General features: G+C 36.5%; 1 protein-coding gene across 8 annotated transcripts; it reads right to left on the reverse strand.

Annotated features, from left to right (window-relative positions):
* Window positions 1-33,763: 33,763 nt before the first annotated feature.
* Window positions 33,764-115,173, reverse strand: TBC1D32 (TBC1 domain family member 32). Of its 8 annotated transcripts, none has more exons than XM_032184932.1 (34): window positions 115,133-115,173; window positions 113,099-113,253; window positions 110,235-110,396; window positions 108,287-108,464; window positions 107,576-107,647; window positions 106,247-106,372; window positions 105,208-105,286; window positions 104,970-105,070; window positions 104,822-104,883; window positions 104,241-104,385; window positions 103,423-103,482; window positions 101,756-101,855; window positions 101,347-101,484; window positions 99,685-99,777; window positions 99,292-99,434; window positions 94,281-94,408; window positions 92,881-93,082; window positions 89,021-89,103; window positions 87,260-87,398; window positions 86,520-86,607; window positions 84,896-85,014; window positions 84,095-84,211; window positions 82,269-82,357; window positions 70,579-70,701; window positions 68,751-68,859; window positions 67,864-67,957; window positions 57,695-57,820; window positions 51,795-51,878; window positions 42,138-42,207; window positions 41,181-41,296; window positions 40,046-40,200; window positions 38,254-38,394; window positions 36,873-37,061; window positions 33,764-34,408 (listed from the first exon to the last, which is right to left on the reverse strand). In XM_032184932.1, exons 2-34 carry the CDS (start codon window positions 113,251-113,253, stop codon window positions 34,289-34,291), a joined length of 3,906 nt encoding a protein of 1,301 aa, XP_032040823.1. In that variant the 5' UTR covers window positions 115,133-115,173; the 3' UTR covers window positions 33,764-34,288. The 8 variants fall into 8 exon arrangements, 6 of the variants coding, with proteins under 6 accessions (XP_032040823.1, XP_032040822.1, XP_032040827.1 ...); XM_032184931.1 differs by lacking the exon at window positions 115,133-115,173 and adding an exon at window positions 114,032-114,087; XR_004253103.1 differs by lacking the exon at window positions 115,133-115,173 and adding an exon at window positions 114,032-114,087 and having other exon boundaries at window positions 34,352-34,408; window positions 36,650-37,061.
* Between the last annotated feature and the right edge of the window lie 29,006 nt (window positions 115,174-144,179).

Here is a 144,179-nt window from a genome sequence, read left to right on the forward strand (position 1 = left end):
AGAGAGAAGCCTGAAGACCATCAAACAGGACTTTAGGGGACTGGGACGGTTAGTGGATGGAGCGGGAGTACAGGTGGTGTTTTCATCCATCCCTACGGTGGCAGGGAAGGGTACAGAGAGGACACAGAAAGCCCACCTGATAAACACGTGGCTCAGAGGCTGATGCCAACACAGAAATTTGTTTTTCTTTTTGACCATGGGGTGCTTTACTCGGCACCTGGCCTGATGGCCCTATCTCTAAGGTCCCTACCTCTAAGGGGAAAACGGATCCTAGGCCAGGAGCTGGCGGGGCTCATTGAGAGGGCTTTAAACTAAAAAAGGCCAAAGCTCATCTGCAGCTCAATCTGGCTACTGCCGTTAAAGACAACAAAAAATGCTTTTACAAATACATCAACGCTAAATGGAGGACTAAGGAGAATCTCCATCCTTTACTAGATGTGTGGGGAAACCTTGTTACAAAAGATGAGGAAAAGGCAGAAGTACTTAATGCCTTCTTTGCCTCAGTCTTTAGTGGCAAAACCAGTTGCTCTCTGGATACCCAGTACCCTGAACTGGTGGAAGGGGATGGGGAGCAGAGTGTAGTCCTCACTATCCATGAGGAAATGGTTGGTGACGTACTACTGCACTTGGATGTACACAAGTCAATGGGGCCAGATGGGATCCACCCGAGGATACTGAGAGAACTGGCGGAGGAACTGGCCAAGCTGCTTACCATCATTTATCAACACTCCTGGCTATCGGGGGAGGTCCCAGTCGACTGGGGGCTAGCAAACATGACGCCCATCTACAAGAAGGGGTGGAGTGCAGACCCACAGAATCACAGAATCACAGAATTTCTAGGTTGGAAGAGACCTCAAGATCATCGAGTCCAACCTCTGACCTAACGCTAGCAGTCCCCACTAAAATATATCCCTAAGCTCTACATCTAAACGTCTTTTGAAGACTTCCAAACTATAGGCCTGTCAGTTTGACCTCAGTGCCAGGGAAACTCATGGAGCAGATTATCTTGAGTGTCATCACGCGGCACTTACAGGGCAAGCAGGTGATCAGGCCCAGTCAGCATGGGTTTATGAAAGGCAGATCCTGCTTGACGAACCTGATCTCCTTTTATGACAAAGTGACGCAGTTGGTGGACAAGGGAAAGGCTGTGGATGTGGTCTCCCTTGACTTCAGCAAGGCTTTTGACACCGTTTCCCACAGCATTATCCTCAAGAAACTGTGTGCTTGTGGCTTGAATTGGCGTACACTTTTCTGGGTTAAAAACTGGCTGGATAGCTGGGCCCAAAGAGTCGTGGTGAATGGAGTCAAATCCTGTTGGTGGCCAGTCACTAGTGGTGTTCCCCAGGCCTTGGTACTGGGGCCAGTCCTCTTTGATATCTTTATTGATGATCTGGACGAGGGCATTGAGTGCACCCTCAGTAAGTTTGCAGATGACACCAAGTTAGGTGTGTGTGTTGATCTGCTCGAGGGCAGGAAGGCTCTGCAGGAGGATCTGGATAGACTGGACTGATGGGCTGAGGTCAACTGTATGAAGTTCAACAAGGCCAAGTGCCGGGTCCTGCACCTGGGTTGCAACAACCCCAAGCAGAGCTACAGGCTGGGAGATGAATGGTTGGAAAGCTGCCAGGCGGAGAAGGACCTGGGAGTGATGGTGGATAGTCGGCTGAATATGAGCCAGCAGTGTGCTCAGGTGGCCAAGAAGGCCAACAGCATCCTGGCTTGCATAAGAAGCAGTGTGGCCAGCAGGGCTAGGGAAGTGATTGTCCCCCTTTACTCGGCTCTGGTGAGGCCACACCTCTAGTACGGTGTTCAGTTTTGGGCCCCTCGCTACAAGAAGGACATGGAGGTGCTTGAGCAAGTCTAGAGAAGGGCGATGAAGCTGGTGAGGGGCCTGGAGAACAAGTCCTACGAGGAGCAGCTGAGGGAGCTGGGTTTGTTCAGCCTGTAGAAAAGGAGGCTCAGGGGTGACCTTATCGTTCTTTACATTAAAGCACCTTAAAGGAGGCTGTAGAGAGGTGGGGGTTGGTCTATTCTCCCATGTGCCTAGTGACTGGATAAGGGGGAACGGACCAAAGTTGCACCAGGGGAGTTTTAGGTTGGATATTAGGAAGAACTTCTTTACTGAGAAGGTTGTGAGGCATTGGAATGGGCTGCCCAGGGAAGTGGTGGAGTCACCATCCCTGGAGGTCTTTAAAAGACATTTAGATGTTGAACTTAGTGATATGGTTTAGTGGAGGAGGAGGACTTGTTAGTGTTAGGTCAGAAGTTGGACTTGATGATCTTGAGGTCTCTTCCAACCTAGACAATTGTGTGATTCAGTGATTTGCAAGTTTGTCTGAGATTCTAATGTGTTGGGTTGTCCTTATGATTTGTACTCTTATTTGTGACTGATGTCGTGGTTCCGCTCGAGTGGGCAGCCGAGCTCCACCACAGCCTCTCTCTCACTCCCCCTCCTCAAAGAGGAATGGGGAGAAAATATGTGAAAAGGGCTCAAGGATTGAGATAAGGACGAGAAAATCACGCAGTAATTATTGTAACGGGCAAAACAGACTCGGCATAAGGAGATAGTAAGATTTATTGCCTATTACTAACAAGCGAGAGAAGTGAGAAAACAAAGGAAAAAGCAAACCAAAAGCACCTTCCCCCCCATCCACCCTCTTCCACCTCCTCCCCCCGAGTGGCGCAGGGAAACGGGGGAATGGGGGTTATGGTCAGTCTACAGCACTTCTTCTCTGCCGCTCCTTCTCGGTCACTCTCGTCCCCTGTGCTGTGGGGTCCCACCCACGGGATGCAGTCCTTGATGAACTGATCCGGCGTGGGCTTCCCACAGGCAGCAGCTCTTCCAGAACTGCTCCAGATATGGGTCCGTACCACGGGGTCCATCCCTCAGGAGAAAACTGCTCCAACCTGGCTCCCCTACGGGCAGCAGCTCCTTCCAGGTCACCTGCTCCTGCATGGGCTCCTCTCCACGGGCTACAGGTCCGGCCCAGAATCTGCTCCGGCAGGGGTCTTCCACAGGCGGCAGCCTCCGTCGGTGCAGGGCCACCTGCTCCACTATGGTCTCCTCCACGGGCTGCAGCGTGGAACCCTGCTCCACCGTGGTACTCCATGGGCTGCAGGGGGACATCCTGCTTCACCATGGTCCTCACCACAGGCCGCAGGGGACTTCTGCTCCGGCGCCTGGAGCACCTCTCCCCCTCCCTCTACACTGACCTTGGCATGTGCAAGGCTGTTCTCTCACTCCCTTGACTCTCCCGGCTGCTGTGTGGCGCAGCGTTTTTCCCTGTCTTAAATATGCTCTCACAGAGGCGCAAAACAACATCGCTTATTGGCTCGGATCTGGAAAACAATGGGGCCCTTCCCAAACATGGGGCAGCTTCTAGATCTTTCTCACAGAAACCACCCCTATGGCTCCCTGCTACCAAAACCTTGCCACGTAAACCCACTACAACTGAGAATCCCATTTTTATCAGATGGTGATTTCTGTACATCTTGTCTCACAAGTGATGCAGAACCTCTGGACAAAAAAAAATATATATATGTTTACATAATAAGACTTTTGTTCAGATTGATTTTGTAGAGGGACTTAATGTCCTTTACTTCTCACTGTGGAAATACTTCATGGGAAAGGGAAGAAATGATGTAATTTAGTTGAACATATCTGTATGAAATGGTGCTATTTGAAAGGGAGTCATAAATGCTAAAACATTTTTTAAAAATGTAGTTAAGTGTTTTGGAACCAGGTTCTGAGGACAAGGTTCTGAGCACAAAAGGTTTTTTCTTTTTCTTTTATTGATGCTCTGGAAGTTGGGTAGGTGGGGACGATGTTGTAACATGAATCAGCAGAAGAAATGAGCATTACTAGAGTGAATTGACATTTGAATGTGGGCAACTGGTATAGTTATTTTTTCCAGCATGTACTTAGCATGTGCTGTGCTATTGTCAGAAAATTCTTTCTAGTATACTGAATGAGATTTGACAAATGATCCTTTATTTCTAATCCACTGGAGATGTGAGAACATTCTTCACAATAAATTTAAAACCCACTGCTTCACTAGACAAACAGCCAAATATTAGGTATTACAAGGTATTTTTATTTATAAAAATAATATATATATATATAATGATCTAGAAAAACTGACCATTGCTTATTTTCTATGGTATATAGTTCTCATTATTCTAGATTTTTTCCCTACTGCAAACAAACATGGACATGTTTGTGTATGTTAAATATATAGTCTTGAAACAAGCCTCATTTAGATCTGTGTGATTGTATGGTCACATTTTTGTCCTAATTTTGTGTCACATTTATAAAAATATATGTTTTATGATTGACTATGAGCTAATACTTCAAAGAGTTTTTAATTAATAATTTGTAATGTAGCTGTAGGAAAATATGAGGAGTTAAAATTTCAGAATAATTTTTATTTACAGTAGCATTGGAACGGCCCTGTGCTAAATTGGTTTATTGCTTAAGCTTGCAAACAGCACACTGAAATTTTATTGCAAAATAACAAGCCAAATGATTAATGCAGAATATTTTTTTTTTGTGGTTATAACTTTTATTTCACTCATACCAAATTGAATATATGTGTGTCTTGGATTATTTTTTACATGGTCCTAAAGGAATCTTTTTATACAGTGAACCAGGCAACCTTTCAAAGAGATCCTATGCCCACTTTTAAGAGTCTGAACATTCAGCTGTTTGGAAATATCTGCAAATGATCTCATGTAGAGGTTCTCTTATTGCCTAGATAACTACAATCCAGAAAAAAATAATGGAAGATGTATAAATTGTCATTATATTTCATACAGTAAAGGAAAAAAATAGTAGTAAGGAGTGTATGTATGTGAGTGTATATATGCATCTATCTATCTCCATTTGCTTTATACTCAGTACTTTAATTTAGAATAAGTTGCTAGTAGTATTTTTATAGGCCTGGTTCTACTATGGTATACAGAATCCCCTCTTTTCCCTTTAGCTGGTTTCTATTGGGCACCCTGTGGAGAAAGATATTACTAACTACAAGATATGCATGTTTATGTTGTGACATTAGATGTTAAAACTTACTCTGCATTCTCAAGTGACTTCAGCAGGCTTCTCAAAGGTACAGATGGTGATCCTTCCTCTGAAGTTCATTGGAATTGCTAAACAGCTCTGGCTAGCTAGCTCAGAACTGGCTGATGATCACGAAGAATACCATTTTCCCTCTTGATTTGAAATGGACTTGGTACTGAAATGTTCATCATCAGTGTCAGGCACTGATGTTGGCCATGCTCTGTAAGCTGGCCAGATGCCTTGTTGTAGTTTCTCAAGCTGCACAAATCTCTCCTTTTGCTAGATCAGGCAGATCACATCTGACTGCTTTGAAGCACACGTTTGCCTGCATAGACAATATATTTTGTTGATTTTAATACTTAGAGACTCTTGGCCAGCACATTGTAAGGTAAAACCTGTCCAGTTCTACAATAAAACCATTTCTGCAGCTACTAGCAGAGTGCTGATTTTTAGACTTCTCCATTCTTCCACTGGGAGCTCTAACCTACTTAATGCTTTGTTCAGACCCAGAATCATCCTGGGGAGACTGCATTGTGTATACTGACTGAGAAATACCTTTGAAATATTCTAGCATTAAAATCTTTTATTCCAAGTTTTTTTTTCTTGCAGTTTCAAATTATTAAAATCTATAATACCCAACATAGCAACACTACTACTAATAATAATGCTAAAGCTTTGTTTTAAGTGGTCATCTGTCAAATATCCTTTATCTTTGTGGTTGGTAATTGTGGTTTAGCCCCAGCAAGCAACTCCACTTCACACAGACACTTGCTCACACTCACCAGAGGATGGAGGAAAGAATTGGAAAGGCAAAAGTGCCAGAACTCATGGGTTGGGACAAAGACAATTTACTAAGTTAAGCAAAAGCTGTTCATGCAAGCAAAATGGAACAAGGAATTCATTCACTGCTTCCCATCAGCAGGCCATCTTGAGGAGAGCAGGGATCATCATGTGTAAGTGTTCCTTGGGAAGACAATCGTCATCACCTCAACATCCCGCCTTCCTCTTCCTTTCCCTCAGCTGCTGTTGCTGAGCATGGCGCCACACTGTGTGGGACATCCCTTTGGGCAGCCTGGACCAGCTGTCCTGGCCATGTCCCTTCCCAGCTCCTGGGGCACCCCCAGCCTCCTTGCTGGCCGGGCAGCATCAGGAGCATGAAAGGCCTTGGCTCTGCGAGTGCTGCTCTGCACCAACTGAAACATTCCTCTGGTATCACCACTATTTTAATCACAAATCCAAAAAACAGCATTGTGTGAACCTCTACGAAGAAAATTAACTCTGTCCCAGCCAAAAACATGACAGTAGTATGTCTTGTTCATTTGTTTTATCTATGCATGTTTGAAAATTTACATTAAAAACTTCTTGGGACTACACTGGATTAGCCTACACGAGTTTGCCAGGCTTCAAAAGAATTTGTGTTTGTAATCTGTGTAATGGTGGTGAGTAGGAAAAGAGGAGGAAAGCATTTCTTGGCTTACGTAATTTCCAGTTTAGAAATTTAAAATGCCATTATTACTTTTTCCGAGCATTTCAGTGTGGAGCTGAGAAATGGATCTGGAGAACCTTTTGTCATTTGGGGGCTGGCAGTTATTCCTAACAGACTCTCATTTTGCTCACATTCTTTCCTTAACAGATTTTTTTTTCATGAAAAAAAAATCCATGGATAATTAGCTGTATAATTTTCCTTTGCTGCATGCGTTTATCCCTGTATTGCTGATCTCCTTCATGCATTAATGGGACAACAAAGTTAAGCTTTTGGTGGAAGTATACGCTACAAATCATTAACCAGTTTCATCCCACCCAGTTCTGGATACTTAAATAAGGTATTGAGTTGAGAGTTACCAGTGACCAAACACGTAATATTCAGAAGGCAAATGCCTAGAGAAAGCAGGTAAGTCCAAAAAGGGTCTCTGAAGCTTATTGTCTTACTTCATTGACTTGAAAAGGACTCTCATATGGTTAGCCTTCAAATTTAGTACATGAGCTGGAATGCTCAAATGTGGATGGGTTAAAACTTGTCTAAGGTGTTTGTAATACCACAGTTGAAGAAAGAAATCCTCATTTCTTGAATTATTAGCATTTTTTTGCTTCTCAAATGAGAGCATTTCATTGTCTTCACTGTCTTTTCAAAGAAGTAGGTGTGATCTTGAATTCTTCACTTTTAGTCATCCCCTCTCCTGTTTGAAACAATGAGTTTCACAGCTTGGTAAGTATCCTAACCTGCCTGTGGACCTTGTATTCAGGGTAGTGTTGATAAAGTCTGAAGTTCTGACACTGTTCATTCCAGCTGAACTGTGTATTGTGGAAGTACTTGTGGTGTCATACATCTGTATTCCCACCACAATGCTGAAGATTTTCCAAAGGGACTAGGCAGGCATGAGAGAGTAAATCCAGCAGGCTAACATTGGTATGGCATTTATTTTTCTAAAGCCAGTGGGAAAAATTAAATGTGCCTCACCAACCTGACAACCCAGGTACTAGTTTCCACTAAGATGAGTAGAGTGGTTGAAGCAAGACTGGAGTGAGTCTTGTGATGGTGTGTCTGGATTGATACATGAAGCACACTGCTATCCAGACATCATCCTACACCAAAAAAAAAAAAAAAAAAAAAAAAGAGAAAATTTATATTCAAGAAGTATTGCTGAGCTCTTAATGGGTAAAGGAGATAGGGCATCTGTTCTGTAGTGTTCAGCTCAGATGTCGTTGTGGCAAAGACCAAGGTTTCTCAAAATTTCCTCTTGTGTTTTTAATAGCGCCTCTTAAAAATGAACAACAGATGTTTGCCACCTATGCAGCGTATACAAATGAGGGAAGGGATTTACACTTGGACCTTTGAAATATGAGACTCAAAAAGTAAGCTATTCCATACCTAACTACAGTTCTAGGCTCCTGTGATAGAGTACAATGTTTGCAAATAAGTAGCTAAACCCTGACTGACAAGCAAAGCCATATAATGCCTAGCAGGTGCAGCTGCAAAGCAAAGTAGCTATTAAAATGGGCAGAAGGCATCCCTTAGTAACAGTGCCTCTGCCCACTTTGTTATGTGTGACCCTAGGCTAATCATTTACTTCTCTGTCACTGCATCCGTGCTTAAGAATGAAAGTAATATATGACATACTTGCTTTCTTAATAGTGTTGCTTGGAAAAATAATTATCTGAAGTGTACACAGAGTTCTGAAAATGTAAAATTCTGTATGAATCCACAGATGGCATTTGATTCCCAGCCTAGAGAGACAGCTGTGTTTCTTCATATGCTACATTGTTAATTATTATAAACACATCCACAACACCAGTAATAAGTTTAGGTAATACCAAAGGGACTGCTATAAGGCCTGCTTAGAGGAAGTAAAAAGACAAAAATGGCTGCTGAATCACTGGTTGGGATGGAGTTGATAAGTTATTGCTAATAATAATAATAATAATAATAATAATAATAATAATAATAATAATAATAATAATAATAATAATAATAATCTATACATTACTAAAAATAAACTGAATATTGCTCAGATATACTACATTTTTGAATTTGTCCTTAGTGACAGGCTTTCTGAGTTTGAGATGTTAGAGAATTGCATCTCCCACATTTACTAAACAAAATGTTCTTCTCATGCATTCAGGCTATAAAATTGCCCTTTGTATAGATTTCATGGTTTTGAGCATTCCGTATATAAGCAGAAATGATGATGAGTTAGTGTCCTTACACAATTGTTTTAAAGTGACTGCTTATTGCTGACTGTATTTCTTCCATTATACCGGGAATTAAAGACTAAAGAGGCTTGTTTAAAGAGTGCTTATGATTTTTTTTAGCATGGAGAGTTCTAATTTGCCATTGTAAAAAAATTTAAAAGTACAGTGATTCCTCATCATTTTGTGGTCTGCATTGAAATTAACTCTTGTGAGAAGAGAGAGAGATTTGAGGGCACTTCTGGAATAGGTGTAAAAGCATTAAATGAGTCATAAAACAATCAACAGCGGCAGCTATATACATAATCTGCTGGGCACTATAAAGGAGGCCAAGAATAATCTGTTATTTTCACATGTAGCATCAGGAGTTACTAATAGTGAAATGGTGCCTTAACTCCCCAAATAGGCATCAAGTGAAAGAAAATAGCTCGATAAAGAGGCCTGAGCCATCTTGCTAGCTGAAATTCTAAAAGGCATCCTCTTCTAGAGAAATCTGTCTCCACAAGCTGAGTGATTTCTGACAGAGCAGTGTGTGCCCTCACACTAGTTTCCCATGCCAACTACAGTTTATTTGTAGAGAAGTTATAAAGGGGCTCTTGTCATCTTTTTGTCTAGACTTCTTTCCCCTGTTCTGCTCCTTGCCAGAGGCTTAGAACTGAGAAGGTCTCTATCAGAGGTTCTGCAGTTCTGAGGCACCATTTCCAGAGGCAGTTTAATTTTATATGTTATATTGCTCTTCCGAATAAAACAAGTAAAATCTTCATCTAGGCTTGTGATGACTATTGTTTTCAAAGTTTAAATCAAAGGCAGCAAGTGAGATGCCTTTAGAAACATTTTGGAAATTTTAAAATTTTACTCTTGCATTTCCCATTCTTGAACCTTTACTGACAATATGATTTGGTCTTCCACTTGCCTTCACCAAAAAAAAAAAAGCCAGTCAAGTATGCAAGAAGTTGACACGTTACTGGAATAACTGAGTGCTTCTTTCTTTCGATCAGAGTAGGTAAACTGCAGGATTTTTTTCATTTGGAGATTTTTTGTTTGTTTATTATTTTGTGTGTTTCTGCTGAGTATGAGTGTTCATCATCTGTTGAGTAGTTTCATCAAAAAGGGTGTTCCAACAAATTTCTGCTTTTTTTTTTTTTTTCTTTTTTTGATTCATGAGTACTTGGAAATTCATTAGGCACTCTATCTCAACTCCTTCTTCTTATATTGACATTTTTTTATGAACCTATTTTGTTGGTGTCTTCATTGGTTCTACTGGAGTAAGCAAAAAATAGCTTTAAAGAAAATCATATTACAGACATATCAAGAAAGGTCCTCTAAGACAGAGGAAATTAGGCTTATGGACATCTTGCCTGTCTTTTTCTCCCTGAAGGCTTCTATTTTGATTTATCCCCGAGATATGATTTAGGTTGGACAGCTGAAATGCTTTAAATCAGCTGTCTCATTTAAATGCCATACTCTGGAAATTCTGACAACATCCAAGACTGAACTTTTTTGGCATGAAACCTACTGTATAATAATTTATTTGTTGGCCCAGTAAAAGATATTGCATTATCTACCTTGTCAGTAGATTCTGACATTTACAGTGCTTGGCCCTTACCCTGGGACACATAAAACCCTCTTGATAAATTGCTTATTAAAAGGCTGGGTAGACAATAGGCACAATGACAGTAGCATATCTCTATTCCCTACCTCATTATTGTGGTAGCCTCTACGAAGAAATTAACTCTGTCTCAGCCAAAACCAGGACAATATCTACCCCTTACTCCACACCATTTTCATCATACTCAACACTTCAACACTTTCCAACACTTTCTATTACAACCTAACCTTCTACACCACCTGTCCTGCATTTTGATATATACACATGGATATCATTCCCTTAGTCTATGGGCCATCCCTCTAAAATGTCTGTTGAATTTATTTGGTCCATGACTTTGGGCTCCATCTGTTATAACAGTCAGAAGAGGAGAGGGTGTGTGGTGTTAGACTGTTGTATGCTGAAGCCAGTTCTGGTTCTATCACCGCTGTGCTTGTTCAGTTCTATCACTGACACGCTTTGCTTGGTTCCATCAAAATTTATTCTTCATTAATCACAGAATCACAGAATGGTTTGGGCTGGAAGGGGCCTTATAGATCATCTAGTTCCAACAACCCTGCCGTGGGCAGAGACACCTCCCACTAGATCAGGTTGCCCAGGGCCCCATCCAGCTTGGCCTTGAACACCTCCAGGGATGGGGCATCCACAGCCTCTCTGGGCAGCCTGTGCCAGTGCCTCACCACTCCCTGAGTGAAGAATTTCCTCCTAACATCCATTCTAAATCTCCCCTCTTTTATTTTAAAACCATTCCCCCTTGTCCTGTCATTATCTGACCAAGTAAAAAGTTGTTCTCCATCTTTCTTATAAGCCTCCTTTGAGTATTGAAAAGCTGAAATAAGGTCTCCCCAGAGCCTTCTCTTCTTCAGTCTGAACATCTACAGCTTTCTCAGCCTTTCTTCCGAGGAGAGGTGCTCCAGCCCTCTGATCAGCTTCATGGCTCCTCTGGACCCATTCTACAAGATCCACTTCCTTCTTGTGCTAGGTGCCCCAGACCTGTATGCAGTACTCCAATCTATGTAACTCTTACTGTAATACCATTGATATGGCATAGAGCAACTAGTGATGTTGTACAGCATCATATAGCAATTAACATCATTCCATTCAAATCATTGGCTATTCTCACCCAAAATCAATCTCCTTGAAGTGCACATTGGAATTCCTCATCCTTCCACATTACCCACCAAGTTCACCCAGGTCCTTGAGCAAAAGCAATCCCACAGATGGGTTTGCTTTTGACAAGGCAGGAATAACCCAGACTGTCTTCCCCAGCACATTTTTAATGTGAACTATGGGGATTGTAGCCCTTCATGCAGTACATAAGTGTTTTGATTGAGCACAGCCAGCTCAATTGACAGATCTTCTAGTGTTGACTAACTAGGTGGCTTTTGCTAAATATGTATCCCAATATTTGAATGTTCCAGCACCTATTGCTCTCCATGTAATCTTTAACAGTCCATTGTATCATTTGATTTTCCAGGATGCTGGTGCATGACAGGGGATGTGATGTACCCACTCGATGCCATGCTCTTTGGCCCGTGTCTATGAATTTGTTTCAAAAATGAGTCTCATTGTCTGATTCAATTCCTTCCAGGGTGTGATGTCACCATAAGAATTGCTTTTCAAGGCCCAGGATACTGTTCCAGGTGGTGGCATGGGGAATGGGATATGTTTCCAGCCATCTGTTCATTGCTTCCACCATTGTAAGTACATGGCACTTGCTGTGGTGGGTCTGTAGGATTGTGATATAATCAATCTGCCAGGTCTCCCTGTATCTGTATTTCAGCCATTGTCTTCCATACCAGAGATGCAGTGTATGTTTCACATTCATGGATAACTTGTGTAATAGCGTCCATGCTCAGGTCCACCCCTCGATCACGAGCCCATCTGTATGTTGCATCTCTTCCTTGATGGCCTGAGGTGCCATGGGCTCACTGAGTTCTAAATAATTCACTCTTTTGTTGTCAGTCCAGGTCCACCTGAGCCACTTTGGTCTTAGGAGCCTGATCAACATGCTGGTCGTTGTGATGTTCTTCAGTGGCCCGACTCAGGTATATGAGCATCTACATGGCATGCTTTTAAAACCAGGTTCTCTATCTGGCCATTTTTCTTGATGCTGTCATCAACAATGTCAGATAACCAGAATAGTGTGTGTTTGTTTTGTTTTGTTTGTTTGTTTGTTTGTTTTGAAATAATACCTTTGCACTTATTTCAAATGACTTTGCATTCATTTAGTCTCATAACTCTCTTACAAGAAAGAAAAATATTAGCCTTCTGTTGTGGATAGAAAAAGTGACATACAATGTGATTCATATAACTTCTATCAGGTCATACATGGAGTTACTGCAGAGTCACTATGATGCAAAATTGCTGAGTGTATTCTTTTCTCCATATGTGTTTTGCCTGTTCTCACACACAGACCATATTGCCTTCCAGGAGAATGGAGATATCAGTGGGATGCTTTGTCTTCTAATGAATGGTAGATGAAATATTGAATAATACATATAAAATGGGAGCTTTTGCTTCATTGTGAAAGATGAAAGAAGAAAGATGATATTTTTGCTTTAGAGCAACCAAACAAAACATTTAGTATAGCAGGAATCCTATAACTAATTAGAACCACTGATCATTCACTTAAGACATTATCTTAATGAAAAAAATAATAATAATAGAAGAATGGAAGAATGAAACAACAAACTTTGGAATGTAGTTCAACTTTCTGATACACAAGTAAGAATTAGAATAAGATATTTATAAGATGAGAGTTCTTCCCAAGAATTTTTGTCAGTGTTTGGTTAAAAAAAAAGGACTACAGTTTGGGCAATGATTTCCAACTTATGCTATCACTTTTAACAGTTGCATGTTGGAGCTCTTCTCTAGCAAAGCCATTTATCTATAAATAAATAAAAAACATGCTACACTTGAAAGATGCATCCAGGGATAAAAATGAGTTACCATCTGCACTAGAACATGCATGGTTCATGCAGGAGCAGAATTATACCAATGAAGATGTCCACAATTTAAAGAGCACATTTAAAAATTGGAAAGGGTTTAACAAAGAAATCAGGTGATTTTAGTGCTAGAGGAAAAAAAATAAAAAATAAAAAACCCCACAACAGTAAAGACTCCACTTTAGTGAGAGATTTAAGAAGCTCAGTCAGCTTAGTGCTTGCTTTATTTTAAAGTGACAAAAGGTGAATTGACTACAATATGGAGATACTTAGATACTGTGATTTCTGAAACCAAGTAGCTTATTAAAATAGCAGAAAAAAAGCAAAACATTAAAGAAGGGTAGAGTTCAACCAGATATGTCTGCATAATAAAAATTATACTGCTACTTTTCGCTTATCTTAAGGATAGCAATTAAATATGGCCATCAAGCAGCATGACTACCCTTTAATACCTGAGCCTTAAATCAAGACTTTGAGGTAGAGATCAAATAGAAGTTGTCAGTTGGGTAAGGTGTGTGGCCTGTGTTAAGTACAGAGGCAGTACACAGTCATAAATGATTTATTTGGCCTGAAGATTTGTGAATTTTCTGTCAAAGCATTTTTCTTATTAGTTCTTTAATCCTTATTTCCAAGGAAAAGAGCTTTACCCTTTAATCTTCAGTTTATCTACAACTAGGTTTGTTCAGAGTATTTATGCTGTGCTTTTTGGAGTGGTCCTGATTGAACTTATACTACTCATTCCCTCAAAATTGTCCATACAGCCTAGATGCTGTGTATACGCAGGCTTTTTCATTATGTGATGAGGAGACTTGAGCATGATAGAAAACAGATGGTGGTAACTTTAGACATGTCTATTGCGTTTCCTTGGTTCTTGTGAAGGTAGGGATGTATTCTATGTATCACTAGATAGATTTGGGATCAAGGTGCCTGGCTCTCGGACTAAGTAGCAGTTTGGTTTTGGGGCAGAGATAAGGAAAGACCCCCAGTGAGCAGTAAAGAGGCAAGTAAACAGTACCCTGAATATTCAGAACCAGTGCATTTTCCCTGGCAACGCATTTACATTCAAGGCATTCAATGTCACATCTCCTACTTTGATCTTAGATAGTAGAAAGCAGAACCTTTTTTACAATGCGTATTAACTTTTGCTGGGCAGGTGCAGAAGTATCACAGTCCAGTTCTTTGCTGTCATCATGGGATAGGATGGGAATATTGTAGATGGTTGGACTATGTAATCATGCAGAACATTTGGACTGCCAAAGAGATGCTACCACAAGGGAGTTGTTGTCCTCTTACTTCACCTGTTGTCCATGCAGGTAAACTGGTGCCTAAACAGAACAAGACTATAGTCTTTCATTGATGCAATTATTATTCAACCCCAACAATAAAAATAGAGAGCCGGTGACTGCAGACAGAAAGATTCCTATTGAAGTGGGTTTTTGTCATACCATGTAGTGTTTCATCTTAACAAGGACTTGGCCAGTTTTCTTTATGCAGTCCCCATGCATCTGTCCATCAGTGGAGATAGCGGGGGTCTGCCTACTCAGAGATGAAGTGACAGCTAAAAGATATGGTCTCCATCCTCATTTAATTTAGCTCCAGATTGATGAGATTCAGGCAGTTTTCCTTTCGTTCCAAGGTGAAAATCTTTTAACCGTACTTCAAATAGAAGAAAGCTACTCACTTTGTTTCTGACAGAAAACCCAGCAGGGAAGAATCATTACTGAAGTGGTAAAAACAAAACAGTCTGTGCTGTCTTCACTCAGTCAAGTAAGATTAGTTTCTTTCAGGTCTGTGTATTTCACATCCAGAGGCTGGGTATACGTTCTGAGGGAAGCCAGAAGCAATGAGTAAGTCAGTCTCACTTCTTTATAATGCTAGCATCATTTGGGTTTATAGTGCCCTCATTAGCTAAATCAGAATAAGTCACATAAGTCAAAGTTATGACATCTCATCCCCTAAAACCAGGAGGAAATCGTTGTCTTTTATACTGAATTATCACCTTCCACATGGGCTGTGCTTTCCAGATGTGGCCTGAAACAATTTTCACAGCAGTTGAAACCTCCTGTATTTATTGAGTGTAAGGGAACTAGAGGCCAAATGCACTACATCTTTTCAGCTGAATTCAATTTGTGATTCTAGAATGGAGACTAGGCTTTTACTAATAAAGCTTGGAGTGAGGCTGAGAACAGAAAAGATAAGCCCTTTTTGCTCTTTTTGCTACTCATTTCTGTGACTGAAATGTGAAGTCTGAACTTTTGCAAAGGTGCAGAACAGCACTTTAGGATTTCTTGAATAGCCCATTCTTCTTAATGGGCTTTTGAAAATCCTATTCTGAGTGTTTTTCAAATTGTAGCTTATTTCAGCTTTTGTGTAACACTTCTACCTATACTCCACACTAACTCTCATTGTGATAACCAGAGACTGTCTGCATCTGTCTGTGTGTTGCAGAGAAAGGCAGAAAGAAGTTTTATTTTGCTTTGTTTTTTACGTAAGGCATCACGTTACATCACATCACAACATTACAATACCCATGCATTTTCTTGCTTATATACATACACATTGCTTATTGCTGACATCATTGTTCAGGCTTATTCCTCGTTATGATCCTCACTGCAGTTGAAGTAACAGTTCCTGAGATGGGTTAATTTTTGTAGATGCCATGAATTTAGACAAAACCATGACCACTCAATATCAACACAGCATTGGCTCTGCTCAGATTTAATGTTTCATCCATCTTGCCAGGAGTTTTCTCATCTCTTCTTGAAAGAAAAATGGAGTTATAGGACAGAGACAATATTCTCAGTAACTGTAAATCATTGTAGAATTGATTTTAGTGGGATGGGGGGAATGAGAGGATGAAGGTGTAATGGTTTATTAGAGTTGAGATATGTGACCATAATAGGCAGATGAAATAGACATTCATTGCAGTACAGTACCATGTATTCCTTCTTTCAGGAAAGACCTTTCTCACGCAAAGGGGACATCTATATGTGTTTGTAAGGTGTATAGCCTGCATGTACTGCAGTGGGTGAGGGAGCTGGGGTGGAATTGCACTAAGCCACCCTGCTTGTATTCTGCCCATGGGTTTGGCTTTGTGAGGATGGTGGGAGCTCAATGCCCTAGAAAGTGCCAATGGGCTGAATTAAATTCAGGAAAGGGTGATTTCCTTGTCAAATTGTGCTGGTCTGAACAGAAAGGCATCAGTATTCCCTATGAACTGATAACAGCTTTGAAAGATGTAGTATAACCACCACTGCCAGGAGACAGCATGGGAGAATCATTCCTTTGCTGTTGTAGAATAGAAATTACACTGTCCCAAAAGGCTGTGTAGAAATAGATCTTCAAACCAGTGTTTTGTGCTTTATAAAAAGTTGTGATGCTTGGGGGTTGGTGAACCAAAACTTTTCCCTTTTCCCTTCCCCTTCCCCTTCCCCTTCCCCTTCCCCTTCCCCTTCCCCTTCCCCTTCCCCTTCCCCTTCCCCTTCCCCTTCCCCTTCCCCTTCCCCTTTTCATCTGCGGAAGTGGGAGAAGTTTTAGTATAGGGATATTTGCTAACAGGAGTTGTTGAGTGTGTCAGTATATTGTAATGCCTAAAGCAGGAAGCAACAACTTAGCCTAAGGGAATGCTTTTTGGACTCTAGGTTACCTGATAGGCTATGTTTTGAGGGTTGCTCTTGATTTTACTGAAGTTAAAGAAAGAACAAAAGGGAATAGTTTTTCAGCAAAGGTCTTTCCAAGTTGAGCCTGTAAATGTCTTACTCTTGAGGCTCTGCTGCATGAATCATAAGGAGATCAGCAATGTCAGGTGTTATGTTTGCACAAATAAATAACAAGATATGAAACAGTTTTCTGTAGCTTAGTTGCGAATCATAAAAGCTACAGATCTATTAGAGGCATCTGCACACTTTCTTGGAAGGAGAAGCACAGGCTGGCACCCTACATCATTAAGTCTGTGTGGTGTTTTTTTTCCATCTGGCTCACTTTTAAGAGTACACCAGTTTAGCATTTGATACCCAGAGTTACCTTATAATTCTGTGCTACTGTGGAATTTACTTTTGCATAAGTGATGTGGACTAAGGTGAGCATTGCCCACAGGAAAAAAAAAAAAAAAAAGAAAAAAAAAGTAGGTCTGAGCTATGAAATTTGCATCACGAAATGGTGGGTCATAAAGTTTTTTAAATATCTGAGTGTCCTGTTAGTTTTGCATAGGATCACTTTGTTTAATGAGATAATCATGGAGCCATAAATTAGCTTCATTATTAATAAAAGAATAAATCAGGACTTCACAATAATGGAAAAAAAAAAAAAAAAAGAAGTGGTATTCCTTATTCTTCCTAAGATACTAACAATGTATAGAAATTTTCAGTTTTCTCTTCTGTTGGCATATAAGAGAAGGGGAAAGAATAATCAACTTTTGAGACTTTTAGCCATGCACTGTAAAGGTTTCTGCATGCGCTGATTATGTTCAGAATCATAACTTTTATTTATGGAAATGTAATCTTTCGATATATTTCGTAAAGACAAGTTTCATTCTGAGTGAGGGTAAGGAATGGTAATCTAATGAGAGTCAGCTATGTTCACAGCAAATAACTGACAGCTTGTAAAGGAAGGCTCCCTGAAGAGTTGCATCACTTCTTAAATGGGCTGGGAAAGCAATATGAATAGTTACTTATTTTCCTCATCTGCCTTTTTAGCTGTCTGAGTTAGTTTTGCTATACCAAATCAATTCATTGGCAGTGACACCCAGTGAAAAGAGTCTCATTTCCTGTCAGTCACGCACTAAAAAACCCATTGTTCAAGACCACAGTGTCAGGCAAAATGAACAAATTATATTTCACCCCTATCTAGAAGGCTGAGCTTCTGATGATGACTTTCATTTCTCTTAAAAGGAATTATGTTTCACATATTTCTGAGAGCATGGAGAATCATCCTAAGTACCTCAAAGAGGCTAAGGCACCAAGTCTTTTCTATAGTTGAAAAATGATCAATTCTTGTAATCAACAGGAAGCAAATGTCAATTCCCCTGACACACTGTGTATCCAACATTGATTTATTGCTCATGAAGTCCTTCTGTTTTTTTCTCACTGATGCTATAGGATTACCAGGCATCCTCACAGCTAGAAGAGTAGATCGCACCGTGGTGTGTAGTCAACTCAAGGTAGGATGACATTAAAAGGCTTGGGATGAACTATCTGGGACCTTCAAAAATCCAACCCTTGGCAAAGCTGGCCTTGGTGTAGTGCAGGTGTGCCATGCTAGGTGTTTAGCACTAAATTAAAGCTAATCATTACAGGCAACATTGTAAGGCAGGAAGAACAAAAAAAGAAAAGACAATCAAATAAAGCAAAGTACATTTGAACTAAATAAGGAAGGATTTAATGTGTGGCTCTTTTTTTTTTTTCTTTGTATGTGTGTGTATTGAAAAAGTGTTTTTCTTACTGACTTATTGCTAAAGTCAGTAGCAATAAAATGAAACTGGACTGTTAATAACATAAATAATTTTGATGATTCAGACTTAGTGCACCTTTAATTAATTTTATTGGAACAAGTGCTTTGCTTTTCTTGGAAAGGTGAGAAATATTGATAATTGGTAATTTGAGATCTGCATTTTTGTAACAATCAATGCAATTAGTGAGGGTTGCTTGGATAGTTTGAAGCAAAATGTAACATTTGAAGTGTTTTCTCTAATCATTTTACATGTGTAACTAGTAAATAAGATAGTTGTAACAGTAAGATGATTATTCCTTCTTAAAAAAAAAAAATAAAAAAATCTCTGTGCTCTCCCTACAGCAAGTACTGCCACTATTATTAAAAGAACAGTAAGAAAAAAAAAAAAAAAAAAAAAAAAGACTGAGTTGACAAAGGGAAACAAAATGTATCTGTATCATTTCCACTTTGTGTATGTGAACGATGTGCTATTAAATCTTACCTTCTACATAAAAACAAAGGTGGAAAAACAAAAGGTGAATTACCAAGTTACTGAAATTGCTGAGAAAACTACCCTGACATTATTGGAGGCCACTGTGAACTCAGCATGAACGCTTAATGGCTGAAAGTTCATGTCTGGCAGTAGGTACTGAAAGTACACCTGGCTGGCTGATGCACACCTCAGCACATTAATGCCTGTCCACTTGCCTGAAGAAGATGTAAAATGCTTACATGGTGATGGTAGGCTCCTTATGAAGTCTGATCTCCAAGGGAAAAAAGAAAATGCTAAGAATATTGGTAATGCAAAGGAGCTTCTGCTCTCATTAAAGCCCTCCTGATGCTGGTATATGGTGCAGTTTGGTACTCCGTGTTGTTTCAAGACATGATCCACTATCAGGGAAAGAATCCTCCTGAACCGTAAACACTGGGTTATGTCAATGGATGGTAGTAATGACTCCCCTGGGGCTGTCTTTGTAAACGGCATTAAGGTCTGCTGTGGTATACTCAGTATTGGTTTGCTTGATACAGAAGAATTTGTATCAGTAATATGCTCTAAAACAGAAAAGAAAAGAAAAGAAAAGAAAAGAAAAGAAAAGAAAAGAAAAGAAAAGAAAAGAAAAGAAAAGAAAAGAAAAGAAAAGAAAAGAAAAGAAAAGAAAAGAAAAGAAAAGAAAAGAAAAGAAAAGAAAAGAAAAAAAAAAAGGTATCCAATAAGATACTACTTATAAGATACTTTTTTTTTTTTTTTTTTTTTTTCAAACCAGTCATTACTGTTCAGCAACAGGGGTGCACCCACCTCTGAAACACCAGTTAGGTTAAGATTAAATTTTGTTGGTTGTTGGATGTTTTTTGAAACAGAAATGCCAGAGGCACTTCTGCTTTCCAGGTATTCTGTGCTCAGTAAAATCAGAAGTTGCTGAATACCATACATGCTCATGGGCTAAGGAAGTTTTTAGCTTTGTGAATTTACATACTTCCATGACAATATTAATCATAGGAAGTACATACCATGGAGTAAAACCACTTTTAGGTATAGAAATGAAAATACCTAGTACTGATAGATGACATATTGAACTATTAATCTATTTTTTAAAATGGGTGGAGAAAGCAATGTCTGCAATATGTGAAAAAGTGCTGTGAATTCCAGAGTAAAGCTATGCATGGTGAGAAGAAGGGTGCTTGGACTGGAGGCAGCAGGATACTTGTGTGTTCTGATATAACAACAAACATTGCTAACCAAAAAGTCCTAAAGCTAGTTGTCTTACTTGTCCAAACAGTATAGTACATGTACGTGTATATGGAGAAACATTTCAAGAGAAGAGGAATGTTATAAACTGAAAAAGAAAAATCAAACATATACAAATGAAGTTAACATAGAGATATTAAATGAGTAGTCGAGGAAATATTGTGTATATGAATTCTTTTAATGAGCCTCTGCCATACAGAATGAATTTTTAGTTGCCCTGTAGCAAGCATGTGTAGCAGTCGTCATTAAGGTGTGCAGACATTTTCAGAAACTGCCTCTGAGGAAACATCATTTAGGGTTTTTAAGGATGTCAGATGACAGTCCCAGGGTGATAACAAAAGCCTTGAAAGTACAGGCACAGGACAACACAACAGGACCTCAGACTATAAACACAGCGGACTATTTATCGATCAGTCTGAATGCAACCTGGTTTTAGAGCATGACAAAAAAAAAAAAACTCACATTGTTTGGTTTATCTGTACTGATTACAGGCATTAAAGATGCCAAGGTGTATCCTGGAGAGTGTTGAGGTAAACAGGAATCTCCTGCTGGAAGAAACTGTATGTTGTGAAAGATTGGTAAAGCAAAACAGAAATTTTGTTAGATCTTTTGCCAAGATTTTATATGGAGCATTCAGATAACTTAATCAGAAACAGAATTGTGTATCAGCCTGTGAATATTGACTACAACTTAGTGTATAGGTGGAGGTGTCTTTAGACTGTGTTTGCAAGTCTGCATGACAAATTGGTGGGCTTGCTGGTACCATACTTCAGAAGTGAATAAGCAGAATTGATCAGGCTGATATCTTGTACTGCACTAATACACATGCAAGTATCATCTTATCATTAAAGAACATTCTAGCAGTGAACACTTGAAAGGGATGTTGGAAGGAACAAAACTGAAAACTAATTCTAGCATTTGCTGAAGAAGGAGGGTGAAGGGAGGGGGAGAGAGCAGACAAAACGAAGCTGCAGTATTAATTTATACAGACGTCTGGGAGTGATCACCAAAGTATTCTTACTGCTTTGTTCTTGGTGTGGTTTCCATAGGAGGTTGTGGGGGTGCCTTCCTTGTTGCTTTTGAAGTTTGAAATCATAGCTTCAAATGCAAAATGCCTAGTTCATATTTGGCAAAGGTTCAAAAAACCATTTTAAAGAAAAACGAAGGCCTTTTATCTTTCAAATGATCTACTCAGCAGGGTTGAACCCATGTTGGAAACAGCATATGCCATGATGGAACCCCTACCAAATTATGGCCTCACACAGCCTACAGCTCTGCAAACTCCTGCCTGGCTCCTGGAGACTAAGCAGAAAAAGAATGAGTAGAAATGTTACTTAAGTATGTATCTAAAGTGCTAATATAATTCTGGGTCAGTCATTAGATATAAAGCTTACACCAGAGAACTCTGGCTTGCAATGAGTGAACTTCTATTGCTTAAACTACAGGTCTTGATGAGCCTACTGCATCCCTGCTGTTACAGGCAAACAGCTAGAGGGGAACTGAAGCAACACAAATGAGGACTGGTGTCAGGTGCACAGTGGCCTTAGACTGGTTGTAAAAAATGAGCCCTTAGAGTTTCTTTAGAAACGTAATACATGTAGCTAGTTTAAATTTGTTTTACTGATCTCTTTTGTACATGGGCAGATAGACTGATAATACACCTAAAATTTAGGTATAATACTGTACAGCTTTAGGAATTATGGAATATTCAAGTGTAAATTTTAGAATTTTAGTAAGGTTTTGGCTGCAGCTTGCATCTTTTGATTAGAGCAAGGGCTTAAAATGGGGTTGGGCTCAGTATGGAAATCTCCCTAGCTGAAATTTCAGAGCCTGAAGTATCTACTGAGTTAGATCAGAGATTAGCAGTGATTTTGACAATATCAAAGGCAAATTAACAAAAGGGTTCATATATAGCTTGGTCCTAATACCTTTGGTATTGTGGAAAATTGCCTTTATTGTAATATCATCACAATTGTAAAATAAAAATACATTTCTCCTATTGGCATCAGAGTGAGATGTGGACCAGAAACTCTTTAAAAAAGAGAATGAGAAAATGTTTCCTATCCAATCTCCAGTTTTATCTTTCTGTCTGGGCTGGGCCTTGTTGGCTTACAGCCTGAGCTGCAAGTCTGTCTGATGTTGCAAGATGAGTACATGTATGTTCTTTGCTCCTGCTGGGGTTTGCCAGCACTCCCAGAGCAGACAGGATGGGAGAATGGGAAGAGCTTGATCTCAGGTAGGCCAAGCAGGGTTTTTAATACCTGCTTCGGGTTTATGCAAAACTCTTCATTCTAAGGTGTTTCAAAAGAGATGCCTGAAGCTCAACACACTGTCAGTTTTATCAAAACGGTTCTGTCAAGAAACTGCCAGCTGCATAAACACAAGGCAACATTGCACAGAAGGCACTGTTCTCCAATAGGGCGAGAGCTCTGTTGATTTCATATACCCCTTGAGGTTGGTTTTTGTTGCAAGCGGATAATACTTTCATATCCATTGGAACTGCAAATTTAAATTCTGATTGTCTCTGTTGTGCTCTGATTATTTTATGAAGGCCCTTGCTTTCCAACTCCATGCTGGCATACTAATTTGATAGTTATTTCTTTTCTAATTTCTTAGTCTCAGACCTAATGTTTACACTCCCTCTAATTGTTTTTTATTATTACATTTACTGTTTTAAATTCTGGTTTCTCTCTGTACCTTAAGTAGCTTGCTGCCATTGCAGCATCTTTGCTACACCACTGTGCACACAGTGTTCACTGTCTGCATTTGCATAATGAGCTAATCTTTGTTGGCTGATTACTTTGTGGAAAGAATTGAACATTTAACTGGTAATAATTGCAATCTATCAAACTGCACAGCCACCTCAGAAGTGATCACAGTATGTTTGCTGGAACTTCTGCTGAATTTTATGAGCTCTCACTCGCCATATTGACGTCTGACTAGAAACTTTACCTAACATTTAACTCTGTCAGAAGAAAACCTTGGATCTTAACAGGCCAGTTGTTCTGAAACTAATAAAAGCAAGAGATTTCTCTCAAAAAAAAAAAAAAAAAAGTTAAAGGTAATGATGTATCTTAATATAATGTTAGTCTGAGACCAACAGAGATCTATGTACTTTTCCAAGGTGCTGTTTTAAATTATCTGCTCTGCACTGGTGTTCACCAAACTCATAATTTTAGTATTTTCTTTGCAAGCAGAACACCTAAAGCTTTAATTTCTTTAGCTAGATTAAATGACTCTAAAGTTACATATTGACTTAACCATCACATCTAGCCTAAAATCATCAATCTGCCTTTTTGCAGAGTTGATTTATCAGGTTTTAGCATGGTATTCTGTATTCACTGATGACACTGTTGAGGTTAAATCTAGGGAAAAATAAAAATAAAATAAAAATAAAATAAAAATAAAATAAAAATAAAAACAAACAAACAAAAAAAAACAACACCAAAATCACCAACGTAATCTCAGTAAAATTACAATTTGGATTAAATAAGGAAAAGATATGTCAATATTAACCTCTACTACATGGCAAAATGTGGTAGGACAAGGAATTAAACACAACTCTGTCTTGAGTCTCTGCTGACAAAAGACCTATGAAGACATATACGTAGACTTTCCCATATAGCTCATACCTTTTTTTTTTCCTTCTTCTTCTTTTTTTTTTTTTTTTCTTAAGTAACTACCTCTCATTTAGAGACTGTGTTTAGAACATTCACTTTGAAAAAACCTCTAGACAGATTTCTGTAGGAGCTGTCATAAATTTTAAACAGTAACAGGCTGAGCAAAAACTTGTAAATCCTTGTGCAAGGAGTTAGTGACTGTAGTCAGGGAAGCTGGGGAAAGGCTAAACCTGGCTGATCCACAGCACACATCCCTGCCCCCACATCACGACAAGCTGACCCCACATCACAACAAGCTGACTGTATTGTCATTAACCTGGATTTTGCAATTAATGGTTTGGGTATTTTATAGCTACTGGTTCAAAAACACCCTTCTGCTTCAGGCTTAACAATTTGGTAAAATGAATTCCTCATCTTATACTGTTGCAGTCATTGCATAACTTGCTATTGTTTCATTGTTGTTGTTTTGTTTGTTTGTTTTTAAAAAAGTATGTTGGGTATAGAAGGACCCTAGGGATACATGCTGGCAACTGTGGCATTAGTGGAGGAAAAGGACAGTTCAATCAGCAAGCTGAAATCAAACTACATGGAAATCTACTGTGGATCTCAGCCAGGATTTTCCCAAAGGGTGCTGTGTTGTAGGTGCTGATCTAGCTTTCTTGGTTAGAACAGGAAAGAACATTTGGCTGTTGCTGGTTTATTAGCTATTCATATCTTCTGAGGGATTCATTTGGAAGACACAATTCTGATTGCTTACCTCTGCTGCTCTCCAAAGTCATGTCAAACTTGCTGCTTACAACCCATACCACAAAGTACGTTAATGTATTTCTTCAGATCTTTCAAACTTCTTCTTTAATAGCTGAAATTTGTAGTAGGAATATCTTTATATAGCGGGAAAGCAAGCCATTCTGTACTGGAGTCTTGACGATTTCATTTTCTTTGCTCTAACAAAGGACAGTTTAACTGCACATGACACAGGTGGAGGTAAGGAAATTTTTCCATGTGTGCACACAGGTTCATCACACAGGTTCATTACTCATCACACAGGTTCAGCTTGCAAGCCTGATGTCACTCCTAGCACCTCAAAAGCAACCCCACAACATAAGCAGATGTCCGTCTGTTATTTTGATGATAAAAAAACAGCTAGTGGAAGGGTCTGGAAAAAGTCAAGGTGGCTCAAGCACTGGCAGTGTATAATATAGGAGCCAGGGGATTGTGGGAGACAGCAGCTTCACAGGTTGTTCTAGCTGTGAGTAAGAGCATGTCCTGGAAGTTCTTTACTACTCTTTTCCTCCAAGGAGTGTTATATTTTAAATAAATCCTTGTTATTTTGGGGGGTAGTGATGATTGAAGGGGAGTGAGTGGTGGGTACGTGAAACATTTAAGAGGTTTTCCTCCTCTGAAAAGAATCTGGAAAATATTTGAGGAAAATATCATGTCAGAATGTTGTTGCAGTGACCAGTTCCGTTATTATTCACAAAAGTGAATGAGACAGCAGCCTGCAGATGGAATACGATGCTCTTCTCCTCAGCATAGCATGTTAGTCTTGCACAATGTTGTCAGTAGCTGCTTCCAGATCTGACCTCGTAGATGAAAAGCAGCTGGCACTATGAACAACCACAGTGGCAGCCTGCAGCAGCACTGCAGAATAAATCTAGAGCAGTGGCTGTCGTGTGCTGTGCTGAGATTCCACCACTCCTGCACTGAAGGATGTTTTGGAAGCTTCAAGTCTGCTTACTGCATGTTGAAGGCAATCATTCAGGATATATAATTAATTTCTCTAAGGGAGAAAGCAATTTGGCTCCAAGTGTTTTGGCTGGAAAGTCATTATATTTAATTTTCCTGGGAGTCTAAAGAAGTTGAGGTATCTAGAGGTCACGTTTTCCCCTCCTCTCCATGATCTTATGAAAATGGACTTCCTAAGAGTATCTGAATGCCTCTGAAGTGATTTAAACAGATGGTCTAACTAGCTTTATGGGTATATAATTTCCCTCAGAAAGAATTCCTTGCCAAAGTTGTGTTTGTTCCAAACCTTGCATTCCTATTTTCTAACAGGAAGCTTTTCTTTGTTGACATATAGCTGGAGAAAAATAATATCATAACTAAACACCACACCAAATCAAAGTAAGGAATAAGTTCTTCTGGACCTGAAAGCTTACAGGCACAAAGTGGGAGAGTATACTGGGCTGTTCATAACATGGGGTTTCACAAACTAAAAAGAGGTTAATCTGAGAAATACTTGTAATGTGCCTTCTGAGTGAAAATTGTGCTGCAGAAGGTAGTCTTGATAATTCCATAAAATGCACTTTATCTAAACAATCAAGAATTTGGAGAAGAGGGCAATTCAATTAGATGAATGCAGATAAGACAAAATGGGCACAATTAGTTAAATGATTATATTCTCTGTGATTTTTTTTTTTCATCGCTTTTTCCTACTTTGCTTGAACCTTTCATCTTCAGCTCTAGAGAACAGCTGACAAATGGATTTTGTTATTAGGCACTCCTTTCCCTTTCAATTAATGTTCATTTTACCAGCATGGCGAGACCCTCAGCCTCCAGGTTTTATTAGGAATATTGCTTTCTTACAGCAGTGACCTTACCTGCAGCCGTGATGCAGAGGGATGCTGCTGTGTATACGGATTGTTGTATTGGCTTATGAATGTCTGCATTAATATAAAGCAACATTTATAAAACAGAGTCCATTTTAAAAGCAGCTAGTTCCCACATCATGGATGAATGTGATACCATGATGGGCTCTGACTTAGAAACAGGAAATACCGAGAGCAGATAAAAGCTTTTGAGAGAAACATTGATTTCTTTCAAATGGTTAATTTACCCTGGAGTTTTTATTTTTGCTGTGTTCATTTCTTTAAAAATCTACCACAAAAATCCCTGCTTTTCCTATTCATCATTCTGAGGTAGTTTCATATGTTCTCCCTGTCTCGTTCTATTTCTGAGCAGGAAACCGACCTGATGAAATATTAGTCAAGTGTCAGTGCCCAATTTAACCCCATCTGAACTAATTTTTCAAATCATGCTGCTACCTCCCTATGCACCAGTGCATTTGTATGTTAAGCTTTAAACCTTTTTTTTTTACTTTTTTTTCTTTTTCCCCTGCTGAAACAGAATCAAACAGTATCATGCTTTTTCAATTTACTGGTTGCTTGGTATTGGAGGAATAGAGGTGGTATGTTTTTTTTTCCTGTCAGTCCACTCAGTATATGAAACTTTTAGAGCAGTTCTTGTTAGTTGAAGCACTAAAGCTGGTACCTCATTCATGATCTGAAAATAAAATATTTGTTCTGTGTTAGCTCAGAATTTGATCAAAAGTGGAATCCGAAAGCACATGGTCTATGTGTCCAGAAATAACATTGTAAGTGATTGGAAACTAGGTGCAATAAGCTAGCTTTGAAACAAGAATTATACCTTTTCTATTTAGGTATAGCCAGTTAATAAATAAAATGCCAGAAGAGGTGTCATGAATATATTTCTCTGATTTGCAGAAATGGTACAAATTTTGCAGCTCTCCAAATGACTTCCTTGCAGGGAATAAATGCTAGTTGCTTCTTCTGACACTAATGTAATAATGTTATGTTTCAAACAAGTTTTGATTTTTCATCTGCTCAGGCTACTTAAAATTGTATCTACAGTTCTACTCCAATGTGGTATACATTGTAGTTTGACATGGGAAATTTGCTCCATCATTATCACCTACTGTTAAATTATTATCTATTTATTTATTGCTCTTCCACCTCAGATATGAGATATGTCCATTTCAAACTCTTTTTGTTGCTGTTATTTACCTAAAATGCATCAAAGATAACTGGAAAATATCACATCCCATTTAATAATAAATGAATGCAATTTAAAAAAAATACATATTCTAGAAATAAAACTATGAAAAACAGGCTGTGGAACTTGGAACAAATTATATACTTTAGTATGGCCTGTGTTCTAGAGCAGCACGTATCTCAAAATACCAGATCTTGACTGTTGATATTGATCTGATGATTTACTATGTTAGAAGCAAACCTGTTCTAGTGGATAGTTACCTTCCTTGTACAAATAACTATCCCTACCCAGGTGCCCAGCCCTCATACCCAAGTCATGGGGCTCCATCTGGTCCAGCCTGGAGCTCACTGCTCCCATGCGGCACTCGCACACTCTCCCCTTGTCCCACCACCCACAACTCCCCCAGGCACACTGCAAGGCCACCGCCTGGTAGCTAGTGGCAGCCAACCCCACTCGCTACAGCAGCCAGCACTGTGGGCCAGGGTGCCAGGGTGCCTACAGTTCCTAATGTTATGAATAGAGAAGATAGTCTCTTTATTCACAAATTAGGATTACTTTCTTAGCCACAACTCACAAATTTCTCTGTTGCAACAGTATGGGATTCTTTGTGGATAGCAAACTTGTCCTTGCCCTTGTCCCTGCCTTTCACAACAAAGTCCTTCATGTTTAAACACGGTGCTAACCCTGGTTGAGATATATGGTCTGGCAGTTGGCTGTATTAAAATGCAATTAAAATTAGCCTGCTTCACCAACTGACCCAGATAAATCTCTATGACTTAGTTGTCTCAGTCTTTATTTACCACTCCATCAGTTTTTGGGTCATCTGGAAGTGTTCTGAAAGCAGGTGTTAACATTTCTCCCATATCACTGGGTAGGTTGCATTTCCTGCTGGTGGTGCAAGTCCTGCTATGTGTCCTTGCTCTGGGCATGTGGATAAGGATAAGCCTGTTTCCTTAGGAGCTGTAGCTTGACATAATTGCTCTTAGCAGTTGTTTTTTTTTAGTAATGATGTCCAATAACACACCTTGTTGGCAGATGCCCTGACAGTCTTCCTCGGGAGCTGCTGCTCTAACTCACTAGTGAGTGAAGGACCTGCTGTAATCTGAGTTTGATGTTAACCAAAGTTAGCTTCTTTTGAAATCAATGGAATATCACTGTGGATTAGCTGGACAGTGTTGAGATAACACAAAATGGTTTAGAGGAGCTGAGACTGTTTCTCTGTTGACCTAGTGGCTGTTTGAGTTGGACATCTTAAAACAATCAAAAACAGTTTAGAGTATAACTGTCTTAACTCTGATCTAGTGTTTTTTTTCCTACTAAATGTGAAGTGTTTTTTTGTTTGTTTGGTTGGTTGGTTGGTTGTTGTTGTTTTTGTTTTTTTTTTCTTCTATTTGCTTTCAAATCTGGTATTCCTCTTGTTGCATGAACACAATATACAGTAATGAGGAAGCTAACTGCTTCCACCTGCAGATCTGTCATTTGAACAAAAACGAGTAAACATTACTTGCATTTTTGTAGATGACAGATACGCAAAACTTTCAGAAGTAAAATAACTTGGCAAAAGGCAACATGGTAGACATGACCACGTGAAAATTATTTCTGTATATTACTGATTTCTTCCCAAATGGCTGAGTCATGCTGCAGAGGCTGATGAAGGAGGTGGTCTGGAAACTCCTTTTCTCTTAGCAATAATACAGATGTTTCTAATCAGCTTGGCATCCCAGCTGATGCCTGGGGGGATGGGATGAGAGAGAGAGGTGGAGGCAGCAGTGGTTTGGTAGCTCCCTGCAGTAGGAGTGTGGGTCAGGACTGCATAGCTGGAGGGATGTGTCTGCTTACAATTTTTTCTTAACATATCCAAGTTGGGGTTTTATTTAGTGTTTCCTGTGCTGCTTTGGTTGGTTGTGTGTTTGTTTGTTTTTGTTGTTGGTAGTGTTTGTGTCATATTCTTCTGTGTCCACCCCACCCCTTATGTTTCCTTTAAATCACGTTTAATTACACTTGTTAGATATAAGCAAGGAAAAACTTCTTATCCTTCAGTGCTTAGACTAGGGGCATGTTGGGGACTGGGTACAATGAAAGCTGAAAATAAGAGAGAGAAAAAGACTGAGAGAGGTAAGTATGATTGAGATAGAAAGCAGAGAAAAGGAAACTGGAAATATATAGAGACTTAGAGACAGAAAATGCTTACATCTTAGTAGACTTACTGGCTGTTTATTTTATAGTTTTCCTATGCTTAATTATTTTCACGAAAGAAAGGGGGATTTGAGTGAAGGAAGAAATTTATATGTAAGCCAGCAAAGCTGAGTGAGGGACTCTTCAAACCAGAGGTAACATGGCATGTCAGCATGTCTTCAGATATCTCTTGCTTAAATGGTCATTTGTTTTTACATTACCCTTGATCCAAAGAAGATACTAGCGGTTTCCCTGACTACCATCACTTCAAACTGTTTCAGTCTCCTAGTACTGTGTGTCAACGTACTGCTTCTGTTATAATGGCACAATGGAATTTTAGGTTATTTTCAGGTACTAATATTTAGCACTTACATTTTCATGCATTAAATGTTTTACAAATACTCCAATATACCATCCCAGCTCCTACATGGACTGTTTGCTATTGTAAGCTGTTTTGCAGATGAGGAAACTGCAACTGATTTAATTGCTGGAGGCAATGTAAAAAGCGCTTTTGCCTGAGCAATTGGGTGCTAAGGGTGTTGGCTTTATATTAGCATTCGACTCATCTTTCTGATTATTGTGTGCTGTACTTTGCATTGAGTGATGCAATATTGATGAAACTCATTGGTATTAAGGGTCAGCTCTGCAGTACCTCTCTCTTTCTTAGGGGATAAGGAATATAAAGCGGCAGCTATTTAGCTGTTAAGAGTCCCTGGGTTACTCAAATGTATAGTACAGGAGCTAATTTTCTGGACAAATATCTCCTGCTGATAAAGGAATTGATAGCTTTATAATTGGTATGTTAATAACTACCAAAAATCTCTTTAAAAATGTGCAGAATTCTTAAAATCACACGTTTTCTAGTGCTTATTCGCAATTTGGTTGTTTGTCATTTGGTTGCTTAGGGAAGTAAGCCAACACAGTTGTCTTATTTTTTAAAAAGAGATTTTTTTTTAAAAAAGAGACTGTTAGTTTTTTTTTTTTTTTTTTAAAAAAACAGATTTTATGTGAGTCTTAACATTCTTTGACCCTGGTGTCAGGCAAGAACTTGTTGTCATAACTCTTTCCTCATACTTGTCAGCCTCTTTTATCAATGTAGGTAAGCCAACATAGTTCACAGCAGTCCAAAAATATTTTAAACATTTTTTTGTAGATAGGAAAAAAAGTTAAACCCATGAACTTATGAAATGCACAGTCAGGAAAATAGAAATTAGCGGCAAAACCTTTGTCAGTAGTGCTCACTCTCAGGTTACATGTAATTACAGAAATTCACTGCAGGTTCTAATGTAGTTTTATAATTTGAATGTGTATGTGCTCACACATTCATTTTATCCAGTGAAGTGATTTTTCAAGAATTTCACAGTAATGTTTAACTCATGGTGAAGTGTGGAATGAAATTGGTAAGTCTAAATTCAACACTTGTCGTTTCTGTTGGTGTTTCAAAAATGTTTTATTATATCTGAATTCTAATCAAAATGTTTTTGAAAAGCTAATCTGTAAAGAGAATGTTATTGCAGGTGTCAATAAAATATCGAATTTTCCTTTGTTCTTTAACTGAATAAGGAACTTCTTAATGCTTAACTCTATGCAACATCACCTGGTAAACATAACTAGCATGCATTTGGGGAATTTATACCGCTTAATAATTAAAGTAGCCATAGCAGACAGTTGACCAATTATGCTGGCTATTTATACTTCACCCAACAAAGACTTACTCCTATAAGAATAGAGCTGAAAAATAACTTTTTGCTAGAGAAGCTGAATCTTGTTTCATTTGATAAAGAAATGTCATTGAAAATATCACAGTACTGAACATCTGATATTGTACGATACAGAACTTGCTAGGTGAAGTAATTACAAAAAAAAAATCTTTAAAGGTAGCTGTAAGAACAGGTTATTTCACTCTGGACTGAAATAGTACGAAAATTATTTTGGCTGAAACTTAAACTGAAATCTGAAGAAAGGATATATCTGGTAAGAAAAAGATATATTTGGTATTTTGGGGATAGGAGGGTGTATACAGATGAAGCTCTCAAAGCAAAATCTCCACTAAAGCCATTAATTGGTTTATTTAATTAAGTCAACTTTCATCTAAGACTTGCCTACTAACTGTGACATTTCTGAAAGCAGACTGCTTCCCACCTCTAAACAGGAAGATAAAATGATAGTCATTGCTTAATCAACTGCTTGGGAGCCAACTCATCACACAGGAATAAGATTCCTTAGTGAATTTCTTCAGAGTAGTTATACACCAATTTCAGAATCTATCCAGAGGCCTTTTGGCCTTTTTATGTACAGTTGTGATATAAAATTATTAATAGACAACCTAGAAAATGTCATCTAGTTGTATTCCAGGCCACTTTTAGAAAAGATGGGTACCCTGCACCAGTGCAAAAGGATTTCCAGATGCTCTGAAGTAAACATAGCATTTAAAGCCAGTTCTACAGCTACTGCAGCATGTTCTGAATCCCAGCATGACTCCTGAACAGTTGGTTTGATGACAGCTGGTTCTGTTATGATAGTTCTCACCTCCTTCTTCTGGTATATCAGATTTGGACACTCTGGAAGCCATTATAGTAGAAATTTCCTCAACAGCCTTTCTTTAGCTGCTTCTTTCCAACCGCCACCAGCACGAAGATGCCCTGTACTAGATATTACCCTTGAACAATCCCAGAAAGAATGAAATGCTATGTAGAAAGTGGCACTGCATATTAGCTTAAGAGAGTCAATATAGAGGGGTATGATATACTGCTGGTATTTATAAAACATAATGCCTACAGCAGAGTGAATTGTCAGACCACCAGATTTGTAAAATATTTGCAAAACACAAACCCAGCCTTCAGGACACAGTCATAGATGATCAGATGTCATAGATGATAAACTACCTTGGCAGATGAATGGGTATTCTAGCAACATCACTACTATTACTGAGGAAAGCACAAATGGAAAACCCTAAATAGAGGAGCCCACCAAAATACAGAACTGAGCAAGTAAAATTCTTGCAAAGCGAAAAGAACAAGCAATCTCCAAATACTGTGGAGGGTGCGAGGCAAGACAGGAGAGAAAGCTTCAGCTTGGCCAGTGATTGCTAGGATGTGCTTTATTCATTTTTTTCACTGGTAGAGGGAGTAAGAAGAGAAATGAGACATAAAACAATGTCTACAGTGACCACTACAGTTAGTATTAAGTATTTGCAAAGAAAAGTGCTTTTTTTTTTTTTCTTCCCTGGATTAGATATCTATTTAAGAGTTATATAATGTAATATAGAAAAGAAAGCTGTTAGAATGTTTAATCAACTCAGCTGCCCACTGACTTATCTAAAATCTGTCCCAGAGCAAATGGGATACAGTGCTCTTCAAGAAAACATGTTTCCTCTGAAATTGGGAATTTCAATCAACTTCAACAACTTTAAACTTTTACCTACATTGTACCGGTGTTAGAAAACACAGATTTAATTCTAGCAGCCTTAATTCTTGCATTTCACAGATGATGAAAGGGAAGTGTAGATTAAACTTTATATCAGTGTTTCCCTGTTTGAATGAAATCAAAATCTTTAAAGAGGATTGTTTTCAGAGATATGAAAAGCAGGCTGCCTAGGGACTTCTCATTCACTTATGCATACCAGAATTATATGTTACAAATAGATGTTTTAAGACACAAAATGATTTATTTATTTATTAAAAAAAAAAAAAAAAAGGGAATATCAGTCTTGTTTCATTGCATGCATTTGATCACTCTTTTCTCAACCTTATCCACAAATTCAGAACGGCTGTGTACAGAGAATTTATTTTTCATTTGTTCAGTTCTCATGCATATGAATACATACTAACAGTTGCTTCTAAGAAAAATCACTTTGTCAGACCCTTACAATATATGAAGCTTTTAGGACTGTGCTACAAGGATATGACAATAATGAATTGATTTGGAAACAGGTTCTAGGCATTTTAAGGAAGACACTTCCAACAATCTACAGGTGATTTCTGAAGCTTTCTCTCAAATAAAAATGAGGCTATGCATATAGCCTGTCTGGGAAAATATGATTACTGTAAGTCATCCAATTTAAATGAAGTCCTTTTTCAAAAACTATATTCTGAAAACCCTCCTTATTTATTTTACAGTATATACATTTACACAGCCTGACTTGTATTAGTGCAGACTGATATATCAAATAATCAGTATTCTTTTAAAGAATGTAACCAAAACTGCAAAAAATCTATCTTGCTTGATCTATGTATTCTGTACTCTGATGTTCTTCATGTCTTTCAGTAGCACTGGTCTGTAGATCAGCTCCAGGCTTTGCATGTATTCTAGATAATCACTCACTCGAAATCCATGGAGTGCTTCTTCCTGCACAAATACACACAGAGAACATTTATTAGATAAGAAAAAGGATGCATGACTCAAATGTAATGAATTCCAGGCTGCTGAATAGAGTTAGTTTTGTTCTGTTTGCCATGGCTTGAGTACTTAAAGTACACACATTAAAATATATTTAGAAATAAATAATAAGCATATCTGTTCCAGAAGGTACTTCCAGTAATTCCTTAACTCTTGGTAACAAATAGTTTTTTCACAAAGAAGTTGTTCATCTCATTTTTGGAAAGTATGACATATGAAGATTTTTAATGAAAATAAAGTGAGCTTTAAAAAGGCAACATCAGGTACTAAAATACTCTTTTTTTTAAAAAATGCATAACATCATCTTAATTCACAGCAAAGTTGTCTCCAACTTCTTTCTTTATGTGCAAATTTAAATATATATATATTAAGAAAAATAATATTTGTTTTTAATTTTACTAGCTACATGTAACTACTCATTAGATAATAGCAACAAAGGTGTATTGCTATCAAATCATAATTTTTTCATGAAATATAATGTAGGTTAGAAGCTTGAAAAATTACTATCAGTTCTTTGAAGGAAAACAGGCAGAAGGACTTCTTCATATGCTAAGTGACCACTGCTAGTATGAAATTGTGACATTACTTAAGAAAATATAAAATGAATACTCAAAGGTTGTTTTTTATTATTATTATTATTAATTTTGTTTGCTTTTGTTTTTTAAACTTGGATTATGTTCTTAGAATAGTTTAGACTTCCATTTTTGGGGGAATTGCTCCACTACAGCAATTAACATTTGTGAATGCTGTGCTGAGAAGTTACAGGCTAAAGCTCAAACCTAAATTTTTGTATTTCAACAGAATGGTAACTGACCAATACCTTTGCAAGTGTTAAACCCAGGTGACTGAGCTGACATATTGTTCATATTTAGAATAGTTCACTTGGAAGGGACCTACACAGATCATCAGCTCCAACCACCTGACCACTTCAGGGATAACCAAAAGTTAGCACAATACGGAAGGCATTGTCCTTATGCCTCTTGAACACTAACAGGCATGGGGCATCAACCACTCCTCTAGGAAGCTTGTTCCAGTGACCACTCTCTGCGTGCAGAACCTTTCCCTAACCCCCAGCCTGACCCTCCCCTGTCCCAGCTCCATGCCGTTCCCTCAGGTCCAGTCACTGTCCCCAGAGAGCAGAGCTCAGCGCCTGCCCCTCCACTCCCCTCGTGAGGGAGCTGCAGGCCGCCATGAGGCCTCCCCTCAGCCTGCTCTGCTCGGGGCTGAACAAACCAAGGGGCCTCAGCCGCTCCTCACATGTCTTGCCCTCCAGACCCTTCATCATTTTCATAACCCTCCTATGGACACATTCTAATACTTTTATGTACTTTTTATCCTGTGGTGCCCCAAACTGCACATGGTGCTTGAGGTGACGCCACGCCAACGCTAAGCAGAGCAAGAAAATCCCTTCCCTTGACTGATTAAATATGCCGTGCCTGATGCACCCAGGATATGGATGGCCCTGTTGTCTGCAATACCACACTGTTGACTCAACTTGCCACTGACCAGAAATCCCATACAGGATCACAAAAGAAAAATAAAACCACACACATACTCACTCTGGACGTTGAAATAACCCAAAGGATGAATATTATTGTATCAGAAGAATTGCACAAACAACTTTCAAAATCCAGAGCTGCCACAAATTTAATAAATTAATTGAATTAGAAGTCTACCATTGTTAAATGGATGTAGTTATATCCAAAATAACCGTAATTAAACTAGAGATCAAAATCACTGATTTTTGCAATGACTTGCTGTTAACTGATGACTTCATTTTAATGTAAAGTTTAGGTGGTATCAGATATGTCAAGATCTTGCCAAAGGAGTATGTATCAATCTCATCCCGCCTTACTTATATATACTCAGCACAATAGAAAGAAAGACAAACAATAAATCAGATTCCAAGTTGAGTTCACTGTTTTTCCCCCAATTGCTGTGCTTTTGCTTTAGTATACTGGCAGAATGCAGTTGCCTATTATCTAAGAAAGGCTGATTGTATAGTAATTGGCATGTGTTCAGAATAACAAAGATCACTGAGCTTTGTGCCACATCTCTTCAGGCTTCAGAAGGAGACCACTGCATAAACCCACCCTTCTGAAGAATATCAACTTTAAGGAGATCAGGGCCACATATATGGAATTGAAACAAATGCCCTAGTAAATTAATGCGGCTATTTAAGTTGCTTACAAGGAGAGGTGATCAGGACAATATGCAGGAAAACCATTCTCTGGAAAATACTAAACCACAATTTCCTGCCAGGAAGAAAATAAAATTAAAGTGTTATTTCACTCAGTTAAAATCAATAGGTGAAATTCAGTAAGTGCTTCAGATTAAGTAGTATATTAATTTTCAGTATAGAGAATTTTCCTTCCCTTTGGCAATTGAAAGAAATTCAAAAAGAAACCCTTACTTTAAGAAAGACCTGAAGATCTTGGGCTTCAGTGTGCTTCAGGATGTCTTGCTCTAGATGTCTGAACACAGAAATACACATATATACCTGATAATCAGGACCAAGGAAAATACATGTAGCAATGTAGTGAGAGATCTCACTCCAGTCCATGTAATTCCAGAAACACTGAGTTATCCATTGCAGACAAATCTAGGTGAGAATAAAATTATAATTAAATTGCTGTAGATATTCAGTCATAATTTATCAGTATTATCTCCTAATTTTTCTATACTAATGCCCTTTTCCTATAACATTACCCTACTTACAAAAATAAAAGGTACAAAAGAGGCCAAGAATCCCTTTTTCTTCCTGCAAAAGCACAGCTTCAAAATAGTTTCACTGAGTTCTGCTATACCTCACACCCTGCTTCTGTTCATATCATATCTGTTCATATACATTGTACCTGAATATATAGCAACTGTTGAAGTTGAGGCATAAAACTTCAAGACCAGTGAAATACAAGATGATTTTTCATCACCTAATTATAGGCACCTCATTATTCCTATGCTGAGATAAAATCCCTTATTTGCCACTCTTCTCAAAAAAGAAATCCTAAACTGACTATTTAAAGCTGGCATCTGCCCCCCTCTTATGCTGCAAATCCTGGCAAAAGGGAATTTTGAAAGCATAATATGAAAAATATATTTCTTGCCTTGGAACGGAAATAAGCTCTCTTACTCCAGTGAGATATCCTATGCATTGGCATGAAGCTGTTTATGCTTCATCGTGACTGTAGTATAAGCAACGTTCTGTACAAACATGTAGAATTCGGTATTTCCAAAGCACTGTATTAAGTATGTAAAATAAAAAGTAACTAAATAAAAACTAACTAGAGAATATTTTTCTCTAGTAACATTTCATTATTATAAAAGTTTTTGGTTTGTTTTATCTTTTTTACCTGATTGTAATAGTTATAGTAGTCCTTAAAAAGTATATATTTTTTTTCTAATATAAACTGAACTGCTTTCTGTTACATATCTGTCCCAAATTTATCATTTCCTCCCCGTGGAAAACAGTGAAAATTATTCTGGAGAATAAGATATTCTATAGTTTTTAATGATAAATCTGAGTTTTTAGTATCTCACTTTTATCAGATTTTCTGCATGAACTTGTAATAGAAGATCATCAGTTGCAGTATACTGTCATTACTCTACAGAAGATAGTTAATATTTATGTTAAAATGCCCTGAGTCACTATGCATTCAACAATCTCTTATGCTGTTTCAGAACCACCACGCACGCGTATAGAAAAACCACAGTAGTTCCAACTTTAACTCTGAACATCTTTGATTTTGTGGATTTAAATCAAGAAGTTGAAGATACTTTGATATTTCATCAGTTACCTGGGATGGAGCAAAACCAGCCATATGGAAGGCAGAGGAGACAAGTGGTAACTCAGCTTTCATCAACATCTCAACATAGTGTGCACTGCAGAAATAGACTGGATGGATGCCAGATTCCACTGTGGTAATAGGCAGGTGCACCTGATTAACAACAAAATTGGGGAAAATGATTATAGATCACAGAACTGTGTTACTTTAAAATACCTTTCTGAGAAAAATATATATACTTGTAACATAAGTCATCACAATTATTTTAGAGACAGGAAATAAAATAAGTGAATACGGAAAAAGATTGCATTGACATCTTAAAAACACGTAGTTAAACTAAAGAAAATCCAAAGCTAGAAACTGTTGTAAAACATATCTTAACTAATCCTTTACAATCTTAAGTCTTTATTGCATTTATGCTTTAATTCTCAAAGCAGGGAGGGAGAAAATGTTGCTGCATTTTAAACAAACAACAACAATTCATTTTTGTTGGATTTTTTTCCCTTTTACTGGTGGATAAAAAGTCGAACTTCTGCGGTATTTAAAGTTGTTTTCTAGGTGCATGTTTCTTTGCAGTACGTGTGGTGAGTATGAGAGAAATTTTGTTATGAGCTGCAAAAGAAACAGAGGTTATCATTATGGAAAGCTTTGGGTATCCGTGTTTGGTTTCTAGGTAATGAATCTTTGGCTTCGTGCTAGAAGGTTAGTGCACATCCTTGGGAATTTTCCACCTTCCTAAGGCAGTCTAATGCTTCCTAAAGCATTACAGTCTAATGGCTGGATAATTCCTCATTTATGTTTTGACATTTTATTTTAGTTTACATTGTGGAAATTATGCAAATAGGTTAATTATTTAGTTTTCTCTTTGTTTCTTCAAGATATATTGTGAAAGAGAAATCATTTAGGTATTTAGAATGGACATTAGTAATGCAGCAACTTTGCAATGCTGTCTAGCTCTTGTACGGAAGAAGACACTTAAATTCTCAGCACTGAGAATTTAGCACAATTATATTCACATAATGGAGCAAAATTTAATTGTGTTGGAACAGCCTTAGGGCTGGCCTTGGCGTTGTGAGTGGAGCAATACAATCATTGCTGGTGAAAAGACAGACCAACTCGTCTTAACAGAGGTTTGCATACAGAAGAGGCACAAAATCTAGATGGTGCATCCTATGCCCCAGAACTCTGTAGTAAAGACAACAGTTATTTGATAATTTGTGGTCAAAACATTCAAGACAATGTGAAAATGTATGAAGTCAAACTGAAAGATGAAAGATTTTTGTTTTACACTGATGATTCCACATGCAATCAAAGATGGAAATCATGCTGCCTATACTACAAACTTGGTCAAAATACTAATTTCAAATTGCAAAGCATTCAGAATTTGGGCGTTCAGAATTCAGTAATAATTCTTCAAATTTAATAAATACATGTTAGTGCTTTTAACCATAAAACTGAGTTTTACTGAAAATCAGAAGGATAAACTTCACATTGTAATACTACTGCTACTAATAAAAGGTCTTGCATCAGAATTAGATGCCACTAACAAGGTTTATTTTACTGTCAGCTTTAAAACTTGGTAACATTGCCTTTACCATCAGTCTACCTGTTATTTCACTACTTTTAAACAACCATTTGAGCAAATCTGTATTTTTCTGGAAAAAAAAAAAAAAATCAGGGTTATGCATTCAGTTAGAGGGCTTTAATGAAAACTTAATGCAATTTTTAAAAAGGGGGAAATTGATAACATGTATTTTAACTTTCAAAGTTGTCTTTCAGAAAGAAACAGCTTTTAAATTCTTACAGATACATGCAGTCTTTGTAGCCAGAGAAATGCTGAAACAAGAAGATGAGAAAATTGCTGAAGAAACGTTAGAGTCTTCTCCCTGTCCCCTGACATAATGAGGAACACAGAAGATGCAAACCAGTCATAGCCAGCATAGCGTCCCTGCAAGCAGTCTGCATTAAAAAGTTAAGGAACTTGGGCAAAAAACTTCTCTGTGCTGCCATGCAGGAATTGCAGCCTTCCTCACTCCCCAGGCCCGAACATACAGAGTTAAGAGCTTGTTTGTTACAGATGGGACAACGGAATATAGCTGCACAGAAAGCAGATTTCTAGAGACACACCTGTCTCTACAACTGAATTAAGAGAAACAATTTAAGCCGTTTTCCCTGTAGTCTACTCTTTTCCAGTCCATAAGCAAATGTTTCAAATCAGGAAAAAACAACAACAAAAAAACCTAGAGAAATATGTAAGTACAAAATATGTAAATACAAAACCCTCACACAAAAACAAGTGTGCCCACAGTACAGGAACAGAGGATGGTAGGGGAAGAGGAGGAAGACAAGAGTTGTGAAGATTATGGGGGGAAAAAAAAAGAAAAAGTAAAATAAAAGCTTTCAAAAAAGAATTAAAGTATATGCTGACTACCTGAAGTATATTTTAATAGAGATACATTAAGCCTAATGCTTGAAGAAAAAAGCTTATTGGAAACAGTTATCATTGCTATATTAAAAATATAGATATATAATGTTCCACAGTACGTATGTACTACATAACACATATGCAGTACATCTACATAGTACATAGCACCAGAACATTGATACTGCGGGAGTACCACAAATATTTATTAATGCTCAAAGGTATATTGCTTCAGACTCTTTAGCATATACAGCGATATGTGACCCTACACCAAAAAACTTTATGACAAAAATGAATGAGAAACAATTTTAACAAAATATGGAACAGAATGACAAATATTTTATGGAGTGCATTGTGTGTGCATTTTAACTTAACAAAATTTCAAAGAAAGTGCCTTTTTTTCTTCTTCTTTCAGGATATATTTACACGTATAACACCACCATCATAAACCCAAATTGAGGGCTCAAGTTCCACTAGCATTCTTAGGCCACACAATTTATGCAATCAAGAAGGATACGAAGTGAGGATACCACAGTTGTCTGCTGTTGTTTCAGAAATTGCTCACAATTCATTAAGACGAAGCACAGATCATTTTCAGCATGTTCTTTTAGCAAATTCAGGTATTTTCCATATCTAACACAAGAAATTAAAATTGAAATTGCTTAAATACGTTAAAATAAATAAATAAAATAAAAATAAAAAGAAAGAATTCATACTTAATAGGCCTGTAAAAGTTAAGCAGTAATCATACTGAACATCAAAACCACAATGTTGTAGATATATAAAAAATGGTTTAATAAAAGCTATGTTTCTTCATTTGGGAATGGCAGACTATTATACTCAGTGTTACAATTTCTTACCCAAATTCCTTGTAGTTCAAAGTTTTAGCAACTGTGATGGGAAGGAACAAGGACTTTGTCTATGATACATGACTCATTTTCTTCACGTATGTTGTTTAGAATTCCAGCTAAGTATATTTTTATATGTAATTAAAGTATATTTTATATGTAACTATTGGCATCAGAATTCAAATATTAATGCTAAAGAAAACAATCTGTGGAAGTACAGACACATTAACTTTTCTTTCATCATAGCTCTGCAAATTATGAGCAAAATAAAATGTGTTAATGGCATATAACTAAGCTTAGCTAAACAGAACCATTTAGAGAAGTTATGTGAGAAGGAAAAGAAACATAACTCAGGATAATGTAATTTAAGTGGTAAATCTTACTAACGAGTTACAATTAGCCTTTGCAGCAATCAAGGACAATAACCTATATAATCTGTAAAGATAATTTAATTATGTACTAGTACCTTTTTCATTTTGAAATTTAGAATTCATTTTCTCAAAAGATTATCTTTAGATTTAGATGGCATAAAACACTGAGTTAATGGATTAAGTATCATTAAAGTCATTCCATGAAATCAAACAAATTCTAGAAATACACTAGGGAAATATTTTAATACCATGTACCTGACTGTCATTTCAACACCAAGCAGCTGCACAGATGAAAGGCGTTCCTTCTTCACATCTGCATCCATGGCTAAAACAAAAGAAAAATATAATAAAGTATTATGAAAAATATGATTTAAACTGAATACTAATGTAAAGTTTCCATGCACAGATACTAATTTTGGAGATCTGTTTCATATTTAAGTGAGTTTAGCAGTATTTGCAAAGAAACATCAAGAACCTGTATTCCTCATACACTTTTTTTTTTAAATTAAAATCACTTTCTTTACAGGAAAATGTTCACTTTTAATATGGTTATCATTATCTTTAAAGCATGATGAGAACAAACATCATCTTCAGACCCATTTCTTGGCAGAGCTTCATTCCTTCTTGCCAAGAAATCAAAGCCGCATTTTCTGGTTTACTTTCTTCCATTCCAGTGGCCTTAAAGTCACCAAGCTGTAAAGCCAACCTTGCTAACAAAAATTCTATTTTGATATTAATCTCATTGAACATTTTATAATCGATTGTTTCTTAAATATCCTGTAGTTCCATAATTTTTCTTTCACACAGTAATATATACCACCATTCTTTTGCATTTATTTAAATGAGAAATCCAAGTTAGATAAACAAATTAATAAATCGTGAATTAAAACAACCCCGTTAGTAACATTTTCTCAACATGCTAAATTTTAAATGCAAAAGGTGAAGTTCTGTCTATTTCGTGTTCTCATCTCATCTAAGATAACGACACCTCAAAAAAAATTCACTACAGTAATACTATGAGCTAAAAGCTGAGGTCTTAAGCCTTTAATATACTTCTTTGAGACAAAGTGCTAATAAAAAAGAAAAAAAAATGAACTTAATTAAAAAATTGTCTAAAAAAGAAAGAAAGAAAGAAGAAGTGTCCTGCTCAGATGAGCTGTAGACTGAAATTATCTTGAATTTATTCAATAAACTGATGAGATTGAAATAGTAATCTCAAGTCAAAGCTTTTTTTTTTTTTTCAACCCCAGAATAGAAGTTCAAGAAAAACAGTATTTGAAAGAATACATATAAAATCACAGGGCATTTCAGTTATAAAGCCCTGGAGATGCTTGAAACAGTTGCTAACTTTTTACAGCTACTGTTCCAAGCTACCTTTTTTCTCAAGCTGCAAATACCACCTAAACAGTGCATCCATTTCCAGGTTCCTATTTGCAATTGTGCAGGCCAGAGCTATACTGTAACATAGAAGCCATGTTAGAAGACAAGCCAAGGAGAATTTGAATGAGTTGACTAATGGTAACTAATGGTTAATTCAGTCCTGGCATGACTGTATATATTCAGTCCTGCATGACTGCAGGAGAGAAGGAAACAGCCTAACAATCTCTACACCAAGGAAGCTCTACTTCCTTTTCAAGATGAGCCTTGTGTGGGTGGAAATGCTGGAACTGCTCTCAGAGTCCAACAAGGGTGTCGTGAGAAACAGCCATATGATAGCACACCATCTGAACCAGTTTCCACTTTGTAACAGCTTACAGCAAGTACTGAATGCTTACTTCCTACCAACATTACAAGAACACAACTGATTTCATTCATTCTCATTGCCTTTTATTTTCTGGTATAATAATTCTTAGTTGCTGAAAAGGATCTTTTCCTTATCAGTTTTCCCTTTGATATTTTCCCCTGTATTATGAAAGAAGATAAAATTAACATAGAGTTTGGACCGAATAATTCTATATTATGCAGTATCTCATCAAGGCAAAAACTCTCACTTTCTTACACCAGTGTACTTGATATAATCATAGCTCTGTACACTACGCAGTTGAGTTACTACCAATCGACAACTCACACTATGAACACAGAAATTGAGGTTCCTTGTCAAAATTTTTGATTTCCATTTTGCTTTTCCAATTAACAAACCGGGAACACTAGGCGTTAGAAAACTACAAAGCCATTTAGAATACACAAAGGACCACTTCCTACTGATTAAAAACTGGACCTAGAAACCTTGAATGTTCCATTAAGCTAGTGAATTATTATTAAGAATAAGTTGGGTATGAAGATATTGCATATTGCAATCCATCGATAAAAAGCTTACTAGCAAGCTTGCAGTCGTATGTTGTGACTGTACTATTATAATGATGCTCATGACTCTGTGGATTTAGTACACAATTTGATATTCTACAAAACATATTTGACAATTATTTATCAATATACCTGAAAACTAACTGTCTTGAAAAGCAGAAGGCATTGATGGAACAATTTTCTAAACAAGAATGCCATTTACCCTCAAACAAATGGCAGAACACCTCTCTGAACTGTAAATTAGATAAGAACATGATACTGCGCTGTGACTATTATTAAACGGAATGAACAACATGCTTTAGTAACTTCCTTTTTATTTATCTAATAAAAGAAAAATCTATGTCAAATAGGTATTTTATACTTCTTATTTTAAAAATCAAAATATGGTAAAATGGAAATTAACCCAAATTGAAACTTGAAGGATGACTTGAAAGATATTCCACATGTTCCTTTAGGAGCTGTATAGACTTACAATTAAAATAATAATAGTTACAATGGGAAGATGACATTGTCTCTCATTCTAAAATACATATGACTCCACAGCAGTAGGTATGGACCACTTTAGGATGTAAACAATTCATTTTGTTTAACCCTGCAACTACTCTTTACATTAGCAACCTACCATGCACTCTTCTAAGAAGCTGATCATAAAAAAAAAATATATCAGTATGGCTGCTCTTAAAACAGGAAGGCATAATTTATGTTTTTGGAAGCCATAATTTAATACAATCTTATTAATTCAAAAGAGAAAAAGATTCCTTTGAAACATCAATGACTGCAAACTCTTAATTGCCAATAATGACTTTAAACATGAGAATATAAACACTACGTATGAAAAAATGTAGAATAATAAGTTTTTCTACAATAAGGAAGTACTTATTTTTATCATTTTGTGATCTTCCCTTATTTCCAACCTTTCCTTGTCTTCTTGTTTTATTGCAAATTCCTTTCCTTGGCTTTCATGCTTTCCCAAAAAGTTAGGGGAAGCAGGAAGAACAGGAAAAAGGGAAGACAAGGAGCAATTCTTTATGCAATCTCAGTGTTTTCTTGCTTTGAGGTTATGATTGATCAGTTGTACTATGGTTACGCCCATTTCAAGTGCTTCAATGCACAGCACTTTGCAAAAGTTTTGTAACATTCAGGAGCATAAAAACAGACATTCTGAAAAAGCACGACTTGCAAAGGCAAGTAAATAGTACTATTAAAGTCAATCTTTAGCTACAGATACTTCAGAGTGAGTTAAGTGGCACACACAATCCAATAGTATTCTTCCTGATCAGGCTAAACTTCAATGCATCAACTTTACGACTCATCTGAAAGGTTTTCTTATTCATTTTTCCTCTTACCACAAAGAAACTTTTATGTGGTTAAGTCAGAAAATGGGCTACATTGCATTCACAATGAAGCGACTGGATGCCAAGCTGAAACAGCTTTACAGTACATTTCATACAACTTGTATGGTCTTTGGGTAATAATTTATTCCCATTTCACTGCTGATATCCCAAAGAAACTATTGCCTTTCCTTTTGTGGTAAGTGGGAAAAATGACTAATGCTGTACTTACAGTATTGACTTACCTTTTTTCACTTGTTGATGTTCAGGCCAAATCTTTTTATGGTAACATAAATAACCTCCGCAAAATTCTAAATTTTAACTCAGTCTATTTTTAGGTAAGAAATATTAGTTTTCTTTGTATAGATAGAAATTACATGGTTCCTTTAATCAAAGGTAAGTAAAAAAAATGCAAACAGCTACTGAATATCCCATGATGGTCAGAGGCACCTGCATAATTCTTGTATGAGCTTCAAGGAACTTTACAATACGTAGTTATTTTTCCTATCAGATCTCTAGTCTTTGGCTTTGTCCATAAAAACTAGAATTGTGAAACCGACCAAATCTTTTATTTAAATAAAAATCAGCTTTTCTTTTTATTTTTCTTCTTTAGTATGTGTCTAAACATTGGCACTGTAAAGGTACCCAAGGAGGCAGTATAAAACACTGTGTGATATCCTTATGAAAATTATCTATTTTAAAACATATTTTTTTGGAGTTGGGGAAGAGTGGAAATCATACTTTTATCACCATATTCTCTTCTGCCATTTTGCTACTGTTCTTTAATGAACATCAAAACATCATCTCTTCCAAAAAATTATCCATCTATAACGCTTCTGACAAGATTCTGACTGAATCTTGTATTCATTGTTTGAATTGTCTCTAAAAAAATCCCATTTCAAAGAAATATATTATTATTGTTGTTTTTAAACTGTGAATGAAGACAGACAATGGCTCCTCATCAGAGGTAAGTAAGTAATCTCAAGTGCAATTCTACTCTAATTGCTGAAAATATCTGCTAGGTCATCAGAAAGATTCCTCATCATAATAGAAGATCAAAATATTCGTATCTAGAACTTCTCTGAGTATTGGTCATCACAAATACTCAAGCTGTTTTTGGCAGCAACATCTTTAAGAATAAACTACATTTTCAGTCCAGTTACATAACAACTAGGAAAGGGCAAAATGCTTTTTGGTAATAGCACCTATCTTTAAAGAAATGCATCCAACAAATGATGCAGGAGGAAGGGATGAATGCCCCTCCTTCCGTCCTTCCCTCTCAGCCCAATTTGTGATGTAGTCCTGTATTTCTCATTCATTGCTCCCTCTAAGAAGCTTCCCATTGGCATTTTTAAAATTTCTGTTCATCACCCAATCCACCTGATCCTTAGTAGACTAAGCTTATTAAATGGTAGAAAGTTCCTACGAGATTTTGTTCATCTGGAGAACTGAGCCTCAACTAGAGAAGGAACAGAGCAGGATATTTCAATTTTATGCCTAAGGCCTGAATACCTGCGATTCTATTGCTTCAGCTGTTTCAGAGGTAGAGGTCAGTGGAAATAGAAAACTCAACTGCAAGGTCACCTGCACCAACAGAGCTACCCAAAAGAACAGTTAACCATGAGAGGTCATAGCATTCCTGAATCTGGGAAGTTTGCAACACGTGGTGGAGACCATGACACTAGCATATTACAGAATCACAGAATGACCGAGGTTGGAAGGGAGCTCTGAAGATATCTAGTTCAACCCTCCCTGCTGAGCAGGATCACCTGGAGTACATTGTGCAGGACGACATCCAGGCGGATTTTCAATATCTTCAGAGGAGACTCCACAGCCTCTCTGGGCAACCTGCACCAGTGCTCTGTCACCCTCACGGTAAAGAAAAAGATAACACTACAAGTGGAGTTCTTTGAGAAATAGGCTTGCTGGAACCTTGAGAAAACTAATACATTTACAAAAAACATTTGTGTTTCAATGAACTGGAATTTGCTGGTAACAGGAAGATAAAGTAGCTATTTTAGTAACTTCATATCCCTAATGCATAACGCCAGTTTTACTGCTATAGCAAATTTCAATTCCTTGCCTCCTGCATCCTATTGCCATCCTATTGCCTCTGACAGCTAGGCATCAAGGATTGGCTTTCAATGTTCATATCTTTTTCAGAAGAAAGACAAATAAAAGCAAACTGTAAAGTATTAATCTTGGGAAAGGGGGTGGACAGAGTTCATTAACATTTAACATACGTACTGTATATTATTTTCCTCATCTGAATCCACATCACAGCAGTATCATTGCTGCTAGCAAAAAGTACACTTCAAGTAAGATTTGTATTACTGTTTATAATTAAGCACTGCAAATGCATAGTGGTTTATCAGTTATTTTTTCTTATCCCTTATCTTCAAAATGATAACAACCCAAACTAATTTGATTTTTCCATATTTGCAGATATTATAATAGACTGAAATCCTGAGGGATTCCACAGCAGATGGATGACTGTGTTATTCTAATTACAACTACCTACGGGTTTAGAAAGCTGTCATTTTTTTAAGATAATCTATTTCCCATTTCAAGGAACATGATAAACACTGAATATCTATACACTATACTGGATCCAGTTTCATGAAAATTGTGGCTTCTCTTCATTAAGACTAAACATTAGTTAGAAATTGTTTCCCCAAATCCTGATTTATTGAAGATAGTGAATGGGGGACACATGCAATTGCAAAATGCATTTTTGGCTTACTTAGATATTGAGCTAGGAAGATGCATCCATTTCTCCCTTCTGTGCAAATACTGGAAGTGTAATACAGAGTTGTGGCCTCTCAGCACATTCCTTCTTCATAGGAATGCCACGCTGTATATTTTATTGCGTAAGAAAGAGTGAAATGAGTGTAAATTTAGCTATACAACTGATTCATACAGTCAAGCTTTTTTAATCTACCAGAGTGTTGTATAATCCTAGATTCAATTTTGGAATCATATTTTTGTTTCACCTTCTTGACAATCGGCATGAGTTTATTGGTCTTAGCTGGTTTTACTGGAAAATACTCATTGCTACACCTGTCTGAAAAATGTGTTACGAAATGTTATTAACTGACTTCCTGTAAAACATAAAATAAACCTTTGATGAATCACACCGTTTGACTGAGCAACACTTTTTCCTGGACTGGAGAACTCTTCACAAAAAGAGTGTGTGATGATGGCACTGTTGACCGGGGGGTAAAACATTAAGAGAATACCTGCCCTTTGCCTCCAGTTCACATCAGTGTCTTATCTCCAGACTACTGACAATCCTTCAGAAGGCCTCTCGCTATCCCATTTCTAACCTTATATTTATTAAGACAGGGAATATCAAAATTTGCAAAAGAAAATTGTTCATCATCCAACCTGATTTTTTTTTTTACTGTGAAAGTGTCATCTTTAATTTCTGATCTTAAATGTATTTACTCTAGCTTCAAACTCCTGTTATTTTATTTGGGTCACTTTAGGGTTTAATTTATCATCTAGTAGTTCTGAAGGAATAAGTTCGTCATAATCAGAGCAAATGAGTATAATTTAGAGAGAATGAGATATCTGATAAAACTAGTCATTTTAAATTATTTGGGAGATACAACAAATCTTCCTGTAGAAAAGCAGGAGGACTTTGCATACTGCTGAATTCTGAGATTCACTTTTTTTCTCTTTGCAGCTAAAGCAGTGAGGTCACAATGCATCATTGAACTTTTATTTGAGAACTGTATACATAAACTTCTTTAGAGAATTCATGTCCAATACTGCCTGTATAATTATGCATGAAAAAGTGATTCAAAAAATACAGAAAGGAATATTATACAGACTGGACTGGTTTTCTGAAAAATATATTAAAAAAGAATTTTTAAAAATGGGTTGGTTTGTTGAAAACCTGTCCAGCCCAAGATTTTCCAGAGCTTTTAATTTGTTATATTTGTTTTGTCTCTGTATCTATCTTTTAAGAACAGAAAATCACAAGGTATAATTTCATGTATGTGATTGTCATACAATTTTCAATCTTGGTTTCTTTAAAGTTGGCGTTAAATTTTAGATGAACAGTATGTTATTGTTGACAGCTCCATCTGATCAATGGTTCATGTTGAAATCATAGGTTAATGAAGTAGAAGATTCAAGTTCAACCTTCCTGAACTTGTTTTAAATACTCATTTTGAACAATGGGTGGACAAGAGTGGATTGAAAATAAGGTTCTGCACTTCTAAGTGCAGAGGGTACAGATGTGTCCCTTCATTAGAGTTTTTCCACATTAGATGGGAACACTTAATGATTAAGTGTTGTGATTAAGAAACAGCACGAATGCTCTGCATTGCTGGGCAAGACATCCACTTGGAAGTTACAGAATCACAGAATCACAGAATTTCTAGGTTGGAAGAGACCTCAAGATCATCGAGTCCAACCTCTGACCTAACGCTAGCAGTCCCCACTAAACCATATCCCTAAGCTCTACATCTAAACGTCTTTTGAAAACTTCCAGGGATGGTGACTCCACCACTTCCCTGGGCAGCCTGTTCCAATGCCTCACAACCCTTTCAGTGAAGAAGTTCTTCCTAACATCTAACCTAAAACTCCCCTGGCTCAACTTAAGCCCATTCCCCCTCATCCTGTCACCAGGCACGTGGGAGAACAGGCCAACCCCCACCTCGCTACAGCCTCCCTTGAGGTACCCATAGAGAGCGATAAGGTCGCCCCTGAGCCTCCTCTTCTCCAGGCTGAACAAGCCCAGCTCCCTCAGCCGCTCCTCGTAGGACTTGTTCTCCAGGCCCCTCACCAGCTTCGTCGCCCTTCTCTGCACAGTTGCACAGTTCCTCCTCTGTTCTTCTTTCAGTTAAGTTTTTGCCTTATTCAGATCAAATCAAACAGACAACATCTAACCGGAAGAACTTTTATAGTCTGTAGGCTGTACTATCCTCTAAAGAACCAAGAGATAGGCAGCCCCCATGGCAGGACAAGAAATTGCACCTGAGCCTTTAATATCATTGGAGATAGTACAATACCTTAAACTTTGACCCAAAAAGAAAAATGTACAGAGAGGAGCAAGTTGGGAAGTTGGGAAGTCTAGGTGTCAAAACTTTTAAGTTGTGAAGATGTTATACTTTTAACAGAGTAGCTGAAATAATGATTTGAATTGAGACAGATCTATGCAAATAGCAAGTTTTATGAGTCAATAGCAAGTTTTATGAGTCAATGAAAAATTTTTTGTTGCTCATTATGCCTCTTGAGAAGTCAAAAAGTAAGTAATAAACTGATGCAGGACAATAGGGTTTAGAAGAATCTTTCAGTACTGATCTTTTAAGGAGGAATAAAAAAATGACAGAACTGGCACTTAGCAACTCTCTTCCTTAAGCAAAGAGAAAGATTTTCAAATAAAATGCTCTGTTAAAGTATTCAGAAGATACTTGGCTAAATGGCAACACCACTACATAAAAGAAAGAGATCTAAATTACTAAAGGTGTTTTATGCTTTGAAATTTCAAAGGCATGTCTGAAGACATTATATTTTCATCCTATGGATGTGAGAACAAAATAGAAGTATAAATAATAGGTCCTCCCCAAAGATGGCTTGGTTCTCTAGAACTCCAAATAAGTAAACTACGACCTAGGAAAGAAGTCTTTACAGATATTAAAGAATGAAACTGCATTTTCCAGTAGTTATTAACTATGCTTTTGTATCTTCTGATTTTATAAGTAAACATATAAAAGTAAAACATATAAAACATATAAAAAGTAATATAAAACATATTACTTTACATTCAGAATAAATTAACTTTATCATTCCTCCTTTGTTCCTGGCTGTAAGCATGATATCTGTATGAAACTAACACTCAGATTGCTCTGCCAACAATAACAATTCTACTAATGCGATATAAATGGCATACTTAGGGGCTGATTACATAATAAAGGGTTTTCAAAAGGTACACCAGATTGCTTAAGCTTGTTTAAATATTTATGCCACCAGGTCTGCAAATCATCCTGAAATAGGTGTCAACAAATACTTTGAATGACACCCTTGCCTGTTCTTCATCTCCTTTCCACTGCACACTAGAAATGTGAAAATATCACTAATAATTGTCTGTACTGCTTCCTCAAGTACATCATCTTTTGCTCCAAACTGAGGTACATCAGTTAAGTAATGAATTTCTGAGTTGTTAAGGAAAATTTTCACCAATCCCCAAACCACTACAGAAATATTTAAAAGGAAGGTAATTTGAATATGAAGAGGCTTCACAGCAATAAATTATTAGGAAACTGACCTTTATAGCTTTCCATGCTGAAATAACAATCCAATCGGCTTTCAGAAAGACGTGACACGAACTTTTCAATTAATTCTGCCAAAACTGCAAAAAGAATAAAAATATTTAAATGTTAAAGGCAATGAACAAAGTGGGGAACTGTATTGCCTAACAAGATAACTAAAGCTATTTGAATTTCTGCATGTTTATTCATGTTTTTATGGGGGAACAATTCAAAGCATACTTAGTGCTTTTGCATTCCTACCACCATTCCTAGCTTAAATTAGATTTTAAATAGCTTTATTTAGAATATATTCAGTGTAAACTGAAAGAGAATTCCCTATTATCTTTGTATTACTTCAGAATTTGCTACATTATTTCAATATAAAATTACAATTAACTATAATTAAATTACAATATTTTATCTTTTTTTTTTTTCTGTTTATGTAGACCAAAAAAAAACAAACAACAACAACAACAACAAAAAAATGCCAAGAAAAGTGAATAAAGTTTTAAGGGCTGTTTCCAACATGACCTATGACCCCAAAAGATAAAATCTATACACTTAACTATAAAAGCTATACGCTGAAAGTTAAGTGAGTAGAGTATTTCCATTTGGAAAATCTGTAATATGATGGCTGGAATGTTGTTATTCAGTTCTTTCTGTGGAATTTTGAGTCTGCACATACTGCACAGAGAAGCCCAATGCTGAAATCTTGTCACTACATAAGAAATTACATATCCCACCTTAACAGAATGTTAGCCAGGAAGTTAGTGACAACTTTCAATGATCTTCAATTCTGCAAGTTTGAGGCTCCTGCAACTGAACACACTAGCACCCTACAGAGGTAAACTACAGGATACAAGGAAGTCTTTATAAATATTGCATGGAGGATATTGAGATTAGCCATATTAAGAACTTGATATAGCAATGATGAACATTTTTGATAAGTAAATGCTATTGTTATAATAAGCTGGTTTTAAAGAATAGCGATATAACTTTTTGCAGTAATGCAAAGCAAGGGAGCATTCTTACAGAGTAAAAAAGAGTTGGGATTTCCCGTTTTAAGTCTGCACTTTACAATTTCCTTGACATCACCTCAAATGCAACTCAACAGTGTTGAAGCTTCAGCACCTAGCCCCATAAAACTTCATGCATGCACAGGTCTTGTCATTTTTAAGCTGAATAATTCCGATAAAATATTTTAGCATGTAGCTGTATGTACAGTCATAGCAACACAAGCGAAGCATAACAATCTGTGGTGGAGATGGCAACGGAGAAAAGCAGAAAACTGTTGGTAGGAAAACTGACAGAGAAGGAGTGCAAGCTTGCAGTGCATGAGGAGAAGGAGAAGGACAGAACCTCCATGCACAGTCTGATGCTTGTTATGCCAGAAAAATAATGAAGAAAAGAATCTCAAAGACAATAACTAACTCTTATTCCAACCATTTGGAAGCTAACAACCATTTTTTAAGCTAATATACTGACATTAAATTGTGTGTTTTTGTTTGTTTGTTTGTTTGTTTTAATGATTAACTGGATAAAAACATTTATGGAAATTTATCTAGAACTAATCCAGTTTTGTTTTGAAGTTTTTTAAATGCTGAGTTTGGGTATTCCCCTATATGTGAAAAAGAAGTTTCACTACAACAGCTAAAAACAGGTTTACAGTTATAGTAACCAGGTCCAACAGTAAAAAAAAAAGAAAAAGAAAAAGAAAAAAAAATTTGCATTGCAAAGGATTAGCAAATCAAAATGAAAAATATTACACATATTATTTATATTGTTATGCATTTTTATGAAAAGAACTATTTGAGTCACACCTTTAAGAAACCACATAGGGCTAGCAAAAAAAAATATTTTGTAGAAGAGCGATGGTTTATTTATTTTGTAAGAATAAACAATCTCACATCTTCACTAATAGGCTTAGTGAAATTTGGTCCACAAACATTGTAACAAATATTTGTGTAAGTAAAGCAAGAAAAAAAAATAGCAAAGAGGAATAAAGTATTTCATAATTCAATGTAAGTCAAGTCAGAACACTGTGTTTTTCTTCCCCTTTTTGTTGGAAGCCATCCACACGCTTGACCTAACAGTTAAATATTCCAGTTCAGTGCTTGAGTTAATATGAGAAGTGACAGCTCAACAACTGCTAAGCAATTTTTTGAAACTCAAGCACAAAATTGATTTCCACCATTTGAAAGTATTTATCTAAGTGCCTATCAGGATCTTTGAAAAGCTTTTAATCAAGTTTGAGAGGAGAAAAGATGCAGAAGAGTTTATCAAAACAAATTTGGTTAATATGGAAATAGAGGGTTTTCACAGGACATTTTCTCTTTCACAAGAATGTTCATGTGAAATGACAAGTAGTTATTTTAATTTTTGTCTTATAATACTAAATCATTTAGCTGCCATGTAGACACAATCAGGGAACCTTTGTAAAGATGGAGACTGGCTCAGTGATTTTTCATTTAATTGGAAAAGGAGACAAATGAAATTTAGAAAAGTTCATTGTACAACACAGTCAGTGTTGTCACAATAGCCCACATCTCACGCAGAGATTATGTCCATATACAAAAATTAGTGTCAAGGCCTACCAATTTGTTTACAATGTTAATTTTCTTAAATTATGGTAGCTTGGCAGTATAAATATCAAAGTTTTTAAAACACTGACAATTACCTCATGTAAATTGAATCCACGCATCCGAAATAAAGAGAATTGTAGCTTGGGAGTGTGTAATCATATACAAAATAAATGGAAGAACTTTGAAATCTACTAAACTATTTCAGTATGCCATAAAACAGTTGTATTCCTACAGGACATTTGTTTTGTTTTGTTTTGTTTTGTTATTTTTTCTTGAAGAATTAATGTACAAAAGGAAGGTAATTCAAATTGCTTCTAAACTGCGTAAGAACACTGATTTAAAAAATTATGATTCCAACTGTTTTATTAGGTAACAACCAGAAGAGGTTACTTAATTACTTCTCTGAGGGGTTTAAGCCAAAAAGGTCAAAAATCACAGCACATATTAGAAAATTTTTGATCCTCTAATGTAACTAGTATTAGGGGGTCGTATTCTATACCAACTGACAGATACTTCAAAGGAATTTAGAAGAAAAAGAACTCTCTTAAGAGTCAACAGTAGTCCTTCTTGACTTGTGTTAGAGGTTAAAAATTCATGAATGAAAACCTTGGACAGTTGACTTTTTTATAAGTAGCATCAGAAATTTTCAACTCCATCAACCATAGATCGTGACAATAAATCTATGAAAAACGCAGTCAGCAACTCCATTCCTAAAGGCAACAAGAAGGAGGACTTTTCTGAATTCCCAAGACAACGGAGAGACTTCAGTTATTATACATTGAAATGGCAAAAGCACAACTTGCATTTTGTTTGAATATAAGAAAACGAGGCAATAAAAATTCTGACAGTGTCTCCATTAGAGATGATGGTTGCATATCTTTTATCAATATACTTGTATCTTCTTTATCAACAGAAAAACAAGACTATCAGATCCTACACTCATCAAACGGTGTAATCTTTACACACAAGCATGAATGTTTACATGCATTTACACCACTTACTGTATATTCCTTTGGATGTTTTCAAACTGTTTTGGGGGCAGAAGTTTAGATCCACTATTGTTCTTCCTGTGTGACATGGAATACCTACTGTTTCACTCTAATTCTGAAGCAAGCCCCCTTGAAAAATCAAGTAAAGACAAAAAAAGGTAAAAATCTTTTTTTTTTTTTTTTTTTTTTTTGTATTATTCCAAAGCCCTCTGCTGCAAATCCAGTATTTTGCAATTGGTCATACAGAAAATGAGAGCAGACCACTGACAGAATCAAGATCTGATTGCATGATCTTTGAGGCAGTAGATTTGGTCCATATTTTAAAAGACTAAGCTCAAATTAGAGAATCTAGGTTCTTCTTATAGGCTCCTCTGGAGATCAGTTCAGAAGGGCAATCTAATGCAGTTACTCTGATTTGTCTTTTTGAAATCATAGCTTAGAAAATTTTCTGTCACACACTTTAAAAAGAGAATCTATGGAAGATTACTCTGCAGACTGAAGTTAGTCAAGTCTTCTTTAGTAGCACCAACTGAAGGCTGAAATTTAAATAATTTTCAACCTCCAAAAGTAGCAACATGTTCTAATAATGGTAGAAACATAGTATTTCATTGTCTTTGAATCCAGAAGACCCTTTTCATCAAAAACGAAAGTCTGTAACTATTATCTTAACTTCTACAGCAGAGTGCTGACAACTGAAATACTCTCTTTGCTGCGATTCAGATAGCTGTCAAGTGTGTCTTGATATAAGCTACATTTTCAACCCTTGACTGGGTTATTTTGAAAATAACCAAGTCTATTGTCTTCTGATACTGAAGAGAAAAAAATAGTCATACCTACTGAAAATATTCATCTTTTTCATTGCCCATCCCATGGAGTAAGATCTGATGTTACTTTCAACTTTTTGCAGTGATTGCTAAAGGCTGTAGCACAGGAACATCACAATGACTTTTCATGAATTCCAAAACACTGTGTTGATTGTAATGACTCTATTGTCATTAAACATTCAACTCATTGTAAAAGATAAAGAAAAATCCTGTGTTTTCTAGTATGATTTCAGATGCAATTTCAAGAGCTTCTGATTATGTTTTTTGTATCTTTGAAGCCAATCAATGGTTGCTGAGACCAAAATAATAACTACCTGAAGGTAAAAATTGCTCCAAAAAAGAAATATCCTTCCCACATTTTTTTTTTGTTTGTTTGTTCACTTTTTAAGAGAGAACATTTTGGAAGTAGATGGATAGATCCTAAAGAATACTCCTGATCTAAGTCCAGATTCCTGAGGGAATCATGCCATGATGACTGAATGCCCCCCAAGGAGCAAGTCATTGTAGCTGAGCTTGTTATCTCTATCCGTATCCACGTATAGATATAAAGCTTGACGAAAATGATTAGGATTTGGGGATGGATTACCTCTCATTATAAATGAAAGAATGTTACTATATAATTACATGATCTTTGCAACACCCTCAATTTCTCTTATGTAGAGTTTAAAGTCTCCTAAGATAAGAGTGGACTAAGGATGTTGGATTGCCCCCAGACAGGAGAGAGGTCAGCTGCTGATACAACACCGACTGGGAAAAGATAAGTGAGATTTCTTGGGCTAAAAACCAACAACAACAGCAACAACAACATAATAAAAAGCTTCTGCAAATCCCGATGGATGAGGGATGAGACGGGTTTTTTGAAACAGGCCAAAAAAATAGTTTGCTATCACACAAACGATTTGAACATTCAATACACTAAGCCTAGATACACAGCCCTGCAATTTTCCATGTAAATCTAATCTTTTTTGGGGGAGAGTTGATTTACCTGTTTCTCTTCCTGCTAAAGCCTAGGTTCAAATACAGAGAAAGCCCTGATGTGCTAAAGATGCTTCAGGGAGACTGCAAAGACTATTCCAAAAAGACTTAGCTTGACTAAGGACTGTATCAGTGGTCCTCTAGCTGATCTGAGCAACCCAGAGACACGCAAAACTGCACTATAAGCAGCTATTTCCTGAGCATGCACAAATCTATGGAACGTTTACAGAAGGAATGATTGGAATGTTTCTGTCTGAGCTTATTGTGCTTAGAGCTGTGTAATGTTGAAGCTGCTTCTCTATTTTTTTATTTTCTTTTAGAAGAAAATATTATTTTCTTTTAGAAGACCAAAAGAAATTCTGTACTTTCAGTCCTGCTGCACCAGAAGACATACATGTAAAATTCTGAGGAATGTTCGTATCTCCTTTTAGCAAATCAAGAAAGCCATTCAAAATATAACATAATCCTCAATAAAACTTTAAAGAACCATTGCTTACCAATGGCTTTACGTTTACTTGCTTTTTTCAACTCTGTAAGTCATACTTACTTGTTCCACTGATGATATCCGGTCTGGCTTTCATGACTTTGCAGAACTGTCTTCTACAAATATCTGCCCACCCACTTTGTTTATCTGGATTTTTTAGGAGTGATAACAGCTTGTCAAGGTCTTTATCTAGAAGAAATTAAACTAGTGTTATTTTTTAATGACAACCTTGGGTTCTTTTTGTTCATTTTTCTTTCTTGTTTAAAATTTAACTATGGTAAGTAATAAGCAGCTACTAGATACAAAGTACCACAGAGACAAAGTAGATGCATTCAGAAGCACGAAACCGTACCAAGTATCAGGGAAGTCAGACACATATAAGAGCATTATCATTGCCTGGTATTTTTGGCAGACCTCACGCATAATAAAGAAAAGACTAACTAAATATCCCCTATCCATGACAATTAAACTGGAGAAACAACTAGTCTTAAAGCTGATGATGTTCTGCTTTACACAGAACAGAAATATTCATTTTAATTATTGAAGGGTTTTGAACATTTAAGATGTTCTTGAAGCACATTTTATAACTCCACTATATTTATTCCTCATTTGTCCCAAAATGATAAGAACTGGAAACTTATTTTAAAGATAGAAGTTAAACCTAAACTAAAACCTAAAATTTCATCACAGAAGCTAAAAGAGAAAAAATGGACAAAGAACCTTTATCATACATACGCGGATTAATAAAAAAAAAACAAACTGTGAGGTGGCAGCATTATTTTGTTGAACACAAAATGAAGCATGCTAGATAAACTGCAAAGTAACAATGTTCCTCAGAAAATTTCTACTTCTTTCAGTGAGCAGATTTCCTTCAGATGCTTCTGCTATGGGTGGATATAAAGGCATATATGTGTATGCCTTCAGATTGCTAGGCATACCTATCAAGTAAATTTTGTGAAAATATACTGGATTGTCAATGGTATGAGAACTCCTATCTTCAGTGTTTCCCAACTTTAGCACAAATACACAAAACTTTGCAGAAGACTACACTGAATGTATATGTTTGCTGTCACTGAAACACGCCCTAATAGCCACCTTGCCTATTTATTTTAACATTTAGAGAAATTTAGAATGTCACACTCAGTTCTCTGAAGAATCTAGGTGAACCCAGCATGTTCCACAGCCAAGGGCCACAGATTCTTCATTGGTGCTGTCAGGATACAAGAATATAACTCAGGAATTTTCTGAATTCCGAATGCTTGAATTTTACCTGAGCGCTACTAAAGTACAGTATATAATTCTGCTATATATGAGGCTCAAAAATATCAGATAACATTTTTCATTAAAAGTTCAGCCTGCTTATAAAACAAACTCAAGGAATAGTTTACAAAAGGATTTTTATGAAAGAATCCTTTTTAATGCAAAGATAGAACTTCAAAGATTGCTCCTTACTGTTATTCTCACCTTGTTATTAAAGCCATATTCTCTCTTTCTTTACAATAGGAACACATCTTCAATATTAATATTGCCATTGATGCAATGACAAAAGACCAGTAAGTATGTATGTTCTTTTCTCTTGTCTAAAAAGTTTGTGTTGTGGTTTTTTATTATTATTATTACTATTTTCTACTAAGTTGGAGGAAATTACACATACTCTGTCATTTTTCTAGAACAATCTCAGACTGAGCCAGTAAGTTTCACAACTGGCTGAGTCTAATAGAGGTTTGAAAACAGAAGAACCACAGTGACAAATGCAAAACCAGCTTGTGTAATCATACATGAAAATGTTAAGTTGGCTTTCAACAATACGGTATCTGTACTTAAAGTCTGAATATATTTTTCTTTAAATGAAACATCTTCAGCAACCAAAATTTCTATCTTGGAATTCAGATTGAACAATGAATACTAGCAATCCATCTCTTGACACATGAGACTGCACACTGAATAATGCATACAAAGTACTGATTAAAAGAATGCATACATATGCTTTGGTTAATCAAAGAGGAAATATTTTCTTCCCATATCCAAGATTTGTTAAAAAAGAAAAATGCTAATATTAATGTGAAAGACTTGCTCTTCTACTCTTTTTTTTTTTTTTCCCCTGAAGGCAGAACAAATTTCAAGTTAAAATGCAAACTAATTTTATAAAGTAATTATATGTAAGATAAGACTGATCAAACCCAGTTTTCTAGCATAAAATACTGGCCCTACAAAATGGAAACAATCAGTAAGACCATCTCTCCTCAGGCTACTTGGTTCCCAGAGCACCTGGGAGTGCTATGAAATATTTTGTGGTCAACTAGAGGGAAGAAAAATGTTGGTATCCTGCAGCAAGGTAAATGCACATGAGTTCACTTCAACTGTGCACATTCCCTTTGCTGCGGGATCATGCAGTTCCTATTGTTATGAAAGATCATAGCCTGCACTACCACTAAGCATCCACTATGATGACAGAGTTTCTTCATATGTTTCAAACTTTCTTTTGCTCTGTTTTTATGTTTGGGGTAAAATAAAACAAAAAAAAAAAACAACAACAATCACTACAGAAATGACTTCTGTCATGAAAGGTGACTTCTAATTAAAGATTCAAAAAGCATTTGAGCCACTCTATGGCTATTTACAAATCTTGCTGTAATTTCAAAGAGTAACAACAGAAAGAGTGATTGGGCATTGGAACGGGTTGCCGATGGTGGAGTCACCATCAATGGGGGTGTTTAAGGAAAGGTTGCACCTGGTGCTTACGGATGTGGTTTAGTGGGTGATATTGGGGAGGAGAAGGGGAGGGGGGGACTGTTGGACCAGATGATCTTGGAGGTCTTATACAACCTTAATGACTCTATGATTCTGTGATTTTACACCTTCATAGTGTTTCAGTATTCAGTTTTCCACTACACCTTAATTGTTTCTACAATCAAAATACATTTTTCAAATGATCTTATTCTTTTAAGCTGATTAAAGGATTTTCAACAGAATTACTATACTGCATATAATTTATTTTAAGCTGGTCTAATGACCTTAATGATGTATAATCAGCAAATTGTCTCCCTGTCACTGGAATTTATTAAAACAATACATAGTATTTTTAAAAAAGCTGATTACAGTAACTTAATTATCATTAATAATTCTTCCAAACTAATTAACATTAAATTCCTTTGTTATCCTCAAATAACTAAATCCTCAGTTAGTATCTTTCCAAATAACATGGCACTGATGCTTAGAACAGCTTATGTGAGTACAAAAATTTAATGCAAAGAATGATTTACTCTTACAGTATTATCAACAGGATTCTTAGTTCTTTTTCTCTCTTCCTCTGCCATTTCCATAACAGGTGAAAGTTGAAGAAAATCACAGAACAGCAAAGCAACATAGCTCTACAAGTTAAACAGGTTTTCACTTCCTAAGGACTGTAGTAATTCAGTTTGGCAGCTGAGGATCAGAAAATACAAGCTGGGATTTAAGAAGTCAACTTACCAAACAGAGACCAGGGTGAAATTTTGATACCACTGAAGGAAATAAAACTACTAAAAAAAATCCCCCAATAATTTCAAGAAAGTAGCATTTCAAGAACATGGCCCATCCATCTTTGCTGCTTCCTCCTGGCTTCTTGATTTGACCCCTATTTTTCTTTGCAGATAGTCTCTATCATACTCTTCCTCTCCTGCAAGTTATACAAAATTAAATCTTTATTTTATTTTGTGACTGCTGAAAAGCACGCAAGCTAATAGCTAGCAGCATCAATGTGTCTAAAACTATACTGTTTAAATGCTTTTTAAATTGGTCTTTTGCAATGCTAATTTATGCTCCAACAACAGAATAAGGAAATAAAGATTACTGTACTACAGTCTTTTCTGAAACTTTGCTAGAGACCATAGACTACTGCATTTGCCTTAAGGTTTCTCTGGGAAGGTAATACTTACTAATTAAAAACAACAACAGAAAAAGGAACTTACGCAACTTCAAATATGTACCAAATATAAGAAACATAGATATGTTTGTATGTATCTACTAAAGGTCTGCAAAAGTAACAAAACCCAAGAATAAATACTCTCAGTAAAGTATTCAATACCCCTGCCGTGTCAACACTTATTTTTCATTTCTGACAGAGAAACTAGCTTGAGATCCATGCAACCAGGATACTAACATAACCATGTATTTAATATACCCATTACAGTCTGTAACGGGTAACTCTTTTTCTTCCAGCTAAAGCATTTGCTTCTCCTAAGTTTGTCATTAAACATGGACTAGCACCTCCTCCAACATGTCATTGTGTATAAGAGCATCTTAATTTTATTTTTGAATGAAAATTTCTTCCAACAAACTTATGATACCAAATAAACGCCATCCCAATTTCATGAGTTAGTAGGTAACTGTAACTTGCCCAGCAGTGACTAGCTGGAAGTCGTATCACCACACAGTCCTCAGCAAAGGAGGAAGCCTACTGCACGTTACTAAGGGTGGAGTTTCACATTATTGCTAGAAGCGTTCTAAAAACATACTGATGCCAAATCTTGATCTTCTTTTACCTCTCTTCTGGTATGTTTCTAAATGGGTTCACTAGTTATCCTAGATAAATGGCATGAATAGGTTTATTCTGTAAGAAATGCCAGAACTGCTGAAAGATGGGAAAGACAGAAAGTAAGGAGGGCAGAGGAAGAAAATAAACAAGAGAAAGGAAAGAAAAGGTGAGGAAGGAAATAAGTGAGTCCTTCCTTTCCCAATGATAGTGACCTATTAAATAGGCCAAAAAATAACAAAAAATCATACCTTAACAGGGTGATTGAAGTGAAGCTTATGTCAATTTAATTCATATGCTGCAGTCCCGCCCTTTTCCTTGTATGTGGTTGTTTTCCCACCCCTTCCATTCCTTTGTGCTAGCACCAGTTTTTCAATGTAGCCTTATTAAAAGAATAACCACATGTACCAGTTCATGAGGTTTTGGCTGGGATAGAGCTAATGTTCTTCCTAGCAGTTGGTATGGTGAAGAGCTTTGGATTTAGGATGAGAACAATGCTGATAACAGGGGGATGTTTCAGTTGCTGCAGAGCAGTGCTTGTACAGAACCAAGGCTTCTCCTGCTCCTGGTGCTGCCCAGCCAGCAAGGAGGCTGGGGGTGCCCCAGGAGCTGGGAGGGGACATGGCCAGAACAGCTGGCCCAGGCTGCCCAAAGGGATGTCCCACACCGTGTGGTGCTGTGCTCAACAATAAAACCAGGGGAGTTGGCCAGGGCAGGCAGCTGCTGCTTGGGGACTGGCTGGGTATCAGTCAGTGGGTGGTGAGCAATTGCATTGTGCATCACTTGCTTTGTATGATTTTTTTAATCATTACTAATATTTTTCCTTCCTCTTCTGTCATTCTGTCTCTAGGTGACCTGTTAAACTGTCTTTACCTGAACCCACGAGATTTACCTTTTTTTCCTTTTTCCGATTCTCTCTCCCATCCCACTGGTGGTGGTAGTGAGTGAACAGCTGTGTGGTGCTTGCTGTCTTCTGGGTTTTAACTACAACTCACTACAGCTGCATGTGTGAGATTTAAATCACCACACCATAGCTTCCTGCAACTTTAAACTGATTTAACTCCCTGAAATATGTTGCTTTATAATTCTTTAAATTATTCTTGTGTTTAAAGCAGGCAAAGCAGAGGAAAATTCATAAATGCTTTACAAAACATCAGAAATGCCACAACCCCCTTCTCATTTGATTATGTTCACAACAAAAGTGGTTTTCTGTTACAAAGAAATTCAGATCCGTAAAGCCATGTGTATCTTATTCAAAATCTGAAGTAAGAGATAATGAATAACCTGACCATATCATATTGCACTATCACATGAAAACAAATCCCTGCAAGGGTTATTATGAATTCCTTATTTTAGGAAAATCTGTGCTCATTTCAGATTTGCCTGTACGCTTACTCTTTCACCTTTCATTAATGGAGTAGAATTTCTTCAAGTGGAAAAAAGCAGCTCATATGTGAAGACTGCCAAAAATAAAATAGAGGACAAATCACAAAGTGCAGGTGACGAAAGTAACAGGAAAGCTATCACAGCTGGTTCACTGACAGAGGACCAGGGGTGGGGGTTCCATTCACATTAGAGGATAAGGTAAAGGCAGAACAATGGATAAGATAAAACATTAAAAGTCTGTGAGAACATGATTACAGAAGACTTTTGGTAGCGATTCTGAATTCTAACAGTCACAGAGACAAAACGTATGATGGGGTGTGTATGTACATTGAAAATTCTAAGCAGTGACTGTAATTGTAGGAAAATTATGGACACAATTCTTCAGTCACACTCATCACCAACTGTCACAACGGCAGAGCTACGAGAAGAAAAGGACAACAGATCTGTGCTAATAGAAGAATGAATATTACATGGAATATCATTTTAAAAGTTTAACTTTTAATAACCCACGGTGTAGTTAATATTACAAGTCAAAAACAAAACAAAACAAAACACAACATTATTTTTAAGAGTTGTAACCTGAATAACAAAGAATTATATCACTGTGAAAAGCTCTTGAAAATTCTTCCTCAAATTACATTACTGAAATTGTAATTGAACAACTATAACAAAAGAAAAGCAACAGGATATCTTGCAGCAGTGTAAACAGGTGGAAATGGCATAATTAATTTCCACACTTAAATAATGATCTGTAGAAATAATTTGAAGTTTCATTATAAATTGTATTTGACAGAGGTGAGCCATTAATACACTGCTATCCAACAGATTTGCAACTTTAAATACTGGCTGAAACAATTAATGCACATTAAAGCACAACTCGTCAAGTTGATTTTTCCATATATCCTTTCCTACAGCTATGTACATCATTCAGGCAAGTGCCTAACTAACACCTGCTAAACCAGGGCAGATATTTGTAAAGAATGAAGCACTACAGATTTTCCTCAAACACACACAGTCCACACCTTCCACAAACACCCCAAAAGTTGAGTCTACCCATTGAAAGTATCATCATGAAATGGAGGAATGTAATTTTACCAGCATAAATTATGATTGCTTCATTTTTGATCCAGTGAGGCAAAATATCCAGGTGCCAGTCCACACCCAAAATGCACAACCAGAAAGGTACCACTGCTGCATGTATACTTCAAAAGAATTTAAAGATGGAAGAATAAACTATTTCTTGGATTTTCTTCATCATAAACACAGCATGAGTAAGTTCTTTTCAATGACCACCCATCAATATTCTACTTCAACTTTTATCTATGACTTCCATTACATTTGCTACTTTCATAAGCTACTTCAGGTCTGGGAGTGTGAAAATGAAGCTCTACGGTTCCCTGACTTCAGTAGTACATAATCTTTACAGAAAGCAACAGCCATACTAGTTCCAAAATATTCAATCTAATTTCAGCTTGCATTCAAAAAGGCAACTTCCATCTTTTTTTTTTTTTTTTTTTTTTTTACAGCTGACACCACAATTATAAGACAAGAACCAATTTTGAAAGGAAAAAAGAAAGGTAAACTTCTCTTCAGGTGTCCATGTCACCTGGGTAAGAATAGGGGAGGTTAAAAAGAGGTCAGGACAGTCAGAATAAAACCTACAGTTAAAACCTTTTCCACTTCAGCCAAAGAAATTGTACATTCTTTAACAGTGCTAAGAATCTAGTAGTTTTAATTATTTATGTAGTATAAGCACCCCAAGAAGAAGACAGAAATGATACCATAGAAGTTACATAACATCACAGCGCGAAATCTGAACACCAACAACTTCAGGGAATCACAGAAGAACTGTACTAGCCTTTGTTCTTTAGTGATGGATATAACAAGCATTTAAACATCCCCACTCATATGATGTACAATTTTTTGAATGGCTGCAGAACTCTTGCCATACAGATGAAGTCTGTGTGAGCCCTGTCCAGCTATTTGCACTGAAAAAGAAATAATGCCTAACGAAAATGTCTCAAACTTTCTAGCAAGCTGTGTAACAGCTATACAACATGAATGCTGAATAAATACAACTCCAAAGAGGTTGCTTTTAAAATCTCCACTGATGATTTCATGACTTCTAGATGCATCCTAATAAATTGTTTTAAGTTAATTTGTAACAAATCTTCATTGCCAAATAAACCAACTACTTTTTCTGCACAGGGACATGGAAGAGCTAACTGTCCTCCTTAAAATTGCTTTTTATATACTGAGAGACTTGCCTTTGCTTTTTCAACATCAGCCAGTTGCAATTATTCCTTAATACTAGGGCCTAAGCAAACAGCATGAAGTTGTGTAAAGGGAGGTTCATGCTGAATGTTAGGAAAAGGTTCATCATTGAGAGGGTGGTCAGGCACTGCAACAGGCTCCCCAGGGCAGTGATCATGGCACCGAGCCTACTAGAGTTCAAGAAGTGTTTGACAATGGTTTAACTTTTAGGTAGTCCTGTGTGGAGGGAGTTGAACTCAAGGATACTTGTGTTTCTTTCCCGCTCAAAACATTATGTGATACTGTGATTTCATTCTATATTCATACATAACATCTCAAAGGCACGATTTGTAGCTCTGCTCTAGAATCCCCCTAATGTACTTGTTTTTCTTAGACTGCTATACCCATGTTAGAGGCATTCCACTCAAGGACTCACCGGATTCAACTGGCAATTATCTTCTGTCCTGTACAAACATAACCCACAGATATTAATCATAACTTGTTCCTATCTCTTGTGAAAGAACCCTCATATCACTGTCATATTATAGTATTGAAAAATTGAGTCCAGATATACCCCATTTTCTAATCTTGCTCTTGATTTCTTTTTTTCCAATTACAGGAATCTGTAATTTATGAATTTAATTCTTTTCATATTTGATCTATTCATTCTCATGCTTTTTTTCCACAAGAACTTACACATCCTGAAAGCTTCAGCCCAGCAAATCAGAGATTCACAGTTTGATGAAGAATAATTCATTTTAAAAAATTAGAATTGAAACAGAACACACTCAGTAGTGTCTTTTTTTTCCCAAGTAAAAAGCATTAAATGTTTTGTTTGACTATAAAACCAAATGCACTGTTCATTTTTGAGTTATACAGTATTTTATAATATAAAAATGCCATTTGAAATAAAATATATTTCCATACCTCTATCTAACATACTTGCATATCTTTGAAACTTAATTCTAGTAAATTTACTGTTAGTCAAAAAGTTTTAACCAAGCTTTCCTAACTGGTTGTCATCCTGTAAAGCAACAAACACCAACCCCATTCCATTAGGCCACTTGTTAATGACAAGCAACAGAATTGCTCTGAACAAGACAAGAGAAGTTCTGAGAGATACAGCAAATATTGAAGAGTAAGGCCACCTGCCTTCTTGAAGACATTTTTAAAAGAACTGGGCACCCATTTTACAGTGATTTGATCTAAAAATTTAGTGTCTTATGAAAATTACCATGGGAAACCTGAACAGTATTACTAAAGTAAATAAAATTCCCTTCTTTTATAACTACACTGCCTTTTCTCTTATCAGAGAAAGGAATCAGAGTATTCTGTTCTTTACAAATTTTGTCAACTGCTTTATTTTTCTTGATATCTATATAGAGAATATTATCTAAACTTCATTTGATGTAGAACTTCTATCACTTCTGAAAATCTACATTGGCTGAAGAAACAAGTAAGTTTAATAAGAACATCTCAAGGATATAGTGAACATGAACAAATACAAAAGACAATTTACTTATTATAACTCATTCACCAGGTTCTTTTGCATTGTCTATGCAAATTAAAATCTTAAAATGTTTTCTCCGTATGAACTAAACTGCTTTGCCTAGATAGTTCTTCAAAGGATTCTTTAGTCTACCCACATGACAAATTGATATTCAATGTGGAAACCAACTATCCTAAACACTGTCTATTTCACACACCAACAAGTTTTGTAAACACGGGGATCTGAATCAAGAAAATAGTGTACAAAAGATATGTAGCTTAACCATAATGTCTTGCTTCAGTTACTAGAGAGATGATATAAATATATCTCATGACTCACCCACCTGAGACAAGCCAAAAGGTTAATCTTTAAGTTTGCATTGGAATTAGATTAGTAAACAGAGCTTTGCAGATTGACAGTTGCACAAAGCCAGACATGGAAAACCAAACCAACTTACTTAGCTACAAATGCAGCCAACAATGAAAAATCCTTAGGTATTTATGAGATCATAATCTAAGGAAAAAAAAATAAAAAAAATAAAATGACAGATGTTTGTTCAACATCTACACTATTTGAACGCTTTGTACATACCTTGTCTGAATTCAGTTTTCCTAGGAATTTCTGCAAGATAGCACTTTGGCAAAGGGAACGATGAAAACATTGGCCAAGGATATGGATCACTGCCCTAGAAACAGGACCAAAAAGAAATTAAATTAGGTCAAGTTCCCAGAACTATTGATTATATAAGAAAATAGGCTTGATATACAATTCAAGATGATATACTTCATAACTAAAATAAAAGTTAAAGGACACAAAATCCACAAAGACTTTGAGCCAAAACTTGTTCCAGTATGTACCATTGACAGTTTTGATGTTACAATTCTTTTTTCAACCAAAAGGGAAATTGGAAGGTTTTTTTTTTTAAAAAAAAAAAAAAAAAAAAACCTTGTAATTCCAATTTTATGCATTGATCTAGCTGTCTTTCCTGTGCTGACAGTAATTTGTGTTCCATTTTTGTAAGAGTTACTTCATAAGAAGTAGAACATTTAAAGGAACTGTTTAACGAACACTGTACTGTTAGAACATTGATGAAAGCTCCAAGTATTAAGTACCACAAATGAAAACTCAAGCATGGAAAAAACATGATATAACAAATGAAAATGTAATAAAGAAAAAACAGAAATATAGAAGTAAAAAATGGACAAATTGCATTCATTTTATAGTGAGAAAAGTATTACTAAAATGCATCAATACAAAAACTTCATCTGATTGTGGAGTGTCCTAGGCACATGCCAACAGTGCATCCATTAAAAAAAAAGTATTTGTTTCAGTGTCAGTGTTAGCCCTTTATAAAGCTAAAGGTGGACTGCTATTTTATAATGTTAAATAATTTTTCATGTCCTAAAATATCAACAAAATGTTCAATTAATGAGGATAAGAGGTAAAGAAACAGAAATTAATAAATTTTAAATTCTAACCTTATCTAGTACTCTCTGAGGCAAAATCCTTTCCTGTGGTCCTCCAATAAGATATACTCTAACAAGAACATGGTTTCTCTCAACTGATAGGCCATCAATTATAATATCTCTGGAAAACAAAACAACACACAAAAAAAATTTAAAAATCACTATTACTTTGATTTACCAATGACTGTTTAATTCAGAAAACTGTGTTGAGCAAGAATAACTTCAGCGCAGAGTTAAAACATGACTTGGGCAATAAATAGGCATAAAGAAATAAACAGAAACATGAAGTGTTTTGAGATGTCTGCAAGTATTACTCTAATTTTGTACTCCTCTACCTAATACTGGCTGGAAACATCTAAGCAATTAGGGGAAACAAAAGAGTAGAAAGGAGGGTTCCAAAGCTGGTGAAGGGTCTAGTGTCCAAAGGAGGCCTATGAAGATGGTACAGGGTCTGGAGGGCAAGACATGTGAGGAGCGGCTGAGGCCCCTTGGTTTGTTCAGCCCAGAGCAGAGCAGGCTGAGGGGAGGCCTCATGGCGGCCTGCAGCTCCCTCACGAGGGGAGCAGAGGGGCAGGCGCTGAGCTCTGCTCTCTGGGGACAGCGACAGGACCCGAGGGAATGGCATGGAGCTGGGACAGGGGCAGTTAAGGCTGGATATCAGGACAAGGTTCTTCACTGGGAGGATGGTTGGGTACTGAATCAAGCCCCCCAGGGAGCTTGGTCATGGGCACTGAGCCTACCGGAGTTCAAGAAGCATTTGTACAGTGCTTTCAAACAAATGGTCTAATTTTTTGGGCGGTCCTTTGGGGACCCAGGAGTTGAACTCAACAATCCTCATGGGTCCGTTCCATCTTGGGATATTCTATGATTCTAAAACTTCAGGCTTTGTTATACCCACTTGCTCAGTAACTAGGGCAGAAACAGTTAACAGCATCAAAATCTGTTACCTTTTTTGGCCTATCAGCAATTTCTGCTTTCCCAAATAAGCAGTTATTCAGAACTTAACACACACCTAACTTGCTGTCTTAAATCAATTTGTACCTCAGGGTACAAATTTTTTTTTTAAAGGAACTAAAAATCAATTTTTATATACCGAGTTTTTTAGAATACAGTATCTATTGTTTAAGGAAACAATAGGTCTCCTGTTCAAATAGTATATAACAATAATGTTTATCTGCTGAGATTTTAGCCCATACTGTTTGATTCAAGCTCTGTACTGGTCCCATACAGCAAACAGAAAGAGTTAAGTTTTTAACATTAAACATGTTGAGAGAAAGGACAAAGTGGTTGGGACTAAACGAACATCCACTTCAATCCCCAAAATACACTTTCATTTTTTAAAAGATAAATTGTGCAATTTTACTTAAAAGTCAGCAATAGGATCTCACAGAAGCTGGAGAGCTGACTAAGGTACAAATAAAAAAAAAATTCAAAGTACTGGTGATGCCTTTAATATGCCTTTAATACATACATACCCTTATTTTATATTATATACATAGAAGAGTAACATCAAGTAATTTGAAAAGGCACAATTGCACCAACAAATTTTGCACTCCCTTTTTAAAAAAAAAACAAAAAATAAATAACTTAAGATTTATGCAAATGAAAAGGAGAAAAATACTTGCCTTTCACTTTTACACTTTTGAGTTGGAAGTAGGAAAAAGAATGAAGTATCTTCTGACAATTTAAGATTGATGATAAACATGCTCGTAAATAAACATATACATTAGATGCTAACTACAGTGAGAGCATCTCTATGTTCAAAGCCACGAAGGAACTCATATATACTCAGGAAAAAAGTCTGACAATTAAAATAACATTTACATAGGCCAATTCTTACCCTGGTCCTTCAGAAGTTTCTGTGACATTTTCTTCCTGAGCAGTTAGTAAAACTTGTGATACTTTATAGCGAGTCTCCAAGAACAAAAGGGTATTAAGCTCACAGCAAAGCACATTTAACAACCTGCAGGACACATTGAAGTGATAGCGCATCAGTCAGAATTCCAGTAATGCACAATAAAACAAAGGTGAACATGTTTATGAGATCTCAAAATGGGGTGAGGGAGGAAGGGGGGGAAGACTTTCAGTATCAGAAAAATACCCAGACAGAATTGGGTCAGGAACGGTTCTGTATCCTCTTTAGCCACTCAAGTGTCACAGACTTGACCAAACAGGGAACGGGTTCCCAATAGATTTTACATGTACACTGAACAACCATAGAAAATAATCACTGGTCAGTTCAGTCTGGTTTTGAATTTCTATCACAGAACACAGAAGTGACACAGACTTAATAAGACATTCCATGGGACATGTGAAGAAATTATATAATAGGTAAGGTAACTCAAGATCGGGTTACCATGGGCAATGCAGGTGTCAGGGAGAGACAAGATAAAAACACATCTTTCCTTTAGAAAAAAGGCTCTTAAACGGTTCTGTACTATCAAATTTAACACAGCTCAAAGGCAATAAAAGATTTAACATGCAACAGAACCAACAAATCTACTTTTTTATTTCAGAAAAGCAAGAAAATGGTAAATTAAGTCAATAATCACAACAGCATGACAGCACATTACACACAATTTTGTTTTGTAACTTCAGAGTAAATTAACAGTGAAACTAATCCAACATATTTCATATAAATCTGAGCCAGGTCAAGTCCAAGGTTTTTTTTTATTATTATTATTTTATTTTTTTTAAACTAATCTGTTCACTATAACACAGAAACAAATTGCATTGAAGGTTTACTGTTCATGGAAAATGATACAACTAAACATTCTTGTTGTTACTCTTATATTGTTCTATCACAATCATAAAACTCATCATAAATTAAGTCTGATCAGAATTATATTTTGCATTCACGTAAGACTTGGTATGAACTAGAGAATACATATTTGAAATTTTTCATCTGTTAGTCAGTGCTCATTTTTTCCATGTAGTTCCCAATATGCTTCTACTGACAATAGCAAAAAATCATGGGCCATCCATAAGTAATTTAACGCCTGAAAGTTCAAACAGTTGTGACCAAAGAGTAAATAGACATGATGAAAGTATGTCTTTTTTGTTGTTGCTGCTTTTTTAGTATTACTTTAAACTGCTCACATTTCAAATTTCTGCATGTTCTATTTATTTTACATTAACTAGTTCCTGACATTGATTCATTCTCAGTACTTCTCCAAATCACAAAAGAAGAAATGATAGTTCAACTATGTTTTTTTATTGCAATATAGGAGAAAAATCCACAAAAAGAGCACTGGAGCCATTACGAAGACGGACCATTTCTCCCATTAAGTACGATGACTTTAAATGGTAAAGAACCTGTTTGATGTTTCCAGCAGTCAAAAACAACCAGGAGAATACTGATGGCTAAGAATGCTTAGAACATCCTTGGTACACAGGGCAGAGCAGAAAAATAAAACAAACCATAGTCAAACAGAAGGGATAGCGGTAGGATAAATGACAAAATATAAGAGACATGAATATGAACAGCCTCTGCTTGGGTATTCAAATGACATTTTAAAGGTTTAGGCCATCTAACATGGAGAGTGGCTGAGAAAGCTGTGATTGTTCAGTCTGGAAAAGAGAAGGCTTTGCAGTGTTCATAAAAAGCTGATAATCGAGTATGAAAAGATGGAGCCAGACCCTTCTCAGTGGTATACAATGGAGAGAGGCCACGGGCATGAAGCAAAATATAGGAAATGCCTTTTTTACATACTGTAATGTTGTTGAAACAGTGAAACAGGTTACCTAGAGATGTTGCAGAATTTCCAGCATTGGAGATACTGTATACCAGCCTGTTCACAGCCCTAAGCAATGCTCTCTAGTTGAACATACTTTGAGCAGAGCAGTTGGACTAGACAATATCCAGTGTCCCTTCCAATCCCAAATGATTGTATAATTATGTGAAAATAATAGTAAGATATACTATACTCTCAGGAAGAAAATGCAATACAGATAAAACCTCATCTGAGGGCAGTCTTTTATAGAACACCGATTTTTAATGAAATTCAGAAAAAGGTAAAATAGTTGTGAAAATATGGCAATGATAAATAATTTGGTTTCTGAATTCTGCATTTCCTGTCCCATGTCATTGCTGTCTTTCTTGGAGGGTGCTTCCTGAATTCTTCCCCTTCCACTTACAATCACAACTGCTACTTTAGAGTAGCACTTTCTAGTCTGAAAGAAAGCATGTTAACTGGTACTTGTGTAACTATGTAAACTGGCTATCCCCTTAGTTTTGGTAGACGGAATCATAATGATTTCTAGAATTATGGCAGAACAGTCAGTCCTTCATGGGAAACACAAATCTATCTGCTAAAAATAAAAATAAATAAAAATCAATTCTTAAGTTGCCTATTTTTTTCACCTAAAATAACAAAATAATAAAAACACATATAAATTTCTGATTTACTAACAAGCACCCATTATGAAGATATCTTATTCTTCTCACTTTTTTCCTGTGAGTTTCCTTTTTAAAAAACATATATATATATACATGCATATTCTTTGTACTCCCCTTTTCTTGATTGTCTATTTTTTCCCAACTTCAAGTGATACTTCTCTCACACACTATCTTTTATTATGGTTAAACCCAATTCTGATTTTCTCCAGCTCTCACTACACCCCGTAGACTATTTGTCCTTACTTTCCTAGCACGTTCTTTCCAATCCCTATCTGATACTCTGTTCTCACTTCAGGCATACCTGCGAGTATTCCCTTGGCAGAAAAACATGTAAGATATACTATTGGATAGAGTAAGATATGGTAGTTGTACTGTCTGTGGTGGGTTGAACCTCACCAGCAACTAAGCACCAACACAGTTCTTGTTCACTGCCCAATGGGCTGGAGAGAAAAACAGAAGAGTTGAAGTGAGAAAACTCATGGGTAAAGATAGGCAGAAAAGATGATGGCGGGGAGGGGGGGGAGGGAAGAAGAAAAAAACAGTGATGCAAAGGCAATCACACACCACTTCCCATGAGCAGACTAGCTCCCAGACAGTCACGTAGCAACAGCTATCTTCAAGACCAACTTCCCATCCCACCTCACCTTGGTTTTATTGCCGAGTTTCATACAGTATATCTCTTTGGCCAGTCTGGGTCAGCTGTTTTGGCTGTGTTCAATCCTATCTTCCTGCATACCAGCCCACTTGCAAGGAAGTGGGATAAAGAGAAAGTCCTGCTCCTGAGCAGTACTCACACAGAGTCAGCCAAAACATTAGGGAGTTATCGACACTACTTTATGCACAAATCCAAAACACAGCACCACATAGGTGGCTGCGAGGAAAATTACCTCCATTGCAGCCAGACACAGTATATTATCTGAGCAAAAGAATATAAAAAAAATGTGGCATAAACAGAACCAGTCCATGCACCATAGGGAAAAAAGAATCTGGCACATCCAAATTAATCTATACTGCTATATCAATACCGTGTCTGTTCAGGCAGGGAACAATGGTTAGCCAAACCTGAAACGTGTGCATCGATATTTTCAGTAAGTCATTCCAGTGATGCAACCCCAAAATGGTAGGATAAACTGGTCTTCAGAAAAAGATTTTCTTTTGGCTTGCAGTTTCTGCCTGCTCTAAATACAGGCATGGATGATTCAGCTCAGTTAAAATATACAGTATAACATTTACAGAGAGTATGGGTCTTTGTTTCTCTCTCAGAAATCAATATTCAAAACATGAGGGGAAAAATGAGGATTGGGACCTCTTTACAGTAGCATGATTTCCTTCTTGCTAAATGAATATGGATACCAACACAGAAACCCAAAGCAAAATTTTCATTAAATAATTCCAGTGTCATCATCATAGGTGATTAACATTAAAATGTTTAACATCAAAGCCTACATTACCAATTTGATTTATTTTTTATTACTCTGAGTAACTGCCTGAGCTCCAATGAGAACATTGATCCAAAAAGTGAGTTGCAATTACTATCATGCGTGCCAGACCAGTACAGAAAAGCTAGCAAAAAGAAGCCAAAATCCAAGTTGGCTTTACAGCAGAATGGGCACAACCATGCAAAGCTTCACAAGCTGCCTTTACAGACTGAACAGAAGTCAGTAATAATGAGCAGAGAGAGTATGCCTCCACACATCATTTTTTAAAGAATCAAGGCTTTTAGTTGTCCTACTGAAAGCAAAGCTGATTGGGGTATTGAAGAAATATGAGATGATGTGGGTACAGTGTATTTATCAATACCCTGAGTTACACCTCAGATGCCTTGGCCATTGGAAGTTCGACTACCTACACTGGAAGAAGACTATTTTTGGGTAGTCACGTTTTTCCCAGTAAGGGAGCTCAGGGACTTATGTATTTCTTATTACGTTTTCCTCATTAAAAGATTTTCAAAAGAGCACTTCTGCTCCAATGTATTTACAAATCACATGTAACATGACTGTTAATGGTAAGAGTCTCTCTCCCTAGACAAACAGAAATGTTTTTCATGAGCCTCACTTGCCAGCCTAGAGGACTTAAAGTGAAGTTGATTTTAAATTTCAGGAAGTGAACTGTTTTAATTTCCTCCAGTATGTATGAAGAAAAACAAAAAACAAACAAACAAACAAACAAACAAACAAAAAAAAACAAATAAGTGATAGAATCCAATCACAGAATCTGCTATTCCCATTCCATTCAGTATAAGTTGTTCTACATTAATATACTTAACAAATATATTGGCATACAAACTAACAAAAAAAAAATGAATTAACATAGTATGTAACGTGGAAGCAGATGAACATAATCTTGTTGCAGCTCCCCATCACTAGTAATGTAGACTCTGTTCTCTTGTACTTTTAGATTATTAAACAGGTGTCAAATTTACAGGATATATGTGCAATCTCCAGTGACCACTACTGATCAAGTCTTGCCCATAAACAGCATGCACTTCCAGTGGGAAGAGGCTGGTTTCCAAAGAATTGCATATCACTTGCTAAACAGAAAACACAATTAAAATAGTAAAAAATGGCTCACTAATTATTAATCACTTCTCCTTATTCAGCTTTAAAAGGCTTGGCATAAAATATTTGGAGGATTACACAGTCTTTCATGTTTCCAACATAAGATTTGAATGTGGCAGAATAAGAGGAAAAAATACATAATATCAGACGCAATTCCCCCCTCTCTCACCATACCGTTTTCTCCCCTTGAGAGAAAGAACTCAATGAACATGGTTTGCTTTCATTCCCAAATACATAATGACATAGGACGTGTCATGCAAAGAGTTTCTTCAGTACATCCAGCCAATAGCATCACAAATTTTGTTGCAGGACTTGATGTCCTAGCCCTGTCATTCAAATGCTAGTGATCAAAAGATTTATCAGACACATTAGACAACAGTGTTCATGAGCTCACAGGAAGTATATTCAGAAGACAGATATGCGGAAGACAAGATGTACAACAAGGAAGATGGAAAAAAAACCATGAAACTGGTAAAAGAACACTGCTTTTTCTAAATGGGAAGTTTAATTTGTTTAAATAGAAGATATAAGTCATATAAAGAAAACAGTTTTAAATAAAAAGTCTTCCTTCAATTTGAAATGCATGAAATCTTGGAGAATTATAAGAAAACCGTCTGCTGATCATAAGGCTTTTTAATAAAAAGAGGTCAATCTAAATAGCATGTTGACCTACGGAAAAAGAATTATAAGGATTCATACAGTCTACCTTTATAAAACATGAGAATCAATACTCTTTCTGTTGTGTTACAAGCATTAAAGTCAAATGATTTAATTAACAATATACATAATGTAAGTACAAAAGGAACAAATTATTTCATATGCAGCAGCTACCTCATTATTAAAATGCAATTATATTTATGGGGGCATGTTTACAATGCTGATGAAAATAGTAAAAGAATGCAGGGGTGTTTATTATCTACTCTTCCTAAACATGCAGTTATCTCTTGCCTAACAATCATATATTTGTTCGTCTCCCAGCTCCTGTAGGATTTAATTCATTCACTTGGATTTCACTGGAATGCACTAGAGGAAGTTTAGATTAATACATTCTGTTTTGAGGCAAATTTCAAGAGGCTGATTGATTTTGATGTCAATATAGTATAAGCCATTAAAATTTTCTTTCCTAAATCTTTCCCTTACTAATTTTGTAGAACAATAGAAATAGATATAATGCATTTTTATAATCTTCTGCACCCATTCAGCAAGTAAAAAAATGAGCATTAGAAGAAAAAAATGTATTCACTGTGATATACTATGAAACAACAAAAAAATACAACTTAACAATGTCAGAATATTTATTACACTAATCTAATAATAATACAATACCCACTTTCTACTGTGGCAAGCTCTATAGCTCTACAACTTGAAGCTGATATTGACGAACTTGTGACTTAGACTAATATTTCCAATTTTCTCTAATTTTTCATAAACATATACATTTAAAAGTACCATACAGAGCACTGTAACAGATACTCTTTTTTTCAGCTTTACCTTACACATGCCTGAAATTAATCTACTTTTCATTGCAGTTCAAATTATGATTCTACAAAACACACTGTATTCAGAAGTCTCTAATGCTAAGCAAGCATATTTTGTCTTTAAAATTAAACAGCCCCAGTTTGCCTATCTGAAGGAAGAGGATTTGATTCTCTGAGTTTTCCAGGTATTTTCCTGCAGGAAGACAAACTCTTGAACAGAGTACTGTTATTTTTGCTTAATGCCTACTAGCACAAGGTGTTTCAATGAACAAGTGATGGGCTAACAACTAATGTTCTTCTAATTCTGAAAGTACATACACAAGATCTTTTGACTTCATAACATTTAGGAGCTTTACTGACTTATAACCAAAGAAATCCCCTATGGGGGAAAAAAAAAAAAAAAAAAAGGCTGAGGGTTGTAGTATATGTATGTAAGAATATAAGATTGATAAGGAAAAAAAAGAAACATGGAACCATGTCCATGTCTATTCTCAGTAACAGTATTCTTCTGTTTTATGCAAGTCAGAACTGACTGGATGACTTTGAACTTATTTTGGACTATTGATACTTTTTAGAGACTGGGGGTTCATTATCTAAGGTAAAAAATTGGTACTTTGCCATGCTTTAATCCAGTTAACAATACAGTATCACTCCAAAATTCACAGAAAACTGGATTTCTGAATAGAGAGCACAGCTATATGTTAATGCCTGAATAATGCTTTAGGCAGAGGCTTTGAAAACACATATATTATGCATACATTTTCTCAGCATGAGAAAAAACTCGACTCACAGATGTATTCACCCTACTGAAATACTATGAGTTGCCTTGATGTGGGATATTCATTGGTCTGAAAGAAAAAAGTATGTTACCACTGTTTACTCAACTCCTTTGTTAATAAAAGTTACAGTGATTCAAAGAGATCAGCCTTGAAAGGGAGGTGGTTAAGTGTCACACCTTTATGAAAATTGTTCTCTCTCACATCCAATAACTTTTAAGATACAATCAATATGTATGCTTGTATCAAAGAAATTAAGTTGATCAGTAAATTAAGGAAATTCTCTCCATAAATAAAACATTCAAATTTCTTAGTTTGATTACTGCTGTTAATTCCCTTTTCCTAGGATTTGTGCTCTGATGGCAATTCAAGTTAAGAATCTTCTAAAATAGAAAGTCTACCGAGAATTTTTGTATGGGTTACTGTGCACCCAGATTTTCAGGCTGTACAGCGACTGAAAAAGTCTTCAATGCTCTTTTATCAGCCAATGTTGACTGCTTGAAAAAAAATTCCTCCTGCTTCTAAATAAGTCCAAATCTGCTTTGAAGTTGAACTGACAGTTCGAAAATCATTCTATATATACATTAGGAACTATGTGCTTTCATTTTTCTATTCTTATCTCCAATTTCTTGTCTAAAGTTTCCCTTTTTGAATAATAATAATATAAAAAAATATGAAAAGTGCCTTCAGGTGAATAGATCTTATCCTGGAAATATGCAATAGCTGCAATAAAAGAAAACTGGATCAGAAAAATAAAAAATAAAAAAATAAAAAAAAATTAAAAAAAATGGATTTAATTGCAAAATCACAAAATGATTCAGTTTGGAAGGGACCTCTGGAGATCAGATACCTAGAAAGCAGGTTGCCAAGGACCATGTTCAAGTCGTTTTTGAAGATGTCGAAGGAAGGAGAAGTCTCCACTGCCTTTCTGGGCAATATATACCGGTGCTCCCATGGGAGAGCAAAATGTATGGGATTTATGTCATTCACCTTTGTGGGTCAAGAAATTACCTGTTTAAACCCTGACTAGAAAACAGACACCTAGAAGTGTGCTCAGAAAACTACACTTGAGAGCACCTGAAACGTTAAGACTCAATGGGCTTCAAAAAATCAAGATCCAAGAGCCTTTGGATCTCTCTGGATCAGATCAGAAATGACCTGCCAAAAGTCCAAGAACAATGAACCATCTGTGCCTGCTGAAGAAGGTTCTTAGGCCAAACCACTTCCTAGCTGAGAGTTACAAAAAAGGAGCCTCCCACTAGGATAACTTGCTGTGGAACTGATATTTTACTTGTCTGTACAAATGCACTCTCAGGAACGTTCTTTATAGGCTAAGAGATACTGGCTATGCAAAACCCTATCGAGCTTCCCTACAATTTCCCTTTGATTTTTCCCTGACACTACTTCTCAGAGGAGGAAAGCGTGAAAAAGAAAGCTGTCAGTAGAGTCTCTGCAGAGGTGTCCATCAGTGTAATACTTCAGAATTCATACTTAATCAAAATTAAAACAATCAGCCACCAGAAAATGTAATAACACTGAAGAGATAAATGAATACACCTATACTTTTTTGTTTAAATAAACCATGGAAACACATATATTTTAAATTGCATATAGTTAAACAGTTAATAAACTAAACATTTTTAAATCACTGAAGCACAGTACACACATGAAAAAAAATACAGTGGTAAATGGCAGAAGTTGCTTAGCATTCAAATAAAAAATTTTGTAACACTTTTGAGCAATAGAAAGGTTTTACAGGACCTGAGAATATAACCTATAAGTTAAACAGATCAAAGTTCAGCACTCGGCTCTAGGCAAGCCACAGTACAATGGTACCTGACCAAATATCAAAGTACATGGCTGTGCAGATGCTGTGAAAAATTAGATAAAGTGGTTTGGGCTGTTTACTAGTATTAAAGTCATTGGGGGAAAAAAAAATAAAAATCTGGGTAAACATTTTACCAAAATCCTACAAAACAATTCGGTTTTTCAATGTCACAGTTATCATAAAAATTTAAGTGTTTTATTTCTACATAGCAGCAGAGAAATACAGTTCTTTTGCTCCTTTTAATGAGCTGCCTACATTTTCAGATCTGTTCAACATTTGATACTGTATTTGATCTAAGTGCTGCTAAGCTTGATATTCTTGATGGGATTTGGTCAAGGAGCATACCAAGTACACAATAAAAGGTTTACTTTTCAGAACACAGATGTCCGTAGTCAGCAGGGTTCACAGAAAAGCTCATGGAACTCACTTTCAAAATGTATTTAACAGCAACTGTATACCTCTCACATTAAAATAATATAGACTAGGGTTTCTTGCAAGGCATAATACTGTAAACAATACCATAAGCATGGGAAATACCAGATTCATTCAGAATTCTAGTATTATTGTAATAGAAAATTTTGAGTAACTACATAATATTATATATTTGCCTTGTGCAGGCATTTGGATTTGCCATAATAGAAGGCTTGTATGTGCCAATTCTCAATTATTTGGAAAAAAATAAAAATAACAGCAAGCCCCACAAGCTCATAAAAGGCTACTTAATCAATAACAAAACAGTTCATTACTTTTTTTTTACTTTCTTTTTTTGGTGTACATAGGCCTGTATTATAATCCCTAGACTTGAATCATCCTTTCTTTTATAGGAAAGGCAATGAAGGGGTAAGAAGGTAACAGGACTTTTGAACAACAACAAAAATAAAAATTTAAAATAAAAAAAAAAGGAAGAATCTGGCGATTTGGCTCTGCATATTAAGTGAAAAGAGGAATATCAGACATCTTCTGGATTTCTGCTTATTTTTTGACTTTGTCTGTTTTCAGTAGAAAATGCCATTTCCACAGTGAACTCTAAAGCCCATCTTATCTGCTTAACCATATGGCTTCTTTTGACTGATTATGGATGATTTTTTTACATTGCTCGTATGTGTAGTTACAGGTAGTTCTGTTACCTCACAGAGCAGAGGCTGTGTTAAAAATGTTGTAGGCATTAAACACAACTTCACCACATGATTCACAGATTTGTATAACAGCCTTTGCCTTACAGCATGGGAATCAACTGCTTACATGCTCAGATTCAGTAAATCATTTTTGCCTACAAAGAAAAGCATTCCAATATCACGGTACAAGAAGTGCATTCTTTTACCTTATATGTCTAGAACACAATCTAAAAGCAAATTATTAATTTAAACTTTAAAACAGCTCACTTTCCCTCATCTTTATTTAAGTCATTGGGGTTTCTGTCAAGCTTTTTATGGAGTCAGGATAAACCTAAATGCCTCATAACATGTTAATTTTCAAATAATATCTTAGAATTTCTCATTCCTATCCAACCACTGATTTCCCCCAAACAACATTTATAAATCCCGATTTAGAAGACAAAATCATTTTATCTCCCACCTACGAATTCTGCCACTGTTCATATCTTCCATACTCATACTTATCAGCAAATTACACTACATCTTATCATTAGTCATACATAGTATAAAATAATTTTACCTTGGTATTAAAGTAAAGATACAGTTGCAGAAAGCTAATGTTGCAGTCCTTAACCAACTGGGCTATACCCTGCCCAAGCAAGATTATCAAATTTTTCCATACTATGAAGCACAATCCAAGACAGTTTTTATTTCAATTGCACAAAACATGTTACTAATAAATAAGTCAATTAAAGGATTTATATATACATCTTTGGAAAACAGGGGGGAAAAAGCACAAAAAATGCAGAAACTCTAATTAGTATGTTAAAATATTATAAAACAGTGAAAATATGCTGACATTGTCATGTTCATGTTTTCTAATATTAATATTACTTCAGGTTACAGAAATAATTGTGATCTGCTATTTTCAAAATAAGTATGGGTGAAATTGGTGATACTTAAACCAATGTACTAAAAAATAATTCTAAGTAGAGAAAGACTATATATAGTAAAACCTCATATAGTTTAAAATACTTGGCTTACTATAGTACTTCAATATGATTTTTGTTGTATGCACAACATGCACTACAATCATTGTAACACGTTCTTTTCAATCAGCTACGCAAAATAACAACACACAATTTCTATTATTGCTTATCATATTACAATATATCCATTTACAGATAATAAGATTAGATTCATTGCCATTTTCATTTTGTAGAACATTTTTCATTCAATCTTCTTCTGTTAAAAAAGGGGGGGGAGGGGGGAGTGTAGAATTTCACCTTCATGCATAATAAAAACCAAATATTATCTTATCAGAAGCAACACATCCAAGCATGCTATATCCTATTTTGTTAATGTGACCAGAGAATAAAAATAAAAGAGCATCTTACCTCAAACCAAAGATATGTGATTGTTCATAACTGAATAAGGAATGAATTTTAGCTTCTGAATTCAAAATAATAAGCCTGTCAATGATATCCTGCAAAAGAAAGACAAATGTAAAAAAAAAAACACCTCTGTATTTCACACAGATAACAGTTCTTTAGGGATGTTTACTATAAAATGAAACCTATTATTAAAAATATATATATTTAAATTATTTCTGTAAAAAGAGGTGCCATTGACTTTTTTTTGGTGGAAAGCAAGAAGAAACCACAGAGAATGTTAGGAAAATAACATAGTAATTAGATTTAAAAAATCACTGAATATACAAAAAGATCCTGGCATGGCATGTATTTGAGTTCTTATTCAGTATTAAATCACAAGACAAATGTTAAACTATTTTATGTGTGTGTGTGTGTGTGTGTTGTTTTTTTTTCATGTTTGAAATGTGTTTATATCTAATTTAATTGAAAAAACAGCAAGTCCTTTAGTATAACACCCTCTCTAACACTGGTACAAAACACTGTCACTTACCTTCAGAGGCCAGCATCCAAGGCCATCCATGATGACTAGGCTTGAATGTTGAGGTTTATATCTTTGATCCTACATCATTTAATGTAATAGAGAGTTTTCTGAGTATTCAGACTCAACCATTATATGTTAATGTTAGATGAACACCCCCGTTTTAATGCCTATTTTCCTTCTGTTAACTACACAGTCTTGATTGTCTAACTTGGACTTATACAGTATTGCTATACCTGGAAACCTAGAGAATTCCAGAAAATTGTTGGAAGTTCCACAAAAGCCAAAGTAACATACGCTTTCAAAAGCCATAAAAAAAATACTTAAGATCTACCACAGTTTGAAAACTATGAAATATTTATCATCTTCAGCATACATCTTCCCTGCTTCCAGTAGCTCAAAAAACTTTATGACTTTACTTTAGTAGTACCTATCAGTGGACATGCCAACACTGAGTGAATTGGAAAAAAAAAAAAAAAGCTTTTCACACCATTCACTCTTGAAATCAACAAAATGGTGTTACAGAAAAACAAACACACACACCAAAAAAAAAGTACAAAAATATTTTCCAAACATAACGTACACTATTATGATATACACAGTCTAAACAACAACTTAAACTATCACCAATCCAGCTTGTTTGCACTAAGCAAACACTTTAATGCAACAGCAATTCAAAGTGCTAGCTCATTAGCAAAGATCTAATTTTAACTGCCACTCAAGGTCACAGATTAAAGTTGCCTGTGCTTCACAGATGAGAAAAAAATAAATGGATTGTGGCTGGAAGAAGTGATACCAAATGATACTAACATAATACTATTTTTCTTAAGACTAAAATATGCCTTGATCAGTAATTTTCCGGTTAGTGTTTTGTTTGCATGAATCATCTGTGCTATTAAGAAAGCCTGAGGTGCTTCTATTTTTATCTTTTTTTTTTGAATCCACAGTCTAATAAAGCAATATTATATAAATACAAATATATAGGTGTTTTCCAGCATTTGCTAGCATGCATGCACACACAGAGATAACAATGTCACTTTTTCCATGGAAAAACACACTCTCATACAAGCCAGGAAATAGGATCTTTAAATTACGCATCAAATTGTTTATTATCTTTAGGATTTCAAAATGAAAATTTTGGTTAACATGAACTAATACGTGCATATACTGCCCTCATGCTGTATATAATACAAAATGCAGAAAATTTCAAAGGAGAAGTTATAACTTAGTTTTTATTACAGTAATAATTTCTCAATAAAAATATCCTCATGTAACTATTATTTTTCTTTAAAATCTATAAAACTCTACTTACAATAATATCTGTAGGTACTTCACGGAGTGAATACATTGGTTTATTTGGTATATCCTGTTTACTCAGGAGCTCAAGAACTGCAGGATAAGTGAGCAAGTTTATCAGAGACAGAAAAGACTAGAAAAAGAAAATAAGAAGGATGACAAAAGGTATTGTTAGTCAGCTAAGTATAACAAAATGTATGTTAAAAATTATTTACTTTAAGTTTGTTCTTATCCTTCTGTGTAGTCTGGAATTGACATAAATAGAGCTGCCAAAATCACTGCAAACCTGCCAGGTGTATACAAGCAAAAAGGCCAGTAGTCTCTGGGAAGCATGTACAAGCAATCAAATTTTACAAGTGGTGGCTTAGTAAAGTTGAATTTTTTTCCAATGGAGTAAATGAAATATAATTCTGGAAATAACTTCAGAATTATCTGTAAAATCCTAACACTTGTACTACCAAGCAATTCTAAATTTTAGAGACACAGCACACTCTAAAAACACATCTTCCTCCCTGATCTTACTACTATAATTCAAGACTTGAACTGATAGCTAGTATTTTGAGATATTCACTTCTGTCATGCCTATTTACTGTTATATCATCTTAAATGGAACATTGGCATTGTGATCTACCAGGTAACAAAAGAATTTTTTCAATGAACCATTATTTGACTAGCATATTACATCACTTTCGCCCCATATGACAGAAAACAGGCATAGTTGCATTAAAAAACTAGTGAAAGTTATGTATCATAATATCTGAAACACAGTACTGTTTTTTTCCACGTCAGTAAAGAAGATTATTAATTAACTTCTCACCTTCTGACAGCTTTGGTCAATAGGGTCAACTGGAGTAGATTTGGGTTGAGTTATCCTCACATCATCTTTTCCACACTCCAAAAGAGTCCATAATTCAGTTACAAGGGCCTTTATAAACCCTAAAACAATTTTTTTGTTTTAATCATGAGAATGGTAAGAATACCAGAAAAACAATTTTACATATTAAAAAACATTTTATACCACAGTTCTAACTCAGATTCTCAAAATTTTCTACACTATGTACTAAAATTTCACAGGACAGACTGCCTGAGTCTTACCCTCTCCCTTCTATTCTCAATCCTTTGGTCAAATTACCTTTCTACAGCAGTGTGCTGATATTCAATTTTACAGTAGCAGTTCACAAAGAATATTGTACTACAGTAGGATGATATTTATATATATTGCATGTTTCATGTAAATGAGCAGCTGATGTTTCTTAACTAGTTAACTTCTCAAGACTACCTAGCATTGGCTCTGTGGTTTTATTGGTAAGATATTGTAAATCTGTATTTATGCACAATTTATTGGTGAGTTATAGTATGAAAAGGGTATGAAAACATACTATAATGACCGAAAAATATTTGTAAGGGAAACACTACTAGCTGAATTTAAGTAGTTTAGTAATAATATTTTTTAAAAAAAGTAAAAATAGACATCTACATTTGAAATCTCCAAGTCTAAGTTACAAACTTACTATAAACTTCACAGACATTACACAACCTGCTCTAAGGGCTGAAAATCAATGCTGATTATTTTTGATCTACCATTTTTCTTTGATGCTGAAGGCCATAAAAAGCAAGAGAACCTTAAATAGGACAGATGGATTTACTCAAGTAAGTCTGTTCCTTGCTCTCTGAAAAATCCCAGAGGCATAAATAATAAACAAATAACAATCAGTTTCCTTGACTGGCAGAATTTCCCTGCCTTTGTAATAATCTTTCAGCCAAGCCACTTTAATTACACACCAACTATTTCTAGATACTCAAAGAGAATATAAGCAATTTCTGTACCTCACCGAATTCCTCAGCAACTTGAGGATAGCTTTACTTTATTGCTAAGATTCTAATTAACACAACGACTACCTAGACACATGTGTGGTATGACAACAGTTAATTTCTCTGAACATGAATCAAAAAAATCTCAGTTCTGTCTCATTGTTGCACCAGAGCATAAACGACATTCAGGTCTATAAAGCTTCTCACTCTGAGTTGTCAGTAGCCATGGAAAAGTGCATATATAAATTACATAAATCAGCACTTAATAATTCTGATCTGCCAATCAATAAGTACTTGCAAATTATTAACAGCTTTTTTTTATTATTATTATTATTAACAGTCATAAATGCACAAGCAGGAGATTTCTGGAAATCACAATGAAACAAAAATTTGTGTAATGTGGGGGCGGGGGGGAGCTTTCATTGAGATAAGTGAATGACTTTCAAGTCTGAAAGAATAAATTTCCCTGAATAATAATAATAAAAAACGATAGGCATGTAAAGAGCCTTTGCTAATAATGCATAATTATTCCAGTCAGTTCATCTTTTTAATACCTTTCCCACCATTTTTTTTCTACTGTGCAAGACTACAGCGCATAACTATTCTTGTAACTTCCTTCTTAAAATTACCTGAACTCTGTAGAGCTACTGCACCTGTTGGTGTTGTTGCCAGTTGTGCAATAATCACTCCATTACCAAACTCTTCACATTTGTTTGTCTGTTAGTAACAAATATAAAAGCACAGAGTTAATATGGCAGAGGACATGAAACTCTCAAAAGATCTCTTAAATATTTATATTTCCTACCCATGTTTATAGAATTTAATCCACTGTAATATTAGACTTGAACAGTTCACAGATATTATCTTGTACAGACTTGCCAGGGTCAGATTCCAAACAAAACATCAAGTAAAGTATCTTATCAAAATTTAAATGATAAATTCTATGTTTGGGAGATGCAACATCAGCAAATAATAAAAACTTTGGTATTATAAATTTCTTTGCACACTTTCAGTAGGATGTCCACTACATTTTTTCTCCTAAAATGCATATAAGATGATTTTCGGTTACATGCTAACATTTTATCTAGATCTCAACAATGCCTACCAACAAGATTTTACTTTGAACTTCTCAGTAAAAAGTCATAAAAACTCAATATATGTCTGGCATTCTAAAGATGGTTAACATCCAACAAAATTATATCTATAGGACACTAACATCAAAGATCATTATCTGTAATTAAAATTAATTTTCTGTGCAGTATAAACGACAAAAGTTCTTCTGGATTTATTTTCTTATTATTTTCTTTCTTCTTTATTTTATTGTAACCATTAAAGGAAAGAAATACTGTACCTGCTCTGTAATGCTTACCTGGAGTTTTTTTGATAAACTGTTGAACATAAAGCTCACACAGTCATTCATGGCCCCTGTACTATGAAGCAGAAAAAGTCCTTTCGGTGTGGCAGAAAAATTTAACAAGGCATCTAGCAAGGTTTCTTCCCATAATAAACTGTAGGAGTAGCAAAATAATCATTTCATATATATATATATTTATATATTTTTTATATATATATATAAATCATGAAAAAAGGAAAAACTATAAATTAACTTTAAAAAGCAAAAGGTTTCATTCACTTTACTACATTTAGTCTATGTTATCTTTATAATAATAATAATAATAATAATAATAATAATAATAATAATAATAATAATAATAATAATAATGCACAAACATCCAAACTCATCCTGGCAGAAGGATTAGGTTACATGGTAAGGAAGGAGCATGGAACAGACAGATGAAGCAGAAGGGAACCGAGAAGACCTGTGTCATCCATACATGTACCTATGATTTACTGTTTAATTCTGGACAAGTCTTTTAAGGCATTAATGTGGCAGTTGCGAAGTGGCAAAGCTGGCAAAGACTTTCTCACTGATGTAAATACACTGTGAGTGACTAATAAAAATCCATGTTTGAAGAGAGAAAGACTCCTGCTAGAAAACTAGTACAGAATTATGAAAATAAGGAGCAATATATACAACAGTTTGTTTGTTTGTTTTTAAAGCAGTAATACTTTCTACCAACATGGCAGGGAAAACAGCAATTACAAGAAGGAAGTATGATGATGCTTTCTGCCCTATAAAATATTCTGTCCCCCAAAATAAAAGTGAATCAATTCCATGACCTTTGAGAAGGTACTGCTGACCACTTCAGGCGTCACTAGACTCATATGATTCTGCTTCCCTAAAAGCACTTGCTTAATGGATTCTCACTTGTAGTTCTCATTTTCCCTCTTTTGATTCCTATCACTAAGAATCCTATCCTTGTGCAGCAAGCAGCTTTTCTCATAGCAGTCAACCATTACCCCAAACTTTAATCACTGCTGCACAATCCTTGCCATTCTGTGTTCTGAAGCAAAAATTTCACACAGAAATTTATCAGTTTCTTTCGTTCTGTAATGTAATAGAAAATCTAGATGATAGAAGGAAATTGTAGCTTATGCCAATGGTACTGATTAGTGATAGCCTCCTTAGTAAGAGCTCTGCATTTCTGAATTTCTTTTCACCACTAGTTTGGAATTGCTATCCAGTCCACATGCCACCACTACAGGCTGCAGTCAAAACTGTTGTGGTATGTTTGCAAATTATACATGAGATCTATGTTAAAGTATAATAAAAAATCTGCTTAAATAACTGGCTCTGCACTAACACCAACATAAATCTCAATTTTAAGGCTCACAGGTCTGTATGCTTCCAGATAAGAAATATACAGGTTTATATATATACATATATATATATATATATATATATATATACACACACATAAGGGGCATTAAATTGCAATATAAAAGCAAGGATGTCTTTGTCTTAACATGTAAGATAGCCTACATTCTGACTTTCAGCCAGAATGTAGGCAATCTTGTTACATAGTATTATGAAGGTGTAGATACCATGTAGCAGAAGAGTTTTAAATTAACATCCCATCAGAGCCACTCAGATGAGACTCATGCTAGGATGACCATGCTCCTGGCAAAAACCCTAAAAAATACAGGGTTATAAAATGTTGAATTGTGAATAAAATTGCAGTGTCCATTCATACTTGTGCACATGCATAAATTAAGCATCAACACTTACACATTTTTTGACTCTAGACTTATTGATGAAGTAGAGTCTGCACCAGTTACAGGAGTGGGTACTCTTTCTGAAAGCAAGCTCATCTGTGAAATTAAAGTAATAATAATAAACAACCCTTCTTACACTGTTTATTTACACCATTTTTAAGCTCCAGATCTTGCTCATTTTACTTTAAAAAACAAACAAATTAATAAAAAAAAAAAACAACAGTGATCAGATTCTGAGTCTAGCCTTTGGTATAGAATATATCATTCTACTACATTTTTTATTCCAGGAAAGCTCACTTTCCATTTTTAACTCAGGCATAAACCATTTTAAAGCTATTACTTTTTTTTTTTTTTAAGTTTTTATTCTTTAATTTTTGAAATTAAAAAAATGTATTTTTTAATCAGATTTTTTTTTAGCCAAAATTTTCATGCAAAAACTAAAGAAACAGAACAACATTTTAATTCTGCTTTTGCCACAGGTAATGGAAATAACAACCTCCGGAACCAATGACTTAATGCCACATTTATTGAGTAATTCTGCCTATTTTAATTTTATTTATAATATTCATTTTATTTATAATATTTGTTTTTATATTTATATTTATTTATATTTTATTTATAATTTTATTTATATGATTTATGTGTATAGGTATGGATATACATGAAGCTACAGAGAGATAAAGATTCTATATATATGTGTGTGCATGCACACATAAAAACATATTTGATGGTGTTTTAATTAAAAAGATGTCTAAAATTAACTTGTGTGAAAAGCACCTTATATTTCGGATTAATGGTTTAAAATTTTTATGTTTCTAGGGATAAGGACCATATTATAATATTCTAATGTAAGTGAGAAGTTGTTAATTTCAGTTAACTTACCCTCTTATAAATGTGATCTAAGACATCCACAAAAGATTCCTGAATTAAATTAATTAGTTACCTTGGCCCTGGTAAGTTTCCCCTTTTTCATCATCTGTACAAAAACGCCAGTTTCTCCCTCAAAATTCCAGTAAGATCTGCCATGTAAGACAGGTGGTAAATCTTTGTAACTAATGCTTGGATTTTATTTTTATTTTATTCATGGTCTGCCATTTCTGATCAAGAATAAATGGTAGAATATCTTAAACTGCAGATGTTTTGAAATTGAACAACAGAAAAATATTAAAAAAAATCAAGATGGCAGAGTTGAAAACATGACTTTGCTGTCCTAAACTGTTGATTCCTGAAGCCGATTCCCCTTGATCTCCAAACCAATATGAAGAAATAGAATTTTGTCAGTTAAATGTTTCATGATTCAATTCCACACACTTATGCTATTTATCCTTTATGTGTCAAAACAATTTGTCTAAATGATGTTATTTATCATAATAAAATCTTTTGATGTGCAAAGTGTTTTTGTTGTTGTTTTTTTTTGTGTATGTGTAGATGCTATGGTACTTTAGAGCAAATAAATGGAAATACCCATCAAAAGTATATGACAGTCTGACTGATAAACATTAAACAGGGTAACAAGTTAGTTCAAGTAAGACTTACTTCACTACTTACATACCAGGAAAGCACAGAAAGATTGACAGATTTTTGAGTTATGTGAATTACAGCATGATTAAATTGAACTAAACTCCAAAGTTTTCAATGCAAGGAAGAACATTTCAAAACCAACATTTTCTGATGGGAAATAGAGTTTACTGTGATATAATTATGGTTGTAATATTTTATTTTCAATCAAGATTTATGCTTTTGTGATAATACTTGTATACGAAAGTAGTGAAAAATATCCACAAGGTAATGATTCAAGTCTTCTTTCATGCTTTATCTTTCTGATACGTTCTGCCTTAGTTTACATTGTGACTGTGTTTCTAAGCATTATAAAAGTGTACAGCATTTGACAAGAACAGATGTTCCATTTTGTTTCCCTTGCATTCAATCTCTCTCCTGCTTCCTTGACTTCCAAAAAAAAGGTTTAGCATTTTAAACATTTTTTTTCCAGCTTGGTCTGATCCTTCTCCTCTAAGAAAGTATTTTACAAACACTGGAGAGGGGAAAAAAAAGTTTCAATTTTTCAGAATAAAGTACTGTCGCACAGCTTGTCTTTCCACAAAGAGTTCTAGTATCTGTTGTTTAAATATACTGTTTCAGTTTTGCTGGAACCCAAAGTTGAAGTTTAATACACTATCCTTATCTAAATATTGACGTTGTAATTTTAGTGATTCCAACCTCTGTTTGATTTTTACTTCACTGTGAACTTTCTGAAAACTGCTCTTGCCGCATCTGCTGCCATTTTTCCATATTAACAATAACATAATAAATGATAAGAATTTTCAAACTGCACATAGGAACTCTGCTATAGGAACAATGAAAATAGAAAAGTTTAGTGAATAAAGCAAGGATCTACACTTCTTGTTCAGTAAATTTATAATAGAAAGCAAAATTGTCAGAGCTGTTGGACCCAAGTTCTCTCAGGCAGAATAAACACTAGACTAGCATCAGACAGAAGTTAAAATGCAATCTCTATACTTCATAAGATATCCATGTACAGGTATGACAAGAACACCTGCTTGCACATCTCATTATGGTCTCTTGAGAATATTTCAATGGCATCTAAGCATTTCAGTCAAATATTTGTAATCTCCTATTTTTCTCTGTATCTTCCACTAAACCTAACCAAAAATTATTCCTAACACACAATCTAAACCTCCCCTGGTGCAGCTTGAGACCATTTCTTCATGTCCTACCACATGTCACCTGAGAAAGGAGATGGATATCCTTCTCACTACAACCTTCTTTCAGGTAGCTGTAGAGAGTGATAAGGTCTCCCCCTCAGCCTCCTCCATCTAAACAACCCCAATGCCTTTAGTCATTCCTCACAACTCTTGTTTTCTCATCCCTTCACCAGCTTTATCGGTCTTTTCTGCATATGCCTGAGCAGCTCAATATCTTTCTTGCAGTGAGGGGCCCAAAACTGAACACAGTATTTGAGGTGCAGTCTCAAGGAGACCTTGTTGCGTACAAGGAGACAATTGTTTCCATAGTCCTGCTGGCCACACTATTTCTGATGCTGGCCATGGTGCAATTGGCCTTCTTGCCCACTACTGGCTCATGTTTAAGCAGCTGCTGACCAGCCACTCTTCTGGCCTATACCACTGCATGTGGTTGTTATGAGCCAGGCACAGGACCTGGCATTTACCCTTACTGAACATTATGTGTTTGAGCACAGCCCATCAGTCCAGCCTATCCAGATCCCTCTGCAAAGCCTTCCTGCCCTCAAGCAGATCTACAGTCCCACTAACTTGGTATTGTCTGTAAGAGTGCACTTGATCCCCTCATCCAGATCACTGATAAAAATGTCAAACAAAAAACTTACACCAGTACTGATCACTGGGGAACACTGCTGGTGACCAGCTGTCAGGTGGATTGAACTTCATGCACTACAACTCTTTGAGCCTGGCAATCCAGCCTGCTCTTCACCCAGCAAACTATGCGCCTGTCCAAGCCATGAGCAGCCAGTTTCTCCAGGAGAATACTTTGGGAAACAATTTTTACTAAAATCCTACAATAAGTAGACAAATTGTGAACATCAGATGACCTCTAGCAGCAAGGACAGTATTTAAAGAAGAATTGATCAATGAATGACAGGTCTTCCTATACATCCTCAGAGATCCTGGTTTAATCTTCAAGCACATAAGGCTTAAAATTAGTGTCTGCTAGGTTCACATATAGAAGCAAATTTTGAAAAGTAGAACTTCATTTTTAGAACAATTCTTATCTCACTATTTAAGTATAGGGAATCTAAAGCACAGAACAACTATTACATAACCTGAACCTCTTACAGTAATTTTTTTTCTGATCTTCCCAATCCAAAGCAAGATTTACCTTTTTCCAGGCCTCTCCAATAGATTCATGCAAGCCATAAGGAATTAGCATCTGCAGGCCTTCACATGTTCTGTACATCTGACGACATACAAAAATGAAAGCTCCTTTAACAACTGGCAAAAGCTCGGATCCAGATAAAAGAGAAATGTCGTCATGAAGAAGTTTCTTTGTAAACTGAACAATTACATGAACAGCTGTAGGACTAGAAATAAAATAACATTTTTTAAATGTTGGTTTGTAGTCATCAATGAGCCTTGAAACAAATCCTTTGATAGAGCTTATAAAAATTGTTCTAGGGGTAATGGAAAAAAACTATAACCCACTATGGAGCGACCAACTATATTAATACTCGCAACAGCAGTCAGAATAAAAGAAATGCATAGCAAGTGATTTTACTTTGGTTACGGGTTAACATAAAACAAAAATGCAGTCACAACCTTCCATCTTGTCCACATGGCCACAATCTACACAAACTGCGTGTTTTATAAGAGTCCAGTTGGGAAAAGTAACAAGACAATCATTTTAGCTTTTACTTAATCAAAAAGACTATTAGTATTCTTGAAGCACATCAGGCAAGATTTATCTTTGTTCTTCCTCTTTCCTATCTGAGAACTGCTTCTGAAATCTTCTAGGTTAAAAACACAAAATACGACTCCTTCCCCAAAAGAGATCAGATTCACCACCATTTTCCTCCAAAAAGCTTTTATGTCCATACTCCCATAAAAATGTACACAACTTCTGAGCTTTCCCTTCTCAGAAGACATATATTCCAAATAATTGACAGTCACAGACATAAGGGTTATTTTAATGACCTGCAGCTTAGATACTTTTAAATGCTAGTCTCAATTTTACTGCCCAATTTCATACTTTAGCATCAGCTAAGAATGCACTACACACAGGATTAGAATATTATACAGATACTATATTAGGCACGCTGTTACAAATGTCAGTTTCTGATACAAGATCTGCCTCTACATGTATTAATAAGTGAATGTTACAATAAATCTATTGTTTCAGTAAATTAGGTTGATTTTTAATATTTATTCTAAAAACAAGCGAAATAGACAATATTAGACTTTGGTCTGAACAGCAGCACTATGAATATACTGGAACTACATTCAGAGAAAAAGAAAGCCCTCAAATGAATAGGAAAATCAAAGAAACCATGGAAATCTTCCTTAATAAAAGTATTTTAAAGTGTATTTTACCTGTTTATACACGTAAATATTTCCCTTACACATTCTCCAAAACAATTCCTACTTTAATTGATAATGAGATATTTTTACTCCAAACATAAACAAAACATATCATGCTACAAAAAAAAAAACTGAAATGAGTCTCGCTTCATAAGACTAATGTAATTCATTACTCACTAATGTTATTCATTAATGTTCTCTTACCTATCTTCTTTAGCAGAGTTTTTATTTCCTCCATAAAGAAGAATAGAAAGACCTTCTTCTACAGCAGCAAACCTTGCCAAAATATCAGCTACATCAATTAAAGTGGTTTCAAGGCAATTTATATATACCTGTTTGGAAGCCAAAAAAGAAGTTTTAAATTCAATGCTTTTGTGAAAGCTGTTTATTCAAGTCTGGAACCTGAATGAAGGTCACCTTTCTGATGTCTGCTTAATGGTTTAAACAAGAAAGAAGTAAGTAGCCTACGTTCAAATGCCATCATATAAAAACCTTCATCACAGAAGGTTGTAATTGCTACTTTTAATGATTATGGCAGAAATCTAATGACTACACAGACACAGAGAACACACATTTCTAAACTCTCTTCTCTTTTCCCACAATGAACGTGGAAAGACTCTTGATAAGTCACTTAGGAATGCAAGAACAGTATCTGAGTCAAGGTGAAATACATGCTAACTCCCTCTTTGCTGTATATGCATTGGCAACTCTTTGGCAAGATACGGAATTCCAATTTCACAGGAAAATCTTGTGTGTCCACCTCATTTCTTGGCAGCAGTAGGTCTAAACAGCCCCTTGCTTTGGAACCATGAGGGAAGCCTTCCACACTGGAGCAAAGCAGAAGTCATCTGCTAATTCCTTATTCACTTCAGAGCACTGCACCTCTGAGCTGTAATCAAGGGGACCTGAACACTTAACATTAGGATTCAGTTTAGTCTAGTACTATCACTAGCGAATGTCCTACCTGAATAAAGGCTAAACTAGCTATTGCTCATTAGTAAGTAAACTCACTATTTCAATAGTAGACAAGCAAAATTCATGTATTCCATGAAGGACCTGTCAGGGAGCAGAAAGGGCAAATTGCTCTGCAAGAGAAGGGAAGTCAGGAGCCAAGAGTGATAACAAGGCAGCCAGAGGCAGTGGCTCTCCATCTGATTGGCAGGTATTCCCACCATACCCAAGCACGTTGAGCAGACCAGGTCCAGTGATGGTAAGCAAGTTCACTCAACAATTCAGATCCCTTCCATGGAGATGAGAGAGGTCTGAGGTTAAGCCATGAAGCTGAATCAGTGAGCGATCAGGGTCAGACAGACCAGTGATCACTAGGCAACTTTACAGTAACAAGGCTGAGGTAAAACAAGCCAACAAGTCTCGTCTGTGGGATGGGGTTCAGATAAATGGGATGCCTGGCTTCAATGCTGCTACAACATAGTACAGGCAGGAAATGAGGGGGAGAACCTCAACTTAAAACCCACTCCAGAGATGGAGTGAGTTCACGCTGAGACATTACAAGAGACATTTCTGTGGGGGATCTCCAATGAGGCTTCCTCACAGAGCTTTATCAAACAGCTGTCTTCAAGGTTTGACATCCATACCGCTACCTATGTTGGCCCTGAGCCCAAGCAAATAAGCCCAGGGATGGGATAATCAGGGAGGAGATGTGTCCAGGGCCTGCCAGTACACAGCAGCTATAATTCTGCAGAACTTATTCCAGGGTCCTAAAGGTGGTCACAAAAACCCTGTTCCTGTCCGTATGCCTCAATCTAAACATGAGGAAACATTTTTTTTATTGTTATTGTTATGAGGGTGACTGAGCACTGGCATAGATTGCCCAGAAAGCTTGCAGAGTCTCCCTTCTTGGAAACATTCAGAAGTTGTCTGGACATGGTCCTGTGCAAGTGGCTTGAGTGGGAGAGCATGGACCAGATGACCTCCAGAGGTCTCTTCTAACCTCAGCCATTCTGTGATTCTGTGAATATACAGAATGAACACACAGTCATGAAATAACTGGAGCTGTTTTCACCCAGAAACCAAGAAACACTCCAAATTACCAGAATTCATGAACAGATGTACTTAAAAAAAAGAATAACAGTTTTCAAAGCAAGAAAAAAATACCCTTTGGTAATTTCCCCCTATACGCACCCAGGAAAACAGAATGGAGTCAACAGTGAGATGAATTTTAGGCAAGGATGAACTAAGGAGGATTACTGCTCCCAGTAATGCTTGTTGAATACTTTATACATCAGAGCAGGGAATAAGGCACCACTATCCTGAAGCTGAAGTCCACTGCTTAAATCCTCTCCACTCTTCTGTTATTCATCAAGGAAAGCTGGACTCCTGGGAGCAGGGATTTTTACAGTGCTATGCAATCCAGCTCCTGCTTCTTCCCTCACAGGTAGCTCTATATTTTATACACTGCACCAAGGAAAAATAAATGGTATTTACTTTACAATTTAAGTAATTTACTATTATTGCCAGTGCTCAAGGTAATCAGAGAAAAATATAACTTTATTTCAAAACTTGACCTAGTTGCAGAAGTACATATAGATACTGTATTATTAGGTAGATGGGGAATCATTTAATTTCCTGATTCTTCTTGTGTAAAAGGTCATGAAGCAAGAGTGTAGAAAAGCATAGAGTAAGTTCCTTCTTTTCTCTTTAGAATTTATTGTTTTCTTAGTCAGGCTTTGTTTTTGTTTCTTTTTTTTTTTTTTGTTAAATTTTCATGTTAAATAGAGGGTTAAAAAACTCTCTCTGACCATTTATTTTTAGAGTACATGGTATAATTGTTCAGAATTTTAAGAAAGGAACATACTGTGCTGTCATTGTCTCTTCAAAAGTGTATTGTTATTATTTTGTTTTCCCTGTGCAAGACAAAAACACACATAGTACTTTGTTTATTTACAATGGGAATACTATGATCTGTACCAGCTATGTTTCAGCAGCAACTTAAAAGACTACAGAGCTCCCAAAGTCAACACTACTACCTACAAACCAATCCTTCTGACTACTCCTGCTCATAGCCACCAAGTTTCTTCTTCCCTCTCTACTGCATATATGGAAGACTACTCTGCTTAAAAAAACAAAAACAAACAAACAAAACAAAACAAACAGGCAAAAAAAAACAACAGCATAACTTTTTCATCAGGCCTATTCTGCAACTGAGGAGCCGTATACCCACAATCCAGCACTGGAGAGACAGACAATAGATCCTTCATAGGGACGTGTGATTCTTAAGTGTCTAAGAAGTGCCAGTGGTTTGGCTGGGAAACAAAACCAATCCCACTTTTTGTAAAAGAGGAACAGGGTTACCCTGACTTTTCCTACCTTTTCCAGCTATTGGTTTGCCAGAACTGATATAAAACAATTTGCACTTTCATTGGAACAAATATGACACGTTCCAGATTTACGACACATACACAGCCTACTACAGCCACTGTGCAATAAATATTCCTGAATATGACCTGTTTTGTTTTGTTTTCTTTTAAAGAAAGAAAAGGTCCAGACGGGCCTTGAATATCTCCAGAGAAGGAGACTCCACAACCTCCCTGGGCAGCCTGCTCCAGTGCTCCATCACCCTCACCATGAAGAAGTTCTTTCGCATGTTGGTGCGGAACTTCCTGTGCTCTATCTTGTGGCCACTACCCCTTGTCCTGTCCCCACAAGCCACTGAAAAGAGGTTGGCCAAATCCCTCTGTCTCCCACAGTTCAGGTATTTATAAACATTGATGAGATCCCCAAAGATTACCAGTGTCCAAGCTATATGCAGGCTCAGTGACTTCTTGTCTTTTAAAAAAATCTGTGCTACAGTTCTGCAGCCTACAATAAGATCAAGACAACTTAACGTGCTAACCCTGCAAAGCATTCATAGATAGCCTTAAATAAAATGCTAGTATGCCTTAAATAAAATGCAGTGCTTGTAAACTCAGTACAGATACTTGCAAAGGAGTATCACAGAATGGCCAAGGTTGGAAGGGACCTCTGAAAATCATCTAGTCCAACCCCCCTGCTGAGCAGGATCACCTAGAGCACATACTGCAGAATGGCATCTAGGCAGGGTTTGAATACCTACAGAGAAGGAGACTCCACAGCCTCTCTGGGCAACCTGTTCCAGTGCTCTGTCCCGCACACAGCAAAGAAGTAAAGAAGTATTGACATGATCAAGCTTTTCTAAGACTATGGTTTTAAATGTTAAGTAAATATATACTTTAAAATATTTATTTGGAAATATTATTTACACTTTTTCAAAAAGCACTGGCATATTTTGATAAATTAAAATATTTACAGGCATTAATATGAAGAACCTTTCCTGAAAAATAAACAAACTGCACTGAAAAAATAATCAGGAGAATGTTGAAAAAATTTAACTTTAAGAATCTGGATGAGGTATTTAAGTTAGGAACCTAAACTGTCTTTACAAGCTTTCATCTCAGGAAATTAAAAAATTCTCAGTTATTAACTTCTCTCAAAATAAGACAGCTCAGGCAGCTAGCGCATGCCATCTGCAGTTCAGGCCCTCAAATTCTTTGTCTTGAGACTAACAGTCACCTAGATGGATGTAAGCATCTCCATCAAAACAAAAACAATAGGATGGGCTGAAACTTAAACTTTTTTGCAGGCAAGTGCAACTAGGCTTTCAAGAACTTAAAGGTAGGTAACATTACACAAAATATTTACAATTCTAATAGAGACATTTAAAATAAAAGAAAAAAAAATGAAAAGAATAAAAGCTCTTTCCTCTAACATTTCAGAAAACTACAGTTTTCTATAAGGAATTACATACTTTACCCATAATAATTACTGAAACAATTTTATTTCAAGTTGCCAGCCAAATTTAAAAATTAATAGAAGTTTCCTTTTAAATAGCAGACAGAGCTGATAAGAAAGATAATATGCAAAATACACCTGTGAACATAGGAAAAAAATCAAGTAAGCTTCCAAAGGGAATAGTCTCACTACTATTCAATTTCTGTTACTATTCACAAGATTTGAAAAAAAACACTTTTGTCAGACAACTCATAATGACAGCATGCACAACTTAAGGAACACTGTAATAGCTAATGTAGAAAACACTACAGAAGTTACCACATGATTACATAAATCTTCAATGTAGAAAATATATTAAAATGATTCTGCATTTTAATTACATCTACATTTTAATTACATCTAGAAAAATTCTACAAATTTAAAAATTATTTTGAAGACTACTACAAACCTTTGTACCACTCAGTAAACTTTGAACAGGATGAAGTAGGGCATTTATCACTGCATCTGTATATAAACATTCAGCAGCACAACCTGTTTGATCACAAAAAACTTGCAGGATCTCCATAACAAGACTTGCTGGAGAATAATTGTCTGTCAAATACAAGAAGTATTAATTTATATTTCAACTTACACAAACATTCCTATATAGCATATGCAAATGCTTTTGAATCATAATTTCATTAAGCACTGATTTAACAGAGAGATGAAGAAAAGCTAGGAGAGGAAGAAAATATAAAAATCTTCACAAGAAACAGACCCAAAATTAAAAATTGAAAAAAACAGTTACCAAAGGCCTCATTACTATTATACATAGTAGCATATATTAAAAACAAACATTTACCTGTATGCACTGCCAAAGTTGTCTTTGAATAACTTGGAGAGCAATAAATAAGCTGAGTAAATAACACCAACAGATCGGTTAGGGATACACAATCTATTAAAAAAAAAATCAAAAGAAAGCACTCTTGAAATTAAAGTGTGACTTTAATTTTATAAATAAAATGAATTATGTAAATATGTAATAAACAGTTTGTTTTGCTGAGAAAAATCAACATTATGCATAGAATCAGAATGGTGTGGGTTGGAAGAGACCTTAAAGATCATCTAATTCCAAACCCCTGCCATGTGGGCAGCAACATCTACCACTTGATCAGGTTGCCCAAAGCCTCATTCAACCTGACCTTGAACACTTTCAGGGATGGGGCATCTACCAACTTCTCCGAGCAACTAACTATGCCTTCATAGTAAATAACAGGTAAATGTACAACTGATACATCAAAGGACAAGCACTTCCCAGGAAATCTACTGGGTTAATTCATGATCAACTTTTAAGGCTTAATCTTGCTCCTAGTTTAGCCAATTACATTTTCACCACGTCTTTCATTGAAGCAGGTGGCAGCCAGAGTTTGAAAAAACTGAATGTACATGGCTGTTGGAAAATGCATGACCTTGCCACTACATTAAGTGATACGGATGGAAAAGGGACAAGCTGTCAGATACAACCCTTCTTCAGGTCTCAAATGAAAAACAATGATTAGCCAAATGCATGCTGGGAAGTATTGCTCCAAGTTTAATGCAATTATATTAATAAATCTGACAATTTGTGAGGAAAGGATTGGTATCCATAGAGCAGAGAAGGAGCAGAGAAGACAGATGATAAGATCATTACTTTTATGGGGGAGAGAAAAAAAAGTAAGCATCATCAATGGATCACTGGCTAAATGGAGTTATACAGATAATCCATAAATGTCAAAAGGACTTGATTAGTGGATGTTTCTTCCTCACCACTGTTCTATACAGGGTGTAAAGTTATGATCCTCAAGCCAGAGGTATAAATTACCTTCAAAAGACAAAAGAATTACTATCCAGAAACATTATGAATTCTGTATTGGATTAATAGAGGTATTAATAGAATGCAAAGCTACAATTGTTACCACACAATGTATCACTACATGTAGATTTCTCTGGACTTGCAAAGGCTTTTACATCTGAGCTCCCTTGCCCTTATTGACACCTCTGTTCCACAGGTACTGAGTTTATTCTACACTTTTTTATCTTAATTATGTTAGTAAGTCAAACTCAGTGCAATTACTTTCAATTTACATTTAGCTTGAAGTACTGATTTTGTTTCACATCTGAAAAACTGTCTGGGTGCCTGAACATGGCTCTTTTCCAACCAATTATATCAACTGCCTTGACAAAATATATTACTCGTACCTAAAAAGACTGAAGCACTTACATACTGAGCCACATCCCCTTCAACATGAAATTAGTATATTAGACATAAAGAAAAAAGTGTCTATTCAACCATATCCATTAAAGATTTAAAAAAAAATGTGATGATGCTCAAAATTCTCCATACCATCTTTTAACAAAGTTTTACAGGCACAGAATCACTAAAACAGAACATCATCCTACAATATTCACAACATTGCAGTGGAAACATCAGGTATAGGCATACTGTTGCTCAACAGGTTCCATTTTCCTCACCCCTCCCTCTTACCTTTTTTATTCTTCAGCTGTACTGGAAAGAGACTTCGGCCTTGCTTATAGATCAACAATCTGCCTAAAAGGCACAGCGAATGAACAAAGTAGACATACTGTAATTCTGGTCCAGTGTAAGAAAATTTCTGCTTATCACCTACAACAATAAAACCAAAAAATTAGAACTTGTCTTTATTAATTTGCTTGCCAGTAGTTGGCTACTACCTGTAACATATATGAGTCATTTTGTATATAAAAGCAGAGAGCATAAGTAGTTAACCACTGTTATCAGTACTCTCAAAAGACAGACAAAATACTTTTGAAAGAAGAAAATCATATAGGATGTCTTTATCTTGAGGCAGCATGCTTAAAGACAGAGAGAATGTGAATACATGTGCAAACAATGTAATACATGCAAAGATACTCACTAGAATACTGCTGGGAAAAGTCATTGACTCTAGAAGTTGTATTAACTGCTGCCTTGCAAAATTCAAAATAATCAAGACATTGCTGGACAGCTGCGTTAATCTGTGGAAAAAATAATAACAATAATAATAAAATGTCTGGCATTTTACAAGAAATGTGTTTACTTTTGTATTCTAGTATTGTCCATTAACACAAGAATGTAAACTCTCACATCACTGCAACTACCTCATGTTTCAGCGCCTTGGTTGGGGTAACCATCAAAGAGGATACAAAATTTTACATGGCTACTAAAACACAGTAACACAAACTTCAGCTATATAAACATTAAGACAATCAATCTACAAAAAAAGAGTACAGAGAACATGCAAGTACTCTGAGAAGTTAATAACAATCTGTGATTATTATATGGTTAATACAGAAGATTTTCATTATTCACGTGGAAAAAACCTCTGTTTACACTACAAGTACTAAATTGTAAGTTTGGTTACTGGGTGCTGCCAGTGTTATTACTGACATTTGCAAAGGTCAGTATATACAGGTATATAACTGTATATACAAGTTGAAATTGTATCATTGTGCATCACAGAATCACAGAATTATAGGGGTTGGAAAGGACCTCAGAAGATCATCAGGTCCAACCCTCCTGCCAAAGCAGGTTCCTTAGAGTAGGCTGCCCAGGTAGGCGTCCAGACTGGCCTTGAATATCTCCAGAGAAGGAGACTCCACAACCTCCCTGGGCAGCCTGCTCCAGTGCTCCATCACCCTCACCATGAAGAAGTTCTTTCGCATGTTGGTGCGGAACTTCCTGTGCTCTATCTTGTGGCCATTACCCCTTGTCCTGTCCCCACAAACCACTGAAAAGAGGTTGGCCAAATCCCTCTGTCTCCCACAGCTCAGGTATTTATACACATTGATGAGATCCCCTCTCAGTCTTCTTTTCTCCAGGCTGCACAGACCCAGGTCTCTCAGCCTTTCTTCATAGGGAAGATGCTCCAGGCCCCGTATCATCTTTGTGGTCCTCCGCTGGACTCTTTTCCAGGAGAATGTATTTAGAAACAAATCACAATACAGCATATGCAATAAATTTAAACTTTTTTCATTTTGGAGCTGCTAATTTTTTTACACACTGAAAAGGTAAAGCATACAGATGTGCTAAAAAAAACACACTTTTACTCCATGCTTACTCATTATATTATTCTACTCTGCTAATGAACTTCCTATCATAAACTTTTTGTTCCACGGAGTTTCATTTTACTTTGCTGACACTCTGAACCCATGTTTCATAACAAAACTTAAAGAAAACAATGTTTTTCTGAGTCTCTTTTCATCAAAAATCCAAATTCAGCATTGAGTTTTTGCATTTTTTCATCTTCTATTTTTATACACTGATAGAAATAATTCTAAATTTAATTCTAAATAATTCTTATGTTGCATGTGGATGCAACATAAGAAATTAACAGAAAAGAATCCTAATTAAATATTTGCCATAAAACAATCAAATTTCTACTTACCCAAAACAGAACACATACCTTTCTTCATAATTTAATCAGAGATAAAATTAGGAAAGAAAAAAAAAAAGGCTAATCTAGATAAAGAACATAGAACAGCTCTGACAAAAAGGACAAAGCAAAAACAAGTTCCAAGTAAAATTTCCTCGGGAAATACTTACCAAAGATTTATATTTCTTTTCCAAAAGCCTAAGTACCACTGTTCTACTGTAATACGCGTGCTAAAATCACAAAGAATAGAAACTAGAGTCAACTCCAAAAATATAAATTTTACTTTTGAATCAAAAAGTCAAAATTATCTCCAATTTTGTTCCATTAGGAATCCTGTGCACAGTACATATTCAACGTATTAAACTCCAGCTCATGTAAACCAGTATTATACCCAACTGGGCCTTTTTTTGCAGTAGATTAAGATTTAAAAAAAAAGGTCATTAGAAAAATTCTGAAATGTGCAGAACATACAGTAAAACAGAAAAATCAGTAATAATGTTGAAATGCTAGATTACATGCCTAGCATTTACATTGACATGACAATTTACATTGTCATGTAAATTTTAAGTTATAAATTTATACATGGTAGTCTGCAAAATTCTCTAACATCCACTACAGCAGACAATTTCTGTAAGATAACGTAACTGTACTCTCATGCTCAGCACGTCTTCCAAAGAAATATTTGAGTCTTTTGGCAGATATCAATCAATTACAGCAAATGGACAGAAAAAATGGCCTGAAAAGCAGCAAGTTCCCCAAAGATTTATGTAGATTAGTAACCAAACAGAAAGGGACGGAGCAGTGTTAAGGGGCAAAGGACTTAAATGCCTAAAACAATACACTTCCTTTATTATAGCTCTTATAATAGGTTGTTATCAAGGTCACAATATGTCTCTGATAACAGTAGTTATAAATCAAGCTTTTCAAAATACATCTGACATCAACAAGTTTGTTTGCTTTTTTTCCCCTTTGCTTTCTTTTTGCTTACCGTCCACTTTTTAAACCACACAGCTTTGATATCTAGCAGAGCCAAAAAGTAGACTGGACTCAAAAAGTCTTGAGAGTCAGGATGATTAGGATCGTGTTTTACTGACAACAATGACAAGGTACTCTCCACTATTTCTTCCATATACCTTATGATACAAATAAGAAAAAAATAAAACAAAAATCACTTTCCATCAGTAATATTCATACCCAAAATTTATTGTAAATCCTTGTTGTTCATGCATATCTTAAATATTAACCACATTATCTTTAATTTGGTCTTGTAAGGATATTAATTATTTGTGTTACCATAAATAAAATGAACAGCAACATACATGTATATTCTCTTATATGATTACATATTTCATAAGCACTAAATGTTACACTTATGACATTGCAAAATGCTTTGAAAGCTAAATTTGCAGCCTAATAGGATCCATGACCACTCCTATATAACTTCCCTATTCCACTTTTCCTTAGCACTGACCAGTGATGTGTGGAGCCTGTGAAAATATAGTCATGTAATTTTAGCAAAATACATAGAAAAAAAAAACACTAAACTAAGAGACAGTGAAGGTGACATACTTTTCAGGATAACGAATCCAGGAAGAAGGAGCTTCCTTTTGGTACTCATTTAAAAGACGGACCTGTTAATATTAGTATAATTAGAAAAGATTACATGATGTTTCAGTAACAACAAAAATTTTAAGAGGTATGGAAAGTTCATTTATACCTTTTTAAGTAAATGATTTATGTTTGCATTAGATACATCCAGACCTGCTGAAATACGAAGTGAATATTCTTCAGAAAGAAAGTAAAATTCCAAGTGTTGTGCTAAAACAGAAGAAATAAAACCCATCTCAATGACAAGAGTGGCAAAACAGACCATATAATAGTCTCACAGTAAAAGGTAATCGATTTTCAGGAAGTACATGACTCTTGGAGTCTTAAATATAATTTAATGCACATACCTAAACTTGTATAGACTTCTCGTGTCATATTAAATGGGGATGAAGAAAATGTTCTTGCATAAAACCTAAGAATTTTCTCCTACGGAGAAAAAAAAAAAAAAAAAAAAAAAAAAAAAAAAGCAATGTATTAAATATATTATATAACCATGGAACTGTATATTAGTACTGCACAATAACGAATATGTAATGACATTATTCTTAATATATTGCTCAGTTATCTATACAGATGTGAAGCACATTTTATAAATATATAGTTTGGGACCACAGGAGCACACAGTATGGAAGACGTTTTTCTTGAATACTTCTACTGACAGCACCTGTGTAAAGCCTCACTGAGATACAAAGAAGCAGATCAAGTAATATTGCTATACTTTTCCATTATCTTTAATGTTTTTATGTCATTAACATGCCAATGACTTGTAACTAGCATTATTTTAAAAACAATGGTAGACCTAAACTGAAAGAATAATACATAGCAGCAGCTGAGACAACATTCATTTCTCTGAAAATCACTTTAAAATTGGGAGGAAAAAAAAAAAGAAAAAAGGCTTGATTGACCTAATAAATAATCTGAAAGTAGTTTAAGAAGCTACCACATTTTGTTTTCATCAATGCCTGTGTAATATTAATATGTATCATTTTCTTATCATCATGGAGTATACACCTAACTTAAATAGGAAATATTTACATTATATGTTTTACATGAGTTTTGGCAACATGTGTTTTATTGTGTTTTTTTTAAACCATTCAAACCCCTTCACTCCCCATTAAAAATATATAATGGAGTACAGCAGTCTCTAAAATTCTATGAATCGCTGCTGTAATCTTTTAAATCAAGACCTGCTGGAATTAAACAAAGTTTTTGAAAAGAAAACAACAACAACAACAAAAAAAAAACTATATGATACACACGCACACAATAAGTGTCTTTGGATCCTGCTAAAACAATCATAACACATACACAACTTCTTGCTCCTCCTGAGTACTGTTTACTACAGCTACATAACTGATAACTAAACATAGAAGAACATCAGCTTACACTGAATGTTGCATCAGGATCTGACAGAGACATTGTTAGATGCTTACGCAGATTTGGCCAACCCGCAGAGTTGAGTACATTCGAGGGAGGGGCAAAGCAGAGTGTCTGCAATGCTTCTTGGCGAACCTGAAGTGGTCAAAAAGACAAACAATACAAATCTGTTCAGAGCAACCTCTCAGATAGGTAATTTACAATATAAGTTGTAGGAAGGAAGAAATATGACTTAGTTGTACATCAGATAAGGAGTCCCAAAATACTTACCTTCTGCTACGTTATCATGGTGATTTGGACAAAACAATACATCAGTGAGAAGAGGAAAAAAAATACGTTTTAAGAAGCAACAAAACCATTTTAAAATATTAGGTTTCAATACTGCATGTATTATATTAATTTCTGGTTTACTTTCTGCTTGTAATGAATGATTTTGTTATCAAGAATTATAGGAAAATTACCTTATCTCTGAATGCTACAATTGCACCTAGCAGTTCATAAAAAAGTCTATAAGGAAAACTGGAAATAAAACACTCTGTATTTTACTGCAGAACCTTCATCACGTTCATAATTAAGTAATTTAAAATAACTTTTTCTTTGTTGTTCTATTTGTAGACAACTAATCGCTAGCCCTTTATTTCATATTGCTGAAACCAACTGTAGGAAATTTTAAGCATATTTAATAGCATCAGACTTTTTACCTAGTTTTCTAAGAAAATGTGGCGTATATGATCACATTTATACCAGTTCCCATCTACCATGACTATTTCAATTGCTAGACAATCACATGCAAAATTTAATGAGAGAGAGCGAGACAGATTGATCAAAACAATAATGATTTTCCAAGCTTCAAAAATATTAAAAGCTTACTGATGGTCAGAGACCCAAATTAGTACTGACACTGACAGAAAGGCAAACCTAACTTGGACATTATATATTCTACCTGGCAGCAGCTTGTTGATGAAACAGCAGGCACCCCTCTCTTCTGAGGACTCAAAAGGACACTCAAAGGACAACGGGGAAGGTATCAAGAAGGGCAGAGGATACATGTGCAGGAAACCAAGGTTGAATAATTTTACTTCTCACATAATTAAAATTCCCATCTATAACACAAACTCCCAACCAAAAAAATAAGATACTTGCTGCAACTAGTTTTTGAGCTAAATGGTTATAAAGAATGAAATATTGCACTGCAGTGCACTTACCATGCTGAAGCCAAGATATATGAACCAACACAAGATTCTACTTACATATGTAAGAACAATTACATGCATATAGTCTGTTCTCCAATATGCCATAAACATTCATTTGTATTAAAATTTCTTCTTTTAAACTTACTTCTTTAGGCTGAATAGGGTCAAGTCTTTCTACAAGCATTTGCAATTGTTCTTGACTCATGAATGTATAACTCTGTAATACACATTATAAAATGATCATTAGTGTATTTTATTAAACTGAACAGCAGAAGATTAAAATCATCAGTCTTTTTGATATCTAATTTGCTTTTAATAATTTGGACTTCATCCTTTATACTAATTTAAATTAAAGTAAACATTCTGAATATTGTCTGAGGTTTGGCCAAAGTTAAATTTTCAGCAACAAAATTATTCCTTACGCATTTTTCTTTGTTTTACTTAGAAGTTTCCTTTATCTTCAGAAAATGCCTTATAATAACTCATTAAGTAATACAATACAGTGCAGTACTCTGGAAAAACTACATCGTATTTGGCTCCTAAAAATCACAAAAAGTTGGATGAGACGTAGCTTTTACCATTATATTCTCTTGTTTACTTTCCATTATTTTCAGTACTTGCATAGGCACTTTAGAGTATATGCAGAGGATTCACCTCATCTAGTATATGCTGTCTAAAGGTTAGACAGCTAGTATAAACTCAGTAGTTCAATTTGCAAGAAAGGCAATTCATTCATTTATCAAAGATAGGAAGGATGAATCATTTTCTAGGGCTGCTTCTCAATTTCCACTAGCAGAAACTTAACAGTTGTGCAGTATCATGCTTATTTTATAATGTAGAGAGAAAATACATTTACTTGGTTGAATGAAGAGTCACTGTCAGAACAGTTGTCTGTATAATAGCCGCTCTGACATTCTTTCTTTGTTTTACTATCCATCTCCTTATTACGCATTTGATCTTCTTCAAACTTATTAATTAAAGACTCTACCACAACCATCATGATGTTCTTCAAGGCATGCATCATTTCTCTGTATCTTCAAAGTAAAGAGGATTTTAATATTAAAGAGCATAAAAATCACATTTAAAAAAAAATCACTAATTAAGTCATGAATAACTGAATATGGCATAACGTTACTTAGACCCAAACTCATTGAAGGAACAGAAATGAACAAAAAACAAATGCAAATCCAAAACAAGCAATAAAACATGCAGGTATCTAGATCTTCCAGGAAACTAAATTTTAAAATTGTAATAAAACTCTTTTGCCCTTCTAAAGCCATTCAATGAAATCATCACATGGTAATCCTGTACTGAGAGTTTTTTAAGAAGGAACGATGTGAACCCACCCAAAGGGAGAATGTGTCCCTGACAGAACAGATCAGTTCATTGTTACTGTTTATGTTTTCCCATTTTTTCTTTTGCTATAAGCCTTGAACAGAACCCAGCAGAAGAGAACATGTGAATCCTGACTCTTGAGTACAGGCCATGCACACAGAACTGTTTAGAAACAACAAAACCATGATTTTTCCAGATTACAAAACAAAAGAATAATAACATCCATGCAGAAGCAATTCAAAATGAAAACCTTTGGTGCTTTAGAAAAACATTCTATTTTAAAACTGGTATTTTATTTCAAGTTACTTCTTACTTTAAGGCTATTAGTACTAATTTTAAGGTCACCAAGGACATCATAAAGTAGAACTGAAGTACTGCATAAAATCATTTTAGTGGTTAAAACATAAAAAGCCAAAAATTATTGTTTTTTCTCTCTGCTTTTAATTTTACTGTTTTCACATTGTACAAGTTTAACTTCAATGAAGTCCTTATCATGTTTCTCAATGATAGCTAATATTAGCTACAAGCCCTTGTATTCCAAAGGGAAGTTCCCTTCCCAATGCCCACAAGAAGGGAAGAAAGTTTGTAGGGAAGAGATGAACAAGAAAATAACTGGTGCTCGCAGAGGTTTGTCTATTTAAAGTTTCTTTACTAAATATGGTGTTCAAAACCAATGAATCTGGACCACAGACTGTAATATGCTGTACTATGCCATGTAATATGCCATGTAAAATGCTGAGGTAGTTTTCCACACTAACCTACTAATCTCTGCCTGGCTGACTTCTGACTCAGGATGACATTTTGAGTCAAACATACAAAAAATCTTAGATAATTCTACACAGTTGATATATGTAACAATTGTACCACAGACAGACAGCATTGCAGAGGTATCTTTGAATCCAAGGAAGAACGCTCAAACATCAATTTCTAAACTTGCCAGTGATCTAAACATACTACTCTCAAAAGACACCTCACTAGATCTCAATGAAGCAATCTTCAAAACACACCTGTATTCTAATGCTTGCTATGCAGAATCTCCGTTTATATCTAAGGAAATTACCATACTGTAATACTTGATAAGAATACAATATTTTACTTAGGCCACCTTCCATATTAGAACTGAATTTCGTATGCAAATAATGAACAAACATGAAATAGTGACTCTCATCTTTCAAACCTTATTCCTACCTAACTCTATTCTCAGATATCTCAGAAGCTTCATAGATTTGATACTTATCATTTTATGCAATGGTTCACACTCTTCATTCCAGAGTGAGCTGAAACATGACAAACTGAAATGTAAAGAGTGGGAATATCTTAATTGTTTAGCACTGATTTTTGAATGCAAAGAATCACATTTGTTACCATTATGTTTCAGAAGTTATGTTTTTCAAAACACATTCTGGAAAGAAAAAAGTAAGACAAAGACCAAGAAGTAACAAAAATGTGAATTGCATGCATGTACTTACTCTTTGGATTCACGAGTCTTCTTTGTAACATGTTGAACGAAAGTGTCATAGCCAGATACTTCACCCTGATTTTGAGCAGCAGTACATTTTTCTGTTTCTTCTTCAATCACAGAGCCCAGAGTATTGTTTATATATTGTCTAAGGTATTTCACAAATTCATAGCTGAAACAAATGTGTAAAATTAAAATGTAATTACTTTGAGCTCACCCTCAAACATTTTCAATGTTGCATTAATATTAGCCATCTCCTTTCCTGACTTTAAAGTAAGGGTTTATGACTTTCAGAGAAATAAACTTCAGCTGTGAAAACACACAATAAAGTTTGATTTTCTTCAATACAGTCCTTCTCAGCATGTTCTAGGAAGGAACAATATCAAATAGCTTCTAATTTCCCGTTGTGCTTCTTCTAAGACTTACGTAAAAGTCTACTCGAACAGATTAATGTTTTACAGACAAAAACAAAATAACAAGAAATCTCAAATTTAAAATTCTAAAAGAAACATTACTTTCAGCATCCTGAATATACTGCTGTCTTATGTTATCCTCATCTGGTATTATTCATTTTAAAGTGAGCATAAAAAAGGAAAAGAAACACAGAAAACTCAGCTTATAAATTCATCCAACATAAAGGCATGTATAAGACTTTAAAACTGTCTCATGATGATAACGCCGAAAGTCTCACCCAAGCTCATAGACTATCTGTCTATGATATGGACGTGTAAAATGGAAAGAAACTGGCACTTCACATTCTTATTATTAGATACTTACACAAACAAAACATTAAATAATAATAATAAAAAAACTCACTGGACATACTTCAGAACACATCTTCACTAAAGAAATTGATAAAAAATCATTTTCAGAATATATGAAGTTTTGTGGTTTTTTTTGTTAACCTTCTAATTTGCATAAAAGACAAGGCAAACAGAATCACATGAAAAAAATAACTATATTCACCACTAGGTGCATCATTGTATTTTCATTTTATCAAATGCAGATCTGCAACTACTTTCATTAATTACAATAAATTAGTAGTAAGAAAATTTTTTTAAAAGTCAGTTGACCATGAAAATATAGAGTCTAAAGCTATAAAATGTAGAAGTAAACAAAAGCTACTGCTATAAATTATCAGCTTTTGCTTTTCGGTATTAAAACAAAAATTTACACTCAAGATACAGAAAAAATAAAATCACAGGAAATCTTGTCTTCTATCGTGCTATCGTGATACGTACTTTCTCACCGAGTTTTCTACCTCAAGTTCCATCAGGTGTAACTGCCCTGTATTTTTCCCCCGATTATTTCCTTTCCCACATCACTTTTGTTCTCAACGAAAGTAATGGAAATGCATTTCAAGAAAGATACAAACATATTTATTTGCATTTTCATTTGTCAAGGCTAGCTTCAAGGCTAGCTTTTTACTCCTGCAATAATGAAATTGCATGAATCTCCACTGAATGAAAGCTTTCATAAAACTTTCTTCCTTTTTTTTTTTTAATGACAGTAACATTTCCATCATTTCCGTGGTATACATCTTTGCAGTGACTGCTTCACTCTGAAATACACAATTACATCATTATTCATGCCACAAAGTCTATGTCTGCTTGATGTCCTACAGCTATCTTCTGCATCACTCTTCCAGTTTAAAAACATTTTGTGAGCGTTTCAGACATTTCAAAACTACTTCTTAACATGCAAAAGCAGATCAGACTGTTTAGGCTTACAAAAGACGCTCCAGGAAAATAAAAGTGTTAAGAACGCTCTAAGGCTTAGATTAAAGAAAAAAAAGTTCTAATTATATAGTGTAAAAAAAAAAAAATCTGAGTTTTACTACTGCATATAAATTTCAAATTAGATTCAAATTTTCTTTTTGTTATTTTCTGAGGTCCCTGTGTCTCTCTTTTCTACATCACAGTGGGAACAAAAGATAGAGTAGATAGGTCTCAAAACTTGGCAGGTAACCAGCTTTCTCACGAGAAATCAAGTCACAGAACTCTGATCATGAAAATGTCTTCAAGGTCATTTAAGCTTGGTATTCTCTTGACTTGTCACAGATGCATCCTGAAAATCCTCCATATAGTAAAAAACAAACATGTACGAGTACCATGGAAAGGAAAAGAGGAGTATGGGCTCCAGAAATTTAGGGCAGCATGTAAGAGAGGCCACACAGTCAAATCTGATTTAATAAAAAAATGTGATGCATTTCTGCTTTATTCAAAACAAATTAAAGAACAACTTACTGATAAGATATACAAAGGTTCAGCAATATATGATAGACAGAACAATCAAAAATGGAAGCCAGAATAACTTAAATTTTTAAAAAGGTACCCGACAAACACAATTATACGGTCTTGCAGCTGTCAGAAACACTCCCTGACAGTCTTCAGTCAGGATTTTTTCTAAATTCTGTTTGCATTTAGTACATTATCATTGAAGCATTTAGGTTGGAAAAGACCTCTAAGATTACCTTGTCCAACCTTTAACCTAGCACTGCCAAGTCTACCATTAAACCACGTCACTAAGTTTTACATCTACATGTTTTTTGAAGATCTGATTACATGTGCATGTGCATTACTGTTGACAATGTTTAGTAGGAATTGTTGAGCTGCTTTTAAGAGAGAAACTTACAAAACAATTACAGTAAAAATAGTGTGTTGCCAAGAGTAGGGGGAAAAAAATCAGGAAAAAGGCAAAATTCATTGTATTCTCTTTTGAAATCTTTTGCGATTTCATTAGTGTCAAGAATCTGTATATAAAAAATACATACACACTCACACATCAATACCAATTGCAAACACTTCCCATGAATAACAAAGCTCATCAAATTTCATCTCCTTCAAAATATTAAAAATAGCAAAATAGTTTTACTTGTGAAAGTTTTCATCAGTTTCCTCCAAATGCAAGAGAATCTCTTCTGCACTTTCCACTGATGGGGCTCCAGTGATTTTTTCCTTCACACTTTGCAGCAACTGTCGAAGCATAGACTGCAACAGAGCTTCATCTTCACTTGTAAATTGAGACATCTGTATGAAGCAAATACAAAAATAACATGCTTTCACAGATTCTTTTTTCTTTCCTCACCTTAAGATGAGGAAAATCATAGAATCATAGAACAGCATGTGTTGGAAAGGGACCTTAAAGATCATCTAGTTATAACCCTCCTGCCATAGTCTGGGATGCCACCCACTAGATCAGGTTGCTCAGGGCCTCATCTAACCTCATCTTGCTCACCACCAGGGATTGAGCATCCACAACCTCTCTGGGCAACCTGTGCCATTGCCCCAATACCCTTACAGTGCAGAATTTCATCCTATTGTCTAATCTATATCTATCCTCTTTTACTTTAAGACCATTCCCCCTTGTCCTATCACTTTTTACCTAAGTAAAAAGTCCTTCTCCAACCTTTTTGTAAGACCCCTTTAAGTATTAAAAGCCCATGATGAGGTCTCCCCGGATCCTTCTCTTCTCCAGGCTGAACAGCCCCAGCTCTCCCAGATTTTCTACATAGGAGAGTTGTTCCAGCCCTCTGATCATCTTTGTTGCCCTTCTCTGGACTGACTCTAACAGGTCCAAAAGCATGAAAAGCATGAAATCTTCAAATGCTCACTTTTTTCCTGTTACACACAGCATGAGGTTATGGTATCAAAACACACGACCATGGTAACAAAACACATGATATGAAATATTCAATAGAGTCTATTTCAGACAAACTGGAATTGATACAATTAAATCAGTTTTAATGGACCTCCTGTCATCTTGGGGCAATATTCTTACTGAGAATATTGTATTAAGAAATCCTACAGTTCTGTGTGCAGTTGCTTGAAGAACAGTCCATCGAATAGGCACAAAACTATGGCATAACTACCAAAAAAAAAAAAAAAAAAAAAAGGTTTCAGAGATGTAACAACTACCTTGATGAGAAACCTCTAAGAGTCTTGCACTTTCTTCTCAGATAGTTTTGGTGCCCCGTCCTGATTTTTTGGATCCCTCTATTCAGAGCTATTGCAGTGCCCATGGTGAAAGGTGTTGGCAGCTTGTGCAAGCAACACGGGCCAGGTGGAAATGTTAGATTTTTATTTTTTTTTCCTATAGTATCAACAAAATGACCCGACAGAGTCCTCCCATTTCAAAACTACAGCTACTAGGAAAAACTAGGAGCAGCAGCAGTGAGAAACTGGAAATATCTATCAAGTACAGAAGGCAGTGTCTTAACAGTTCAGTTCTCAAGGGCTGCCCGCTTCAGTCCCTGTACCATCCCCCATTAAAAAAAAAAAAAAGGCATTTTTAAAGACAGATTATGGAGATACCAGCTTCATCTCTAGCTCCCTCTGAAAAGTCTCATTTGACTTAATCACTAGCTTGCTTATCTTAAAATTCACTTGTAATGGCTTGCGTTTGGGTTTATTTCAGCAGGCATGTGACTCACTGAGTTTCCCTGAAATTGTTAAATGATCTTTTTCTCTCTGGGAATCCTTATGCCAAGCCTGGCTTGTGCAGCCTCTTCAAGCTCAAAGTTCATTTCAGTGCAATCGCCCCACAGCTGAAAGCCTGCCCCAAAATCCTACAGGATGACCGAAGAAGCTCCCTGTAGCGGCCCTATTTACCCACCGCAGGAGGCATTTCACACCAGCCTTTGCCTGGGCAAGGTGTTGGTCACAGACGCGACCATTTTAGCAGCCACCCACCGATTCCAGACAGCAGCAATCGGGCCGGCATTCCCACCTCTCCCAGTTCCCACCGCCTGTCATTCCAGCAGCTCGCAGCCTTCGGCACCAAGCTGAATTGCTCACCACACCGCCCGAGAGCCCTCCCTCACCCGCCACCCCTACGGGGAAGAGCCGTGCCCGGGCCCCCGCGCCCCCCGGCCCGCCCGTCGCCCCCGACCCGCCGGGGATCGATCACCTTGCGGCGGCGGCGGCCCTTAGCAACCGGCGGCGCCCGCTGCCGGCTCTCGCTGGGCCCGCAGCGACATCGCGAGAGGCCGCCAGGGCGACGAGGGACGGGCCGCGGCCGGCTCCTCCCTGCCCGCCCCGGGAAGCCGCGGCCGTGGGCCCCGCGCCGGACCCAGCCGCCAGCCCTCCCCAGCAGCTCTGCCCCTTTTGTTCCCTGCAGGGTTTCTGTCGAAATCACGTTTGCTAACGTTATCCCAATTTGCACCGACATTTCTATTTTCTGGTGCCCTATAACTGGTAGCATGGAATGGTGGGAATGCTACAAAGTGGTCAAAAATATATTATTATTTTTTTTTTTCTGCGAATAAGTGCAAAACCAAAAAGAGCAAAATCATTTTGACCTGAAATCATTTCCTCTTAGCTTAGCTATAACAAGCCCAGAATGAGCTATAGTGGGCACTCACAGTAAATCGTGTTTGACAGCGCCTGCACGTAAAGTGACACACTGCATTTTTATCCTTTACTCTTTGCTAATGATTTCGATCATGTCAGTGTTTCTAATCTTCCATGGTGAGATATTTCTGTAAGGGCATCTGTAGTCCCTCCCAAGAAGTGTTGGGTCTGCTGTCTTACAGTAGAACTACCGCCAAATTGGGTTCAAACATGAAAGATGCAGTATTTCTATTGAAGAGTGATGGTTCAGGAATTAAAACATACACCTGCTTTATTGTTGGCTCCTCCGAAAAAAGGCTGTGGTCAGCTGCAATGGAGTCTCTTCACCTGTTAGCAGTGCTATTCACAAAACAAACAGCAGAATAATTCTCTACTGACTGCTGCCTGCAAGGATCTTGAGCCACCAGTCTTGCTAGCTCAGCCATGCACTCTCCAGATGTCATAAATGCAGTGTTTTGGCTACAATCAACAGCAACTTATTCTTGGTCTATGTTGTACTCCTCTTTCATGGAAAAGAGAGAGTTTGTTTTTTTTTTTTTTTTTTTTTTTTTTTTTTTTTTTTTTTGTCTAGATAACAACTGAGACTTACTTTATTGTGGTACATCACTTCTGATTTCTCCCATTGTACATGTTGCTTTACAAGTGCTCATTTAAGTAACAGCATCTCAGTTTCTTGGCTGGTATAGAATAAAGGAACAATAAAATTAATATTCAGGATTCCTAGTCCTTAATGAAAGACGCTTCATTTTAGTATGCCTTTGCTATCTTATAGAACACCTTAACAAACTGCATCCATAGCAGCTTCATGGGAGGTTGTCATCCTACCTTCTGGAACCTTTCTATTCCTTTCTATTCTCTTCCACTTTATGTGTTTCATTCAGCTGCTTATGCTACATGTTAGCCGCTACTGGAACCTGGAGTCTTCCTGAGCAGAGCTGGCAGATCTCAGGTGCTGTTTGGCATGACCATTAGTGTGCATCCAAGCAGATACCTATTGAGGGTGATACTCCACACTGAGAAAAGTTCATTATGTTTACATTCTATTCTGAAGTTCGTTATGTTTACATGGATGGGTGTGAGTCACATGAGAGAGGTTGCAGTCACTGAAATTGATCATGCTGATTGACTTCACTGATTTCACACTGGTGAAATTCCACTGTCTCTTATAGCCAAGGCATCCTTCTCAAAGGCAAAAAATACTCCAGATTTTCTCTCCCAGCAGTACAAACAGGAAGACCTCTCCTAGATCAGGAAGACAAGCAATACAAACAAGCCTTCTTAGGATTTCCAGGTTCTTAGTGCTGACTTCAATGATTTTAGGAACTTAGAGGAACACACAAATGAACCAGTTCTTCAAATATGTGGCATATAAGGTAAGCAAAGTTTCGAAGTGTGAAATATTACAGGGATATGAGTCATTTAAGTGCTACAGATATGTTTATCTCCTATACCTGATGATTAATAAGATTCTCTCCTCATACCTTAAAATTTGAATGACTGTTTTCAGAACAAGTTTATTCCAAATTTCTGTAAGGATAAAATATTCCTGCAATGTTTTCAGTGTAGCTGTTCAGTGAGGAGAAACCACAGACAACAAAGCAATCTTCTTTACAGCTAATGGTAGTGGTAGAAACAGCTGGTCTTAGTGCTAGTGACATTATACCAGTTATATTCTTTCCTCTCCTTCTGTTCTGCTCTGCTGTGCCCTGTTCTCTTCTCTTGTCTTTCATTGTAACTGTCCACAAGACAACTCTTTTGTGGATAGCACACAAAGGTCAGTAGAGTTTTAGGTTTAGGTAGTTAGGTGATACACGGCCATCAGCATCTCCAAGAATGTTTAATTAAGAATTTCAGCAACAAAATGAGCTTTACTTTAGAAAACGAAAGGAATCGCTTTTTGAGTATCAGGTAGAATAACTTATCATAACCAATATGTATTGAAATCCGACTGTATGCTTTTGTTTGCCTGATAAGGTTTTCAAAGGAGCATATACCAAAGAAAAGCTAAAGGGGAGGGAAAACAACACTTGAGGGGAAAAAATAAAAAATAAAAAAGCAACTTTTTATACTCCATTCCAGAGCTAAATCAAGACCATGTGGAGCCAGGATATCCCCACTTTAGAGTTTTGCAAACTAGGACTAAGATAGATGTCAGGAAAGGAGAAGTAAGTGTGAAATCTGTCTCTGCAGATAACACAAGAAGCCTATCCCACAGTTCTAAATACTTTGACATCCTTTAAGCAATTCTTGAGCCCTACAAAAATGATGACTCTTCATCAACCCTTTTATGACCAACGTAGCATTTGTTGCACTGTCACATCACTATTCATGGAAGTTTCCCAAATCTAGAGGAACAATGAGCATGTTTTAAGAATTCATTAGATCATAATCTAATCATAAATATCAAAAAGGAAATGGCTTAAAATATTACTGCTGATGGGAAAGTCTTTTTAAATAATCTCCAAAGGAAATTTTCTATTTCAGAGACCATCTGTCCTTTCCTCCCTGTGCACTCTGGGGAAATGCTAACCCATTGCTAGATGTTTCCTTCTAAAAAAAAAACAATAAGGAAACAGTGGGTAAATGGACAGGATTATAGTAGGCTGGATCATTTAATATTTTCAACTCAACTTGGAAGAATTTTGTTAAAATGTCTGTACAGAATTTACATCAGCTCAATTACAAATAAATAAACAAACTACCATGATTTTAGTGTAAAGTTACATCCGATGAGTTTGTATCTTCCTAGTATCTTCCTAGTGAGAGCTAAGTCAATATAAGCCACATGTAAATTCTTACAACAATCAAATATAAAATTGTGTCAGTTTACAGTTTCCTTATTTACACTTATTTACTTATTTTCAGTAATTGCACTTCAATAATTCTAATACTGACTGAAGACTGAAGATCTTACGTTGCTATTCCTGATTTCTTTTGTCTGAGAAAAAGTGGAAAACTGGCAGAAAATCAATACTACTCTCACATAACATTATAAAGCAACTACTCAGAAACATCCTATCCAATAATAACAAGGAATGTTATTGATTAAAAATTTAACTTAGTGAATATATAGAGTCTGATTTTTCCATCCCGATTTTATGAAGCAGTTTGCAACAGATACTCTGCGTGTGATTGTTAAAGTAACTACTGAAACTGAGATCCAAATGCCAATAAAATTATTTTCTGATCCACAAATCTTTCATGGTGAAACTTCAAGAAGCTAAGGGTATATTTGTCACTGACTCTGAATGGCCTTGGACAAATCTCTTAGCACTGGACTTACTTCATTGGAATTTGAGAATAATAAAATGAACATTATATACTATTGTGAAAATTAATGTTACAGAAGTACAAAATAATTAGCAGGCATCATCTTAAATCTCTGATTTATTTACCATCTCTTTTATAATTAATATTTCCAGCTTTCTTTTTATCATGCTTCCTGAAGGTGGCAGCAATACTCAGGAGTTGCATGCATGTCTGACTTTTTAACCTCTTGACCTATATGGTGTTTCTTTCAATGTACATGTATTTGTATTTATTTTTATTTATGATATACTGTAGTCAAATTTCACTGGCATAGATATTGTAGTTGGGGACTTATGATGTGCAGTATCATCACAGACTAAAGAAAATATGTTTACTTGGGGTGGGGCTGGTGGGTTGCTTTTTCTTTTGTCTGGTAAAAATTAAGAAGCTAAAGGAATGTGTTTAAGTATTAAATGTTTTCAGTTATCATTTTACTTTGCTTGCAGTTAAAGTTATCCATTCCATGGACTTCAGTGAAGTTTGGTTCATGTACATTTTATGAAGTGAACTCTTAGCTAGTTTGTGGGCACTACATTAGCACTTCAAAACACTGAACGTTATCTGTGATCACTGAAAGGTTGTAGCCTGTCTATAGGGTTTCTTTCAGTGCCATTCCTCTGATCAGAATTATTTCTAATCACTGTTAGAGTCACTCAGGCCAACTGTATCTCATAGCACCAACACGTGATTTTAATTCAGAAATAATCTTTAATACTAGCTTCCCCACTTCACCTTTTGCCTTAGACTCAATACAGTTCACATAATCATGAAATATATTTGCTACTGAGGCAAGGCAATAACATCAACTTTAGAAATAGGAAACCAATTAGAAAACTGTTTTCCTTCCAATTTGTGAGCAGTTGACTGATGTGGAGCTTGCATATTCGAGACGCAGCTTCAGTGGGGAATCACGAAGCCAGCAATGATGCCCCTGCAGCAGGGCTCTCCTCCCTTCCCTTGTCACCCCAGGACTGCAGGGTATTAGGTGCCTTACAACTTGTATTTTAATATCCTGAAGTTGGATATTTTTATAATTGCATGACTTTATGCTCATCTTTTTTACAGTATCACTGATCAATAGTAGCTTCCTTCAGATTTTCTCAAAAGTTTAGCATTAATTCTTGCACCAACCACAGTGACTTTTAGAATTTATTCATCAGCTCTTCTTAGTTGCTGATGTGTTGATTCTGTTGCAGACACCTACTTTTGTTCCTTTTTGGATTTCTACCCTTCTTAGGTTTACTTAAAATGTGGGATTGCTGTCATTTCCTTTACTATTCTAACTGTACTATAGAAAACTGTACTGAGCCTCTACACCTTCTCTATCCTCTGTTTCCCATTCTTCTAAAAATTGCATCCCTCCAGATTAACTCTACAGTTTACCTCGTCCAATGGTTTATCCTTCTATAGCTCTGAATAACACTGTCAACCAAAATGTAATTTCCTCGCTGCACCATCACATCAAGTGCTTTCTGTAATCCTAATATTTGCAGGGAGCCAAATACTTGAGACATTTACTATGTAAACATTTGCTTTATATTATGTAGTTAACACAACTTACAGTCATGTTTTTCAGGGTTTCTTCTTCCAGAAGCACAGATTAATCTAGCAGGATATGACAAACAGAAAAGTTTGATCTCTTCATTTTTGGAATGCTAATAAATGCTCGAAAAGTAAGTCAATTGTGCTCTTCACTGCCTATTTGTAGGTATACCCTTTTATAAGTCATGCCTGGTAAAACAGAAAGCCTTTGCTTTGCCTTGCTGTATTCTTCTGTGAACTTTCAACAATATGTGCTTTGTTTTTCAAATATTTTGTGTCCTAGGAAATTGTGACCTCATCAGTCATCAAAATGATGTTCTATAGAAAAGGTGCAAGCAAACATTGCTTAGTAACAACACTGTTTATTTAAATTCTGGAAAATGCTTTTTTTACTTTCCTTTAAAATAGATTGTAACATATGGGATTCTAACAGAGTTTTGCATCTGAGAAAAGCTTTTGGAGCTTCTCTGAACAAATACAGTATCTGTAGTAAAGAAAGACTGATGAAGAAAAACATCAGTTCTGAATGCCTTCACACACACAAAAAAATGTGTTTTTATTTAAAAAAAAATCCTACTTTGCAATTGTTGTGTAACAGAATCTGTTGTGCAATGGAATCTAGCTGTCAAAGCACAGACATCCCTTAAGATAATGAATCTCATTTTTTTTTTGAGAAATAAAAAAATATATGTGTTATAGTTCTGTATTGTTCTAGTCAATAGGCCACACTCTTCTCTGGTATAATTCCCATGAATGTTAGTGTTAAGGATAAGTTCGATCAGTAGGTCTACAAATCTATTTCTCTGACATAAATAATAATATCTAAGTAACAAATAGAATAGTTAATATTTTCATTGACATTTATTTTAGTGACATGAGTAAAATTCCAATAGAGACACGGTTTATCAGTCAAACTCATTTCAGCAAAGAATAAGACACATACCTCTATATTTCTATATACCTCTGCAGTAACTGTGACAAATTTTGTAATGCGTATTTTATCCCAGACTAAATCATTGTCCCCAGATGTTGGCAAGGAAATAAAATACTAGTTATGTTCTACTTTATTTTAGTATTTTGAGAAAAAAATGCAATTTAATGGAAGCCATATGGCTTAGAGCAAAATGAGGAAATTTATCTACAGACTAGGCATAACAGAGATTATTAGGACTCTCTGCTAGTGATTTAGGAAAAGTGCAAATGTACAGTCAGGTGGACAGATCTAGTCTCCCGCCAACCACAACTTTGAATATTCAGCCTCTCAGACATGAAATCTCTTGAGTTTTTAATATCTGTTTGTAAACTCAGAAGAAAATTGGAAAAAAAAAATGCAGAGTGTATTTCTTCTCTGCCTCTTCTTCAGGTCAGAAGATTTCTTCTCTTCAATTCCTTCATCCATCAATAGCTCATCCATCTAGGCAATTGCACTTAATGCGTACCCACTTAGGATAACTACCTGAAAAAAAAACGTACACCAGCTCCCTGTTTTCCTGGGTCAGAAGTTTATTTAAATCCACATGGTGGCATTCAGGTCCCTTGATTTAAGATGCAGCTTATTTTCTGGTCTTGAGTGGTCTCAGTTACCTTACCAGACTTGCAATGTACTACTGAGGAGGAAAAGAGATCTGACTGTGAGATGCAAGAAGTCAGCTAGTGATGGGAACCAGGAACCTCCATCACCACCTGGCTTTACAGACAAAAAAAATACAAGCACATATTGTTCCGATAAGGCTAAGTCAAACCTTCAGTCCTTCCACATAATGAATATCTCATCTGTAGCATTGGTTTTGTGAACATGTGATGACTTGATTGAAGACTGATTAATCTGTTTGGAATTCTTGGAGAGCTCCAGTAGCAATGCAAAGTATGTAAATAATGTGTTAATTACTATTTTAAAGTTTGTTTCCAATTTGGTATGTGCTTTCTGCTTAACAGTGGTTCCTGGGCTTGCACTGGAGAGCACTGCAGCAGCTCACAGGAAGAATCTGTGTGGATACAGTCTATAAGCTGCTATATGTTGGTTGACTTGATTTGTGCTGGTGGATCGATGGTTATTTTTGCCAGTGGAGGATTCACCCCCAGTTTTAAGTAGGATGTACTTACTGCTGAGCCGTTCTTGGCAAAATTATCCCAAAACTTTAAAAATACATATCTGCTTAGTTTTCAGCATAATTTCACTAGCTTCTCTGATGCTTTATAGTGTTTATAGCACTAAATAATTGTAATGCCATTGTGTTTCATACCCTTTATTTTCCTGTTTATGCACCATATGGTATTGATGTGTGTTATATTGCATATAACTCAATACAATAAACATAGCATTACAAAACAGAGTTGCTGCATTTTTTTTATTACAGGTAGGTTGCCTACTGTGATGAAAATAATAAAAAAATATAGGCAAATTATTATTCCCTTTCTTCCTACTTTTTATTCAAGAAATAACCCATGGTAAATTAGGTGCAATTTTCATGGAATTTTATACAAACATAGATCTTGGTATAAAGTAGTAAATAAGCTCTGCAATAATTTTATGGTTTTTACACTTGCTTTTTAAAATTAGCTTATGTTTGTAATGTTTTTCCTCAGAGGTTACTTGAAGAACATTCCTGAGGCTTATTGCAAATTCTCTTTTTTTTTCTGAAGGGAATGGATGCCAAGAATCTCACTTTTCAGAATTGAAACATTTATTCTTTTATACCCATTTGTAGATTTTTTTTTTCAATTTAACTAGAACACTCCAATGCTTATCCATCAGAGGTTCAAATTCTTAGTTAAGCTTACCGAGATGAGTTTTCCACTGCAGATGGTATAATCACTTAGAGAAATACCCTGCATGGCTTTAACGTTATGCACTTGATTCCAGAATTGGAACCAATATACAAAAAGGACAATGAAATAGCATTTTTTTAGGCAGTGCATGGAAAGGTTCAGAGGCCCACAGCCTTCAGCTTGTTTTTTGCCTTCCCCCAGCATAATAAGCAAGATGCAGGTAGAAAATATAAAGTGAGGCACTGTCCATCAAACCCTACTGTGGAGCATAGGTGCCTTGTTCAGGGCTGCAGGTATGTGTCTCTCTCTGCTATTGGCATCAAGAGTCCACATTCTCTCCTGAGGGTAAGTGCTCATGAAGATGGGCTTGAATAAATGAGGCAAAGCTCCTGGTATGTCCTAGCTCTGTCTGAGGAGATCTTTGCAGTGGTAGATGCACCCAAAGCATCCTCCAACATGAGAGAACCCAAGCCTTCCTGTCAGCAAAGCCCCTGTCAGCTGCTTTAATGTGAGCACCACAGGGAGGGGAAGGAAGTAGCCTAAAGCAATTGCTAAATTCCTGTAGCAGGATGGAGCTTGACTCTGTTATGGTTAAGTACTGATGTGGGAGTGTCGGTACTTTTCCTGTTGCTACTCTTAAATCCAATGACTGTTTAATATAAAATGCAAAGTCTGTTCCATCATTTCATTCCCACCCACAAAGCCTAGTGATTATGCAGGGCCACGTTCCCCTTTATTGGCTTTCCATCCCTCTCTGGTGGATCCTGAACTCCTTTGCAAATCCTCAGCAGGGAAGGGGAAAGTCCTGCTCAGCCCAGCCTTCTCTTCATTGACTATAACATTCTTCTAGGAGTGTGATTGTGTTGGATTCCTAGTTTCTAAGACTGGTGGATAAACATAGAATCACAGAATCATGGAATGGTTTGGGTTGGAAGGGACCTTAAAGCTCATCCAATTCCAAGCCCCTGCCATGGGCAGAGACACCTTCCACCAGACCAGGTTGCCCAAAGACCCATCCAGCCTGGCCTTGAACACTTCAAGGGATGGGGCGTCCACAGCTTCTCAGAGCAACCTGTGCAAGGGCCTCACTCTCACAGAAAATGTCTTCTTCCTTATATCTAATCTAAACCTACCCTTTTTTAGTTTCAAGCCATTCCCCCTTGTTTTATCACTACACACCCTGACAGAGTCCCACCCCAGCTTTCCTGTAGGACTCTTCTCAGCACTGTAAGGACTCTATAAGGTCTCCCCAGAGCCTTCTCTTTTCCAGGCTGAACAACCTGATCTCCCTCAGCCTGTCTTCATAGGAGAGGTTCTCAAGCCCCTTGATCATCTTTGTGGCCCTCCTCTGGACTCATTCTAACACTTCCATGTCCTTCTTGTGCTGGGGGCCCCAGAGCTGAACGCAGTGCTCCAGGTGGGGGGCTCACGTGAGCAGAGGAGAGGGGGAGAATCACCTCCCTCAACCTGCTGGCCACACTTATTATGATGCAGCCAAGGAAACGGTTGGCTTTCTGGGCTGCAAGCACACATTGCTGGCTCATGTTTTACTTCTCATCACCCAACACCCCCAGGTCCTTCTCAGGGCTGTTCTCAATCCATTCTCCACCCAGCCTGTATTTGTGCTTGCAATTGCCCTGACCCATATACAGGACCTTGAGGTTCACACAGGCCCACCTCTTGAGCCTGTCCAGGCCCTTCTGGATGGCATCTCTTCCCTCCAGTGTGTCAACCACACCACACAGCTTGGTGTCATCAGCAGTCTTGCTGAGGGTGCACTCAATTTCACTGTCCGTGTCATGGACAAAGATGTTAAACAGTGCTGGTCCCAATACTGACCCGTGAGGAACACCACTCATTGCTGATCTCCACTTGGATATTGAGCTATTGACCACAACTCTTTGAGTGTGACCATGCAGCCAATTCCTTGTGGTGGTTTTACCCTGTTGGGCAGCCAAACTCCACCACAACCAATCTCTCACTCCCCCTGCTCAAAAGAAGAAAGGAAGAGAAGAAAGTATACTGGGGAAAAGAAAAAAAAAAATGCCTGCATAGAAGCATAGATGAAAGAAAAAATTTATATTATTCTCTACTTCCCATCAATGAGCAATGTTCAGCCACATAGTGAAAAGCCAGGCCTCAATATGCATACCAGTTGTTTTGGAGGACAGATATCTTCATAATGAGAGTCACTCCCTCTCCCTCTCCTTTCCCACCTTTTATTGCTGAGTGTGACACCGTATGGCATGGAGTATTCCTTTGTTAGGTTTAGGTCCCTGGCAATGTCCCCTCCCCACATCTTGCCTACCCCCAGTCTACTGGCTTGGGGGGGGTGGGGGTAGGGGAGGTTGGAGAGAGACTTGATACTGTGCCAGCAGTGCTCAACAGTAGACAAAACTGTTGTGATATCAGGGCTGTTGTAGCTGCAAGTGTGGAGCACAACACTATATGGGTCGCTGCTGGGAAAGTTAACTCCATCCCAGCCAGACTCAGTACACCCACCAAGTGGTCCATCCATCAAATCCATGTCTTTCCAAATCAGAGACAAGGATATCATGGGGGACAGTGTCAGGGGGCACTTTGAGACATACAGAAAGAGGTAGGGGGGCATTTGGGATCTTCATAACCAGAGAGGAGGGTGCATCCTAATTTTCATTTTGGCTTATAAAGTTTACCTAATCTTATTTATACCAGAGTCTGTGTTGAGTCTGGTTTTCCACATTTCACATGTGTCTGTTTCTCTGCTCAATTCTCTCTAGGTCAATGACAGTTCTTATACCAATTTCTGATACCAAGAATATAACATAATAAGGATAAGATGTAAAGAATGTATTATATCTTCATGTAAGTAAGGTGATCTTTTTCAATTTGTCACTTATTTTGTATAAATGAAAGGCTTTTTATCAGACAGATAAATATAGCAATTTACAACCTATATGGTACACAAAAGGGAATAAAATGCAAAAGGGATCAAATGCACAAGGAACTACTTATCTGTGCTGTATTCTAGAAGTTTTAATCTGAAAGAGGAGCAGCATGTAAGCAAATTCCAGCTAGCTTCTCACATCATCTGTTTGTCAAAGATGATTTGTGTGTTGTTTACATGTTAGGAGAACCTGTCATCTTTTAACACTCTATATTGCTTATATCAGAGCACTAAGCCTTTGTTGGTAATACATAATGGAAATTCATGTGTCCTGGATAATTTTTCCAATGTCAGTAACCCTGCCTTTGTCTTAACCCCCTTATGATTTAACAGGAACACAAGAAGAATGAAGCTACATCACCTGAATCCCCTTTTACTTCAGTTTTACACATGTGTAACTTAACCACCAGGAGTAAATCATATCTATCTGCATTAGTGATCTAGTCGTACTTGGTAGTACAAAAAGCATGTAGTGCAGGTCCCGCAGAAGGAAGACTAAGACCAAGTTCTCTACAGTCATTACTATTCAGCCTGCTGCAGCTGTGGCCCCCCTGGAATTTTAAGCAGAGACACTGCAGCGGCTCATTGGGAACAAGTGAAGCTGTTCCAAGTGCTGATTACTGCAGCAGAGCCTGAGCAAATTAATTAATAATTAGGTGTGAAATTAATGTACACCTTCTGTTTCCCCTAGTACTTTTCACATACTGATAACTTGCTTCTGTACCACCAAGGGACAAAGTAGATTTAAACAACATATGTGGGAATGAGCTAAAACTCTCCCCAGGTAAACCTTGTTACATTTGTTAGTTGTTTTTTTTTTTTTTTTTACTATTGTTTAGAGCTTTGTCTTAACTCTTTAAAATGTCTGATTTCTTAAGTATTAAATATTTTAGTACCTATTTAAATGAGGCTTAATTTGTTGATAAGGAGAAAGTGATATTTTGTCTCTAAGTGATATTAAATTACATTATGGAGAGATATGGTGTATTATTTAATTATATCTTATCCTGTTTTTTTGCGTTTTAAATATATTGTTTGAAGGTGCTTATATAGGATTGCTATCAGAAAATGGTGCAAGTTGATGTTAGGCCTGCAGTGCTATGTATAATTTAGCAATGTGTTGTTGGAGAGGTTTTATGTGTTTCTGTATGCCTAACAGATTTTATACAGAATGTTTTGTGAATCTTTCTTATGCAAAATACATGAGTGAAACTAAGCAGACCTGGCACCTTCCATATGAGCACCTAGTTATAGGCTGCACCAAAATGCAGTATGAATATTATAGGCATTTTAGTGAAATCATAGCTCTGACTGTCAACTGCAATATAGGGTGTAGAAAAATATCCTGGAAATCTAAAGCAACATAAACTGAAGTTTGAATCTCGTTCCTCTCAAAAGCTGAGGGTAGGGACTTCTTGATCTAACTGGATGACTCTGGTCCCTTTACTGTGTATACCCAATTTTTATGTCACTGCTCACCCTGTTAACTCAGACTGTGACTTTAGCTTTATTGATTTTTTGGATCTCTCCAGGCTCCTGGAGAGAGATTATGATACGTGTAGTACAAGGAAAATTTATGTAAGTGTGGAAACTTCTATAAAAGTGAGTAGAAATATGTTTCTAATATGGCTGGAGTTTAAAGAGCTTTTTCCCCTTTCATAGAACAGTAGAGAATTGGAAATCCTTTCATATACAGAGGTTTCACTGCAGTTCCAGGCTCATGAGTACCATTTTGGTAAACTAGGAACATCAGAAGATAAAACGACTTTTGACACACTCTAGCAGTCTTTGAAGTAGCTCGTTTATAATGCAGATAACTGCCTGAACTGTTCTTACTGTGTATACTAAGCAAATAATATGAGTGAAATCGAGCTAACCAGTCTTGTTCAGATTAGCTTTCTTGTCAGCTTGTTAGCAGAGGGACTTTCATGATCCCCAAGCTTGTTTGTTTTAGTGATGTACCAAAAGGTAACACTTTCCTTATTTTAGATGCTATTTACCATCAAAAGACCTAGGAATAATCTGCAAGGTAAATACTTAGGCTACTTGTAAACTGTGTTAATAAAATATTCCAGCACTTTAGGTTTACAAAGGGTAGTATTTGCATATAAATCCAAAGAACAGTTTACGTAAAGATTTTTAAAAGTCTGATTCATCAAAAATAAGTTACAATAATATGTTAGGATTAAATAAAATCTAAACATTATGACTGGACTTAAGTGGCTTGATTATACTTTTAAATTTCTGGCAACGTTTCCACTGTCCTAACAAAGTGATTTTCTATTTTTTCCTTTTATTTTATTATTTTCTGCTGTTTTCCTACTTGACTAAATATTTGTGCTGCACTGGCTGGCAGGGGGTGGCAGGCAAAACCCTTCCACTGCAGTTGCTGCTTGTGAAAGCCCTGTACATCACCTGCCACATGGAAGATGACTCCTGCCCTAATGAAGGACTGTACCCTCTCCAGGAGTTACAGAGTTGGTTTGTGACTTGCCACATCCCAGAAAGACATATTTTAAAGCTATCTTTTGTGCATTATAAGGAAGATCTTGATACACTCTTGGGTTAAAACATTATTAACACAAACTCCATCTCAGAAATATGCCAATGCATTCTTTACTGCAGGCAATACCTTCAGTAGAGCAGATAAAAGGTTTTGTGTTGTTGAGTCTTTTATTGTTTTTCTTTTTTTTGGGGGGTGTTTTTAATGAGTGGAATAGTCGTTCTTCTTTTAAGAACACTATAACTACAGGGTAGTCTTGACTTTTTCTTAAGGATTTCTAAACTAAAGTACAGATAGTTTCAGAGAGGTATATGTTATGCTGCAGGAAACTTTTTAAGGTTTGTCTCAGTTGCAGGTAATCAGCCTCATAGACATTTTGCTAGCCTTGTAAAATAGGTAGGTTAAACCATTTTCTAATATTAATTTATGAAATAAACTGTAGAGAACATGAGTAGGAAGAGAAAGCTGAGGTACAATAGATTATTTTTAGATACACTACTTCCCTTGGATATCCTTCAGTTTGGACGTGTAGTCAATTCACTTTTGTTCCATGAGCTGAAGAAGCTACAGAGTCAGTCTAACTGCTTATTCTGTTGTTTCACTTATGCTGCTAGATTATTATTGATGTCAACAGATCTCTAATGTGGATGTTGTGTTTCTTCCCATTTCTTCTCATAATTCCTTTCAAAGTTCATCCATTCTACTTCATCCATGCTGGAATCTCTTGAGTAATACAAGTTTATTTATTCCATGCCCATTTTTCATCATCTTTTCTGATTATGGGCCTTTTGCTGTAACCACAAAGTCTTTTTCTGAGCAAAACCCTTCTCTTCTGTGTAAACATGTAAATATTCAGGTATACCTATGGTTGTAGAAAGAATAGCTTTTAATTATAATAATATTTCTTGATTTCATCAAACTTTCTCATACAAAGAGAGACTGGGAGATCTGGGCCTGTGTAGCTTGGAGAATAGAAAACTGAGAGGGGATCTTATCAATGTGTATAAATATCTGAAGGGATGGTGTCAAGAGGGTTGGGCCAGACTCTTTTCAGTGGGTACAAACTGAAACAAAGGAATGCCCAGCTGAATATGAGGGGGCACATCTTTACTGTGTGGGTAACAGAGCACTGAAACAGGTTGCCCAGAGAGGCTGTGGAGTCTCCTTCTCTGGAGATGTTCAAACCCCACCTGGATGCCATCCTGTGCAGTGTGCTCTAGGTGGGCCTGTTTGGCAGGGAGGTTGGACCAGATGATCTGTAGAAGGCACTTCCAGCCACAGCCATTCTATGATTCTGTGATTCTGTGTAAGTAACAAAAAAAACCTGTCTTTCATTAATAACTCGGGTCCCTTTTGCTTTTCACCCTCTGGTGAATATATTTGCTTTCTGAAGGGAAGGAAATTTTTCCCTCTTTTCCCCTTTTTTTGCCTTTTTTTTTTTTTTTTTTTTTTTTTTTTTTTTTTTTATAGCTCATCTACCAGTAGGCCAGTAGATATATGTATCTGGGAATAAATAAATAAACCTCTCTATCTCAGTGAATGTGAAAAATAACTTTTACTGAACTTACTGAAAATGCTTGTAGTCTATGATTGCTCTGTGCCTTCAGTTGTCCTGTGTGTCCAAGGGCCTGTGACATGTGGTATGTGATTTTTTTTTTCATGGCAGATTCAATTTCAGACTTCTGTCTCTGCTTATATAAGGCACAAGCCCCATACCAGGGAACAATATTAAAATCTCTAAAACAACAGGATGACATGGATGTGTGGCATGCTTCAGATTTTCATTTCCACCACTTGAAGTCAGTGGGGCATGTTGAGGCACACAAAGGCCAGGCAAGGGGCGATGGGCATAAACTAGAATGCAGGAAGTGCCAACTGAATATCAAGAAGTACTTCTTTACTGTGAGGGTGACTGAGCACTGGCACAGTTCACCCGGTGAGGTTGTGGAGTCTCCCTTCTTGGAAATCTTCAAAAGCCACCTAGATGTGGTCCTAGGCAACCTGCTTTGGGTGGTCATGCTTAAGCAGGTGGTTGGACCAGATGGCTTCCAACCATTTTGTGATTTCCAAGTTCCGAAAAGAGTTTGGAAAAGAGCCCCAGCATGTATCATTACATTAGACATGCTTCAGAGAAGAAAGCCCCAAAACTGCTATTATAAGGCTTGCCTAGTCTTCTCCCTTACATTTTCCTCCTTCCTAGCATTTTCCCTATGTTGTGCGTAGAAAGGTCAGCCCTTTGTCCTCTGAACTTTCCTGAACTTTGTGTGCTAGCCATAAGTTCACTTTATTATGAGAGGACGTCAAAGTCTATTTAAGTCAGTGGAAAGAGTCCTGATGATTTGGGAGGTTTGGATAAAGACCATCATACCATAGAACTGGTGCTGCTGCATAGGATTTGTTTCTGTGCACAATAATGACCTCATCCAGCAAGTCAGAGGAATGCTCACCCTAATATTCCCCTGTACGTTTGTGTGTTGTTATAGGTAGTGTCAGCTAGAGTTGCAGTGAGGAGCTCTTTCTTGACTTGTGTCTTGAGCTTTATGAAAACTAATTGCCTTCTCAGTGATGGTAATATCAAGAATTTTTGCTCCTTTTTCACAAAGTTTATATATATATATTTAGTGCAGCAGCCAACCAATTCATACAGTCTATCTATAAATTTACAGTGCTGCCTCACATACCAAATATTTCCAGGCTATGCAACTTCCTCTAATTTTCATCAGGAAAAGCAGAAAACATCCATTCTCAATTGTTACTGATATTTAGCCAATTTTTTCCAGCTTTACTTTATCCTTTTATATATATATATATATCTGTGGCTATGGTTACATTACCCCTTAGTCAAAGTTTTCCTAAGTTTGATGTATTTAGGACTTTTAATTCTAGTTTATGATTAGTCCTAGCCTTCTGACCCTTGTTGCTCCTCTCTGAACCTCTTCTTCATTCAGTGATGTTCTTCTGCTTATTGAAGTGAATTTAAAAACTTTCAATTCCTTAGCTAAGTTATCCCATTCAAACTTTGTCAATTTGTCAAACTTTTTCATTTGACAGATAAAATGACACAGCAAGATGAACATCTGACATTTATGTTTTTAATGAACCATTAAAAAAATCACTGTGCAAAGCTTGGAGTTTCTTTTTGCCACATGTAACTGTGTGCACCTGGGTATTCATGAGTTCTTGGCTTAACGATCACAAGATTTTTCCTCTGTAAACCTATCTTGCCAGTTACTTTTGACCCTGCAATGTAATTTTAAAATTTTACAAGGCTTTCAAACTAAATCAGAATAGTCTCTGGGGTCTTTTATTTCTTCCCAATAACTAGAATTGCGTATGTTTTTAAATCCTTGTGTGTGTCATGTGCTGGATTTGTTCTTTAAAGTTATGTTGAATAAATACAGTACAAACTCTAGGTAAGCAGGTCCACAGATAATGTTTTTGTTGTTGATATTTACAATCCTTTCCTCTCATTTTATTAAGATTTCTCAACTTGTTTTTTTTTTTTTTTTCTGCCAACTTATATGATCAATGCAGTTTATATTAGAAAAAAAAAAAATCCTTCATCAAGGAGAAAAGGGGTGACTGTACAAATGATAATTTTGCTACTTTACACAGCCAGAAGTCACACTGTCAAAAAATCATCCTGTGAAGCAGGTAAGCTGTTTGTTCAGTGATAACTGTGAATCAGAGCCAAGAGAGAAGACAATATCATTCATGTCAAAACCAAAACCTCAAATAATTTATCACATTTAGTTTATAGTCCAAGAGAATTTAAAAGAGGATAAGACAAAGAAAATGATTAAACATTGCGGAGAGATTGCTGATGTTTTCTCATTCAGGTAAGTAAATGGTGAATTGTCCCTCTACTTCTTAATGTCAGGCTTGGAGAGGATTCCTGCAGGTCTTCTTTTAAGGCATATTCAGACCTCTATCACTTGAAGCTGAGAAAAGACACAGGACAGCCGTTGCTGTTGTTGCCATACACCACGTAAGGAAGTGACACTATGAAGCCTCATGGAAAGGAGAACACTGGAACACTTGATCCTTCATTTCTACCTAGGTGTGCATTGATCCCCTTCTCTTATTCTCATGAGGAGAATCTGCTGATGTGATGCTCTCTGAAGAGTGCTGTGTGTTAATAACAAGATTGTGTGGATGATTTCTTAATCAAAGTTGCACAACCAAACGTTGGTGAGAACCTTAGTATAGCTTGGATCAGATTGCCAGTCTAAGAACTGATTCCTTAGTCTTTCTGTCACCCTGGTAGCGTATTACTGTTTTCTTTCTTTTTTTTTTTTTTTTTTTTTTTTTTTTTCTTCTTTTTTCCATCAGCAATCTGCCTTTCTTAATTTATGGCAAATTCACAGAATCACAGAATTTCTAGGTTGGAAGAGACCTCAAGATCATCGAGTCCAACCTCTGACCTAACACTAACAGTCCCCACTAAACCATATCCCTAAGCTCTACATCTAAACGTCTTTTAAAGACTTCCAGGGATGGTGACTCCACCACTTCCCTGGGCAGCTTGTTCCAATGTCTAACAACCCTTTCAGTAAAGAAGTTCTTCCTAATATCCAACCTAAAATTCCCCTGGCGCAACTTAAGCCCATTCCCCCCATTCATTACAAAACCCCTTTGAGAGTAATGAGCCTTAATAGCAGCCTCTCATTATTTTTCTTTTTTTTTTTTTTTTAATTTTTTTGCTTGCTTTTTTTGTTTGTTTGTTTGTTTTTGTTTTTAATCTGTTTATTGATATCGCTGCTGGATATCTTTTCAGCAGTAGCATTGGGTTTGGAAATCGCTCTGAGAACTAATATTTGAACAAAGGGTCCCTACTGAACCCAAGGCTCTAAAAACTAGGAAGCTAAATTACCATCTTCCTTGGAGTCCAAATATTCTGACAATGTGTGTGTGGTGGCCTGCAGCAGTGTTTTATAGGTGAAAGGAAGACACCACTGGAGTGTACAAGGGGGATAATAAAAATTGCTTAAAGGCCATGAAAGCCAGAAGGTGTTCAAACACAAAGCATCCTGAATGATCAGAACAGGTAGTTTACCCACAGGCAGAAGGTAAAGGAATGCAGGATTTTTCTGTTTATTTATTTTTGACTCTCTTCTTGAAAAAATCATTAACATTACATGAAAAAAAAAAATGTGGAGGAATGGAGATTTGAATTGAACAGAAAATAAGATGTTATTTTGTGGGGTTAAGAACAGGTATATTCTTTGGAAGTTTCTGTTGTGATTGTACTTCTCACTTGGTGCTCCTGATTTTATTTTATTTTATTTTTTTTTTTTACTTTTCATAAGAAGTCCTACTGATTTTAAATAAAATGTTGTGAAACAGCATCTTTTGCAGCTGTGTCCATTTTGTTTCAAAGGTTGTTGAGAAAAAGTATATTTGGAGACAACATCATTGAATTTGACTGAATTGTTATTTCAGCAATGAAAATGAATCTGTTATGTTGTCTTATGAAAATTCTGGTGGACTTTAAAAACAGTCTTCATTTGGCTTAGTGAATGCGGTTCTGAATATGGTGCTGAAGCACATTCTCATTTATGTTGGCTAATGGCACAGTTAAGAAATAACCTTTGGAAACATATTTTAGAGTGATAATTAGTTACTCTCCTTTTCCTACGTTGAAACTGAAATCTTTCCATCTCCAGAGTATTAGGTTCTGCCCACCTTTATTGCTATAAGGACAGAAAGTGAAGTAGGGATGATCTTAGCTTTTTAACACTTTCCATTAATAACATTCATGCAGGTCTTTCTGAAATATTTTCTTTTCGTATTATTTGCAGGAGGATTTTGACAGGAAAATCATGCTTTATGAAATATTCCTTCTTTATCCTGTTAAATTCTGGCTGGCTTCTACTGAGATATAAATGCTTAATATTGCCATTTCCTTTCTTTCATCCAGAAAAGAAAGAATATTGGCAGGAAGATGAAATAATCATGAATTGTGAAGCTCTATGGCTCAGCTGATTCTGCCAAAGCAGAAAACAATTTCTCTTTCCAATGCAACCCATATATGATGCCAAAATACCATGTTAAGACAGTAGAATGAGATCTACTCCAAATCTGCTGCAGAACCCACCAAGATCCATGTATGATGCAGATAGGGAGGAGGAGAGAAAAAAAAAGTCCATGTTTTTAATTATCTTCCTGACCCTCGGATGGGCAGACCAGATAATTAGCATCCCTGTTTTCATCACATGAAGATGTATGGGGATGAAGACGGGAAGAAAGTTGTGGCAAAATCAGTTTGGGCAGTGAAACATAACCTAGAAGTGTCTCAAAACTTAGCAGCTACACATCTGTTGTATATCCCTCTATCCCTCCCTTCTACTGTTGGTAGGAAACTCACTCATTCACGCGAACTGCATTGCCCCAGGTGCTGTCTAAACACAAAACAGAAAGACTGGCAGTCCCTGGCCTGGTTTACAATCACAGCATACAAATAACAGGAACAAGCAAGAAGCTGTGTACATTAAAAAGAAAAAAATAGATATAGACCTAAGTTGAAATTTGGAAGTGTTACATGAACATTTCCTGTAAAACTGCCTTCCAGACATCTCAGTAGACATTTAAGTATACTAGGATTGGGCACATACCCTAAACACAGGTTTAATATGCAAAGAAATGTTAAACGTAATATTTCTTTTTCATATTTAACATTTCAAGCGATAAATCAGATTTGCCTGACATGGTTAAAAATATGCAAACAAATGTGTATATACAAGTTTAATAATAAATGAAACTAAAGGCATTGTTTTGATAATGAATTAATTTTAATGGACTATGCTCATCATTGTTTTTTGGAGGTGGGGATAAAAAAAAAAAAGAAAAAAAAAAGGCTTCCCTCAGATCCATGTACAGATTTCGGCAGCTTTGGTGGGATGTTATATCCCAAGCCTTAAATTCCACTGTCAGGCAATGTGAGAAAGAGATCATGAAAGCAGTGGAATTTAATGAATTGGATTCCCAAAGACATCCAGTTAAAATGAATTTGCGTAGTTAACTAAATGCTGCATCCACTCATAAGTTTTCCAATTCATCTAGTAAAGTAAAAGGAAATGTAAGAGGATATTTTTTATGGAGAAGATGAAATGATCTATGAACAGAATAGTCTCTAGGACACTGATCCCTGGAAAAATCATGGACTGAGTCCCCCTGGAACACATTTCTGGGCATGTGAAGGAGCAGAAAGTGACTGGCAAAAAACTAGGATGGATTTACCTTCTTTACTTTTTTTTTTTTTTTTTTTAATAAAATTTTGGCTGACCAACCTGATTGCCTTCTATCTTAAAATTGCTAATTTTATGGAACTGGTGAGAGCAAAGAATGCCATTTACCATGATTTAGCAAGGCTTCCAGCAGTATCTCCTACAATAATGTTGAATCTAAGCTGAGGCGTTACAGTGTGAGTGAGTGTTTACTAGATGGGTAAAAAGCTGTGTGGGTGGTTGGTCTCAGACAGTAGTTAATGGATCATACTTATGCAGGCCGGTGACAGTGGATTACTGCCAGGATCTACCTGGGGACCCATTCTGTTTTATCATCACTGCTAACAACCTGGAGGAGATGATGGACAACACTCCCACCAAGTTTGCAGCACACCCCCCTCCCCCGCCCACCTCCCCAGTACCTACAGGGAGCTGGTTAAGAGGGAGTGAGGCTTTTCACAATGGTGAAATGTGTGAGGATGAGCGACAGCTGAACCAAGCGAGAGAGGTTCAGAATGTAAAGAGGGAGAGACTTCCTCCCTGAGTGGTCAGCTGCCCAGAAAAGCTGTACCAGCTCCATCCTTGAGGTAACCAGCCCCAGCCTCACACAGCCCTGAGCAGCCCAGCCTGGTCTCAGGGCTGAGCCTAGGCCACGGACATCCTGAGTGCCCATCCAACCTCTGCTGTTTGTGGCTCTGTGCTTCTGTAGCTTCTCCTGAGATTTTTGATAAAACATTGGGTCTGTGGGTAGTCCTGAACAGGACAAAAGATGTCACAGACCACAGATTTTATTTTATTTTATTTTATTTTATTTTATTTTATTTTATTTTATTTTATTTTATTTTATTTTATTTTATTTTATTTTATTTTATTTTATTTTATTTTTCCCTTGGCCAGGGTATGGTATCACAGAAAAACACTGGTGATTTTTGAAGCATTTTGATGGGTCTCTTTTGTACAACTGTCACTTGCTGCATTCTGACAAAGACACATTTAGAAATGATGCTAGGTTTTTGCTACTGAAAGGCTTATTATGTAAGTAACTTTTAAACTACTTACATGAGACACCAGATGTTGTTAAAATCTATTAATGCTGAACAATATGTTACTCACCTGAAAATTTAATCTACTGTGGGCTCTGAACAGTTCTTAAAAATGAGGTCCTTTTTTTTTTTTTTTCTTAATTAAGAAAAAAAGAAGATAAAATCAAAGTGAATTAGAAATTCACCTATTTATTAATTTAAGAGGAACACTTGCTAAGTAGCAATTCTGCTTACTTAAAATTGAATTTATTTGCCTGAATGAACACTGAGTTAAAAAAATTCATCATGAAACCAGATGAACACAAAAAGCCAAGTGCAGCACTCAAATGCATTCACACAGCTATTATTGACTTGGGACAGGATTGGCTCAGAGTGTGGAAATGGATAAACCTTTGCCAAGGGAAGAAAAACTGAGCCAAATTTCAGAAACCACATCACAGGAGCATTTCCCCGCTGTGCCTGTGGTTGTGGTCTGGTGGTCTGCTGAAGTGAGGGAGAACAGAAAAGCATGAAAATCAGAAAGACAGATATGTCTGCCGGCACCGAGCAGCAAGGGAGCTGCGCTGCAGTGGCAAGGTGCCTCAATGACTGCAAGTCTTTCCTAAAAGGTGAGAACTGCACTGGAAAATTATTATATATAATTTATATTATGTATTATTCATATATATAATAAAAATTAATTTTAAAAAAAAGTTTATTAATTTATTAATTCTTTACAGTCATTTAAAGAATGGTGGATGGGTGTGCTTTGTAGAAATGGCATTGAATGGAAATCTGCTCCCAGAAATGTGGGGCAGGATTTTGGTAGGGCTAGGGGACTCCTCCATTGGTAGTGATGAGCTCTGACCTGTTGTGTGGACAGTACAATAAATCTCATGCTTCTACACTGATGCCAACGCCTGTGGCCATTGATCTGGGCACAAGCACCTGCCATTCGGCCCACTCTGACTATGAGTATACTGGCTAGGAAATTACCATGAAAGCAACAGCAGCTGCTCTGTGGTGTGAAGCTGTGGTGGTGGTAAAAATACTTAGGGAAAAGTAGGTGCTTCCATCACTTTAAGCTTTTCTTTCAGCACCCCACTGCACTGCCCCACATTCCTACTGATATACTATGCAAATAAAATGCAAAAATTTGAATTTCCCATGATGTGTGCTATAAATGAAGTCTCAACTCAACCTGAATTTAGTAATATTTATAAAAGAAATATTTATAAAAGGTATAAAAGGCAAGTAAACAGCGCTGGGTGTGCGGGGAGTCTACGCTCCACCAACACGCACACACGAACATCAAACATTCTAAAAATACAGAACATTGTTTTTACATACTGTTATATATGGAGTGGTAATTCGTGTCGAGAAAATGGTTGATATTAATAAAGAAGAGGGAAGTTTGGGAGTGTGGCCATGAGGGTTGGAAAGCCCTGTGGTTGAGATAACATTAGACTCTTAACGGTGAGGCCATCAGGAATGTAAAAGAGTTTAGAGGGAACAAAGAAAGGTGATTCAGGAGACTCTATGCAGTCTCAGGTTGCTTGTTCTCCAGCAGTTAAGGCATGGAAGTTTCTGGGTGCTTGCTGTTGTTGTTATATTCAAAGTTGTTTGACCAATGAAAAGTTGTTTTGAAGAGAACTGCTGTGGGGAGAAGGGTATAAGAGGGGATCCTGCCCTCAAGATAAAAAAAAAAAAAAAAAAAAAAAAAAAAGACAATGCGATGTGATGAAGTTATGTCATCAGTAAAGAAGCAGAAAGAAGGAATGAAAAGGAACAGGCTAGCAGAATAGAATGGAGACCAGGACGGGAACAGGCACGTTGATCGCCTCATGAAGATAGGTTCGGCCAAACTCAGCAAACCGCTCAGAGAAGCTCATACTTGAAAGGAGTTGGAAATGGAGAGAAGCTCGAGCTGAGAGAAGCGGAGCCGCGCACACAACTGCCTCTCGCTGGTAAGCAGTTGCGCATTATGGGGAATCATACGCCCTTGGAAACAAAGACTGTCCTGGTAACCTTACAGCTTATTCTCCTTATTAACAATCGGACAGTTTATGATCCTGAAACATGGGACCAAACTGAGGTCAAGGTGTGGGACTCTGCAACTAAAAATGACAAGGTTGCAGTGGGATAGCTCGGCACCTGGCGAGCAGTCTCTGAGGCCTTAAAGAGCCATGTGGAGCCACAGTCACAAACGCGTGGCTTGCCAGATAGTGAGGGAGCTGTGGGCTCGTTTACTGATCCGACTGCTGCGCCATGGGCCCCTCTGCTGCTACAGCCATCGCAGGCTTTTGCTGTTACGCCCCCTGCTGACCTGGACGTGCCTTTTGACCCAGGCTTATTGGCCTTGAAAAGGAGATGGATATGCTTTTCTTCGATCCAGGAAGAACGGGATACATAAGGCCGAAGATACTGAAGCCCGAGTTGCTTGACAACTTAAAGCGAGACATACTGTTCAAAAGGAATGGAAAATGGAGACTTGTATGTAATCAGGAAAAGGAATGGAAAATTGAGACTGTTAAGTCATGGAACTTAAAGGATTTTTTGTTACCTTTTCTAATTGTACATATGTATAGGCGTACTCAAGTTTAGTAAGTCATGGAACTTAGAAGATTGTTAACTTTCCTGATTGTACGTATGTATAGGCATACTTGGGTTTAGTATGTAAAGCAATGTTCTATATATTTAGAATGTTTGATGTTCGTGTGTGCGTGTTGGTGGAGCGTGGACTCCCCGCACACCCAGCGCTGTTTACTTGCCTTTTGTACCTTTTATAGCTTTTATACATTTTATAAGTATAAATATTACTAAATTCAACTTGAGTTGAGACTTCATTTGTAACAATACTAAACCCTAGTATGCCTATACAATCAGAAAAGGTAACAAACAATCCTTTAAGTTTTTAGTTGCAGAGTCCCACACCTTGACCTCAATTTGGTCCCATGTTTCAGGATCATAAACTGTCCGATTGTTAATAAGGAGAATAAGCTGTAAGGTTACCAGGACAGTCTGTTTCTAAGGATGTATGATTCCTCATAATGCGCAACTGCTTACCAGCGAGAGGCAGTTGTGTGCGCAGCTCCGCTTCTAATGTTATCTCAACCACGGGGCTTTCCAACCCCCATGGCCACACTCCCAAACTTCCCCCTTCTTTATTAATATCAACTATTTTCTCGACACGAATTACCACTCCATGTATAACAATGTGTATTAGAAATAGTGCTTACACCGTAAGTTAATGTATAACCCTTCCTGCTGTGAAACATTCAGCCTATGCCTGATTGCTGTGAAGAACAGGAAACCGTCGTCCATCAAAGAAAACAAGCAGGCAGCTTGGTTGCAGTGAGCTATAAGGCTCTCTGTCAGATGAGAGAAAGACAGAGCATGAGTCAACTGTGAAGCCTGCACTTCTACCACCAAGAGGGCAGTGCTTAGCCAATACTGCATATTAACTCAGCTGATTCAGCAGCTGTGTGAGCTGAGCACTGTCTGAAAGGTATTGTGCTGATACAAGCTTGCTATATGACTGGGTAGTGGATGTAGTGAAAAGTCACAGTATCTTTGCATCTCTCCACTGAGGCTGCTTTTATTTCCCACTGTACAGCTTTCATTGGAATGATGTAAACAAATGCAAAGCACTGATGTGGCTGTGCATTTGATTTTAAAGATGACCAGTGTATTACAGATATTTTAAGTATAATAAAATGCAATGTGAGAAAATATATTTTCTTTGCCCATTCAAAAAATGCTATCCAGACTGCACAATTGCTGTTTGGCCTCCTCTGACACAGCTGCTTGATGTTCTTTGCTACATTTACTTCATTTTTATATGTTGCTTCTAGCTAAGATTTTCTCTTAATTCTGAACTTTCTGTATTGTTCAGTGCAATTCTAATCCTCAGGGAACAGCCAGCCCTCACTGCACCCTGACAATGTCTTTGGAGGGCAAGGAGAACCAGAAATGAATGATGGATGCACAGTGATGTCTCAATACATTTTAATGACAAGACTAGATATGAAGAAAATACAGTCTATGGCCTGAATAACATGACAGTGGCGAACTCATCAAGGACAGAGAAAAGGCAGAGAGGCTGAACTTGTGCTCAACTGGTGAGATCATTTCTGCCACATGGATTTTGCAGTGGTTGCAGTGGCATGAAATAGAGCACCACCTGGTATCAGTTATTTAAAGTGAGAGAGGTGGCTCCTTTAAATGTAGCAAGCCACACAGTGGTTCTTCTGCCCACTTTGATCATATAACTCCAAAGAGGCCATGTTTGGAACAAGGTTCCACTAGCATGAGACAGGGGACAGTCCTTCAGAGCTCCTTCTGAGCACTCTGAAACACTGTGTATCCCTGTGTATCCATGCCCTGAAGCTCCTTGTTTCTCACTGATACTTGCATCAACTCTTGGAGATGAGAGAAGATTCACCAAAGAAACTAATTAAGAAAGGTATTGTGGTATTGCAAGAAAAAAACATACCTTATGAATAAAACACTCCAACTTCCTTTTTTTTTTATACCCATCTTCTCCAAATAATGGCATTTGTTCTGTGAGTGCACCAGTATATCCTGTGGTGCTTGTCCATAAAAATAGCAAATTGAATGTTGAAATTTCTTTTTCAGGAAGCTGGATTACGAGCTTTCATTCTTCCAGTTTAACTAATTTTGAAAATAAAGCTACATCTTTAGGGATGCCAGAAAGCCCAGTAAAACTTGCAGCCTCTTGCAGACTCAGAACAGATTCTGTTGGTTGGAGTAGGAGGGGAGAAAGAAAGACCAGGAGAAAAAGAGGAAAAAGTTTGGAGGAACTTTAGTGAAAGAGGTAAATTGAAGGAGGAGCCACAGTGAAATTTAAGTTACCCTTATAAATAAACAATATATATATATATATATATTTTTTTTTTTTTTTTTTTCCAGAAATGCAAAGCTGTGAGCCAACGGATGGAGTAAACTAATTGCTTGGTGCCTTCTGCATTTGCTGATGGGAACTGTTTCTTGCTGGATGTAGAGCATGGAACATTCCTGAATACATTAATGCTATAAACTGTTCATAGATTAGCATTTGCTGTCACACAAAGACTTGAATTAGAGAAGGAAATGACCCAACATACCAACTTTACAAGAGACTGTTAAACTCTATGCAGATCCACTGCAGGCAAGTAAGTGACTGACCCAGCAGTGATCTGAGAGCATTGCAAAATCTTATCTGCAAGCATAGATCCTGTTTGTGCCTGCAGGCAGCATACTCGATTTACAGCCAAAGCCAAAAGCCCTTTGAAAGTTAGCCCTTAAGGTCATACCCTCTGTCCTTATGTCTGTCAAGGATTTTTCCCCTGGAGGTTATTTCAGAATTTTTTCTAGTGCATGCTTGTCCAATTTTATTGTCTGTTGTTTGGTGGATTTTTTTTTTTCCTTTTTTTTTTTTTTTTTTTTCTTTTTTTGGTTGGTTTAGTTTGGTTTGGTTTTTGTTTTTCCTGTGGCAGAAACAACTGTTGTTTGGGGGAGGCCAGATCATCCGATTTACATTTTGTTTATCCAGTCTCACTGCTCCTATCTTGAAAATAACTCCCAATGTAGTTTTATACTGCAATTCATTATCATAGTATCTGATCATCTTTCAAGCCAAACAACGACAACAATGAAGTCCCTAAAGGAATTCAAAGAGTCTCTGTCTTTTTTTTTTTTTTTAATTATTATTATTATTATAGATCTTTGCTCATACTAAGGTTTGTGATTTTTAGCTGTTGTGATTTAAATTGTTTTAAGAATTATATTTTTCCATTTTGCAACGTGGGCCAGGAGGGTTAGGGTGGGATAAGAGGAAGTTGGGGGGAATTGATCTTTCTCAGCACAAAGCAGGGTGGTTCTTAGAAGAAGCAGAAAGTTTAAGGTTTTACTGTGTTTCCTAAAGGAGGTCAGATAATAATCTCTTCTGATTGTTTTCTTTTCCACAGCCGGATTCCTACAAGGAATGCTTTGTCTCTACACTCTCACAGGCTTTGCCCTATGCTTTTCAGCTTGGCACTGCTATAGAACAGCTGTCTCCATAGCAGATATTTTACCCTCTAAATGTTTGCATACACTTAGCACATCTCTTCAGAAATGCCACACTGACAGTATTGAGCTTTTCTGGTTTAATATTTTACCATGGCTTTCTCAATGCTCAAGGTTTTTTAATTTACCTGTTTTAGCTCTGTAAACTCACTGATTTGCATCCTTTCACTACATCTATTCTTTCCTACCATATCAACAAGAACTTTAAGTATCCTGCTAGGTAAATCTTAAGGCATTTAGAACTGTAAATCTCAAACACAATAAAGGCAGAAACCTTAATTTGTTTAAAGTATTTACATTAATTAAAACTGCTAAATGGAAGTATTTTATAAACTAGCTAGTTTATAAAATACTGAAGCCAGTTCCTTGAGATGATTCTAGGGGTCTAAGAATAACAAACAAGACAAAAAAATACTTTCTTTAATGGAGTAGCTGCTAACTAGGAGAATAAACAAAATGGATTCAGAAGGGATTAGTGGCACACTGGTAAATGCATACAAGACATGTAGGCAATCTAAAAATATTTTATTGTTTCTCTTGGTTTTGCTTACTTTACATTAGTAAATTTGTCCATTGGAAACCATCCTTCATTTACAATATTGGAACTGGTCGGAGTTCTGGCTAAAATAACTGGCTAAAATTAATTTTCAAAATCTCCATAATTATGAATCACATAAGCATGAGCTGAAAGAAAACACAAACTGAATTAATTCAGGTGTGGTCCATGTCAAGTTATGGATTCATAAACTTCAAGTTAAATAATTTTTCTGCTAGACCTCTTTTGGTATTAAACTGCTTAGCCTTTTTCCCTGACAGACTCTCTGCAACAGAAAAGCACAAGAGCTCAGAGGCTCTTGCAGCAATCACTAGCCTTTACTTCCACTCTGTCTACATCTGAGTCATTAATTTTCCCATCATCAATGCTGAGAATTAAAGTACAATTAACGATTAATGAAACCATTCTTTTTAGTGAACTCAAAGGAGTCTCATAAAATTATTTCTACCCCTACCTACACTCTTAGTGATGGAGTACAGGCAAGTGCTAATCTGTTGGCTATGTGAGACATGCTGCTGTGCAGGACTGAGCAACACAAAGCCACGTTGCATGGTATTTAGAAGTTGTCATTGTCAGTGAGGACTGTAAACTACCCTAAAGATATACTGAGAATGCTTTGGAACAATATTAAGATAACAATGGGAAAATAATGTCTGTTAATAAAATCAATTCTTATTCAGAA

Source organism: Aythya fuligula, chromosome 3, assembly GCF_009819795.1.
Source record: "Aythya fuligula isolate bAytFul2 chromosome 3, bAytFul2.pri, whole genome shotgun sequence".
In the NCBI taxonomy this organism is placed as follows: domain Eukaryota; kingdom Metazoa; phylum Chordata; class Aves; order Anseriformes; family Anatidae; genus Aythya; species Aythya fuligula.

Bases quoted from the DNA above. Each gene is read 5' to 3' on its own strand.
- TBC1D32 (XM_032184932.1), bottom strand. From the start codon at position 113,253: ATGTCTCAATTTACAAGTGAAGATGAAGCTCTGTTGCAGTCTATGCTT. The intron at 104,884-104,969 runs GTATAAATGAAC...TAATATTAACAG, and splicing joins TAAATCATTTACTTAAAAAG to GTCCGTCTTTTAAATGAGTA. The intron at 104,386-104,821 runs GTATGTCACCTT...TTGTATCATAAG, and splicing joins TGGATTCGTTATCCTGAAAA to GTATATGGAAGAAATAGTGG.